We start from the raw sequence: 138,488 nt of genomic DNA, 5'->3' as shown, positions 1-138,488 counted from the left end.
AAACTTAATGTTTTAACCCCATCAAGAGAGTTACCCATTTCTTCATCATAGCTAAACATGTGTGATGTGTGTGCATAGTGTACATTATGATGCATGATATGAGAATGAGTTAAAAAGGGCTTCAACCTTCATCCTTTCCACCAAACCGCCTCAAGCATTCCATGCCCAAGGTTGAGGTTCAATCTACTTGGAATGAAGGAGGGTTTTCCATCACATCCTAAATGTTTCTAAAAAGAAAAAAAGAGGGATAGAAGAAGAAGATGCAAGTTAAAACATAAATAACAACTAATATACCCACCTTGTCCCCTTGGAGGTCTTGAATGAACTTGAGCTTGAAAAATGAACTTAAGAGTTGAAGGATGTAGTTGAAGATTGAGAGGGTTGGAGGTTGAGAAATGAGAGATGAGTAGAAATTTAGGTAGAATTTTTAGGTTGAAAAATGGGGGCTTGAGAGCATGAATTGTTCATAGAAAATGAGGGTATTTATAAAGTTTTTAGAGAACTTTTGGGGATAAGTGGTCCAACCCTAAAAATAATGAAAATTGACATAAGGTTTAGGTTATTTCTTTTTGGATTTTTTATTTGTTTGAGGGCAAAGATGACATTTGTAAAGAAACCCTAAAAGCATTCTTTGATCTTTGATTTTTTGATAAATAAAGGTGAGAGAACAAAAAGTACTTTTGGGAGGATGAATAAGGGAGTGACATGTGTAAAGGTGGAGTAGTAAGTGAAAAATAGACATTGGTTCATTTGTAAATAACTCATAAAGCAAGGGTGAAAGTATAATTTTGAAATAGACCAATTGGAGAACAAAAGTACTTTTGGGAGGGTGAGTAGGAGAATGACATGTGTAAAGGTGAAGTGGTAGGTGAAAAGTAGACCTTGGTTCATTTGTAAATAACTCATAAAGCAAGGGTGGAAGTATAATTTTGAAATGGACTAATGAGAGAATTCCATGTATGTACTTGAAGATTCTCACATTTTGAGGGTATGATTGGAAATTCTCTCAAAAAGTATCTTTTTGATTTGACTAACCTTTTTGGAAAGGGCATTCTTAAATTTTCACAAGGAAGAGTTGACACTCCAATTAGATAATGCATTGAGTATTGAGGGCTTATGAGAGATCAACATGTGTCATCTTTTGGGAGGTGTGAGAGAATGGACTTAGAAATAGCATGGTGTTGGGTTTAGAATGGACTTGCTTTTGGGTTTAGGATATGGACTTGGGTTTGGGCTTAGAATATGGACTTGAATTTTGGACTTGGGTTAGGTTGGAGAATGGATAAAGGTTGGATCGGATCATAGAAGTAAGTAGAATTGGCTTGGATTAGGGACAAGGTATGGGTATGCAAAAATAATATGAGATGATGCATGTATGCATGACTAATGTTACCAAGTGGCAATGCGGTCCCGTTGAGAGGTTCGAATTCTAAATTGAAATCCATTCGAGGAAATTCGAATTTTTCTAACGGGTTCGTGCAAATTGGGGTGTCTACATCACCTTTTTTTCATTTTTTTTGTGTCACTTTTCACTTTTCTTTTAGGTTGCCAATTCACATGATCATCATTTTTCATTCTTTTCTTTTAAAGACGAGTCGTGATTTTCTAACTACCCCCTCTACTCACCTGACATGGCATGTGACTGAACCGTGTATTTTCCTTTTCTAGGGATGCACAACTGCACACATCCCCATAACACATGTGCATCCCAGTGAAAGAAAATCTACAGTTCTATTACATGCCACGTTAGGAGAGTAGAGGGCGAAGTATGTCAGAGTGGAGTCAGAAAATCATTATTCTTTAAAGATACCAGCATACCACTGTGGTTGGGTGGATTAGATTTGAGCTAGGTATTCATGTGGAAGGATAACATCTTTGTAAATCTTTCTTGATGGGTTGGAAATTTCAGATTGTGCTGATTTTTTGTAAATCATAGATATCGTCCTCACAAAAAATCAGCCTAATATGAAACTTTTAAGTCATATAGGACAAATTTTGTCAAGCAACGTTGTTGTTCCTAAGATTATCAGCCGCTACCCATGGAGACCATTGTATCAGTCGTATGGGAGAAGATAAATGCAATGAATAGAGAACAAATGGGGATGGGGAACCTAAGGAAGAAGAGTAAAGTTTTTATTATTATTTGGGGTACTAGAACCTCATTATAGTTTCAATGAGATACAAAAAATTGATAAAATATTCATCTCTTTCGGCCTGGAAAAGATTTTATCTTTTTAGATTGAAGGTGTGGAAAATACTGTTATGTGGGTTCTGATCATTTCTTGGTATTCAATTCTGGCATCTTTTTTAACTTCACGCCTCGTTGTGTTGTGTGTAGATCTTAAGAGAAACTCCAATGCAATAACCATCCGACTCTCCATTCCCCCTCTCAATTACTATTTTGGAGTGTCAAAACCCTTTTATGTGTTTCCAACACAATATCCATCTCTCTCTCTTTCTCTCTAATATAGAGATCCAATAGCCATTTTGGAGAGGGAATTTGGGAATCTCCAAGTTTTGCTCCAAAGAGACCTCGTGATTGTTGAGATAGTTTCTTGGTTGTTGGTGGTAAATTCTTGACCGTTGGAAAAACATATATTAATGGATAGCATGGTAGGATTGCATACACCTTTAAATATCCAAAATGGTTATCCATAACAAATGGAGAGCCATTTTAGATATTCGCATGGAGTTGCTTTAAGAATGATAAATTGTGTTTAATTCTTCAAATGCATCTAGAGTAAGCACTTGTCTAGTAATTAAAAGTCAAGCAGTGTCGAACTAATTAATTAAGCTTATTAAATATCTCAAAATAGTTTCAATATTTTATTATTTAAAAATAAAAGTAGTTAATAAGAACAATATGTGAAAAACAAAGTGTGATACGATGAGATTGAATGCAATGATGGGTATGCGTTATAGGAAAATGTAGGGGACAATTCCACCTTTTAGGACCCGAACCATCAGTAAAATACCACTATAGAAGAGTTAGAATTTCATTATTAAAAGTCAATTAGCATCTTATTTATTTTGTTTGGGTGGGTCGAATTAGAAAATAAACTCATTGAATATCTCAAAATAGTTTCAATATTTTATTATTTCAAGAATGAGCTAAGTAGTTGCACATCAATAGTCATTGGAAAATAATTTATTTTGAGCTTGATCCAAGGGTTTGAAAATGGATGGTTACTGAACTTCCATTTAACTTTCAAACTTAAAATTGAAATTCAACAGTGAAAAATAACATTTTTTGAAAATTATTTCTTTCAAAGTTTCTAGAATTTTATCCTCTACAACCCTAAAGCATCATATCATGGTTTTTGGTGTCAGAAGGTGAGCCCAAGGACTTTTAATAAGGGTGAAATCCCTACTAACTTAGTAAGTTGGACTCTTAATTTTTTTAAGAGCAATCATCAAGAATGTAAAGGAAAGAAAATTAAGTAGTGGAGTGCAATTGGTATTGGATGGTGTGCAACTACTGAGTAGTCGGTCCCTTTCAAAAATGGTTTCATGAGCGAGTCAACTCGAAATACAATCGCTCATCAAGTTTTAAAACGAGATTGAATCAGAAACCATAGTGGGGATTTTTTACTCCTCTTAATAAAGGAATTGAGGGTAGTTTCGCCATTTTAGAATAAAATCCACAAAAGAAGATCTTCGGATCATTATTATGACCTTCATCGGACCGTCTAAAAGAAAATTAAACTAACGGTCACAGATTTCGATCCGCGTCATTACTTCCTATTGGCCAAAATTTCTCCAAAGTCCAAACAACAGCTATAAATATGACACGAGAATTACTACTTTCAGAAGAAACAAACCTTCGCATCTCTCTTTGTCATCTTTCCCAAATCAAGCCCTAATTCGAAATTCTGCAATTTTCCACACAGAGATTCGAAATGGCTGGAAGGGGAAAATCTATTGGATCTGGTGCAGCGAAGAAGGCTACATCGCGTAGCAGCAAAGCTGGTCTGCAATTTCCAGTCGGTAGAATCGCTAGGTTTCTCAAAGCCGGCAAGTACGCAGAGCGAGTCGGTGCTGGTGCTCCTGTTTACCTAGCCGCCGTTCTCGAATATTTGGCTGCAGAGGTAGGGTTTCAAGTTTTTTTCCTTTTTTCCCCAAATTTTGACGATTTTTGTTCTAATTCTTGATTTGGGGGTTTTTAATTACAGGTGTTGGAATTGGCTGGAAATGCAGCGAGAGATAACAAGAAGACGAGAATTGTTCCTAGACACATTCAATTGGCGGTTAGGAACGATGAGGAGTTGAGCAAATTACTTGGTTCAGTTACGATCGCTAATGGAGGAGTGATGCCTAACATTCATAATCTGTTGTTGCCTAAGAAGACCGGTACTGGATCTTCAAAGGCCGTTCCTGCTGATGATGAGAGTTAAATATCTTTCCTAAAAGATAGAAAGTTGTAGTTTTTATTCTTTTTGGTGGTTAGTTTTAGGGTTTCTCTTGTTCCTTTGTTTTTGTATCTTTGTTCGTTGTAGATTGGTGTTAAATTGATGGGAACGAAAATTTCTGTGAATTGGGGAAAATTTGGTATTTCATATTGATTTGGATATCGGGTTTTAATGTTTCTTCATAATTCGAATTTGAAAATATTAGGTTATGGTGCATTCGTTCAACTAATTTAATTCCCATTTTATATTAAACCGTTCATGGAGAGTTGAGGTAAGTTTTTGAAATTCTGTGTGATTTAGGCATGCTAAACAAATTAAATGCAAAATTTTATTGAATGGAGTTTATATTTTACCTATATGGACTTAAATTGGGAAAGATTGGATATGGCCTTCTTTAAGAAAATGTAGTGGGACTTTATTATTAATTATGTTTCGCAACACTTTTAAATTTTGAATGTATGTTGTTTATGTTTAAAGTTCAGATTTTAGAAATTTTATTTTTGTTTGTTTTATTTGAGATTTCAGTTTTTAGAATCAAAATTTAGGAATTTTGAATTAGTGATGAGTAAGTTAGGATGAAAATTTTGAAGTTTGATTATTGATTCCTAATTTCTTTACTTTAGATGATTTTAGACTTTAGAAGTGTTACTAAATAAGACCTAAGTAATATAAGGTAAGGAATAGTTTATTGGAATGATTTGAACAAGTCCAATATAAAGGAAAGTTGATTGGATATGGCTTTGGGTGTAAATTGATGTGAGGAACAAATTTGTTAATCAAAGTACCAAGGCTTTGATTGTTATGATGATGAGGATGATGGTGGTGGTGTATTTGAAATTGGGATTTTTTTTTTTTTTAAATACACCTTTTCCCATATCATAGGTTCAAGTTTAAGATTCTTTATGATGTGAGATGTTTTTATGGGTTGGGGTTTGTGGGTGCCCTCAGAGACATATCATAGGTTCAAGTTTAAGATTCTTTATGATGTGAGATGTTTTTATGGGTTGGGGTTTGTGGGTGCCCTCAGAGATAAAGCTTATGGTCTGTTTGGATTTGAGAGATGTAGAGAGAAGAGAACTGAACTTAATTAAGAGAATAAAACAATTTTCACTCCATCTTGTTTGGTTAGGTAAGAGAGAAAATAATAGAATAGAAAGTAATTTGTTTTATTTTCTTTTACTTTCTCTTCAAATCTTTTTGATTTGGGAGAGTAAAATTGAACAATTTTCTTTAATTTTTTCTCTTCTCTTCTCACTGAACTTCCCAAACAAGAGAAATAGAGAGAATTTGCTTTTTATCAAGCTCTATGTATCTTATGGTCTTTATGATAGGAGCTCTTGATACTTATGCAAAATTAATTGCAACTGTACTTGTTTCTTTCCACGCACCCAAACTTAACAAAGATCGATGACAACTTCTCAAAGATAATTGTTTGCTCGAATTCTCAAGGCAAAACAAGAAAAACAATGATCTAAAATAGTTGAAATTAAATTGATAATAATAAACAATCTTTCAAGAGGTCCTTTACAATGGTTTCAACAGATTTTTAAACTCCTAAGTAGAAGTATACAGGATTTATTTATATTTTAAAAATATTAATCACATGGGTTTTTGAGGATTACATTGTTAAAGAGAGATTTTGTAATTTTAAAAATTAGTAGATGTGATTAGGGTCGTGGGATTGCAATTTTCTTGGTTTTTGACTAAAGTGATGTTTGATTATATTAAATTTAAATGTAAAGGTAGGAGCATCTGTGAGATTGAAATTTTGATGTCGAACCACTTCTATTTTACTTCTCTCGTTATAATAATAAAGATGAGAAAGAAGAGAGTTGAATGGATTCAAGTACGTAGACAAGGAGAGTATCAGGGGGAGTTTTACATGAGAGAACTCATCTGACCTTAGGCTTGTCAATGGGCAGGTTCGGGCCAGGCTTGGTTGAGCCCTAACTCCACCCTAAAGAGGGGGTTCTACTTAGACTAGCCCAATACCATTGCCGGGCCTAATCCGGCCTTAATGGTTTGGATTTTACTAGGCCCGGATTTGATCCGAATAAAATGACTAAGATTAAAAAAATATTGTAAAACATTCGATAATTTTTTGTTGTTGTTGTTGTGTTTTAAAGATTATCAAACGGAATTTGAAATTAATGTCCCATTAACCTATGAAGGTTATAGATGAAAATTATATTGTAATTAAACAACATATTTTACTTTTACTAACAACATATTCATCTGATTAAATGTATAACAAAAAATCGGACACAGTTGGTGTGGCGTTAGTAAAAATTCGTGTGGCAATAGCAACTCTCATAAATATATCATATAAAACCCCATCAATAATCATGAGGGTACTTGTTTATACTCAAATTCATGTTATTGCTAGGACAACCTAAGTTCTCAAGAAATGTCTGCAATGATTTGTGGCATAAAAAAAATACTGCAAATCATTTGCAAAATTATTCAACTCCAACTTATACATCTCAAAATCATAAAAATCCCCCCTAAAAAATAATTAATCAAATTATGGAAATAACCTTAGTACTTGCAACAACATGCATATAAATTTACAAAAATACCCCTCACACATACATCAAATTGCATAGTGAAATTATAAAAAATATCTCTCATAAATTAAAATTTTAAAAGTACTTGCAACAATAATAGGCATGCGAGTTCACAAAAAATAGATCTCATCAAAGATGCATTTCTTGTATATAAAAATTATATAAATATCCATAATCAATTTTATTACTAGTATATCCCTCATCATGAGGGTACTTTTGTAAATTCATATTCATGTTGTTGTAATAAGTTATGAAAATATTTTTATATTTTTTTTTTTTTTTTGATAACGAAGGGTATCCGGGCCAGTTTGCACGCACCAGACTAGTCCCTACGCCCCGCACTCAGGCTATACCCCACTACGTGGAGTGGTGCGTGGCCACCAAGGTTTTTTATGGGTAGTGGGATTTGAACTTGAGACCATAGAAAGAGCAGATTCCTTGGCCCCAAGTTACTACCATTCAGCCACCATGGCTTCTTTGAACGTGACCCATATATATATATATATATGTCCCTTTCAGCAACAAACATTTTGGCAAAACATTTTTCAAAACATGGGTTAGAGGTCTTGGAATGGGCTGATTTTTGGTGAGGATGATCTCTACGGTGAGGAGATCATCCTCACCAAAATCAGCCCATTCCAAAACTTCTAACCCATGTTTACAAGTTAAAAAATCGTGGACCGTCCATTTTTTGTAAACCATTTTTGATGGAGTTAGAAGTTTTGGAATGGGCTGATTTTTGGTGTGATGATCTCCTCGCTGTAGAGATCATCCTCACCAAAAATCAACCCATTTCAAGACCTTTAACCCATGTTTTGAAAAATGTTTTGCCAAAATGTTTGTTGCTGAACATTTCCCTATATATATATATATGGGGATGGTTCAGCAGCCCTAAAGTTCGCCAAGTTTAGTGCCAAACATTTTTCAAAATATGGGTTAGAAGCTTTGGAATGAGCTGTTTTTTTGTAAAGATGATCTCTATGATGAGGAGATCATCCTCACCAAAAATCAACCTATTCTAAAACTTCTAACCCCATCAAAAGTGATTTACAAAAATTGGACGGTCAACGATTTTTCAACTTGTAAACTAGGCTTAGAAGTTTCAAAATGAGCTGATTTTTTGTGAGGATGAGCTCTTCACCGTAGAGATCATCCTCACAAAAAATCAGCCTATTCCAAAACTTCTAATCCCATCAAAAGTGATTTACAAAAAATGTTTGGCACCAAACTTGACAAATTTTAGGGCTGCCGAACTGCTCCTTATATATCCCTATATATAGGGAAATGTTCAGCACCCTAAGTTTTACCACACACTTTAACAAACATTTTTTGTCCTACATGGGTTAGAAGTTTTGGAATGGGCTGATTTTTAGTGAGGATGATCTCTATGATTAGAAGATCATCCTCTCCAAAAATCAGTCCATTCCGAAATGTTTAGCCCCATGTTTACAAGTTGAAAAATTGTGGACCGTCCATTTTTTGTAAATCATTTTTGATGGGGTTAGAAGTTTTGGAATGAGCTGATTTTTGGTGAGGATGATCTCTACACCATAGAGATCATCCTCACCAAAAATCAGCTCATTCCGAAACTTCTAACCCATGTAGGATAAAACGCGTTTGTTAAAGTGTGTGGTAAAACTTAGGGTGCCGAACGGGACCCATATATATATATATATATATATATTTTTGGCATTCTAACATGCAAGGGTGGAGCCAGGATTTTGCCCATGTGGGGGTAATTAAGAGTGAAAAAATATATTTGTGAGGGCAATTAAGAATGGAAAAAAATGTGGGGACAATAACAGTGAATTTTTCTATCCCTCACTAATATTTGTCGCAATGGCTAATTAATCGATAGACTTTTAAAATTCTTGTGGGGGCAAGTGCCTCCAGAGTAAATCCGCCCTGTCAACATGCAAGTATAAGAATATTATATATGGGTCCCATTCGGCACCCAACATTTTGCCCAACTATTTGTCCAACATGTTTTGTCTTACATGAGTTAGAAGTTTTAGAATCGGTTGATTTTTGGTGAGGATGATCTCTATGGTGAGGGGATCATTCTCACCAAAAGCAGCCCATTCTAAAACTTCTAACCCCATCACAAATAGTTTATAAAAAATAGATGGTTCACGATTTTTCAACTTGTAAATATGGGGTTAGAAGTTTCGGAATGAGCTGATTTTTGGTGATGATGATCTCTTCACTATAGAGATCATCCTCACTAAAAATCAGCCCATTGCAAAACTTCTAACCCATGTAGGACAAAACATGTTGGGCAAATTGTTGGGTGCTAACCATTTCCCATTATATATATGGGTCCCGTTCAGCACCAAACATTTTGGCCAACATTTTAGCCAACTATTTTTGTCCTACATGGGTTAGAAGTTTTGGAATGAGCTGATTTTTGGTGAGGATGATCTCTACAGTGAGGAGATCATCCTCACAAAAAATCAGCCCATTCCAAAACTTCTAGCCCCATGTTTACAAGTTGAAAAATCGTGGACCGTCCATTTTTTGTAAATCATTTTTGATGGGGTTAGATGTTTTGGAATGGGCTGATTTTTGGTGATGATGATCTCCTCACCATAGAAATCATCCTCACAAAAAATCAGCCAATTCCAAAACTTCTAACCCATATTTTGAAAAATATTTTTGGTGCTGAACATTTCCATATATATATATAGGGTCCCGTTCGGCACCCTAAGTTTTACCACACATTTTAACAAACGCGTTTTGTCCTACATGGGTTAGAAGTTTCGGAATGGGCTGATTTTTGGTGAGGATGATCTCTATAGTGAGGAGATCATCCTCACCAAAAATCAGCTCATTCCAAAACTTCTAACCCCATTAAAAATGATTTACAAAAAATGGACGGTCCACGATTTTTCAACTTGTAAACATGGGGCTAAACATTTCGGAATGGGCTGATTTTGGGGAGGATGATCTTCTAATCATAGAGATCATCCTCACCAAAAATCAGCCCATTCCAAAACTTCTAACCCATGTAGGACGTTATATATATATATATATGTATATGTTGTGTGTTGTGTGTGTGTGTGTGTGTTAATGTAGCAAGTATTGATAGTATATTTGTAATTTAAATATACATATTTTTTTGATGCAATCATGTAAGTTAAAGTTATTTTCACATTTTTCTAAGAGTAAATCATTACAAAATTTTTGGATTACAAATATCAAATTCTCAACCAAACATAGAAAATGATTTCGTAAGAGATTTCTTGATGAATATCAAGTAATAGTAAATTATTAATCACAAAACATTTGCATTGTAAAACATTGGTAGTGCAAATCATTTGCAAATATAAATGATTTGTAATGCACGAAACAAGGCCTTTATTTTACGTTTTATAACCTAGACTTTCTTTCTTAAATTTTTTATTATTATTTTTTTTAATTTTTAAATGGAACGTCCGAACTTATATTCAACTAGGGGGATCAGAAGAGCCAGAGTCAGAACTAAGGCATATAGGTCTCTTATCAGGACACGTGCAACGCCCACACATCACACGAACCGGGTAAGTGAAAGTGCCAATGACCTGGCTTGTTAAAAAAGTCTCTATTTAACACATTTATATATTATAATCACGACACAATGATCATAACCTTAGTAACTGGAACTGTTTTATAGGTGCAACCATCAAGGTGTGAAACTGCGATTTGGCAGTTTCTGTGTCACAACTTTAAAATTCGATTCAATTGCCTATATGGTCAAGTCAACGATGTGATAGTCAACTTAGATGGGTCAAATAAAAATATTAAATTTGTCAAGATTTAAAAATACATTTTAATACTTTGAATTAAACCTATTACACATTGCACTCCAACCTAACCAAAAAAAAAAAATTCTTATTTAAATTTTTTTATTTTTTATTTGCTAAATACCTATACCTACTTTTTACATGAAAGAATTTTACACCAATACCCAAGATAAATAACTCAACATTAGTCGCTGTTGGTATTGTGATTAATTAATTACTCTTTAATTTTCAAGAAGAAGAAAAGCATCGAAACATTTTGGTTTTGGAGTGCAATCATATTAATAGAGTGCAAGTAATTTTTTTTATATGGAGTGCAACCAGTACTATTATATTAAAATAAATATTAATTTATTTAAAAGATTTTTTTTTTTGAAGGAAACTTTTGTTCAATATATATATATATATATATATATATATATATTTTGAATAAATATTTAATCTCAAAACCTTTTTCATTTATTCTCTCTTCTTTTCTAACGTTTATACAAGAGTGCCTTTGTTTTCTATTCTTTTAGGTTACCCATTAAATTCTGGGAGGAAAATCGATCAATCCTTGAAGTACCTGAGTAGGGTAGAAAACCTCTTTTAGGATAACGTGCATTACACGTGCCTCATATTGCATCAACATTCATCTACAAATTCTTTTTTTTTTTCTTCATGTTCTCTTGCAGAGTTTGAGATTGCTATTGAATCTTTATTTACAAAATGCTACAATCATGGTTTTTAAACTCATCCGAGGCCGAGATGTATCGTCCGAATTAACTCGATATCGAAATTGAACAAGACCAACTCACTAAGTCATTTTTTGACTGAGATTTATGACTTACATTCATTTTTTTATATTTGATTCATGAGGCGTCTCAAACATAATGGAAAACTCGTCCGAGACGACTCGATATCGGGCTTAGACGAGACGAGATGAGACGAAATACCAAATTTAAAACTCATAACTAAAATTGGATCTATATCTTTCGATTGATTATATTATATTTAGTTATCTGGTTGGTTAATTGATGTTGCTAAGTACTATTTAATTCAAATTAATTACTGTCAAAATTTGATTTTTCTTACAATCCAGTCCAAGATCAATGATTGCAATGTGTTGGAGTTTGTACTTTTATATTCTAGTGTCGTTGTAATCATGAGGAAATTGATTTACGTTTAATAAATATGGAAAAGAGTGGACAGCTATTTTTTCTGTACGATCCAAAAAAAAAAAAAAGAAAAAAAGTGGGCATGTTGGGCCATTGGACCGTACAAAGTTTGGCGTAAACCCATCTCTCCACTCCTTTTTGTTTGATTATTGTGACGTGCTGGCAATCTTAACATGACCCACCACCAAAAACATTACAAAATTAGGGGGTTCAGATCAAGCATAATGAGTTTGGTGAGTTTGGATTACAATATTGTTGACCCATCTAATACGATTATTAAATACATCGTATTTATGTTAAAAATATTAATCCATTTAATCCGTTTTGACAGATTTAATTATTATGTCATTAATATATTATTTTAAAATTATTCATTTTTTACTATAATTTATTAGAATTTTTTTTGTACTTACTTTTTTTCTTTGAAAAATACTTGATTTATGTTTTGTGATAACTTAATTTATATTAGTAGATATTGATTTATGGTTGTGTGAATTTATTTTTAGTAATGATATTTTATTTTTGGTAATGGAAAATGAACTTATTTTTTTTCATTTAAGGTTAAATTTTATTGAACAAGTTACATGGGTTGGGTCAGGTTAATTATTTAATAAGTGTGTTAGATTTGAATTGGATAAATTTTCATAATACCTTTGCCTCAATACGACAAGAACACGACACAACTTGACTCAATGCTGTTGAATATTTTTAAAATAAAATAAGGTTTTTATGATTTATTGGTTTGTTTTTTCTTAAGTTAGTTTTTGAGATTTTTGTGTATATAAGGTTTAGTCCCACATCGCTCACAAGTAAGAAAGTGGTGTACCTTATAAGTAATAGTCAACATAGTTAGTTGTATTTGTGTCACACTTTTAGACTTTGATCCAATGCTTCGAGGTGGTGCGAAGCACCACCCGTACATGCGCACGTGCGAAAGGGGGATTGGGCGTTTAGGGCGCATTGGACGCTTTGAGGCGTACTTTGTACTTTATTGTCACGAAGAGCTGGAGAGCCTTAAAGTTTTTGGGATACGAAATCATCCAACGGTTGTGGTTGATCCGTCACATGTGATGGATCGAGTGCGATCAGCACCGCACGATCAAGTTAGTATCTGATCTCGCACCACCCGTGCATGCGCACGTGCGAAAGGGGGATTGGGCGTTTAGGGCGCATTGGACGCTTTGAGGCGTACTTTGTACTTTATTGTTACGAAGAGCTGGAGAGCCTTAAAGTTTTTGGGATACGAAATCATCCAACGGTTGTGGTTGATCCGTCACATGTGATGGATCGAGTGCGATCAGCACCGCACGATCAAGTTAGTATCTGATCTCGCACCACCCGTGCATGCGCACGTGCGAAAGGGGGATTGGGCGTTTAGGGCGCATTGGACGCTTTGAGGCGTACTTTGTACTTTATTGTCACGAAGAGCTGGAGAGCCTTAAAGTTTTTGGGATACGAAATCATCCAACGGTTGTGGTTGATCCGTCACATGTGATGGATCGAGTGCGATCAGCACCGCACGATCAAGTTAGTATCTGATTGGGAACCGATTGGATACGATGGATCGAAATAATACCGGATTGAGAATGATCCGATACGTTGGATCAATGTAGTACATGATCAGAAGGATCAGGTGCGATGGATCGATATAGTACCTGATCAGAAACGATCAGATGCGTTGATTCATGATTGTACCCGATCAGAATCGATCAGGTGTGTTGATTCATGATTGGTATCCGATCAGGAATGATCGGATCACGAAGAGCTGGAGAGCCTTAAAGTTTTTGGGGTACGAAATCATCCAATGGTTGTGGTTGATCCGTCACGTGTGATGGATCGAGTGCGATCAGCACCGCACGATCAAGTTAGTATCTGATTGGGAACCGATTGGATACGATGGATTGAAATAATACCGGATTGAGAATGATCCAATATGTTGGATCAATGTAGTACATGATCAGAACGATCAGGTGCGATGGATCGATATAGTACCTGATCAGAAACGATCAGATACGTTGATTCGTGATTGTACCTGATCAGAAACAATTAGATAAATTGATTCATGATTGTACCCGATCAGAATCGATCAGGTGTGTTGATTCATGATTGGTATCCGATTAGGAACGATCGGATCCATTAGATCAAATGACAATTGATCAGACGCGATCAGAGCCACTAAATTGAACATATTTAACTAAAAGGTGTTAGTTAAAATGCATGAGACACATACCTTCGATATGGTACAATCTGGATCGCTAAATCTCAGGTAAGACACAATCTAACGGCTATTAGACCAAGAGACATTAAATCATGACTCTTGGTCAACAGACACAAAAATGGCTATAAAAAGCCAACCAGAATTCAGATTTCTTCATTAAAAAATTCTGTGTTCTCTTCTCTCTAAGCTTAAGATCTAGGCATCATCAGTTTCTTAATTTTTTGAGTGTTCTAGGTTAAATCAGATCGTACATAATTTGATTTAGTAAATTGAGTGTAAGGCTTCTTTGTATCCTAAAAGCATTTGTTCATCGATCCTTTGTGTACTTTGGTTCAACCAGTAGGAGAGAATATTTGTTTAAAAGAGATCGAATCTTTTCGAGCCTAGAAGTTAATTTTCTTCCTCCATCGTAATTTTTTCCAACAAGTGCCACCCTTTTATCCTATGTTACCTAGTTCAAAATCAGGTTTGTGGTTTGCCACTCTAAATTAATACAGTTCGTAGGGATAGGTAGAGTTCTATGTTACCTAATTTGTAAATTCAGTTTACTTAATTTGAAGGGGTAAAAAAGAAAATGTAATAAATTTAGAGAGGGTATTATTGAAAAAGAAGGTGATGGGGGGAGCAATAGTACTAGACTATAAAATTGAAAGGAGAGGAAGAAAGTAATAAAATGTGAGTCACTATAGTTGAATGAGACGTTTATCCCTCATAAGTAGACCTCACCATAATATTTATGGTGTATAATATAACTATAATATAACATAAGGGTTAGAATATCTTCTTTGGATGATATTGTTGAAAAAAAAAATTATATCTCCATAGTTGGATGGGATGTTTATCTCCGATAAGCAGACCTCACCATAATATTTATGGTATATAATATAATTATACTATAATGTGGGGGTAAGAATATCTTTTTTGGGTGATATTGTCGAAAAAAAAAGATTATGTCTCAAACGAGTTTTAGGCGCAACGGAGATGGGACGATATTCAATAAGATTCATTTTGGACAGGAATCCTTGCAAATTCTACCACGATCCCTAAACAATGAATTTTCCTCCCATTCAAAATTTATATGTATCTCAATAATACATACTCTACACGGAAGGTCAGACCATTGGATTTTGCATTTGGAAAGTGATATTGAAAATTGCATATTCCAAATTTCCATGTCGATGCTTCTAAGATTTTAGTTTTGGGTGTGGGGATGATATAGAAAGAATATCAAGTTGGGACCCCATGGAGTTGGCTTACCAATAATACTAACTAGCGACGATGACTTGCTCCTTTTGTTGTGTGTTCATAACTTGATAACTTCCAACCTTATCTTGATGCACATTGGGTAGGATATCGCAAAAGGATGTTGGGAATACTTTTCTATAAAATAAGAGAGTTGCTATTGGCACTCCAACTTTCATTTATTACACCCCAATTAAAAAAAAAAAAAAAAATTTAAACTTTTCTTTATAGAAGGACCTTAAGGGTTAGGTTGAGGACAAATTGATTTTTTTTTTTTATTTTTATTTTGTGGTGGGGGGGGGGGGGGAAGGTTATTAGATGACTATGAAGGAGGTAAGTGCAATTATAAAAATGGAATTATGCCAAACTTCCGAGGCGTCAAACTATAATTTGCCCTTTGATAATTGGGAGGGGGGGTAAAAAGTAAACATTTGGGGGTGCTCTCTAAAATAATCTAAAATAATAATATACGGTGAAAAATCATTAGAAAATTGAATTCCAGGGAAAATAATTACTCAAATGACTAAAACTCTGATTATTTTAAAGAACTCATTTTCCTGCCCATTTTAAATGTGTTCCAAACGTATCCTAAGATTTATAATAGTGGATTTGGTTGGGTGAACCATGTTTGGCTTCTCTCTCTATCTCCTCTCTCTCTCTCTCTATGTCTATATATATATCTATATATATATATATATATATATATATATATATATATATGGGTAGCGTTCAAGGGCAAACTTTTTAGCAAACTTTTTGGCAAAACATTTTTCAAAACATGGGTTAGAGCTTTTGGAATGGGCTGATTTTTGGTGAGGATGAAAACATTTTTCAAAACATGGGTTAGAGCTTTTGGAATGGGCTGATTTTTGGTGAGGATGATCTCTACAGTGAGGAGATCATCCTCACCAAAAATCAGCGCATTCCAAAACTTCTAACCCCATCAAAAACAGTTTACAAAAAATTGACGGTCCCACGATTTTTCAGCTTGTAAACATGGGTTAGAAGTTTGGAATGGGCTGATTTTTGTGAGGATGATCTCCTCACCGTAGAGATCATCCTCACCAAAAATCAGCTCATTCCAAAACATCTAACTCATGTTTTGAAAAATGTTTTGCCAAAAAGTTTGCCAAAAAGTTGGCCATTGAACGCCCCCCCTATATATAATATATATATATGGGTCACGTTATTACGACTCCCTTTTGGACGACCCCCTTTGCGACACACCTTTTTGTCTTATATGGGCAAAAATGTTTGGAATGGGCTGATTTTTTGTGAGGATGACTCTATTGGTGAGGGTCATCCTGGCAAAAAATCATCCCATTCCAAAACTTCTAACCCCATCAAAATTGATTTCAAAAATTGGACGGTCTATAATTTTTCAAACAAAAATCGGACGGTCTAGAAGTTTTGGAATGGGATGATTTTTGCCAGGATGATCCTCTCACCATAGAGATCATCCTCACAAAAAATCAGCCCATTCCAAACATTTTTTCCCATATAAGACAAAAAGGTGTGTCGCAAAGGGGGCCAAAAGGGGTCGTATAACGTGACCCTATATATAATATATATATATATATATATATATATATATATAATATATATATATATATATATATATATATATATTTTATTTCCTTTTTTTTGTTGTTAATAATTGTGAGTTTTTTTTGTTGTTAATAATTGTGAGTGGTGGGTTGATGCTTTTTTGTTGTCTTTTTCGAATAATATTTGGGGAAAAATGATTATAACTACAAACAAGGCTTTACGCAGAACAACAAACTCACAGCTTAGAAGAAAATATATATAGAAGAATGAGACATTATTGATTCTTATTGATAGCAATTACAACAACCCTAATAGGATTTTATAGAAATCAAATCATCATATCTAGAGATAAATTCTATTCCTAATAAATCTCAATCAAATCAAACTAATCTCATCTACTCAATAGATATGATACGATGTATCGTAGTACATCATATTACAATGCAACATAACTAATTACTTTAATAAGATATTCATGAGAGGATTCTTTTTCGAAGAGAATCACTAGAAATTCTTAATATGAGTTCTTCTCCTATCTAAGCAGTAATTTTGATACCAAACAGTCCTTTTTATAAAAAAAAAAGAAGAGAAGAGTCATGCTGGGGTGATACAAACAAACAAAGAAACACATGACCCCACCACTAAAATGTAAACTACAGTGATAATTTGACGCTCTCATTCATTGAAAAATGCTGGAATGACACAAATGGAAGCACAAAGGTGACAAAAATGATGTGATGGCGTGCACTTGTTAATGGATCTAGTTACTCAAAATAAATAATTTTGTTGGTATGATAGGCTCTACTTTCGCAGAATTAGATAGCATTGAATACAGGGAGAAGATGAATGATTTTATTTCTTACATTAACTTTGAAGTTTTATAAACAACAAATGGCCACTTCAAAACAAATCAAACAGTGAAATATTCCTGCCTTTGAAACAATAAAACAACGATGTATGTAGTTGCTAGTAAACGATGCTTCGGTGGCTCATGATTAAAATGAGATGTTTTATGTGGTTAATTTATTACTTAACATAATGGATTCTACCTGCATTAATTTGTGGTAACCAAAAACATGATTTGATGGCATTAGATTATAAAGGAAATTTTTTAAGAATTTTGAAATAAAATAATTTAAAAAAAAAAAAAATTTAATTTTTACCATTCAAATTTAATTTTAAATTTGAGTGTAAGGTATGCATCAATTTTCAACACCTACATTCAAGTTCAAAAAGATTTTATTTTTTGTTTTTTAATGTTTTCTTTTTTATCTTAGTTTTTTCATGAAATCTAGATGACTGTAGCGTTGGATTTCTAATTTTATATTCAATGTAGGACAAACGAACCATAGTAAGATTTAAAATCTTACTAAGTTAGTCATACTAATCTAATTCATAAAGTAAACGTCGCCTCTCAATGTTCTCTCTCCCTACAAACTTTCAGAAATGAATCTAATTTTCCCTTCTCTACCATCCATTGTAGTCCATCAAACCCCCCGGACCTTAACATTACAACCTAAATGCAAACCAAGACGAGCAAAACTATCCTACTTCTTGGCCCACTCTAAGACCTGTGAATCACGAACAAATGAGCGTCGATCAGCTAACTATCATCCAACCATTTGGGATCATCAGCTCATCGAATCATTAACAACTCCCTATACAGTAAGTATGCCATTAATGATGATGATGATGATATTTGAGACACTTTTTATTTTATTTTAAATGGACTTTTCGAAGCTTCACTCATGGACATGGTTGAAGCTCTCCATCAACATGACTCTTAGGTTTTATTAGAAAAATACAGATATTTTAGAGATAAATTTCGATCTTCTAAGTATTATTACGCCTTTTTTTTCCTAGAAAAAAAAAATCTACTATTTTTTTTTTTTCTCACTTATGTAAAATATTTTAATTCTGAAAATTATAATTTACCATCAGAATTAGAACGAATACAGTACCATTTTGAAAATTCCAACTTTTTTCTCTACTGATTTGGTAATTACTCCCCTTAAATTAAATACATTTAAATCGATATGGAGCATTGGAGACAGAGAAAAAAAAAACCGGGTTTTATAACTCATGTGTGTGAATGAGTTGCAGTATGAAGGGTTGAGCACATGTTTAGAGGAGTTAAAGATAGGAGTTAAATGGACTCTCAAATTGACCAAAGAAGCGTTGGTTCGTTTAGAACTCGTGGATTCGATCCAACGGTTGGGATTGGCATATCACTTTGAGGAGGAGATCAAAGATGTTCTTGATCGAGCTTATTCGGAATCCTGCACCGATTTTTACACCACAGCTTTAAAGTTTCGACTTCTACGGCAAAATGGTTACTCAGTTAGTTCAGGTGATTTAAGTCGATTGATCCCTTTACTAAAATTAGAGGGTTACTATTGCCACACCAACTTTTACTAACGCCACACCAACTGTTTGCAATTCTTTTGGTGATTTACATAGGAATTGGTGTGGCAATAGCAGCTCTCTTATTATAAAAATATTATTTTTCTGAGAGTAAGGAAATAATAAAGTAATATAAGATAAAAGGATTTTTCTTGTCTTCAAAATGTTGGTTTGAGGTTAGTTTTTGATTGATAATATGGTTGTAGGCTTTGAATTTTTTTTTAATTTCTATATCTTTCTCATTCCATGTTTTTTAAAAACCAAATCTACAATTAGATATAGAAATTCACCAAATTGGTCAGATCTTATCATCTTAGTTGGAGTGATCTACAACATCTGGATCATATACACCCAGGGACCACCCGTCTCCCAAACCTCAAATCTTTCCACATAGATATTAAATAATCTTCTTTTTCAGGTGCATTTAATGAGAAATCTATGTGAGAAGATATGTCATTGCCTCGTATTGCCTCGATGAGAGATTTTCATTATCGCCCGTGGACATAGGCAAATTTTCTGAATCACATAAATTATGTGTTGTGTTCTCTTTATTTTGATTGGTATCATTTTGCTAATAATGTTGCTTCGGCGGTACTTATGAAATTAAAACAGACGTTTTTAACAAATTCATGAATAAAGATGGGAGATTCATGGAAAGCTTAAGCAAAGATGCAGAGGGGCTCTTGAGTTTGTATGAAGCTTCACAACTTTTGATACATGGTGAGGATTTATTAGAGGAAGCCATGAATTTTAGTTCTGAGAGTCTCAAGTCCTTCGACATTATTCGAGCAAAGCAAGTACAACACTCCCTTCAACTTCCCTTGAATTGGAGGATGTCAAGGCTAGAAGCAAGGAATTTCATAGATGTTTATGAAAGAGATGATAATAACAATTTGGTTTTGCTTGAGCTAGCTAAGTTGGATTTCAACTTAGTACAATCGATCCATCAACGGGAATTAATTGAGCTATCAAGGTATAATTACTCGATATCACACTCAACGAACTAATTATAAGTAAGATCAGTAGGAGTCTCAAGGTTTTTTTTTTCCCCCATTAATTAGGTGGTGGAGAGCCTTGGGTTTCAAAGAAACACTTAGCTTTTCAAGGGATCGTTTAGTGGAGAATTTCTTTTGGGCAATGGGGATTGCTTTTGAGCCCCAGTTTTCGAAATGCAGGAAAGACCTCACCAAATTCATTTGCATACTAACAGTGATCGATGACATTTACGATGTATATGGATCATTAGATGAACTTGAACTCTTTACTGATGCTGTGGACAGGTAAGATTGAAGAATACGAATAATGTTTAAATTGCTTGATCTAACAAGTTATCTTAGTTCTTTAGTTCGAGAATTTTTTTCAGATGGGATCTTAAGGCCATGGAGAACTTACCAAACTACATGAAGATCTGCTACTTGGCCATGTTCAACTTTGCTAATGAAATTGCAATCAATGTCGAAAAAGATCACGGGTTTAATGCTTTACCTTACTTTAAGAAAGAGGTAGTAATTACTAGAATATTTAATCTTTGGTTCACTTTCGTATTATTCTGTTTTCTTTCTACAATCTGTTCTATTGATTAACGATGACTAAATCATCATTTATTGCAGTGGACGAGCCTTTGTAAATCATACTTGGTGGAAGCAAGGTGGTTTTCCAAAGATTACACACCAACACTAGAGGAGTACTTGGGAAATGCATGGATTTCTGTGGGTGGTCCGGGCGCCATGGTTCATACATTCTTCTTGAGAGGGCAATCCATAACAAATGAGTCACTGAATTCCTTAAAGCATGACTCAGAGCTATTTTATTGGTCATCGGTAATTACCAGACTAAGCGATGACTTGGGAACCTCTGAGGTATGTCGTCTCTCTTAATCTTGAAATAAGGAATAATCTAATACTATCTAGTTTAGGTAGCTGGTTTTAGGTTCACTGATTTTCCTACTTTAAAAAAAAAAAAAAATTCAGTTAGTCTCGTGTCGTTTTTTGAATTTGGAGAAAACCATTTTCAAAGTTTCTCTGATTTTCCTCTGTTATAAAAAATTTCAGTTATTCTCATGTCGTTTGTTGAATTAAGAGAACAATTTTCGAAGACGTGGTCACTGATTTCCTGTGTTTGTTGAAAATTTCTGTAAAACTTGTGTCATTTGTTGAACTAAGAGAAAATCAATTTTGAAGAAAACCTACGTTACCTCGTATAGACATCAACCCATTTTGTAGATGGTGTTGTGGTTACTCAGTTCCTCTGTTGTTTAATGTTGAAGGCTGAGATGGAAAGAGGAGACGTACCAAAATCTATTCAATGTCACATGAAAGAAAAGGGTGTATCCGAGGAACAAGCGCGAGAATTCATTGAGGGATTAATTAGCTGTTCATGGAAGAAACTTAATGAGGAGCGAGTTAAAAGTTCACTCCCTAAATCCATCGTAAACATGGCCTTAAACATGGCACGAACCGGTCAGTGCATCTTTGAACATGGAGATGGTATCGGTACTTCAAATGGAGTGATTAAAGATCGACTGATCTCATTGTTTGTTGAACCCATTTCAACTAAACTTGATCTCACGTTGACAGAACAAGACCCAATAATGTATTCTATTTGAAGAACAGAAAAAATAGAATCATGTAATTAATTGGTTTTCAATCCTACATGCAAATTCTTATAAAAGAGTCTTGCAACTATGCATGAGTTTACATTCAGCATTTTGCTTCAGTTGTTGGGATAAGAACATATCGGACATTGATGCAATATCATTGCCTGCTATTCGATTTTTATCATTCTCCATTGGTAGCATTGGCAGAGACATAGTAAGAGAGGCAAAATAATCCATGAGCGAAACACAGAATTCCTCCGTTAGATAGAAATTGGTGATGTGAGATCCTGCAAGACCCCCTTGATTTTGAATTTGCCAATGTCAATCCCTATGATCAGCATTGAGAAACCAACTGCAACTCCTGTTCAATGGCAGTAGTTCATTAGAGTTTGTAATGGAATTATTAAGGTGATAATGAAAATGTAAGGCATACGTGTTTGATTTTTTCCATCTGAAAATGATTCTATTTGCTATAAAAAATAGATCTAGAAAAGTATCTTCTGATGCAAAAATGGTGATCCATCTTGTTTTATCTCTCATGATTAGACCCACAAATGAACTGAGAGAGTTTCCTTGTAGTTATAGCTAATAAAAATGTCTTCATCTATTACTTCTAGTTGTTCAAATGTGGAAGCTATAAATGTGTTAAGGCCACGATCGCGAATAGACATAGTCCATAGTACCACCTATCCGACCGATATGTGCTGATAATATATCCATTCCTTTGCCAAGCCATCAAGTGGGCAGATATGTGCTGATTTGATTTGTCAAAATTAAGATTAGATAATTACGATTTTTCAATCGAATTTAATCTTTATCTTTAAAATGATTTGATGTATCAAGATACACTTTATTATACAGTTCATTAATCTAACAACTCCAATAATATGTGATGTTGGCTCTGCTACTATATGATATGAACTCAACCATATTACTCAAAAAATACCTAATGCTTCAAAAAGTCAAGTTCATAATTCTTTCTAGTCGTAATATTTAATCTCTTGGGTGCATTTTCTCTCCCTCATATTCAATCTAATGATTTTATTTCTATCCACTCTTTAAGCTTCTAACCTTAAGAGCAATATATGATATTTGGATAAGTAGAAGACACTTAAATTTTAGATAGAAAAATCAAGTGTTTTCTACAAAGGGTCAAGGTGAGATTGGGTATTTAGGTCATTTCCATCAACATCTGGGAGAGGAGTGAAGTCAAGGGACTTGTCAGCAGTTTGAAATAATAGGGACATCTCAAATATTCACCAAGACCTAGAGGGGTATCTCTAAATCACCTTTTAATTGAATAGGGGATGTGGGCATTGCTATTAAATGTGGTTGTGGACTTTGTGGCGTAGGAGTTTGGGTATCGTTGGAGGGTCATTTAATTAAAAGTTAAAGTCTTGGGCCTCTCACCCACATTGTAAGGTCCCATATTAATGATCTCAGCGGTTGACACGTGCTGTGTCACCGACGAATCATGACCCTACAAAATGATTTGTAAATATTGTATTAAATATTGAAAAAGATATATTGAATATTTCAAACACTCCAAACCAAACGTACTTAGTTAAAAAAACTCCGAACCTAAGCTTCTATACCATTTGATGGGAAAAAATTATTTTCAACGAAAGAATCGATAAATCTGAATCTTTTTAATATCGGCCTTTAACATTAATCACCAGTCAATTTAATTCTAAGAAAACGAAAAGATCTTGGAGTATTCGATGATGAAGAAGAATATGATTAAAGTTGAACGATCTCTAGAAGTCAGTGAATCTACTCTTCGTCAAAAATCTACCTTTTCTCAATCGATTTCCTCTAGATTCGAACTCGTACTCCTCAAACTCTCTAGACTGCCCTTTGTGTGTAAAATTCAAAAAATAATTTTCTTTCTTTACTTTATTGTGTGTTTTTGTTGGAGCCGTCCCTTCTATTTAAGGATTAAAAAAAAAAAAAAAAAAGATTTGAAATTTGAAAATCCTACAAACTAGGCACAATTTATGAAGATCTCTTATCTCATAAGATATCTTAAATCCCTTGTGATTTTTTAAAATCAATTTTTGAATTTGAAAAAATCTAAAAAATAGGAGAGGACTATTCTAACTAATCCTATAAAATATGATTCTTTATTTGGTCAAAGAGAATTTATGTTTAAAATTTTCACAATAAGCACTTATTTTAAGGATTTAAATTTATCCAAATAAAATACTTAAAGAAACGTTCAAAAATAAATTAAATAATGGGCTTTTGACCTTTTTAGGAATATAGACACATGGGAAAAAATGAATAAATAATTTGATATGACCAAAGACTCAGATTGGTTTAGGATATTATAATCTAGGCTAAAATTGTACTAACAAATTGACTTTAAATCAAATATGTACAAAAATGGTAAGTGACACGGAATATATATATATATATATATATATCAATCGAACCCTTATAATTTAATATTTAATTGATAGGTCTAATCACATAAACCTTTAAATTAGATAATTTCATCTATAATAAATAATATCTCATCCAGAGGCCTTTGTGAATTTTTTTCTACTATCACTAGGATGATCAATATATATTTATCGATTAAACAATAATTAAAATTTCACCTGATCAGGATTTAATATCCATAATCATCATTTTCTCAATCTTGAATATTCTCCAAATAAATGGATGTAGATTCTTTGTTGAATTCTTGTCCTCATCCAAATAATTTATTGACTACCCAATTAATGTCATTTTTCAATTCATCAATCAGAATTATTATCAACAAAATCAAATTAATTCGATTCTCATTTAATGATAAATAAGGTACTTAAGTCTAAAGAATTTCTAAACTTGATTTATGTTATAAAGTAATTCTATTCTGATAATATATTTCAACAAAGATTAACTTATGCGCAATCAGTCAATCTACTAATAAACACTCATTTGTTGACTGCACGATCAACATCATGATACTTTGAAAATAATAATGCATAAAATGTATAAGATCTAATCATATGACATCCATATAAATGAAGTGCTGTGATAATTTCATATAAAAGGAACTATGTAACTAATTCTCCCATACAATCCTAAGTTGATCACTTAATTATATTACAATTATAATATATATGAGAACTTTATAGTGTATTATAAATCATTTCATGGTTGGTGAAAATTGATCATATATCTTGTGTGATGAAAATAAACTGAATGATAAATAATTGTAGAATTTATTTATCTATTAATAAACTAATAAAAAATGATTTTTCTAGGGCATATTTCCAAAATATCGAAGGAATCCTACACGTGTCTCACATTCTAAACATATCCAATAGATCCTTTGGGATTCTGTTGGTAGGGGTTTCAGAGAAATGAAACTCTATTTAAACAAGAATTGAGAAGGGTTCGGAAAATTATTTGATCAAATAATCTTTTGTTCTTCTTCTCCAACGTCTCCTTTGTTGCTTTAAGTTATTATATTTTTTTATTATTAATTATTAGAGTATCTCTGAGAGTTCTTGAACCTCCATTATTGTGCTTGTGATCTTTATTTACAGTGGCTGCAATTGGATCCATATCTTCTAATATCTGTCTGTGGAATCATTAATTTGAGTCAATTTATATTTAATTTTCTGATTGATTAATCTATATTTTTAGTACTATTTAATTCAAATTAATTACTCCCAATTAGATTCTTTTTAGTAGGTACTAGGTGATGTGCAACTAGTGGGTCCTTTTATAATTGTTCGTTCTCACATTCCAACTCTAACAACCATAATTGCGGATGTTGCGAACGTGGTTGGAGATCAAAATATTATTTTTCTCTAAAACGTTTATAATATTGTTAGTCAAAACTGGACAACTACGTTTTTGAAGATCCAACCAAATATGGTCTCACAATCAATAAACCAACATGTTTCTTATGCTGTTAGCACTATGTGAAAACTGAAAATTTTTATATGAAAATTTGAAGGGCCAAAGTTGGTGAAATTTAAAAATCAAAATTTGATGGCCTAGAACTATTGTAATTTGTGATATTCCCTAGATTTGACGGCCTAGGGTCGTTGAATTTCTCCCATCCTCTGTTAATTAGATGGTTTCAATCCGTCGGAAGAAAAAATTCGACAATGAAAATTTTGACATCATGATCCATTTAATTTTACAAAATTTGACGGTCTTGAACCATCGAATATGAGTTTTTTTTTATATTGAGGTGTATGAGTTTTTTTCATATTGAGGTGCACCGTAACAAGATTGGCCCACCTTCCCTTTATTTCCATTTTTGATTAATAATTGTGAGGTGATGGGTTCATGTCCCTTTGTCTTATCATATATTTCCATTTTTGATTAATAATTGTGAGGTGATGGGTTCATATCCCTTTGTCTTATCATATACTACGCGGTAGCATGTGCAAATACATGTGTCAAAGGGGTTTATTTGTAATTTAAGACATAGATTAAAGGGTTTTTTTATTTTTATTTTTAATTTTAATATTGTATGTATAGTAAAAGAAAAAATATATTTTTATAATTTTAAAAACTGAGCAAGGTGATTTATGTTCATAAGCTGCGATTTTATTGAATTTTTGACAAAATGATCTTTCATTATATTAAATTTAAAAGTAAAAGCGGGGCAGTTTTGGCCTCTCAATTTTGTTCTTGAACCACTTCTATTCGGCCTTCCCTAGTATAATAGTAAAAAAAATTAAAGATATGTTGTTGACATCCGCGTATTTGCATATGGTGTATGATATATGTGAGAGTTAGAATGTTTTTTTTATTTTCTTTTAGTTTTTATATATAGAAAAATGCTTATGGGAAAAAGATTATACTCTCAAACAAGTTTTAGGCACAACATCATGTCGAGTATATATCTTCTTCCACTATCAGGTGTGTTATACCCCAGTTAAGCCCTATTATCCTCTTATATTCATAGTTCTCCCCCTCTTCAATAGATCAATCTTTTGGAGTAATTGGTTTGTTTACACATCAAACATACAGTCGAGATGGGAAGATACTCCTAAACTTATTTTTTGAAAGAATTCCTTAAAAATTCTATTATGTTCCCTAAACAATGGGTTATCATCCTATCTTGGCCATAAAAAATCCTCGGGTGTTTTACCAAAATGATTCTTCCAATTTAGACATGAAATCCAACAGTCATGATTTTTATGTATCTCGACAATATATCCGAATAATTCATACCCTATGTTGGAACTCAACAACCTTATTTTCACATTTTAATGATTGGATCACTTTTTCTTGTTTTTTTCAGTAAGTCAGAAAGACTTACCTAACCAGATGTAGTAAACCAAAATAAAATTTAAGGGAAAATTATTTAGTAGATCCTAATGTAGGGTTTTCTACTCTGTCTCATAATTTTTGGGTGATATTATTTGGGTAGTAATTTTTTTCTCTCATCTAAATGCCCCCATGATTTTAGAAAAAGTGTAAATTACCCAAAATTCCCTTTCAACGAAATGGTCCCTTACATGATCAATTCTCTTACCTTACGTCCTTACATGAGATTTTCAATCGTGAACGATGATTAAAAATATTTCATGATAAAGCACATAACTTATTGAACTAGCTGCGATTTTGTTGCTAGGTAATCATAAGTAGTGAGTTCGTAGTTCATTAGAAAACATTAGGAGGTGAGAAAACCATTTCCCTCATAGTGGCATGGGAATCCCTTTTCTCTCTCAGGTGAAAAATCATTAGTAAATTGAATTTCAGAGAAAACATGCACTCAAATTACTAAAATCTGATTTTTTGAGTGAGTATTGTTTGCCACCCATTTTTCATGTGAACCAAACAGATCCTAGGATTTATGATAGTGGGTTAAAAGCATGGCTTTAAATCTTGTCCGAGACGACTCAAGGTGTCTCAACAATCAATCATCTCACAAGATAAATGAGATGTCTCGGACTATGTTTTGAAAATCTTGGCCGAGTCAACTAGGATTTTATAGATTTTAATTAAAAATAATTAATTATTTTAATTAGATTTTAAAATATAATAATTTTATGACTACACATCTTCTAATCAATCTTATTTTATTAAAAACTATAATTATTTTAATTTAAATATATGCAAATCAATTATTCTAAATTGAGTTAAATGGTTTGTCTCGTCCGATAGTAGTTGACTTGTCCATGGACAATACGAGATGGCAAACCGAGTATTGAAGTCATGGTTAAAAGTGGATGGGTGCACCCAAGGGCAGAGTAATGATTTTCTTGTTGGGGGGTAAACTATGGTTATTTGCATGGTTGAAGAACTTGAAGATGAATGGTTTTAGGAAGAAATCCAAAAGTTTTTGGTTAGAAAAAAAAAAAAAAAAAAGGATATTTAAGTGGTCATTTCCAATTAATATATGGGAAGGCCCAGTCAAGAGGCAATGTCATGAAGGGGGAGGATGGGAAAAAATTGGACGGTGGTGAGGGTGAGGGGGAGGGTGGGGGAGGGGAGGGAGTGGGAACTAATGAGACATGTAATTAATTGAAAATATAAGGGTGTCTCAAAGTTCTGAACCATTTCCGTACTAGCTCCGCCCCTGAGTCCACCAAATTTGACTCCTCGTCTCGTTTCTTCGCACGTGGCGTATATATATATATATATATATAGGGGTTACAACTTACAATGATTTTCAAATACTATTTGGGTGAAAATGACTATGCGGTCAACAAACAAACTGATGGTTGAGAGGGAAAGATATCCAGAGGGTTCTTTTGTATTTCCTTTAGATAAAAACAAAAAGTCCTTAATCTGAGTTCTCCTCTCATCTTAGCTGTAAGTTAGATTCTTTATCCAAACGGTCCTTTCTTGTAAATAAATAAATAATAAAAAATCTTCAATAATACATATCAGACAATACGTACCCCTAGGGTAAAGTCCACGATTGATTTGCATTTTGATGGTGGGATCTTGTGTCTGTGCATGAATCATTTGTCATGAGTTAACTGATCCAGTTAATATATAATTTGGTAGGTTTACTAGGTACTATGTAGGGCTTTCTTGCTAGATGCTCATAATTTTTGGATAGTAATTTTATAATTCAATTACTATTTTTTTTTTCTTTTTAATTTAAATACTCATTGTTTGTAAAAAAGAGTTGTGATAATCTAACTTACCCATGTGGCATACTCAATCGACACTTTTGATGTGACAGGTTCGAGAATCGTAGATCTGCTCTTCTTGGGATACAAAATGACATCTTTTTATGGGAAACCGTAGTTTTGTATCCCGAGGAGAGCAGATCTAAAATTTTGAACTTGTCTTGTCAGGAGTGTCGATTGAGTATGCCACGTGGATAAGTCAGACTATCATGATTGTAAACTACGCAAAACCCACCCTCTCAAGTAAACACCCCCTTGCATGACATGGTCTCTCTTATCTTATTTGAGATTTTCAATGGCTAATGGCAAACAAAAATATTTCATGGTGAAGCACCAAGCTTGGTGAAGCAACATCGATATTGCAGCTTGATAACCACAAATAGTGAACTCGCTTCTCATTTCATTACAAAGCGAAATGGTGCAAATCATTTGCAAATGCAAATAATTTTCTGAAATCAATTTCACTAGTGCTTGATTACACAATGCATATGATTTGCATTGCAAAAAATTGGGATGGATCACCTAAATTCTTTAGAAACTTCATCACATAATTTGTGACACAAAAAAGTATCGTAAATCATTTGAAAATCACAAAGAAATTTTTTTTTTGGCAAAGATCAAGCAATCGCAAACAAGAATCTCAAGAGATTTTCCAATGGTTACCAAACAACAGTAAATCATTCATCGTAAACCATTTGCATTGTAAAACAAATCACTTGCAACTAACAAATGAAATACTTGTTTCTCAATTAATATAAAGCCAGTTATCATGGAAGAGTTCATGAGAACCTTAAGTTACAAAAAGATTTTAAAAAAAAAAAAGCCCTTACAAGTTGTGAAGACAATGGGTTTTGAGAGATAAATAACTTACTTTTCAAAGTCTAGAAATTAATCTTCAAGCTTCATCATTGTTCGTAGTTAAAAATCACCTGGGTGTTATTGTTATTCAATATTGGAAAGAATCGTGATAATCTAACTCACCCACATGGCATATTCAATCGACACCCCTGACATGACATGTTCGAGTATGATTGAGCATGCCATTTGGTAAGTTAGATTATCACGACTCCATTGGAAATGGTCATGTGGAGGGGCATTTAGTTGAATAGGCATTAAATAATGTAGACACGTTATAATTGTGGATTAATAAAGCCAATGTTTTCTGTATAAATAGCAATACATATATGTTGCAATAATGCAATTCGCCTCTCACTTTCTCTTCCAACCTACTTTTGAAATGGATCTAATTTTTCCTTCTCTACCATCCATTGTTGGACTCCATCATCCCTTGGCCTTAAGGTTACAAACCAAATGCAAACCAAGACGAGCAAAACTACCCTACTTCTTGGCCCACTCAAAATCCTGTGAGTTACGAACAAATGAGCGTCGATCAGCTAATTATCACCCAACCATTTGGGATCATCAGCTCATCGAATCATTAAGAAGTCCCTACACGGTAAGTACACCTTTAATGATGGTGATCTTTTCGACTTATTTTAAAAACTCCCATAAGTTTGAGTTGACTCGGAGATCATTAAGTTTGTTTTCTTAGGAATCCCTAACATCCCAAGGGTCCAGAGTTGAGACTAGCATTTTCCCTTTGTATTATTAGGGAAAGAATAATACTGAAGTGACCTCAAGAATGTGTATCTCGAAGAAAATCTATGATTCCTACACATTTTCATGTCAGGATGTGCGATATTAGGTACAATCTTGAGGTCACTCCAGCACGACTCTTAAGAAAATGCTAGCCTCAACCAACATGGCCTAAGGGATGTGAGAGATTCCCAAGACAAATGTTTATCTAAGAAAAAGTGGATCTATCTAATCTCGAACAAACGAGATTGAGATTAAACTAGTCTATTTCAATGATTTGTCTGAAATCCAAGTCATCTCTTCTCATATTTCAAAAATCTCATCTGAATTTTTTGAAACTTGATCGAAATCATTTTCGTATATATTTTCCATACAAATATAATTTATCTTGATCTAATAAAAATTAACTATGATTTATCACCTATTAATCTAATTTATAATAAAAATAATTATTATATAAGTTAGATATAAATTTATATATTTATTAAAGGTTGATTTATCAAAACATGCCCGGTTAGTTTAATTCCTAAAACAGTTAGGTACCATTTTCGAGATTAAAGTATTTAAGTGAGGCAAAAGATTATTGTTTTACAAAAAAGCAATTATTTCTCCGCTTTAATTTTAGTAAATAGTTTTAAAAAATCCACTTTATAAAACAATAAGCTTTTTTTGCCCACTCACACAAAAATATGTTAATTCTGAAAATGATAATTTACTGTTTTTGAAATTGTTTTTGGAATTTCAACTTGTTATCTGACTACCCCATGTGGCACACTTAATCGACTCTCCAGGAGTGACAAGTTTGAGAATTGTAGATATATACATCTCGAGATACAAAATTGCACTTCCCCATAAAAATGTGTATCTCGGAGGAATTGTGTATCCCGATGTGTACAGATCTATGGTTCCCAAACTTATCATATCAAGAGAGTCGATTGAGTGTGCCACATGGGGTTAAGGTTGTCAATGGATGCTTATCAATTCAAATACAACAATATCTAAATTCGAGCCTGAAATTTTTATCTGATATCTGAATTCGAATTTGAATCCTACGTATGTTCTAAAACTCTATCCGAATTCGAATCGGATTCAAATTTTCGACTATCCATTGAAACCCCTACATAGGGTAGTTAGATTATCAGGACTCTACATTTAAATCGATTAGGAAGGGTTTGACACAATCGCATGAAACCATGTGTATTGAAAAAATACTAAAATAAAGCACTTAAATTATTCCAAAATTTTCTCTCTTCTAACCAATCACACTCGCTCATTTAATACACATGGCATCATGCCATTGGTTCATCAGCATAAATTTCTAAACAACAAATCTTTGTTACCCAAAAACTGGGTTTAATAACTCATATCTGTGTATGAACGCTTGCAGTATGAAGGGTTCTCCACATATTTAGAGGAGTTGAAGATAGGAGCTAAATGGACTCTCAAATTGACCAAAGAACCGTTGGTTCAATTAGAACTCGTGGATTCGATCCAACGGATGGGATTGACGTATCACTTTGAGGAGGAGATCAAAGATGCTCTTGATCGAGCTTATTCGGAAGCCTGCAACGATCTTTACATGACTGCTTTAAATTTTCGACTTCTAAGACAAAATGGCTACTCAGTTAGTTCAGGTGAGTTAACTCGGTAACTTACGAATCATAAATAATGACAAAAATATATTTAATGTTTTTTTTTTTTTTTTTTGTATCTTTCCCATTCCATGTTTTTTAAAGGAAAATGCTGAAATGACAAAAAAAATTTTACTGCGATTCTCACAAATCTGACGTAGGATGTGCAAATAATCATAGATGTGTTTCCTTGTGATACGAGTAAAAATCATCTACGGTTATGTATGCATGTCCACATCAGAATTGTTAGAATCGCAGTAAATTCTGTATCACCCCAGCACGACTCTTTTTTAAAAGCCAAATCTACAATTGGATCTAAAAATTAACCAAATTGGCCTCATCCTATAAAACTTAGTTGGAGTAATTTAAATTTTGTGACAATAATTGTAAATGACTCTTTATTGAGAATATGTATCAAATGGTCCCTTAATAAACAATATGAATCATTTATGTCCCAATTAATAAAATATTAACCAATTAAAGATCTTTTGAAGATTCTTTTAAGAAAATACTTGAAATACCCTTTTAACAACTTTACAAAGTGGTTTGATATAAAAATATACCAAGTTAAATTAAAAAATTGACCAATTTATTTGGTTATTAATATTACTTTAAAAAATAAAAAATAAATATTTTTATTTATTAAAAACTATTCATATATTCAATATAATTTCATTTTATTCATTTAAGTCGACTTGTTAATTTTTGAGTTGAATTAATTCGAGAGACATTCAAGTCGAGTTTTGAAAGTATGTTTTAATTATTAAGAATTATTTATATATTTTAATAAATCTAACATACATAGATCAAATCATTTTGATGGTGATGATGACCATAGTCATTTCCGTCATCATATTTGTTATAGTCATCATTGTCATCTATTTGAGTTAAAGATTCACAGTTATGGGAAGAGAGAATAAATTTATTTTTATTTTTTCATTTATATATGTTTTTTTTATTATTCTATTAGAGATGACTATAGTCAAGGGGTTTGTCATTAATTTTAAAACATAGAAGTACTAGGAATATTCTCAAACAAACACATCTCTTTAAATCTCAAAAATCCTTGAAAAGGTTAAAACCCGTCTCCTGCACCTCAAATCTTTCCATGCAAATATCAAATCTCATATTAATTTTAATACGAGTAGAATAGATTGTACACCACAATTTTGTACTTTTCTTTCCCTAGAGCCAATTTGAACTTTGTATAGATTATAACTTAATAATAAAGGGGATTGTGCCAAACATTTTTCCACTATATGGGCTAGAAATTTTGGAATAGGCTGAGTTTTTGTGAGGATTATTACTATGGTGAGGGGATCATCATCATGAAAAATCAGCCCATTTCGAAACTTTTAACCCTATCAAAAGTGGTTTACAAAAATCGGACGGTCTACGATTCTTCAACATGTAATTAAATTGGGGTTAGAAGTTTCGGATTAAGCTGATTTCTGGTAAGGCTGACAAAAAATCAGTCCATTCTAAAACTTCTAACCCGTATATTGTGTTAAGACCCAAACCAATGCTTTAAAAATATTTAAGTGTCAATGGAGCAAAAAGTTTTAGTCTTAATTTAAGGATTGTAACATAACCCCACACTTCAAGGCTGACACCCTCGTTGGCCCACTTTATGGTGAGCCCCTTGGCCTTCTTTCCAGGTACAAGTACCTCTTTCACTTTTTCTTTACGTCACCCCTTCCCAAACTAATCACAATGGCCTACTACGGCGGACCCTTCCCCCCCCCCCCCCACCCCCCCCCCCCCCCTTTTTTTTTTTGAACCCCTTCCATATCCCATACTACAAAGGAGTTTTATTTTTCCCATAATCGCCTCTTCATGACTTGAACCCTGGACGGGGGGTTGGCTCTAATACCAAATGTTAAGATTCAAACAATGCTCAAAAAATACCCAGGTGTCAATGGAGCGGAAAGTTTAAGTCTTAACCTAAGGATCGTCACATATTGAAAAATGTTTGGCTCTTTTTAGGCCTCTGAACCCTTCCGAATAAAATAAACTTGGTTTAAACTTTCAATGAGGGAGATTTTCAATTTTACTAAGAGAATGAGTGATTGAGAGATTATAACTCTGCTTCTATAGTGAAATAGTAAAAGGAACTCATCATTATTCGTGGACGTAGGCAAACTTGTCGAGTCACATAATTCTGTGTTGTTTTCTCTTTATTTTGATTCGCATTTTTTTATTGTTATAGTTGTTTCTCACACCAATTTTCTTTAGATTTTTTGATACCTACATTGCTATTATTGCAGTAAACAATTTCTTTAAACTAAATATATATTCTCCTTTCTAACTAGAAATAATGTATGGGACTTCTGAAATTAAAACAGATGTGTTTAACAAATTCATGAATAAAGATGGGAGATTCATGGAAAGCTTAAGCAAAGATGCAGAGGGGCTCTTGAGTTTGTATGAAGCTTCACACCTTTTGATACATGGTGAGGATGTATTAGAGGAAGCCATGAATTTTAGTTCTGAGAGTCTCAAGTCCTTTGACGTAATTCGAGCAAAGCAAGTGCAACACTCCCTCCAACTTCCCTTGAATTGGAGGATGCCAAGGCTAGAAGCAAGGAATTTCATAGATGTTTATGAAAGAGATGATAATAACAATTTGGTTTTGCTTGAGCTAGCCAAGTTAGATTTCAACTTAGTACAATCGATATATCAACGGGAATTAATTGACCTATCTAGGTATGATTACGTACTTGATATCGCACTCTAATGCACTAATTTTAATTAAGATTACTAGGGAATCTCAAGATTTTTTTATTTTTATTTTTTTTGTTAGGTGGTGGAGAGACTTGGGTTTCAAAGAGACACTCAGCTTTTCGAGGGATCGTTTGGTGGAAAATTTCTTTTGGGCAATGGGGATTGCTTTCGAGCCTCAGTTTTCGAAATGCAGGAAAGACCTCACCAAATTCATTTGCATACTATCAGCTATCGACGACATGTATGATGTATATGGATCATTAGATGAACTTGAACTCTTTACTGATGCTGTGGATAGGTAATTAAGATTGAAGAAATGATTAAATTGCTTGACCTAACAAATGATCTTAGTTTCTAAGAATCTTCACTTCGATTTTAATTTTTTTTTGTTTTCTAGGTGGGATCTTAAGGCCATGGAGAACCTACCAAACTTCATGAAGATCTGCTACTTGGCCATGTTCAACTTTGCTAATGAAATTGCTATCGATGTCGAAAAAGATCACGGGTTTAATGCTTTACCTTACTTTAAGAAAGAGGTATTAATTACAAGAAAAATTAATCTTTGATTCACTTTCATATTACTCTGAATTCTTTCTACGACCCGTTCTAACGATTAACGATGATTGTGTAGTGGGCAAGCCTTTGTAAATCATACTTAGTGGAAGCAAGGTGGTTTTCAAATGGTTACACACCGACACTGGATGAGTACTTGGGAAATGCATGGATTTCTGTGGGTGGTCCGGCCGCCATGGTTCATTCATTCTTTTTGAGAGGGGAAACCATAACAAATGAGTCACTTAACTCCTTAAAGCATCACTCAGACCTATTTTATTGGTCTTCAGTAATTATCAGACTTAGCGATGACTTAGGAACCTCTGAGGTATGTCGCTCTTAATCTTAAGTACATTGTGCTCGCTCTTCAATATATACTGCTTTAATTGCACTTATATCGGTGGTTATGTTGCAATAAGGAATAATCCAATACTATCTAGTTTAGGTAGATGGTTTTCGGTTCACTGATTTTCGTACTGTTTTTGAAATTTTCAATTAGTCTAGAGTCATTTTTAATTAAGAGAAAACCATTTTCGAAGTTAACAAACTTTACATTGTATAGACCTCAACCGATTATGTGGTTTTGGGTTCTCTGATGTTTCCTCTGTTATAAACAATTTCAGTTAGGTTTGTGTCGTATCTTGAAATAAGAGAACCATTTTCGAAGACATAACAGACTTTACGTTGTATGGACCTCAACCCATTAGGTAGAAGTAGATAGTGTTGTGGGCACTAAAATTTCAGTAAAAACTTGTGTCGTTTATTGAACTAAGAGTTTGAAACTGTGGCTTGTAGGATCTACAATGATGGAATCAACGATTGATACATTTAACTAAGTGAACTTACGATAATTAGAATACCCAAGTAGGTGAACTTACAATTGATCTCTTGTTGTTTAATGTTGAAGGCTGAGATGAAGAGAGGAGACGTACCGAAATCTATTCAATGTCACATGAAAGAAAAGGGTGTATCCGAGGAAAAAGCACGAGAATACATTAAGGGATTAATTAGCAGTGCATGGAAGAAACTTAACGAGGAGAGAGTTAAAAGTTCACTCCATAAATCCATCATAAACATGGCCTTAAACATGGCAAGAACAGGTCAGTATATCTTCGAACATGGAGATGGCATTGGTACTTCAGATGGAGTTATTAAAGATCAAGTGATCTCATTGTTCGTTGAACCCATTTCAACTAAACTTGATCTCATGTTGACAGAACAAGACCCAATCATGTATTCTATTTGAACAGAAAAAACAGAATTATGTAATTAATTAGTTTTCAATCCTACATGCAATTCTTATAAAAAAAGTCTTGCAACTATGCATGAGTTTACATTCAGAATTTTGCTTCAGTTGTTGGGATAAGAACATATCAGACATTGATGCAATATCATTGCCCGCTATTCGATTTTTATTGTTCTCCATTGGTAGCATTGGCAGAGACATAGTAAGAGACGCAAAAGAGTCCATGAACGAAACACAGAATTCCTCCGATAGATAGAAATCGGTGGTGTGAGATCCCGCAAGACCCTCTCGATTTTGAATTTGCCAATGTCCCTATGATCAACATTGAGAAACCAACTGCTACTATGATCCTGTTCAATTAATGGAAGTAGTTCTTCAGTGATTGTAATCGAATTATTATGGTGATAAAGAAAATTTAACTGTTTGATTTTTTCCATCTGAAAATTATTCTATTTGCTATAAAAATGATCTAGGAAAGCATCTTCTGGTGCAAAAAATGGTGATCCATCTTGTTTTATCTCTCTCATGATTAGACCCACAAATGAACTAAGAGAGTTTCCTTGAAGTTCTAGCTAGTGGAAGCTATAAATGTGCTAAGGCCACGATCACGAATATATGTACTCCATAATGCCACCTATCCAACCGATGGGATGTTAAGTGATCAAGAGGGCAGATATGTGCTGATTTGGATCCCACCGTCCATTGTGTGATTGGACATGAACAAGTGCTATGGTTTGGTTCAAATGGTGCGTTGCGTGAACCTACATGACCCAACTAAACATTGGGTGTAATAGAGTACATGATGCAATATAATATTATACAGGAGATATACTGAATGATGTTCAGTATATCTCATCACAATGGCAAGTTGTTAGGTATTGAAGGTTGTGTTACACGTTAGGAAAGATATTCAAAAAAAAACCTCGTTAGTTTATAAAGAAATTAAAAAAACAAAAGAAATAAATGAGGAAAATTATACCTAATAGAAATTTTCCTAATTCAAAAAATACTTACTAATGATACAAACATATCAAATATCCTTCTTAATTTGTACCACCACTTTCCATTTGTGAAGAGATACACCAAATATGATTCAGTATATCTAATGTATCATATTATATTGCATCAAATTGATGGGATGTATCAATTTTGATCATCTATCATGTGTGGTTTGTGGGGGTATTCTATGTGCCCTGGGTATTTGAGCAAGATATGGTGCTCTAAGTGGATAGTTGCCTCACCCATTGATTTCCTTGTCAAATTGTGATTATTTTCTACTTCTATATTCTCCCCAACACTAAGCACTTGAAAGGAATGTGAATATAAGTGGGTTTAAAACTTTAAATTATATAATGTCTCGACTCCATATTCAACCGAAGTCGAAGTATCCAAACCGTCCGATCTTTACACCATTTTCATTATCTTTCCATTAATGTGATTGGGATCCTTAAAATTATTAACCCATGAGATGATGTAAAACACATACCATGAGAGAATGAGGCAAGTAGTTGCTAATTGCATATTAGCAGGTGATCTATCAAACTCCTCCTTGGAACAAACACAAGCACACCCACCGAGCACGCTAGCTATAACGTGCGCGAGCCCAAGAAGTGCTACTGCAGCTAGGCCTAGCTTGAAAGCTTCAGGGCTTGGTTCTTTACACTCAAAGATCCAAAGTCTTAGATGTTTCACCTATAAATATAACAATATTCACAAAACATAAATTATAGATTATGTGACTAACATAAACCATAAATTTCTTTTCTCTGTTTCCGTATAAAAACATACCTTGTTCTGAGCCATTTCGGCTTCGATGCCAAGTATCCCAGCTAGTATGTCCATAGTCACGATCACAAAACACACAAACGCACCAAGGGCTTTCGCCATTTAGCTATTGCGAAGCTCTAATGAATTGTGTTAATTTAGAAAGAGAAGAAGAAGAGAAGGGAGGGATCTTTAGCAAGGATTTTCACTCTTAGTGAGCAACTGGTGGGTGGATGGGTGTGTGTGCATATGTGTGTGTGTGTGTGTGGTTTGGGGGGGGGGGTGGGGGGTGTTAAGGGTAAAGTTATGAACAATAAATAAACTAATAATATTTGAAAAGTGATTAGCTGTTATAAAGAAGAAAAAGCATCTTTTGTGTATCCGTTTTCTTCATAACTTTTACTTTTGTTTCTCTTTTTTTCTTTTTTTTTGACACTTAGATTCCTTTCATGAGTGTTGGGTGGGGTACAGAGGGAGGAGGGAATGATCAGACTCCATGTATAAAGGGACCTTTAGATTGTTTAAGCTTAGAAAAATGATCCATCAAACTACCTAATTTAAGGATTTTGATTGTAGTCTGGTCATGATAATGTGTTCTATTTAGATTTGGATCTTTTATTATTCGGGGCTTGAAATGACACGCGAACCTAATACCCAACACTAAAACATAGAGAAATATTCTGAAAGATGACTCTAAATCCCTCAAAGATTTGAGGCCAAAAGCGGTCCATTATGCAACACTTGTCCCTAAATTTAAATTTCTGTTAAATGTTCAACTTATGTGAAGACTCAAAGCAATGCTCCAAAAGTACTTAGGCATTAATGGAATGAAAAGTTTTAAGTCTTAACCTAAGAATCGTAACATACTCCCCACGCTTCAAGCCCTTTCCCTGACTAATCACGGTGGTTTACTATGACGGACCCCTTCCATATCCTATACCATGGCAAGCTCCCCCTTCTATATCCCATACCATATTTTTTTTCCCCATAATCGCCTCCTCATGACTCAAACCCTGAACGTGGAGTTGGCTCTGATAGCAAATCTTAAGACCCAACTAATGCTTCCAAAGTACCTAGGCGTTAATGGAGTGAAAATTTTAAGTCTTAACCTAAGGATCGTAAAAAAACTTATTTCTTAAATGCATTAGTTGATTCTTAGAAAATTCGTGTTTTTTCTCACATCCCAACCGTATATTTGATGGAGAGCTTCAAAGTGTTTTGAGCTTAGAAAAAATCCCAAAAATTAAAATTGCCCTCAAATTCTCTGCCATTCCTACTATTAAGTGGGTGAGATGGCAGTAAACATTATGAGATGCTTAGAATTCCTATGCAAAGGTATCCCTAGAAAATATTTACTAATCCCTAGAAGATAAAAAGTGCTTTCTAGGGAATCCAAGTTTATCCTCTTAGCTGGGTTGAGGAAAAAAAGTCCTCCTGTAATTGCTCTATCAGTACAAAACCATGTTCTACGATTTGAAGTCGTCCTTGTCATTATCACATGTTCCTAGTATAAGTATTGCTCTGTTAGGGTAAAGTTAAAAAAAAAAAAAAAAAAAAAAATCCTAGTGATGTAAGGGTGTGGTTTCATGGATGTCATGTTGGGTTGATGTTGTGTGTATTTCTTGGGTAAAATTACTTGGTACACCTTAATGTAGGATTTTCTTGCTAAATGGCCGCCTAATTTTTGGGCACTAACTTAATTGTCAAATTAAAAAAAATTCTTAATTAAACGTCCCATAAATAAGATTAATTGTGCAAAGCAGCGAAGTCGCCATTTTATTTATTTAAAGTGACAAATTCACTTCTTTGTTATTGAGTGAGTCTTCTTGAGATACCCACAATGCATATGTAATAATAATAACGTTTTAATTTAAATAGGGTTGGATTTCACCGCTTTTAAATAAGAAAAAAGAACGCATACGCCTATTTGTATTGAGAATTATAATTATGTGATGGGAGGAATTAAATCGAGGTGTATGGTATCATCACCCATAGACTTTATCCACTAATTTAGTTGGCAACTTCAATTATTAAATAACTTAGTTAGGTAAGCTAAGACAGAAGGTGATGCTTTCAAATGGCGTAAAAGTAGAATTGGTATGTTGATTTATAGAGGAGCCTATGTTTCCTAAAAGATTTGAATTTAGTGGAAATTCTTAGTATTTTCTTAAAAAGCTTTGGGTGCACAATGTGATAGAAATCGACATGAATCTAATTCTATTTGTTTTGCACATTTGGTTTTGAGTTGTGATATCACCTAATGCCCCCTCTAACATACTCCTTATAATCTTATCACAGAATCATAAATCATTTGCCTTGGGATACACAAGAAAAAGATTTTTGATTTGTCATATCCCAAAGCAAGTGATCTACGGTTCTGTGATGGGGGTGCATGTTACAAGGGGTGGCAGAAAATCACTATTCATTGGATTTTTAATAACATTAATGTTTTCAAAGTGAATCATTAATGCATTGAATTAAGTTGTGATCTTTCATGATTTATTGAAATGCATTGGATCATTTTCAAGATTAGATCAAGTCATTATGATGGTTAGTTTTCTATTTAATATGAATTTAACTTAGATCAATGTATCCACTAATTCTTAATTTCAAATAACATTATTTATCTCTAATATTTCAATTGAGTTAAAAATCTTTCATGGTGTCAGAGACATGGCCGATTTCAATCTGGTTGGCTTGATCTGTACTTAATAAAAGCTCATGACTTCTGAAATTATGTTTCACATACAGAGTCCTCAAAATTATACAACAAATATCTTTTGTGCGGTTCTTTCATGTCTACTATGCCTTCTACTTTACGTCTACATTTGGTAGCATATTAACGGGGCTTGGATCACTATCAAATTTCAATTCGTCCATTCGCTACAAATATCACTAATTTTTAATCATAATTTAATGCATCATGTCTTATAGGTATTTCTTCGAACATATCATGTTCAACCACATAGCCACCAATCTTGTGGTGCAAGGTTCATCGAAATAGACACGTTGCCATCCAACACAAAATATCTCCAAGTTGTTTGTTAGTCACTCTTTCACACTTGTGATTTCCAAATATCAAACTTTTTGTCATTTTCAAGTTGAAGACAGGATCACATATCCATTTCCTTTGTTTGTCTCATATAAACTTTTCAACACATATATTCATGGATCAGGTTCAAACGACAATCATATAGACAACGCGTTTTGTCTTATATGGGCAAAAATGTTTGGAATGGACTGATTTTTTGTGAGGATGATCTCTATGGTGAGGGGATCATCCTGGCAAAAAATCATCCCATTACAAAACTTCTAGACCGTCCGATTTTTGTTGAAAAATTATAGACCGTCCAATTTTTGTAAATCAATTTTGATGGGGTTAGAAGTTTTGGAATTTGATGATTTTTTGCCAGGATGATTCTCTCATCACAAAGATCATCTTCACAAAAAATTAGCCCATTCCAAACATTTTTGCCCATATAAGACAAACACGTTGTCTATATGTGTGTCGCAATGTGTGTTGCTGGAACCCGACCCTATATTCATTCACTTTTATCTATCAAAACCAAAACCCACCGCTTGTTAGAGTTGTCAAATCAAAGCAACTTGAAATTTTTTTATTTAAACGTACCTATTGGACCAAAGAAAAAAAATATTGGGTTTTGGGCCACCTACAAATAACTCCTACCCAACCCTAATTTCACACTCAAATTTTGAGTTATGGATCCATTATAACACATCTACCATCCATTATATGCCCAATCATCTCTCCATTATTGCTTGTAAGTATGACAAGAAAATCCAAATCCTATTCACTCAAAATTAGCCCAATCTTTAGGTTAGGCTCATTCTATTCACTCAAAATTAGTCTAATTGAGGTCATGAAGTAAAAGCCTTGCCATCCACACCAGAAATGTTCTCACTTGTATCTCTAGGAAAAAGCATATATGATTTGAGTCGTGTTGGATTGACACAAAGGGAGACATAAGGGTGATAAAAACTCGTGGTGTCGTGCACATTACCGTATATGCTTTTCTGTGAGATACAAGTAAAAAACATTTACGATTGTGTGTGTTCCACCACATCATTTTTGTCACCTTTGTGTCTCCATTTGTGTCATTCTAGTATTTTCCATGGTTTTAAGCACATATTCTTAGGGAGTCACTTTAACACTTACTAGAGACTTGTTATTAGCACCCAACTTTTACTTATAACACGCCATATTCTTCACTTATTTATCACACCCCAAATAGAAATTAAGATACACTCTTCAATCATTACAAAGGTTTGGTTCAGATTATAATTTTTACCTTACAAAACATTAAAACTCTCCTTCAAACAAAACAAATTCAGTCATTATTTATTTATTGGGTCCCGTTCAGCACCAAACATTTTGGCCAACATTTTAACCAACCATTTTTGTCCTACATGCATAGAGATCATTCTCACCAAAAATCAGCTCATTCTAAAATTTTTAACCCATGTTTTGAAAAATGTTTTGTCAAAATGTTTGGTGCTGAACATTTCATTTATTTATTATGATTAGGTTCGAATAAAATCCTAAACTCAAAAGATAGAAATCTTCCATTATAAAATGAGAGAGTTTCTATTGGCACTCCAACTTTAACTTGTTCTCAACCATTCATTTATTGTCTTAATTTTTATTTGGGATGTAATTAGTAAGAATGAGGTGTCAATAGAAGTTCTTTGATGGACGATTTCTATCTTTGATTATAAACTATGTAGTAGGAACCTTTTTCGGATCAGATTTCGGTTATTTGATCCGTAAGAAAACCAAGTGATGAGTGATAAGTGATGACACGGACAGAAAGAGAACAGAGCTTCCAGAAACAGCTCAAAGTTTCTAGAGAGAGAGAGAAGACTTCAAACAAAAATGTCGAAAATCAGATAAAACTGAAAGAGTTTTTAACGCAAAGAGAGACGCGGAGAATAAGCGATCATCTCTCTCTCTCTCTCGATTTCTCAAAATTTTGTGAAAGAAAATGTCAGCGTATGGATGGAAGAGCTTCTTCGAGAACGAAGATCGACCTGAGAAGCCTCGAAGATACGGAGTCACAGAAATGAGAGGTCCCCATTACACCCTTTTGACCCAAAACGCTCTTCAGGTTCGATTTCATCTATTTCTCTTTGAATTTGGTGCAAATTTTCAGGGATTTTATTTCTTCAGTAATTACATAATAAAAGATTGAAACTTTACTCTCACTTGTTATCAATTAACATTTCTTAGCAATGGGTCTTTGGAGTTTAGCTCAAAATCCCCCTTTTTTTTTCATGATCTCATTGATATTGATCTCTGTCTGTGCTTCTTTGCAGGATATTTTTGAGTCTAAAGGAGAGTTTGTTGATGGGTTGAAGTTCTCTGGTGGATCTCACAGCTTAATGCCAAAAGCTTTTATAAAAGAAGTAACAGACATGGCTCACAAACATGACGTGTATGTGAGTACGGGCGATTGGGCCGAGCATTTGCTTCACCAAGGACCAGCAAACTTCAAACAATATGTAGAGGTCAGGTGCCAAATTAATTTTTTTTGGTTTAAATCCATTCTGGATTTCCTCTCAAACTATAGAATTTTACAGGATTGTAAGCATTTGGGATTCGACACAATCGAGTTAAATGTGGGGTCTCTTAAAATTCCTGAAGAAGCTCTTTTAAGATTTGTTCGTTTGATAAAGAATGGTGGTCTGAAAGCTAAACCTCAGTTTGCAGTGAAGTTTGACAAGTCAGATATGCCAATTGGTGGTGATAGAGCTTTTGGGGCATATATCGCCCCGGTCCCCCCTCAACCATCTGGTATGCAAGTGAATTCGTTTTCAATGATATGTATTCGAATTGCTAGAGGTGCCAAATAGGCAAATTTTAATTAATAATGGGGACATCTATTACTTTATACAAGCATAGGATACATGGATATTTTTGCTAAATTGTAGAAAAGTGTTGATCAAATATAAATGTAGGTGATAAATGTTGAGTGTATTTTCCTCCACTCTCGGGTTTGTCATACCCCAGTTAAGCCCCATGACCCTCTTGTTGAGTTTAGTCCCACATTGGACACACATTGTAGTGTCTCTCTCCTTATAAGTTCTTGGGCCTCTCCACTCATAGCCAATTGGTTTTGAGTTGGACCCCCAAATTTATCATGGTAACAGAATGGGCCTTTCTCTCCTCCATGTCACTCAATTCATGTGTCCACGTGCTTTGGCCCAGCTCAGCCCACACGTGCGAGGGCGTGTTGAGTTTAATCCCACATCAGACACACATTGCTTTGTCTCTCTCCTTATAAGTTCCCGGACCTCTCCACTCATAGCCAATTGGTTTTGAGTTGGACCCCCAAATTTACCACCTCTTATATTCATAGTTCTCCCCTTGTCCAACAGATCGGTCTTTTGGAGTAGTTGGTTGGTTAACATGGTATCAGAGTGCTAGGTTCGTATAGGTATCACGGGTTTGATTCTTTCCACCCATATGGGTGAGGGGAAGTGTTGAGTTTATATTTTCCTCAAGTATCCCCCTCACCCATAAGGGTGGAAAGAATCAAACCCGTGACCTATACGAACCTAGAGAGGGAGTGTTGAGTGTATATTTTCCTCCACTCTCGGGTTAGTCATACTCCAGTTAAGCCCCATGACCCTCTTATATTAGTTCTCCCCCTTTCCAACAGATCGGACTTTTGGAGTAGTTGGTTGGTTAACAATAAATAGCATCGTGTATAGGTAAAAGTACTTTAGTAACGTAACTGGAGGAATTGAGCTTCGAATGATGTGGATGAGGTCTTTTTTTTATAAAAAGTATAATGTATTGAAAAAAAGTATGATGTGGACGAGGTCTTGCTCATGTGTGATGATTCGGAATAGAGTGATTTAGCTTCTCCCTAAACCTAGTTTATGGTCGTTGAGTGGCCGTGGAGTCAATGAGAGGATGCGAGAGAAGTTTTGAGCAAAGGATAAAGAGTGAGAGATGGGGCAATGGCAACTCAAGGAGCCCTTAGTGGAGAAGTTTTCTACTTATGTATGTATAAGCAATAGCAATGGGAAAATGTCGGGAATAGCCATGACTGCCATTGCATTCTCTGCCACAACCATCTTTTACCATGATTTTTTTTCGATAAACCAACGTATCAGACATGTGCTTCAACCTTGCACAACAGAAATATGTCACACCTCTGAGTAATCTAGCAAGGCTTTGTGCCTTGAGATGATCTGACAAAAATCACCACCACAACAAAGTGAGAGATGGGCAATGGCAACTCAAGAAGCCCTTAGTGGAGAAGTTTTCTACTTATGTATGTATAAGCAATAGCGATGGGAAAATGTTGGGAATAGCCGTGACTGCCATTGCATTCTCTACCACAACCATCTTTTACCATGATTTTTTTTTCTTCTATAAACCAACGTATGAGACATGTGCATCGACCTTGCACGACAAAAATACATCACACCTCTGAGTAATCTAGCGAGGCTTTGTGCCTTGAGATGATCTGAAAAAAATCACCACCACAACAAAGAAGCCTTATCCATAGACTTAATACACTATATCTACTAATAGACAACTCACTTGGCTTGACATACTCAATCTATTAATAAATCTGTCTGCATGTTTTAGCTGAATGTAGCTGTGATATTCCATATGGTGTTACTATTCAGGTCATTTAAATGGTGTGCAATGCCAATATGGCTAGAAGTCTCTTTGTCATAAATTTTCTATTACATTCTTGTGCAGTCATGATTGGACCAAGTGTCCACAACCATTGTGCACCAAGGACAGCATCACATCTTTCTAAGGGTAAAAGGTAGAGATCCACAACTATGGGGAAACCTTGGAGTTTCATAGTTACACTTTTGCACTTGCCTGCACTGGTTAACTTTTCACCACTAGCCACGACCACTTCAAATTGTCCTTCACCTATAGGCTGCAGTCCCACTTTTTTAGCTATTTTATCACTTAAGAAATTGTGAGTGCTTCCTGAGTTCGACCAAAACGGTAATTAGTTGACGCCCCATATTGCTCTTCACCCGCATTGTTTGGGGAGCTTAGGCCCTAGGGATGGCATGCAATGAAATTTCAGGGGTTTCTTCACAAGGTTCTCCTTACGTCTCTGCTGCCACGCTACCTATATCATCTTAACCTTCGTCATCATCGGGCCAAGACCCTTCAATAAGGAAGAGTTTCTTGCATCTATGGCCTGGTCCAAATTTCTCATCACAATTAAAGCACAATCCCTTGTCACGTCTGTCTTTTAACTCTGCAGGGGTGAGCCTTTTAATGATAGGTGTATTAGATCGTGGGAGGTTCGAAGATGGAGCTAAAGGTGCCTTTTTTGCCTCCAGATGAACCGTTCAGCGTTGAAATTGATATTTAGCTTCATAAAGACGGGCCAGCCCAACGGCTGCTGAAAGATTAGCGGGCCGAGATGCTTGGACATCCGCCCGAATGCTCTCCTTGAGGCCACTGACAAACCAGCCCACTTGGTGTGAAGGTGACATCTTACCTGATCGTCTTAGCAACCTCTCAAACTGACTTTGATATTCCCGAATCGAACCAGTCTGTTTAAGCTTGGTGAGATCCTCAAAGAAATCTTCATATTGGGTGGGTCCATACCTTGCATGTAGACCCTCCATAAGCACGTCCCAAGCAATAAACCATTCTTCTTCCTTCAGCAATTGGTACCATAGTTGGGCTTCACCTTCCAAGTGGTAAGCAGCCAATGGCACCCATTCCTCCTTAGGTGTTTGTTGGAATTCAAAGAATAGCTCAACCCGACAAATGCAACTCGTTGGGTCTTCATTTCCATTGAAGCGAGGAAAATCTAGTTTAGCAAGTTTAGGTATAGTTGAATTTTTCGATCCAACCCGACCCAACCCCACGTTACCATTGACTTGGGCAGCCTCATTCTTGGTGGTGGAGCTCTCGCCTTGCTCATGGACACGACTCACCATAAGCAGGTCAAAACGAGAGTTCATGGCTAAAAACATCTCATGCATTTCTTTGAACACCCTCTCTTGCGTAGTAGCCAAGGATCCAACTTTGGCTTCAAGCAGACTAATGTGTTGATCCTCCATCAATGGCTCTGATACTAAGCTCTTGTGTGCAACTTGGTCTAATGGTTCACTCGCCCCCTGCCTCTTTCTCTTTTTCCTCGTCGGCCTATCTTGGCCGGGTTGGAAAAAGAAAAAGAAAGAAATTAAGTGATTAAGCCGAGTTAGAGGGAGTAAGGAAATTAGATAGTAAAAATTGGTTTGCTTCGAGGGAAAACAAACTTCTGATTATTTGTTATAATGAGAACAAACTTCTGATTATTTTATTCCATTCTCGACTTACATATATATAGGACTCCTTACAACGTTAAAATCACAAAGAAATAGGAGAGTTTTTAGTAACGTCAAAAAACTACTTCCTACAAAATAGCAACAAATTAGATAACAACTATGCTGACAGATAAAGCTAAAGAACCTACACCCGCATATACCCAGCCACCACCTTAGATTTCTCTAACTCCACCCAACATCTTTATTTGAAGCAATGTGACATGGACACATGGAACACAACAACTTATCCAAAGGCACATAATAGGTCATGTATCGCACACCCACATCATTGTTTAGCTCATTACCTTGTGATAGCAGTGCAAAGTTTCACCCATTCTCGCAATGGTTGTGTATCTCTATTACTTTAAAAAGACAACTTCATTCTTGTAATGGTGAAATCTATGGTGGTCATATTTTACAGAGATGGTTGAGGACGTAGATTTGTTGCTGAGAAGGGCTGAGAGATGCTTGGAAGCGGGAGCGGACATGATCATGATCGATGCTGATGACATATGCAAATACGCTGATTCTCTGCGGATGGATATCGTTGCAAAGATCATAGGTCGGCTTGGTCTTGAGAAAACTATGTTTGAAGCATCAAATCCCAAAATCTCAGAGTGGTTTGTCAAACATTATGGACCCAGGGTAATTTACCATCTTACACAATTTTTATTCTTTTAATTTCCTTTTATCTGGATTCTTTAGATGTTGATTCCTAATTGAATATTCATGAATGGATGATTCCCTTCTTTGTGGTGCATTTCAGGTGAACCTCTTTGTGGATCACTCTCAGGTGATGGATCTTGAATGCCTCCGTGGTCGCAGCTTGGGTAAAAACCACACATCTGTTCTTGGTTCATCATATTTTCTATTCTGAAAGCAGTCACAATGCATGCTTATTACCTGTGGAATTGGTTTGGTTTCACCCGTTGTTTGTTGATGTCATGTATTATGTTTGTTTTATTCTCTAGTGAACAAACCAATTACAAGACGTGATCGGAATCTTCTCTTCCTCGTCCTCTGATCTCTCTTTTCCTCTCTGTCAAGCCCCCTTTACAACCCTATTGATGATGGTGTTATGTTCCCTTTACACCCTTCACATCATTCAGAGAGAGATGATGATGATGGTTGTCGTTGGAAATTTAAATGACCGAACAGATAGGATGTTTAGTAGCAGGGGTGGACCCAGAGAATTTCACTTGCGGGTGCTGAATGGTATGAAGAAGAGATTAGAAAATTATGAGAAATAAGAGAATTTTAGAAAATCAATTTAATATACAAAATAAGAGGATTTAGAAGAAAAATCTTTATAAAAAAAAATAAAAAAAAAAAGGAATAGAAAGAATGGTTTATTAGCTTCTTGAAACTCAATAGCTCATAGTGAACAAGTGGAGAGGACAAATTGAATACAAACCCCATGCCATTTTGACAAAATAACATTTATCGTCTCAATTTGATGAATTTTTAAAATTATGATTCATTGAAGCCTATAATATGTTGGTGAAACTCTGAAAGAGAGTTTTCTTCCCCAAGATTTTATATATAAAATAGTAAGTCTAGTCTTACTAATTTAGTAAGATTTCGTGTCTTACCAAGGATTGTTGAGTTCAACTTCTGACATCCTAAAGTATCACTAGAGCTGATGCTTCAGTGATGTAGTGGACAAAATTCTATGAATTTTAGGGAAATTTTTTTTTTTTTTAAAGATTATTTTTCATCAGTAAATTTTAATTTTAAATTTGGGAGTTCAATGTTCCATTTAGAAAATCTTGGATCAAGTCCCAAAATAAATATATTTTTTTTAATTTTGTTTTCGAACTGACTTTTTTCCATGAAATTTAGAGGATTATGGTGTCAGATTGCCAATTTGGTACTTAACATACTTTGGAGTGGATCTAATCCCATCAATTTATGACATTCAAAAATCTGATTTGATGCCATAGGGTTATTAAGGATAAAATTCTATGAATTTTGAAAAGAAAATAAAGTAAATTTTCATTGTTGAATGTCAGTTTTAAATTTGGGAATTCAGCAATCATCCATTTTAAACACCTTCAATCAAGTTTGACAAGGAAATTTTTTTTTAAATTTGAATCTCAGTTTTTCTATTGGAGTCATGATAATCTGACTACCCCACATGAAAAATTCAATAGATTACTTGACGTGACAAGTTTGAGAATCGTAGATTTGCAATCTTTGGGATACGCAATTTCTTCAAGATACATTTTTTTATGGGGAAGTGCAGTCGTGTATCCTGAGGAGCTTGCATCTATGATTTTCAAACTTGTCATATCAGGGTAGTCGATTGAATTTGCCATATGGGATAATCTTATCATTAGTAAGATTTGAAATCTTACTAATATTAAACAAATTTGTGTTCGACCATGGCCCCTCCCTTTGTCTTCCGCCCCTGTTTTCTCAGAGAAATCTGGGACCCACTAATCACGGGTATTGAATGATATCCTTAATTTACAAAAATACCTATCCTTGTATACTTAGGAGTGGCAAGCATGAGCACTCAAGCTTAGTAGGATACGTTACGACATATTTATGCCGATAGGTCCCACTTTTGTTACCCTTAAAAGCACGCCACACCAAACATCTACCTCTTGTGTCTTCTAGTCGGGAGATTTTATTCAAAAATTGCCTATTAGACCATTTTATTTTATTGGAGGATGGATATTTTTCCGAATTAGCTGAATTGAACCCCACCAAGTAATTTTCAAAGCCAAATTTGGCTACAATGCTTTTTAGATGGGTAGCTAGATTGGAACCATTTGCAATATTTCAATCAGTGAGCCACGTGTTTAGGTCCAATTTTCTTCGAGAAATTAATAGAAAATTACCTAAATTTGCTTACCATCAATCTTTACTCAAAACCCTTAAATTTTTCTCTCAAATATTTATTGTCCTCAAACTCTTGTACCTTTAAAATACATTTTTGTTTAACAGATTAGATCTCTCCTCAAACTTTTTGTCAAAAATCTTAAGTTTTTCTTTTCAAAATTAATTATCTTGAACTTTCCCAAAATCTAATTTTGTTCTTGAGATTTTGTAAAAATTAGTATGGGATTGCAAGGACAATATAAAAACTTAAGGGTTGAGAGAAATATGGGAAGAAATCTTTAACTAGTTTTTTTCGTTGTTAAAATTAGTGACACACTTCTGTCCATCTCTAAACATGGGCAATGTTGAAAATTTAAGATTTTATTATGTAATATCTCTCCCACTCCTATGTTGAGTTTAGTCTCACATTGGACACTTATTGCTTTATCTTTCTTCTTTATAAGTTTTTGGATTTTTCTATTTATTGTCAATTGATTTTGAGTTGAATATTCAAATTTATCATGGTGTCAGAACAAGTTTTTCTCTCCTCCACGTCATCCAATTCATATTTCTACGTGATTTAGCTCAATCCAACTCATACATCCGGGGGCATGTTGAGTTTTATCCCACATCGGACACTCATAACCTTTCTCTCTATATATAAGCTCATGGGCCTCTCCACTCATTGTTAATTGATTTTGAGTTCATGTTGGTTTTGAGTTTGAAGAAGAAAACGTTTGTGTGGCTGTGGCTGATAAGAGAGAAAATAGTTACCACTTGTTTAATTATATAAGATTAGTGTGTGATGATGAAAAAAAAATTAGTGGCAGTAGAAAATATCTTATAATTTCTTAATTTAAATTATTATAATCTTAAGTCTCTTTAAGATTATAATAATGAAGTATCAAAGAAATTAACGCTGTACATCACGAACTCCACTATCGTCGACAGTCCATCGCATTTAATTCCACCACCATCACCTTGCATACGTGTTAGAGATGGAATCTGATCATGTGCCCTCATTTAATGCAACTGATGACCATCAATAAATCATATAAAACAAGTTCAAACATTGCTCCTATATGGATTTTATTATTAATAGTCTCCATCCAAAACAGTGTCTCGTCCCTATAACAATATAACAACATATTGTATCTATGTGGCACGTTTTTATTGAAATTTAATCATATCGGATTGCGCGTTACTTCGAAAATGATTTGGTTAAGAGTCTAAGTGTTTTAAGCTCCAATCAAAACGTGTCATGTAAACACCGTACAAATAATTGTGCAGATCCTTGGAGAAATAAAATAAATGAAGAATAGTGTGAAAATCACTAAGGAGGAACGTCTTTGACCCATAAAACTATCACACGGATAATTTTAGCCCTACGTGTAGGCTGACGTGTAGAAGTATGTCAATAAGTGTGATAAGTGTAAGAGACAACTTAAGAAGTTGATCCGTTTATACGAACAAAAATCTGTTCTGGATCTTGATTCTTTTATAATCGGTCAAGATTGGGTGATTCATGAAAAATGGTGAAGGAAGAACACATGTTTCAACAATTAAAATATGATTATAATCGGTCAGGATTGTGTAGATCATGTTTTTTTCCATGATTCACCTGATCCCGACTGTTGATTAATTTTGTTGGAAATTTCAAATTTTCTAGAAAATGACAACCTCCATTTTGTTTTGGTATTTTACTAAGAAAATGATTTCTTTTACATTAACCTTTTCATTAACTTTTTTTTTTTTTTGGTTGGTTAGAATTCTATTTTCTTTATACAATTAAACACAGACCGTACATTTTTTTTTTCTAGATTATGGACCACAAATTAGCTGTTTTTTTCTCTCTTAATGGTCCCTTGGGCTTTTGGATCTGGTGTTCTGTATCCAAATATTACAAGACCAAAGAAAATCATTTAGGGTTTCTGTGAGGTTGAGAAATAGTCAGATTGAATGCTGCACATGTCAGTCAATTTAGGTTTCAATATAGAGTAATGAGCTGCATTATATGGGTGGAAACACACAAACCAACCCCACAAAACTTTATTGGGAAAGGGGAGGATTGGGGTGAGAGATGGATTCAATGACTCTTTCCTTTGTTCATGGCTTTTGTTTCAAATGTATTTAGAAACTCTAAAATGTAATAATTTCAAATAATCTCAAGGGCCCTTTAAGGCCTCCTTTTCACCCTTTCTTCTTTTATTTTTTCTTGAAATTGAGTTCAAGTGAAACTGTTAATGGAATTGGGTATTCAAAGCTAATTATAAGCTCTTCTTTCTAAATCACCATTTGGCATTGGAGTTCGGATCGAAGATTTCATTATTTCACACAAGTAGATTTATAGTATGACTTCTATACTTCTAGGAGTTATGTATAATAGTAATTTTGTCCACTTTATATGGGAAAAAAAAAAAAAACTTTTGATTGTTATTATTATTTAATCAAGTATTCGGATGAAAAGGGAGAGGTCTTGAATTCAAGTCCCCCTCATCGTCCACTCAGAGAAATTTATCCCAACTTACCTATCATATGCATGTTTTGTGGGGAATTGCATAGACCCAAAGGATTTGGGCGAGATATGGTGTTCTAAGAGGTCAATTGCCTTGACCCTGCTAGTTGAACCTATCGATTATCTTATCATCAGAAATATATATTAATACTTTTTTTTTTTTGGTTGAAACGTGGTATTCTCGTAGGTAACCCATGCTTCCAACCATATCTGACAGGACTATTCCATGGGCCCATGGTAAACCCACAACCCCGTGTCCCAGTTAATCCAAGGGGCATTACCCAGTTTCGAACTCACAACCAAGGGGAGCATACCCTTGTTGCTACGTCTTATCGTTGATCCACCACCCTAATGGGCTAATGAGTAATGATACTTAATATCACAGAAATTGGATGAACTTAATTATATTTTGTATATCAAATCATATTTGACGGATATGAACCAATTACTATCAAAATGGTTTTAGAATTGGATCTTTATATTGAGATCCAATAAAAACTAAATTTGACACGATCGATTCATATCCTTATCAAATTGGCCTGAGACCAACTCAATCCGGTTCGGACCCATCCATTGAAAGCCTTATATTTGTCAACCAGAATATTTTCTCAATTGTGGATTATAGAGCCTGATAGTACTGGTCAATAAAAAGATATTATCAATCAAACCAGGTGACCCCCTTCAATCTTGAGGGAACTATGTAAATATCTGTCTTTTATATGTGGTGCATCTTAATTTACTTTTTCTTTGTGTATTGTTCTTGCATCGATTCCACTCCAACAAAAGCCAAAAAAAAAAATAAAAAAATTAGACCCTTCTTTGTAGACCTAAAAGAGACTCCAAAAGCAAAATTTTGGAAGACATATTTGGAGGTAGTTGTAATTTTCTCTGTATTTTACTGAAAGACAAACTGACAAGGAGGGGACCACCACATTCTTCCAACTTTTGGATTCATGGTCCCACCAATGTCCATGTGTGGGTCAGAACCAACATTTTGTAGAACCCACGTAAGTTACATATAATGATATCAAACCTATAATCGAGGGCAAACTGCAAAGTACAAAATGATGATGTAAGTCAAATCATCATTTTAGATTAATTACTCAAGGAGTTATATCCATTTCAGTATTTATTTGTTTTTACCAAAATGGGTACCACATTTGCTATTAACTATTGTAACTTTTTTTTTTTTTTGAATATCAAATAAAAAGCTATGGTTTTTTTATTTATTGCTATATAACACCTTAGAATCTAGGGTTCTCAATGTTTTTGTTCAAGGACTAATCCCGGGACAAGAGCAACACCTGCACATCACACATCAAGTGAGTGAGTGTACACCCTCACAAGTGGTCCCTCAGGAAATAATGCTCATACTAGGTGTCGAACTCACGACCTACGGGCATCTACAGCTTATCGGTCCAAAATTGTCATTAAGCCAACCTCTCGGGATTTACACAAATAAATATATATACTATTTATATATTTCAAACAAATTATCGGATCGGATGATGATTGATCCAAAACTAATCTGATATGTTATAGGATCGAGTCCTTATCAAAATTAAAAGCATTGATCAGGACCAATAGTTATCAGAATAAATTGGATTTTGGGTCTAATTTGATAGATCGACAGCCTAATTTTATAGTCAACTAAAATGATCAGATCATCACATGGAACACATCCTCTAAAAGTACGATCAATCGAGCGATTAAGACCATTAAATGGTTGGCATCAAATAATGAACCTGATCAACCTATAGGTGGGACAACACTGGAACAATCTTTGGTGTAATTTACAGTGCGTCCTTCTTGACTCTTAATTGTTCCTGTTGTTCTTACTGGTACATATCCATCGGTTCATTTGCTGTACCATTTAATGCCATTCTGTGAGAAAAGGGTAATTTATGCATACCCCCTTTAAGTTATTGTGAATATTTAAGATGTCCTCCTGCATTTCCAAACAGATGAAGTACACCCTTGTCGTGGTCATTTGTTGAAGACTTAACATAAAATGATCAAAATAATCTTCTTCAAGCTCTCTTGAGACTTGAGAAAACTATAACTTTTTCCAAAAGTTCATTGTCTTCAACCCCTTAAGATATTTTAAAACTAAAAAAAAATTATCTATTTTGTAATTTTTTCCCCTAAAATTCATTGACAAAATCATATAAGATGAAGATTTTACTATTTAAAAGATGGAATAGTTAGTTTATCATGAAAATGAGAGGTAATTTGTCGCCAAAACCTCAAAATACAAAAATTAAGCATCTACGGTTCCTATACACTTTCATGTCAAATGTGCAATATGAGGTAAAAGCTTGAGGTCACTCCAGCAGACTCTTTCTTTTTTCGTTTTTGGCAAGAAATTGAGAATATGGGTATTTTGGTCTATTCATATAAATCATCCCATGAAAGACTATAATCAATGGTAAAAATACATTCTTTCCATTTGCATCCCCCAGCTAATAAACCAGGTAGTTAAATGGACGAAGTTACCTATTAGAAATTGTTTCAATCAGAGTTTTAAAACTCAACTTGATTCGACTCGAATGCCCATTGAATCATTAACTCAACCCAAGCAGTTTAAATAAAAGTATATATTAAATTAGAGTCCTAATAATCTCACGCTCCTATTTTGTATGCTCCCTTCATAGAACCGTACAATTTTTTTTTCATTCAAAAGAGAATCGCAGATTATTCTTGTTCCTATATAATGCTCATGTATATAAATGTGAATCCATATTCATATATATTTGTCATTGTGTATCCCGAAACAATTGATTTACGATTCTGTGAAGGGAGCATACAAAAAAGATTGTCAAATTATCACGATTCATTAAATTATTTTATATATATAAAGTGTTTCTTGTTTACTAATAGAAATAGACTGGTGTGAATAAAAAATGAAAAATATGAATTATGTGCTAGAGGTTGAAGAGGTTAAATTTAATTTACTCTTACTCTAGAGGTTGAAAATGACTATTTTTTGTGTTAAAAAATTAATAATTTTTAACTAACAATTGAAGTTGAGGGTATTTATGCTACTTTTATTAGTATTTTAGAATAGACTGAAGCCAAGGGATATGCCATTAATTTAAATTACCATTTTAAAATTAGTAGTATAAAGTATAAACATACTAAAACTCATTTTATTTTATTTTGAAGCATATTAAATTTAAATGAAATATGGGGTAATTTGGAGATTTTACTCCCCTACAATCTCTCTCATCTTTATCGAAGTAATTTTTTGTTATGTTTTTTGGGTTAATGGGGATCCGAACTTACATCCGACTAGTGGGATTGGGTGAATACCAAGGTGTATGGGTCCCTCCCCCAGGCCCGTGCAATGCCTGCACATCACACACACTAAATAAGTGAGGGTATGCCCTCGTAGGTGACCTTGAGGAGCCGTTAATGCTTTAAATCACAAAAGGCTATAACTCCTGAACCTCACAATTATATTAGTTAATTTTTTAAAATTATAAAAATATGCTTATGTTGTCTTGAAAGTCACCCTACTTAAGATTTAAAAGGGTCTTGTTAGGGTACAAGTTAAAATGCATTAAATACACTTTGGGAGCATAAAAAAAAATTGAAAGCAGTTTCGAATATAAATCAGATCCCAAGGTGTATTTAATGCATTTTAGCGTGTGCCACTCTTTGGGCACACGTTATCCTATTTTAAATTACAAAAGGCCTTAAATATATTAAATGATTAAAATATAAAATAAAACTATTTATTTCACATTTTTGAAGTAATTAGAAAAAATTATAATCACACATAAATAGTGATTTTTGTAATATAGATGTGCATTTGCACATCCCACAGTTATAATAGGAAAGAATATATTAACTGCTTAATATGGGTAACAAATATTACAAAACCAATCTGTTAATTTTCAGAACTAAAATATTAAGCTATTCTGGGAAGATTACAATAATTCTAGATTTTTTTATTTTTTTTGGTGAAACTTAATTCTAGCTAGTTAAGTTCTTATTTACTTATTTAAATCCATCCTTCAAAACCAATAAGTCCATTAATGATTAGAACTCTACCTTGAATCTTGACTCTTGAGTTCTCCACATTTATGAGGAAGAGAAGACTGGGGCATCTCCAATGTTTACTCAGTTAGTTTTCATGTCCCCAAGAACCAAAGATTCTCTTGTTCTTGAAATTCTAATTTTCTGTGTCTTTATCTTTAATGTGGGTTCTCCTTGTTTTTTGGTTTTTCTCTCTGAAATTAGTCTGTAAAATGTCTCCTTTGTGGTTTTCTTTGTTCTACTGAAAAAAATAGTTGGATTGATTTCTATAGAGATTGTACCCATTAATTATTGTACTTTGATGCTTGAAATAATAATTCTTTATTTGGTTATTTTTCAATTTCCAAGGATTTTTTTTTTTTGGGGTTGGTTTCTTCTTAGATATGAGTTTTCTTAGATTCTACTTTTCAACTCCAGTGATGGAATATTTGCTCAAAAGGAATTATTGCAATGGAGAGTGATGTGCTCTTGAGGGAAGTTGTATGTAAGAAAGTTGGAGAGAATTTTTTGAAGATTTTAAGTACAAGTGAAGGAGGAGGAGGAGGAGGAGAAGAAGAAGAGATGCCAACAGTTTGGTTATCTTTAAAGAGATCTTTGCATTGTAGATCAGAGCCATCAGATGTTCATGATCCAACGGCCAGAAATCATTTGAGCACAATCTTGACAAAAAGAACAGGTAGGTCTGGTTGTTCAAGGTCTATATCAAATCTCAAAGATGTGATTCATGGAAGTAAGAGACACTCAGATAAGCCTCCAATTTGTAGTCCAAGATCTATTGGGAGTAGTGAATTAATCAACCCAATAGCCCATGAAGTAATTCTTAGTAATTCCAAGTGTGAGCTTAGCATAACTGGCTATGGTGGTAGCCATGAAGGTGGTAGTGGTGGTGGTGGTGGTGGTGGTAGTGGTGGTTCAACATTTGTGGGTACACTTAGACCAGGGACACCTGGCCCAAGTGGGCAACAAAACATGAACTATTGCAACCCTTCATTTAGAAGCTCAGCTACTCCTCCAAGAAAGTCTCCTAGTTTCTCTGATAGAGAAGGCTCTGGTGGTGGTATTATAAATTCAAACAATAAGGGCTCTCATGGAGTTGATTCAAATGGCTCTTCTTCTGTAATTTGTCATAAATGTGGAGAACAGTTTGGGAAATGGGAAGCTGTTGAAGCTCATCATCTTTCCAAGCATGCAGGTATGAAACCTTGGTTTCATATTTTAATTTTTATCTGAATGTATATGGGTCATCATCTTTATTCTTGATTTTGCTGTTGGGTTTGTTTATTTTTTATTTTAGGCTCATTCCTTCTAAGTTAAATCAACTTCCCCTCTTTTTTTAATTTCTGATTGATGTAGAATTTGAGAGTATTTCCCCTTGATTTGTTTGCATGGTATGTACTTCCTAGGGTCCTCTAATTTCACAGACTCCTCTACATGCATATGGAAATAACATGGATTCCATGTTGTTGTTCTGTCATGTTTACTTGTTAGATTACTGGTTTCAAATATCAATTATATGTATTTGGGACCTGATTCGACTCTAAGTTTGTTCATCTCATACGAACGTCTTCTTGATTTAACTTGTCATATTTGAACCATCATAAAAAAAAAAGGTCATATTTTAGTTATTCTAGATCAGACTCTTGGTTTCCGATGTTGTAAGATGCCCATATGAACCTTCAAAGTTGACATCATTCCTGCAAAACTGGTCTTGTTAATCATTCAAGGTATGTGTCTATGGAAATTCATTATTTTCCTTTGTATTTCTATCTGGATTAATTTAATTGAAATCTAAATAACTATGATTCATCCCTCATCATCATCAAAGTCTTATCCAAAAGATTGATTTGGGATCAGCGAAATGAATCTTGCTCCTCCATTCGTGTCTAGAGCCACATTTTTTTGTTCTATAAAGTGTGTTCATGTATGCTTTCACTGTCTTAATCCACGTTGTTTTGGTTTTCCTCTTGTTCTGTTAGAACCTTCAACTTAAATGGCTATATGATTCATCCAAATTGTCAAATTTAATTCCTGTTGTGTCTCCTATGTTACATTTTGGATTAGATTTTTCAATTAAAAGACTCACTTTGTAGTCTCTTCGACTAGTGCAGTTACTGAACTTGTTGAAGGGGACTCGTCACGCAAAATTGTAGAGATAATTTGCCGAACAAGCTGGTTGAAGACCGAGAACAATTGTGGTCGGATTGAGAGGGTTTTGAAGGTCCATAATATGCAAAAGACCCTCAATCGGTTCGAGGAATATAGAGAGATGGTGAAGATCAAAGCCAGTAAACTTCCCAAGAAACACCCACGTTGCCTAGCCGACGGGAATGAACTTTTGAGGTTCTGTGGCACAACTATGGCATGCTCACTTGGCATGAATGGCTCCTCCAACCTTTGTGTATCGGAAAAATGCAGCGTATGTCGAATTATAAGAAATGGGTTCTCCACTAATCAGGAACTCAAGGATGGTATCGGTGTTTTCACAACTTCGACAAGCGGAAGAGCCTTCGAATCTATTGAACTCTATGAAGAAGACCCATCAATAAGGAAGGCTTTGATAGTATGTCGAGTGATCGCAGGGAGGGTTCATAGGCCATTGGAGAATTTACAAGAACTTGCTGGTCAATCTGGGTTTGACTCATTAGCAGGGAAAGTAGGTCTATATTCAAATATTGAAGAGCTCTATTTACTCAATCCTATAGCTCTCCTTCCATGCTTTGTGGTAATCTGTAAACCCTGAGAGAAAAAATGAGTAAATTCTTTCGAAGGTCTTGCAATTTATTCTCTTTCTTTATTTCTCCCTCATATGGTTTGATGAATGTGTTCAAGTTGTAATCTATCGAACTTTTTTTTATAGGAATATGATTTTGATTCTTCTCAACCATACCTACTCACATGTTCATAGATCTAGCCTTGTGCTTCTCTTATATTTTATGTTGTGGTTTTGGATGGTGGGTCAAGTCTTCTTGCCCTCTTAATCGAAGTAGGACGAATTAAACCAAAAAATAATAATAATAATAATAATTTAAAAAATTGAGGGTTGGGTTATTTTGATTTATAAAAATGTTGATCACGAAGCACCCGTAATTAAAGGAGCGTGGATGAATTAAGATAATAAAACCTTAGATCCCTACCTTGAGAAAGAATAATTTAACACCAACTTGCATTTTTAAGTATTAAAGGCATGTGGTCCTTATTATGTGTTTGAGACAAAGGTTAGTCCAAAAATGAAGGAAAAAAAAAACAGGGAGAATTGAATGCCATATACCCTTCTGGGTAGGCAGATTGTTGTCTTTTCTATCCTTATCAGGCATTTACTGTTTTATTTGAAAATCATACTCTTGGTGTAGGAGCAAAACAAACATTAAAGATAAGGTTCAGGGCCTCTCTCTCTGGTTTCATTATGTGTCTCATGTGTCTTCTTTCTGCAGTTTTGAAGAGGTTATAAAGGCATTCATGTGATTTTGATAGAAATCAAGAGCTTTTACCAAATAATAATCCAAGCTTCTGCACATAGAGCGCGACTTCTCTAGCAAGGTTAACGAACATCAAACTAGCCCAAATGTACTTCTCAGTTTTTTTTGTTTCTAGGATTTCTGCTGCTCAATTTTTCGACCGCAGAAGTTCGGAGCATTCTCAAACAAGGCTTAGTCACTCATTTACTTTTTTCAAGACTTTGGAAGGGCGAGAAGCCAAGAGCATTCACATGGTTTACTTGGGTGTGAATTGAATTTGCCCATTCTGCAGTTATTCAAAGGTCCCTAGTACATGAACCTCATAAATATATCTAATCTTCCCAAGTCATATATGTTGTTTTGAATCCAAATGTGGAATTGTGACCTTGATTCGATATAACAACGCTATTAACAGTCAGAATGGTCGTTGCTCTTACTATCAGCACTGCAAGCAGTGTCTAAAATCAGAACTAGTCAGTATTTTTTTATTTTTATAAGCGGATTAGTTGTTAGTAATTAGTAGGTGATCATTGGTTTTGAACCTATGTCCTTACCATGACTACCTGCATACTAGCACCAGAGTACTACTCATAGTTACATATCCTTGGAATTCAATTTCCAACCCAAAGCAATTTTCCACATTGTGAGGAAAAATGTTTTCCCATCCACCCCGTGGAAAAACGATTTTACCACTCCTAATGTAATTCTCTCATGATTACCCCAAAACTAAAAATCATAATTCTGAAACTCAAAAATCGGTCCAACTTGAATGTCCATTGATGTTAGTTCACCAACTTGCAAGTTGCTTACAAGTTGACAAGTTGTTTTCATCAATTTTTGGGGCTAAGATACCTCAAAATACAATCAAGTCAGTTAAAGTCAACATGGCCCAGTTTGGAGTAGTCTCAACATGTTTTGAAATTAAGCTAAAAAACAATTCTTGTTTTGATATTTTCTTAGTTTTAAAATTATGCTAAAAACCAAATCTTGTTTTGATATTTTCCTAGTTTTAAAATTATGCTAAAAAACAATTCTTGTTTTCATCTTCCCATGTGACCATTTTGCCAAGAAATTCATATCATGTTTTTAAAACTCGTTTTGACGTCTTGTCTTGTCCGTGAACGAGACTGAGTCATCTCGAACGAGTTTTCCGATACATTTGAGACGTCTCGTTCAACAATGAGAAAAATGAACGTGGGTTTTAAATCTCATCCGATGCATTGACTTGTCCGTCTATCTCATCCATGCCTAATACCGAGACAACTCGAGCAATACATCTCGGTCTCTGATGAGTTTTGAAACCATGATTCATATTCCTTCACACTGTTACATAATAAAAGTTACAATAGAGGGAGGTGTTATCATTATAAAAGCGTTAAGACGATCATTATGATATTTGTGGATCAAATATACGAATTTATAAAACACACATACACACAAAGCAATTTCTTTTTTCTTTGTTTCCCTTATAAAGTAAATAAATATACCAGAAAAATGGGATTGCTTTACAAACAGAGTAATATAGAACCTTGAATTGAAACCCAAATCACTCTATGCTATAGTAAATGATATTCACCATTAAAATGAAAATATATCTGACGTAGTGGAAGCTTATGAAGAAGTAGGCACTGCCTGCTTCTTGGAAAATCGTTCGAATCCACGAACCAAAAGAGTAACACACTCGAATCCACGAGCTTAGAGAATAAGATCTCAGAAAAGAAAAAGATTCTTTATTGAATGAAAAGTTCACCTTACAATGAAAAGAAACACCCTTTATATAGGCTGCAAAATCTACTTCTGCTGGAATTATAACTTTAGGAAAGAAATAACTAAAATAATGAAAAATACTAACAATTCAAAAAATATGAAAGATCTAATTAGAAGCATAAATCAAAAGTCCTAAACTTAAGCAGCAATCTAGTGAAAAGGACAACTCCAAATGGCAACTTCTGAAATTAAGCAGCACATTATTGCCAAAAATAGCAAAATGAAGGAGCTTGCTCGAAAAGCATCATAGATCCTGGCTAACAGCAAGAGTATTGGACAGCACATTGAGTCCAAATCACCCACCGAATTTCATGCAATATGTTTTACATCAGTCTCCCCGACTTGAAAAGAACTCGACCTCGAGTTAATTGATTGAGAAGACGACACATCAGGAAGATGATATTCAAACAAATCAACAACATTGAAAGTAGGAGAGATGGCCATATCTGTAGGAAGGTCCACGACATAGGCATTATCATTAATTTTCTGTAGAATCTGGAAAGGACCATATTTCTTGTCTCGCAGCTTGTTGTATGTGCCCGTTGGCCGCCGCCCTTTGCGTAAATAAACCATCACTAGATCCCCCTCTTGAAATACTTGAGCCCTTCTCTTTTTATCAGCAGCAGTCTTGTATTTGGCATTAGATTCCTCCAAAAAAAATTTCACCTCTTCTTGAATAGCCTTGATACGATCTGCCATATTTTCTGCTGCAATACTCAAACCAGGAAGTTTTGGCAGAGGAACCAAGTCTAAAGCATGGCGTAGAGGACATCAATACACAATTTGGAATGGGGTCCTCCCAGTAGACCGATTTAGCATACTGTTACAAGCAAATTTAGCCTATGCAAGAGCAAGATCCCACTGTTTTGGCTTCTCTCCAAAAATACAACAAATTAAATTCCCAAGAGTGCGGTTCACCACTTCCGTTTGACCATCAGACTGAGGATGACTTGTACTACTGAAATTTAGGGATGTGTCAAACCGTCTCCATAAAGTCTGCCAAAAATGACTCAAGAATTTGGTGTCCCTATCTGAAGTGATGGATTTGGGAACCCCATGCAAACAAACAACCTCTTTGAAAAACAAATTTGCCACGTGTACTGCATCTGAGGTCTTTTTGCAAGCAATAAAGTGAGCCATTTTGGAATACCTATCAACCACCACAAATACAGAATCAAATCCGCGTTGGTTTCGTGGAAGGCCCAAGACAAAGTCCATGGAAAGATCCTCCCAAGGTGCTGCTGGAATGGGCAAAGGCATGTACAGACCCGTATTTTGAGATTGGCCTTTGGCAGCCTGACAAATGAGGCATCTTTTAACATGACTGCCAATGTCTCATTTCAGTTGGGGCCAATAATACCTCTCCTCAGCAAGAGCTACTGTTTTGTCACGACCCAAGTGTCCGCCCAAGCCCCCACCATGTAATTCATAAATTATCTGATCTCGTAGTGAACTCCTTGGGATGCATAATTGGTTACCTCGAAATAGATAACCCTCTTGAATATGCATTCCGTCAACGGAAGGTCCCGATTGACATTTTGCCCAAATATCCTGAAAATCTTCATCGTTTGCATACAGCTCCTTGAGACAATCAAACCCAATCACTTCAGTCCGCATTGTGACCAGTAACAATGCCCTCCTGGTTAAAGCATCAGCTACTCGGTTTAATTGACCCGCCTTATGCTTCAAAATGAAAGTGAAGCGTTGTATAAAAGAAATCCAGCGGGCATGCATCTGGTTGATGCTATTCTAGCTATTGATAAATTTCAGCGCTTGGTGGTCGCTAAATAAGACAAACTCCCTCTGCACCAGATAGTGTTCCCAAACCTTCAAGGCGCGAAAAACAGCATACAATTCCAGCTCATAAGTGGACCACTTTTGGCGAGCTTCACTGAGCTTTTCGCTGTAGAACGCAACCGGTCTGCCTTCTTGAGAAAGTACAACACCAATGCCAACAATAGAAGCATCACACTCTACTTGAAACAACTTGTCAAAATCTGGCAGTGCTAAAACTGGGGCAGATGATAATTTCTCCTTGATCAGCGTGAAGCTCTGTTTTGCTTCCTCTCCCCAATGGAATTTCCCCTTCTTCATGCATTCAGTAATTGGCGCAACTATCCGACTAAAATCTCTGATAAACCGCCTGTAAAATGTGGCCAAATCATGAAAACTACGAACCTCACCCACTGTTTGTGGAGTTGGCTACTCCCGAATGGCTCGAATCTTTTCTTCATCAACTTTAATCCCTTCAGCACTTACCACAAATCCCAAAAACAACAAACTGCTGGTCATAAAACTATACTTCTTTAAATTGACATACAATTTATTTTGCTGCAAAGCTGTAAGTACTTCCCTCAAATGCGCAAAATGGTCAGATTTGTTTTGGCTAAATATTAATATATCATCAAAGTACACCACCACAAATTTTCTAGTGAATGGTTTTAATACCTGGTTCATGAGCCGCATGAAAGTACTAGGCGCATTGGTGAGTCCAAACGGCATCACTAACCATTCGTACAACCCCTCCTTGGTCTTAAAAGCAGTCTTCCATTCGTCTCCAGGCCTAATCCGAATCTGATGGTACCCACTTCGCAAGTCAATTTTCGAAAAGACTTTGGCTCCGACCAGCATGTCTAGCATATCTTCCAATCGAGGAATAGGGAACCTATATTTAATAGTGATCTTGTTGATTGCCCGGCTGTCGATGCACATGCGCCAAGTGCCATCTTTCTTTGGAACTAACAAGGCTGGTACAACACTAGGACTCATGCTCTCTTGCACCAATCCCTTCTTAATCAACTCTTCTACTTGCTCTTGTAGAATCTGACTTTCTTTGGGACTCATCCGGTAATGTGGACGATTAGGTAAACTGGCTCCCGGCGTGAGATCAATTTGATGTTGTATGTCCCGCATAGGAGGTAACCCATCTGGTAGTTCTGGCGGTATAATTTCTTGAAATTCCTTTAGCAAATGTTTAAGCACAGGGTGAATTTCCATAGATTCTCCGCCAAATTCTTCCCCAACTACCACAGCAAAAATCTCTCCGGATTCCTTAGTTTCCTTTATGAATTCGCTCCCATCCACTAGAAATACTGACTTGCCCTTTGACTTCGGTTCAACAATTGAAAATTCCTCTTTTATGGGCCCCAAAACGATCTTCAAGCCTCTCTTCATGAAAACATATTCATTAGCACGGCCCCTGTATGTAGCATCCACATCGAACTGCCATGGTCGTCCCAAAATCATATGGCAGGCATCCATTTCCACCACATCACACACAACTTCATCTGCATAATTCTTTCCAATTGAAAAATTAATGCGGCAGATTTCAGTTACCTTCACTTCAGCTCCCCGTTTAATCCAACCAATCTTATACGGTGAAGAGTGTTTCTCAGTTTGCAAGCCCAACTTGGTAACCATTGCTTTCGATACTATGTTTTCACTGCTGCCACTATCAATAATGACATCACAAACCCTTTTGTTCACAGTACATCTGGTTCGGAATATGTTATGTCGTTGAGATGGTTCTTCCCGTTTTGGTGCTAACAAAAGTCGTTGAACCACCAAAGAGCGTGACAGCAGCTCCCCTTCATCACCACCCGTTACCTCTTCCTCTTCATAATTATAAGCCGCTTCATTCTCGTCCTCCTCTGTCTCAAATCTGCCATCTACTTCTAGCTCCACTAGGTTAACGACACCTCTTTTAGGACATTGGTTGGAACGGTGTCCTGGTTGTCCACATCTATAGCACTTGTCAGACCTCGAATGAGCATAAGGGTTACGAGGTGCCACTTCTGGTGGAACAGTGTTTATTGGCCTTGTTGGACCTCCATTGTTACCTGTCCCGCGAGTGGTGTTAGACAAAGGTGGCTGAGTCATTGGGGCTTTACCTTTATTTACTACAGCACGATAAGAATCAAAGGAATTTCTTGCTACGACTGTCGCCTTCGATTTGTCCAATTGAGTTTCTGCCTTAATAGCCAACGCAACGGCTTCGGTTAAGGTGTAGGCTGTTTGCATCGCAACTCAATCCTGTATAGCCCAACGTAGCCCCCCAACAAACCTAGCAACTTGTTGCGCATCTGTTTCAAGCAGGTTATTACGCGATGATAGCCTGTGAAATTCCTCTAGGTAAGCCTCAACTGTTCTACTTCCCTGCTTACAATCTTGATATTGTTGAAACAGAATCTGCACATAATCTGGAGGTAGATACCTAGATCGTAACAATCGTCTCATCTTAGCCTATGTCCGAACCATCCCCTTTCCTTGTCGCATCCATGTAATTTGCAACTGCTCCCACCAAGCAGATGCTCCCCCCAATAGTCTGTACGCGACTAATTTCACTTTTTTATCTTTAGGAATATCCATATAATCGAAAAACCTCTCTACTAATACCAACCAATCAAGAAACCCCTCGATCCGAAGTTGACCATTAAAATTGGGCAAGTCCATCTTCATACGAAAGGTTTGTCGGTCATGTTCCCCTTGGTAACCCCTCCGATTATTCCGAAGTATGGCTTCAGCATCTTCCTCATCATCACTCAAGTTATCCTCATAGGCTAGCTGCCTACGTGGAATCTCTGGATGGCGTTCACGAACATCTTCAGCCCTTTCTCGGTAAGGTTGACGACCCGTAGGACCGTCGCCCCGCTGATTAGTCCTTGCCGTAAGCCTCGCAAGAGTCGCTTGGACCTCTTGCAATGCTTGTTGGGTCTCACGTTGTGCCTGTTGGGTCTCACGCTGGAAAATTCTGAATTCAGCCCCTGTAACCATATTGTTTTCACGGTTACCGCCATTAAGAATTTCGCTATCGTTTCGTGCATTTGTCATCTGAACAGGATTTTTGCTCTGATACCAACTGACGTAGTGGAAGCTTATGAAGAAGTAGGCACTGCCTGCTTCTTGGAAAATCGTTCGAATCCACGAACCAAAAGAATAACACACTCGAATCCACGAGCTTAGAGAATAAGATCTCAGAAAAGAAAAAGATTCTTTATTGAATGAAAAGTTCACCTTACAATGAAAAGAAACACCCTTTATATAGGCTGCAAAATCTACTTCTGCTGGAATTATAACTTTATGAAAAAAAGGACAACTCCAAATGGCAACTTCCGAAATTAAGCAGCACATTATTGCCAAAAATAGCAAAATGAAGGAGCTTGCTCGAAAAGCATCATAGATCCTGGCTAACAGCAAGTGTATTGGACAACACATTGAGTCCAAATCACCCACCGAATTTCATGCAATATGTTCTACATCAATATCACAACCCAAAATCCTGAACAAGGAATAAACAAAGGACATGTGAAAGAACCATCAAACTTCAGGTACTTGTCCTTTGATGTCTATATGTTCCTCTCTCTCAAGTTCAGGAATTGGAATCTGAATTTCTGATTGGTCTTCCTCGACAGTAGCTTCCTTCTCTGTAAAGGACAATCTGTGATGCTTTTTAGTGTTCGTCAATTTGATAATCAAACAGAGTGCCTGCACAATGTCCCTCATAGAAGGTCGTTTTCTTGAGATACGGTTGATGCATTTGTATGCAAGGGCTGCCATATCATTGAGTTGTTGCACATCAAATTTCCCGTGGAGATGGGAATCCACAATCTCCTCCCACCCAACTTTCCCTTCTGTGTTCATTGCTGCCTGTTTAGTGTAGAGAAGTTCAATATATCAACATAACAGTATTGCACATTGAATGAAGTAAGGAGGGATGAATAACTTTCAAGAACTACAACACATTAGAACTGCAGTGCAGCTTGAGGCCTCAAGATGGACAAATATAAAACTATATGCATAATGACATAAATTACATATATGATTGACTATCCACCATGGAACCTCATCAAAGAAGGTCGTGTGTGTGTGTGTGTGTGTGTGTGTGTGAGAGAGAGAGAGAGAGAGAGCATACAAGCTCAACATATTCCATGAGACCCTGTTGAGGATTCCTGCCTGCAATAAGTTCAAAGAGTAGCACTCCGAAGCTGTATACATCACTTTTCTTAGTGAAAGACCCTGTTGACATATACTCAGGATCAAGATAACCGAAAGTTCCCCTAACATTAGACGCATGTGGGTTAACCATCTCTTCCCTTGAAAGCCCAAAATCAGTGACCTGTTCAACCCAGTATACTTGATAAGATATCCTGATTCATCAAGTATAAAGCCCTTGGAAAAAATAACCCCAAATTCAATGTAAATTTTGATCAGAAAATCCCAAAATCCCAGAACAGAACCAGACGTTGAGAGACAAATCTCAAGTCCTACTAATTTGGATATAAGATTTGTACTTACCCTGGCTCTCATCGACTGATCCAACAATATGTTGGACGACTTGATGTCCCGGTGTACAACAGGTGGAACAGCCTGTAGTAAGAAAAAGGAAGATGTACAATAAGTGTACAGTTGCAAATTTGTACAAATACTTGTAGTTAGCCCTACATGTTCCTGCAATGCAGATGGAACCTTACACCATCATGAAGATATTCCAAACCCCTTGCCACATCTAGAGCTATATAAATTCTCAAATCCCAGACTAAGAGCTTGTTTTTTTCACCTGCACATCCAAACATTTAAGAACAAAGCATGTCAGTAGAAGCTATCAAACTAATTGAATATCAATCCACAGCATTTGTGTTTTTGCTGACAAGTCCATGGGTCTTTGTATTACAGGTGAAAAGTTCAATGACTTGACCATAAATGGATAATTGTTCCTACATAACTTTCATGGACTGTTCTTTGGATTTCTCCAACAATCAAAACAGATGTTAAAGACAAGGCGTTTAGGACTTAGGCCATCCTATTAGCAATGACTTTGGCTTAGGAAATATCAAGGAGGAGTTCAAGTAATGGTAGTTTCCCATTCCACATGGGTTACATGCATCAGTAGCCATACTTCAAGACTCCAAATCAAAGAACAAGAAAAGGAAGAAATTTGCAAGTAATATTGCAGATGAAAGATAGTTAATCCTGCAAGGATGAATAAGATTTCCAGTAGGAAATTATTAGCCAAGAAAAAACTTCTATTGAGCCCAATAGAAACTTTCATATATCAAATACCACTCCGTGCCTACTAATGGAAGTAGCCTAATTTTTACCCCAGCAAATACTGCACACTCAAATGATAGGCACTCCATGACATCTTCCACAAGTATTTACCAACAAAAAAATGACTGATGGAAAAAGTGGAAACAATATTGAACCAAGCTGCAATGATATATTTTAAAATTGTCACTACCCCGGTGAAGCCCTGCTCCCCAAAGACGTGAGATCAAGTCGTCCCCCACCCCATACCATTATACCAAATATGCCAATTTGTGGTGGCTGGGCATATCCAGAGGGGCAAATCCTACTTCCAAAGGGAGTGGGGAAACCCTTCATCCTCAAAAATATTTTTTAAAATTTTTTCACTAGAGTCATTCAAGCAATGGATTAATAAATAGGATCACTAAAACATCTAGTGTTAGCTCTTATAGTCTGATAAGAACTTTGAACCATAGCCAATTTTGCCATTCCATATTGAAGATTACATAAAATGCATTTACAAAGACAAATATTCTGCAACAATGATCATAAACAACTCAATACTTGTGAAATGGAGTGAAAAATGAGAAAGAGATGCATATGGCACCCAGATACTTCAAATGGGGGTTCCCCAGAGCCTTTCCAGCACGGTAAGTGCACGAGGGGGTGCACATCACAATTCGTTCTCTGAATCTTAATCACAATTGTATCTCTATGTTTCCCAGATATGTAAGGGATACTGCATTTACACTTAAAAATATCCAGCAAGGATGTGACTATGGGTATTGCTAATTTGTAGTCATTTTAGGCTTCTATGGGAAGTCTTTCTTTTTTCCTCTAATAATTCTTCCATAAAAAGGAAATCAGTAATTTACCATATAAATGAGAAGAAAGACTGCCTTTACTCATATAAACATATAAAAGAATATGCTGGCCTTTTTCTGCACAATATCCCACCAAATTCACAAGGTTTCTGTGATGTAATCTCCCAAGTAATAGAACCTGAGAATAAAAAAAGAAAGTCAACTGATGAAGATTTTTGTCGAAGGATAAAATGATTTGACAGATTTGAAACTGAGAAATGGACACTGCAACATAAGATATGTGCTCAAAGAGTCAAAAGAGCTAACAAGCATACAAAATGGAATAGTTAACTACCTATCAACAATATAAGGTAAAGATGTAAATTTCTAAAAGAAACTCAGCTTTAACCCCAAGGGTTTGGCCTGGTGGCAAGCCAAGACTTGATATGCTCCTCAGGAAGGGTAGGTCAAGTGCTCGAAACCCCATCAAGCAATAAATTCCTTGGGGCCACCCTCCAGGGTCCAGTTGACCCTCAACTCAACCGGTTGCATGTAGGACTTTCCAAGGGGGCTGTGTGTGGGACCATGGGATTAGTCTCACCCGAAGGGTGGGGATGATAAGGAAAAAAACGGGTATGATCTTGTATACCACAGGAGACTAGTAGCATTTCAGAAACTAAGAGTATATGGCAAAGAGTGAAGGTGGAACTCAACATTGTTGAGCACTATAATATGCACATAAAGATGAATACAAACTCAGGTTGTGACTTTCTGATAAAGCTGAAGCAAGACAAATGCAAGATGAAAGAAGACTTCTCAAAAATGATTGGCAAAACATCAAAACATCAAGGAAGGGTCCTAGTGATTTTTGTGTTTTTAATTGATAAGAATCTGCAAAAAAGTTAGCTTTTAACCAGAAAATAAAGCAGGAGTTGAAGGAACTTAGAGGAACATTTGGTAGTATCATAGTACTAATACTAGCAGTGATTTGCAAGTAAGCACTTGAGGTTCCTCAGTTTAGTATATTTAAGAACTTTGCAGTGTATTGAGAGTCTGGAAAGAGTACCAGTTTTATGCAGTAAGGAAAAAAACAGGCCACCCAAGATAGAAACCAATATAATCCACAAATACCTCTGTTTGGAATTCCCTTTCCCCTTGCTTAGAGTCAGTAGCAAGCACTTTAACTGCAACAGTCTCTCCCGTTGACAATTTAGCTTTATAAACAGATCCAAATGCCCCTTGACCTATCATTGTTGTAAAATTATGAGTTGCTTTCTGTAGATCCCTGCGTACCCATCACCAGAAATGGGAATTATAAAAATAAAAATAAAAAAGGAAAAGAACCTAGATAGTTGTGCTGCATTTTCTTCTATGACTCATAAGAAATAATTATGAATCACTTTGTGGACACGTTAAGCAACAAAAAATTTAGATTATAAAGAAGTAAGAGACCGAGAAATGGACACTCTCGAAAATTAGAATGACATGTATATTGCATCCTACTGAAATTTCAAGACCCTGGTCATTTTGAATCCATCAATATGAGAAGTACTATATTTGGACTGTGGTCCTCCTCCAAATGTCCCACAGGGACATACCCAGCAGAAAAGGTTGAAATCAAACCAAGTCAATGAAGTCATCACTATGATGCAAAAGAAGGAATTACCTTAATCAAGAATGAAAAAAGCCTCCTGTAAGTTGAGTTTAACTAGTGAGAATAGGAGTCAATTTTTTGCCATGGGTTTGTGAATCCAATCCAAAAAAGTCTAGCATACATACTACTGTCTGGTCATCTACACGTAATGCGTCCAAATTATATAATTTAATTGGAGAAGTTACAGAAACCAATAGTCAGTATTAACGACTAAAAGATTTAATGTTTCTATTTTTATTTTTATTTTTATTTTGAGTAAGCTGGACTTGAACCCATGACCTCAAAGTTGCATTGCAATGTGTCAAACCAATTGAGCTATGGGTCTAAGCCCATTTCTAATTATTACTTAACAATCTTTGCAGGGTCTGAACAAATAAACACTTCCTTTCTCAAAAGGAAGAAAAAAAAAATCATAAAATGGCTAATTATTATGATGTTAAACATAATTTAAGAAGATTGGGTGAATACATCAATCCCACAAGGTTTTGTTTTAACACAAAGATATTAACGACATACTTGTAAGAATATTTGAGAATTCCAGACACAGAGACTACGTTCTTCTTCCTGGATCCTTCAAGCCACAAGGACATGTCATTTGCTTCAGATGATCTTGGTGATTCCTGACCAATGGTTGAGTTCGACATGATCGTACAAGAATCAACACCATTAGCACGGATTGGAGTGGCTGCCGCTCTCCGAGAACTACTATTACCTATCTGCGAACTCCTCCTACGCAACTTAATGCAGAATAGAGTAGAAATAGCCAGAAGTACTCCAATTACCACACCCACTGAGATCCCAACTATTATCCCCCATGACTCGCCTTTCATCTCTTCAATTCTGTTACCGCACTTTCTCTATTCAAGGCCCCAACCCATTGACATAACTGCAAAACTGAAGAATCAGTCCCTAGGAAAATCTTCATTAAAAACTTTACAAAAATTGAAAAAAAGAAACATACAGTTAAATTCTAAACTCTATTTGTAAGCTTCAATTCATTTCATCTACAGTGATTTAAAACTAATGGAAACCAAGATATATGGTTAAATTCTCTTCAGCTATAAATCAAACTCTATTTATAAGCTTCAATTCCTTCATTCTACAGTGATTCAAAACTAACCAAAACTACAAACCATCAGAGAGTTCTAACTATAATCCTGCTCGAATAATCTTTTTTTGCAGAAAAATATATTTTTTATTCAGCAAAAAATTCAATCCAAACAGAATTTATATCTTTGAACAGATTTTGGCAGAAGAAAACACACAGTAACAAAATTCGGACTGATGTCAAGCAAAAAATTAATAAAAAATCTACCCTTCTTTCCTAGAAAAGAGTGACAGAAAGAAAGTGTGAGATCAAGCTCAACTACACAAGCATATGTAAATCATGATCAAAAGAAAATTAAGATCATAATAAGCAACAAAAAGAAACCCTAAATCAGTTATTAAAAAAAAAAAGCAAATAAGGAGTGATTGTAATTGAAACTTAGCGAAGAAGATCAATTGGAGGTCTAGTTTCTACCTGTTTAAGCGATCATTGATGACTGAACAAATGGATTTGTGAGTTGCAGAGAAAATCAAAAAAATGGAAATCGGACTAATGAGGTTAGAGATTCGAAGGGAGAGATGAAGAGAAAAGTATCTTTGATAAGAAACAGAGGCATTTAAGTTAGAGAATAGAGACAAAGAGAAACAGCTTCGGCCAACACTTTCAGGTCCAGGATGAAATAAACGACGCATTATTATTCAAAAATTCAATGAAGTTTTAATAAGGGAGTTGCTATTGCCACACCAATTTCTACTAACGCCACACCATTGGTTTTACAATTTTAGGTGTTATATATAGCAATTGGTGTGGCAATAGTATCTCCCTTTAATAAAACTTTTCAGTCTTGACCTTTTTACTTTGTTTGTCTTATATTTATATTTCTCAAATAAAGCATCTCCAACCCAAGTCTTCAAAAAAAATTCTTTCAATTGACGTCTTCATCAAATTTCACGACTCGAAGTCCAAGCCACTTTGAACTCCAACCAACCCCATTTTTAAATCACTAATCATTCTCTAACACTCACTTGAAAAAGGTATAATAAGTATTTTTAAAAAATGGACAATGATAAAGAAAAGCCTTCAAATATTCTCTCTCTCTTATATATTTTATGACATGAATAATAAGTATTTTTATTTTAAAGATTGATTGAAATTTGACATAGAAACCTCTATCTATATATTTAGAGATTTAAAAACTGATTGAAATTGCTCTTTGTCTCTTAGAGCATCTTCCTATTTGTATACCCGAAAGACCTTTAGTATTGTCTTAGTATCTTAGAGCATTTTGTATGTCATTCTGTTTGAGGGTAGCAATGCCAAATTTAGCATAACCAACGCAAAACCATGTTTCAATGCATGTGTTAAAGTTGTCTCAAAGAAGAAATAGAGCCGTTCTACACTGGCTTCCTACAATCCTATGTTTAACACTGTGCTAACGTGACAATGCGCACAAAACCATAAATGCTTGTCACTTGTGTCTTGAGGAAAATCATCTATGATTTGCACATGTTGCCACACTAGCATAGTGTTGAATGCAATGTTAGGAAGTTCAGTTTAGCATATTTTTTTAAGAAATATGTTATATTCTATGTCAAATTTGGTATTAGATTTAGTATATCCCAAAATATAACAAATAATCTTCTGAGTTAGAAAAATATTATTTATACTATTCGAACAAAGATCAAACCGTATAATCCTTATCTTATTAGATTTTTCAATCTTGTTCATTTTCTTTAAGAATCAACTCATGCCATGGTAAAACCCCCAACCCCCACCCCCACTTCCTTCATTCTACATCTACTTTCTCTTCTTTTCAATAACGACCTCCATCCCTATTTTTAAGGAGTCCCTTTGAAAAAAAAAAAAAAAATACTTTGGCATGGGTTCATATTATATTTTTTTTTCCAATTTCAGTCCTACATTAATTGAACTAGAGAATGCCCTTGGATTGATTTACCTTACAGGAATCTTCTTGTCTGATAATGTTATTAAGCAAAATTTCAAATAATATTATTTAGTAATGAATCATATAGCTGCTTCAGTTATTTTAAATGACAATAATAGAACAATATTACCAAAACGGGCCCCAATATATATAATGATGGGATAATGGATTTGCTTGACCCAGCCCATATGTATCCTGTGATGTAGTATACTTCTTTGTTTTTTTTACTTTTCTAAGAAATTTTGCCCTTTGTGTCACGTGGGACATCCACGTAACATGGCTTATAAGCCAAGTTGCTCAGATATTAAGGAAGGTTGTCCCCTTAGACGTGGGCCACTAATTATCTGTGTCTTTTATATGAGCAGTAGCTTCCAAGAACACATGGACATGTGAGAACATCCATGTGCAATTGTTCTCTCTTTAATTTGTTCCATTGTTTGTTTGAATGCTATTTTTCTTGGGATCTCATTTGATTGCATTATGTCTTTCCATATTAACTGTTGTGTGATTTTCACACACCCCTCTATGTTTTGACGAATTTTTGAGAAACCCATGCTAGCATACCCCTAGACCCGAAAGATATCAAAATGCTCTCATCTTCAACCACTAGCAAAACCTATTGAGATATCTCTATATCACATTTTAATGTTCCACTTATTCTAAGTTCCTCTTATTCCAAAGGAAAGACACCGCAATAACTTATTACTCATGCCTAATAAGGGAAAGGGTTGTCAATCAAGGCAAGTGGCTTAGCCTGTCAAGTTGGACCACCAAACCCTAATGATTATGGGCTAAGCCCATGATCATGGGCTTGTAAAGTAAGGTCAATTTTATAATTCTTGGACCCATAAGATATAGTTCAAGTTAACGCTGACTAATAGTATTTTTCTTTTCTTTTTGCTTATCGTAGGTAAGGAGGGTAAAATGGGTATTGGACGCGTAGCGTAAATAAGACGAATATCGATAATCGATCACATGATAATTAATGCATATCTCAAGGCATTGATTGATATATCCTTAATTATATTTTTTTTAGTACGATTGTAATCTTATCCACAAATAGAAATCTCATAATTGACTAAAGAATATATATTTTTAGATAATAATAGATTTTGTAGAAAATCCTGATTTGTTTGACTTTTCTTTTAGGTTTGTCTTTTTATCTATATAAGGAAAACGATTAGGTGAAAGGGGGAGAGGTTCAGGAGAAAAAAATAAGAGGGGGGGGCTACAGTTTGAAATCTTGTAATGACTTAAAGAATAGTGAAATGGTTCTTCGGAACCCGGGGACGTAGTTCGATTTTAGGATGAACCTCGTAAATAAATCTTGTTTCTTGTCTTCTTGTCTTTTCTCTTTCCCTCCTCTTTGATTATTTTTTTGTGTGATTTTTGATTATTTTTTTGTGTGCATCAAGAATAATTAAGATCGATTGTTAGGGTATATCTCGAAGAATTGACGGCATTCGAGATTTTACCTCTGCAAATTGATGCCATTTGTGGGAACGAATGAAAGCAACACGATTAACCACGATTAATGATGGGTTGGGAGCTGTGTCAAGATGGATTATAATTTTTTTATCGAATTATTGTGTGTATTGTGCAAATCTATATTTTGCACATTTATATTGGTGGCATTAGTTAGGGATCTTTGCATGGTAGAGCCATCCATCGGGGTGTTTCATGTTGATTTGTTATCTTTCGTCTCAAAGATCTTGTTGAAAGTAAGTCTATAAGGATGAAGAGGAAGGACAGAACAATATGATCACGATTTATCCACCTATGAGTAGAGAGGGATTTGTGATTTATATGTTGGTGTGTAGGTACGGATGGGCAATGCTTAGAACTGGGCAAATGCATCTAATGTGCGATTTCCAATCGCTCAATTGGGATTAGATTGATGGGTTACCTTTGATGGCTAAATCTTTGGTCCAAATTCACGGTAAATGTGCAAGTCATAGCTCCTTTGCTTGGATGGGATTACATCCATGTGTTCTTCCCCAAAGTCTCTGGTAAAAAAGGTAAGGATAAAAAAAGGTGATTTGATTGGGTACTAGACATGTACATCATGCTTGATAAAGGAACCCCTTTATTTCCATTTGAAAGTGATTAGAAACTTGAGTAGGTCAGATGGTAATTAAATATTAGGCGTACACATCAATTCCTTGACGTGAATTGTAATCTTATAGTGGAGATGGTTTGTAAGGGAAAAGGTGTAAATGTAGGGAGTAAGTCTACTCCACATTAAAGGGTAGAGGGTACACTAAGGTCAAGTGTACATAAGTGTACATCATAGTAAGGATTTCACAGAGAAGGTCCACTACAAGAGTACTGATGTTCCCAAAGTATCTTTAGCTTTAAAAGATTTAATTTGGTGATTTGTCCATACATCATTCTTGATGTATAAGGCACCTTATTTAATTTGAAAAGTTATAAAGGTAAAAAGGACATTGGTCCAATTCAATTTCTGGGGGAACCCCCAATTCCCACCAAAGTATAGCAGGATATCTAATTGTCAACTCAACCGAGTCAACCAATAAATTGTGCCGAGTAATTGTATTGCTTGGGGGCTTAATTATGCTGAATCAAATTTTTATTAGTAAAGTTGGATTGATAAATAAGATTGGGGGCTAATTTTATGCCCAACTCAGTAGACTTTAAAGGGTCCATTGAGTTAAATAGTTTGGTTTATTTTTTGATTTCTAATCCATCAAGTCACGATACACGTGGGGACTTGGTTTAAGATCAATCTGAAAGGGAAGAGGTTAAATAAGGTATATTTTTATTTTATTTAGGAACTTGACTGAGTCACAAGATTCTGCAAAGTCGAACTTATAATTTAAGAATTTGATCAAGTCAGGAGACTACGTCAAATCACGTGATTAGATTGGGGGATAATAATCACGTTATATTTCGTACACGTGTTATTGGTTTTTGGTGTTGCTTAAAAGCTGCACATTATAGGAAAAGCACTTGGTAAACCAGACTCATTGAGGAAGTCTGATCCAGATTCTAAGAGACTTGAAAAAAATTCTGCCCTGTGTGGCTTAGGGTCCTGAGTGACCTATGATGTATGGAGTGGTAGTGTGGTTTAATTGCCTAGCAAAAAAAAGTCCAGCCATGTGTGGCTCAGGGACTTAAGTGACCTATGTTGTCCGAAGTAGCAGTGTGACTTAATTACCTAGCAAAGAAAAGTTTAGCCCTGTGTGGCTCAAGGTCCTAAGTGACCTATGTTGTCCAAAGTAGCAGTGCGGCTTAATTGCCGAATAGAGAAAAGTTTAACCCTGTGTGGCTTAAGGCCTTGAGTGACATATGTTGTCCGGAGTAGCAATGTGGCTTAATTGCCTAGTAGGAAAAATGTCAATCCTGTGTGGCTCAAGGTCCTGAGTGACCTATGTTGTCTGGAATGGTAGTGTGCCTTAATTGTCTAGTAGAAAAAAGTTCAGTCCTGTGTGGCTTATGGTCCTGAGTAACCTACATTGTTCGAAATGGTAGTGTGGCTTAATTGTCTAACATAGAAAAGTTCAATCCTGTGTGGCTCAAGGTCCCTAGTATAAGCTGAGTTAACTGAGTAGGATTGTGCATGCAAAACAGAGTTGGGTAAACATATCAGAGTTGAGTAGACAAAGTAGAATTGGGTTGATTGAGCAGGACTGTGCAGACATAGTAAAGCTAGATAAACATAACAGAGTTGGGTTCCCAATATAGTTGGGTTGACTGAGTAGGACTATATAGACAGAACAAAGTTGGGTAAATAGAGCAGAGTTGGGTCCTAGTATAGTTGGGTTGACTAAACATGATTGTGTAAACATAGCAGAGTTGGGTAGATAGAGCAAAGTTGGGTTTCGAGTATAGCTTGAATGAACAGGACTATATAGAAAGAATAAAACTGAGTAAACCGAACAGGACTAGGTAGACAGAGTAGAGCTGGGTTATGAGTAGGTAAGATATCTTGTGTGAAAAAATAGCTCTGAGTGGCTTAAGGATCTTGAATGACTAATGTCTAGAGTGACATCTTTGTAATGAGAGGATAAAAGTCAAATAACCAAGATATCTTGAGTGACTACTCTGTCCTGAGTGACCACAAAATTCCAAGGGACCATCGTTTTCTCAAAGGAAGATGAAAGAGTAATATTTTCATAAAGTAAGTGAAGACACGAAAGTAGTATAATATTCTCGTAATTGGATCATGGCCTCACCAATCTCTACCAACAAGAAAGGGGCTAATTGTAGAAGGTAAAATCAGTATTAGACTCGTGGTGTAAATAAGACAAATATCGATGATCAATCACATGATTATTAATGCATATCTTGAGGCATTGATTGATATATCAGTTATTAGATTTTTTGTTAAAATTGTAATCTTATCTAGAAATAGAAAGTTTCCTAATTGACTAGAGAATATATATTTCTAGATAATGATAGATTTTGTAGAGAATCCTGATTTGTTTGACTTTTTATTTAGGATTTGTCTTTCTATTTATATAAGGAGAATGATTAGGTGGAAGGGAGAGATGATCTTAAGAGAAAAAAATATAATAAGAGACTAGTGTTTGTAAATCTTATAATATTTTGAAGAATAATGGAATGACTCTTCAGAACCCGAAGACGTAGTCCAATTTTGGGACGAATCCCGTAAACAAATCTTGCTTCTTGTCTTTCCTCTTTTTAATTATTATTATTATTATTATTATTATTATTATTATTATTATTATTGTATGATTTGTGATCATTTGAGTGCATAAAGAACAATGAAGATCAATTGTTAGGAGTAAATCTCGAGGAATGGATGGCATCCGAGATTTTACCTCTACAGTGGGTATCCCCACCCTTCGAGTACGACTAATCCCATGGTCACACGCACTGCCCCCTCAAAAAGTCCTACATGCAAATGGTTGACTCGAGGGTCAATCAAATCCTGGAGAGTGGTCTTAAGGAATTCATTGCTTTATCGTGGGTATCCCCACCCTTCGGGTGAAACTAATCCCACAGTCACACACATCGACCACTAGAAAAGTCTTACGTGCAACTTTGAGTCAAGGGTCAACTAGGAATTCATTGCTTTATGGGGTTTTGAACACTTGACCTACTCTTCCTAAAGAGCTTATCAAGGCTCTGCTTGCCTCTAAGCCAGCTCCTTGAGGTTAGGCCGGCTGATAGCATAATGGCCATATCCAACACAATATATATGTCAATTTAGATATCACATTAGATAATTCAATCATCAATGAGTTGTCCATACTCCATGCTTTTAGGGATCATCTTCACGAAAATTTAATGTATTCTAACGTTCAAAACCACCTGAAAAACTAATTTAAAGCTGAGAATTTTGGATTGTTTCATTTGATTATTATTTTAGAATAATTTCTTTATTCAAAAGATACTATTAGAATATAATGAATTTTCTAACAATGATCATCATTATAAGAAGATATATGGTTGGATCTTCTAAAAATTGTTCATATAACCCCACAAGTAGGACTAAATTATCTTTTTTATACAGTTCCGAACACGTCATGAACCCGATTCATCCAAGATCGGGCTAAGGACTTCACCATTTATTTGATCATTATTCAAAATATATATACATAAGTAGGTATAGTGGACCGGATTAATTTTGCAATAAGTTGGTTTGCGCCATAAAGGTCCAAGTGCTAATCAAGCCTAAAATTCTAGTCCAAGCCCAATTGAAAGTATTTTAGCTAACTTATGGGTCGGCCTGACTCATAAATTTTCTTGTATACTAGACATACATAAAATTATAAAATAAATTTTCAGACTAGATCAGTGCTTCTCATTGGCGCACCTTGGAAGACTAAGCCCATTCTTAAACATGATTCAAGCGTAGCTAGCCGAGCCCAATTGCTAAACAGGCTAGTAAAATTACACAAACCCGGTAACAACAAGCCGGACCAGGAACCTCGAGGGGTTGGCTGAATGGCAATTTTGGACCGATAAGCAGTTAATGCCCATAGATAGTGAGTTTGATAACTAGAATGAGTATTAATTCCCCATGGGCCACTCACGAGGGTGCACCTTCACTTGGTGTGTGTGATGTGCGAGCATTGTGCGCGCACACACACTCCATCCCTCCCAACAAGGCAATTTTAGAAGAACATGTTAACAAAATCCAATAATAAATAATGGAGCCCCGGGTCAACTTCTGCTCTTCGCGTTGATTTTCGTATGTTCGCATTGATTTTCTTTGCACGAGAGGCTCCCAGCAAACTTATTTTTCTTCCTTTTCACACTATCTGTTTAGGATTAGATTATTTGTATATTTAGTCTAGGATCTAACCAATCAAAGTACATTGGACTTAGAGCTGACTCTGATTCTTGATGACGACCCTTCTTTATTACATCTCCACCATCAGGACTTCAAAGTCAAAGAAAAATGAGCTAAAACGCTTACTTCATTTTGGAAATGTTTGTAGTCAATTCTAAACTTCATTTTCACTCTTCTTTTTACAGTTGTTTGTGCCTTGTTTACAGTTGTCAATGAAGCCAATGTGAATGGAAGCAAGAATTCCATATTCCATCATTTGGGTAGGGATTTCAATGGATCGGGCACACCCAAAAATCCAATCCAAAGTGATGGAGGATTTGGGTTTTGATAAGATCCAATGATTATTGCATCGGTTTTGGATCTCAATATTTAGATCCAATAAAAAAAAAATGGAATCAATAAGGGTCTAATCATATTCCTATCAAATCAGTAATGGAATATATTCCTTTTAGAATATCAGGGAGAATGCATATGCAATGCTCATGGTATTTAAGTGATGGTGCCGATTTTCCTAAAACCCCGAGGGGTTGGCTCAATAGCAACTTTGGACTGATAAATGATTAATGCCCATAGGTCATGAATTTGATATTCAATATGAGCATTATTAATTCTTACGTACACCCTCACGTACCTGGTGTATGTGATGTGTGGGTGTTATACGTGCCCCGAGACTAGTCCTTGGACAAGACCATGATCTATAGAATGGGCAAAGTCCAAATACAAATCCAATCCGCTATCTAGAGAGATATCCAACTACCCAAATAACCATATTCCTTAATTTTGAAAAAAAAAAAAACTTTGAAACAAATATATTTTAAAGGAAAAGGAACCTTCTGCATTAGATTACACGAGGCATTTTCATGGAGGTATTCTAAATTTTCACAGAAATATAAGGGGCATGAAATAAATTCAAAACACAACACGTCCGGTAAAGACCAGGTCAAAATTTTGAAAAGGCATTTAGTATGGAAAAATCTTCGAAGCGATCTTCCCACTCCAAAATTTTGAAACACTTGGCATTTCTAAGGGGTCATTCTAAATATTATTAAAATGTAGGGTGTAAAATAAATACAAAATACCACATGTCTCGTATCGAGAAGGGTTCCTTTAAAATTTGAAGGGGGCTGGCAGCTTCAAAGTCGAATATTCTTAAATATCATACACAATATTCTCCCACGAGGAAATGTTTTTCGGTTTGGAGTTAGCATATCAAAGGACTATTCTGTCACATTACATTGGTCCCCCCATTTAAGGGTTTTGATGTCTAGACACGTGCGCACACGTGAGGAAATGAAACTGAAATATATTCATATGTGACTGCTATGTTGTGATCGTAGATGGTTCCTCGTGATTTAGTAAGGAGGTTTGTCGGTAGGAAGTGTATGGACCCTGTACTCCAAGAGTTGTGTAGTTATCATACTCCATGTGTATTCTCTATACTTATTTGTATGAATGTTTGATCCACTCTTTAGTCATCCTAGACATCAAAATCAGCCTTATTGTTAGAAATTGTTTGTTAGGTATTTTTTTTTCTTCGATAGAATGATCGAGAACTTGTGTGGATGTGGTGAGAACAGATCATATAAGGCATAATTTGATTTAGATTGATTTAAATGAAAGAAGAAGATACATTCAGTCAATCCTAATTTTAAGAATGAAGTTCATTGAATGAAGGTGTGATTCACATTTGTTTCGTTTGAAAAAATATATCTAAATTTATATTTGATTGGTAATTAATTATCAAAAGAACAATAATTGAATGATATTAGTGCTTTAGTTGATGTTGATGTTGATTCTTTTATAAGTCAATATGTATTATTATTATTATTATTAGAATGACCTATTGAATAGAGAAATATAATTCGTCATGTCACGACAAACATGAAATATTACAAGAATATTTTGACTCTCTAATAAGCGATTAACTAAGAATCAATTGAAATAATTTAAACATGTTTGACAAAGTCCAATAACTATTTTTATTAAAATAAAAGGCCAAATTCAATGTTTTAAAATAGGGAGAGGAAGATCTAATAAGAATTTGGATGGAGATAGCGAATGTAGACATGAAATCTAATAATATAAGCCTTGACTTTAGACAGAGTGGATGGAAAGAATTAGCTGATCCCATATCATTAGAATAAGGCTTTCTTGTTGTTATTGCCGATGTTGTTGGATTTGAGCAATTTTTAATTAAAAAACTTTAGTCAAATCAACAAGAAATTGACTCAAAATATATTCCAATCGAATGGTTAAGAATGGCCCTTGAACTAAAATTTTGAGGTCTACAAATCCACCTATAGGTGGGCAAGTATTAGGGGGTTTCAATTGGGCCTATTGGCCTGATAACCCGACCCAGCCTACCAGAAAAACCAACAATTACGACTTTGATCTTGAGCTCGTAAAGGTAGGGTTGATTCCAACCTCATAAAGGTAAAGTGGAGCTCAAAAAATTTCAACATACATTAAATGAAATCCATTGACATATTTTATATCTATATTAGAGTTAGGTAGGGGTATCCTATTTAGGACTTAGGGGAGTAAAAGAGTAAAATAATATATTTTTGGAAGAATATTATTGAAAAAGAGGAAAGTAATATAAGAAATTGTACTGAGTGATTTTTTAAAAAAGAGTATGAGAGAACAATAAAATTAGGAATATTCTTAGAAAGGGTAAGAAGAGAGAAGACACATAAAGAGAGACAATCATCCTTGAAATATGTTATTTACGAGGTATAGATCTTAAAACAAAGAAATGGGATCCACCTTTGTAATTTATTATATAAATTAGGTAAAGTTTGACAAATAATTTTACAATAAAAGAAATAATAATTAAAATATATTAATGTTTAGAGTGTTATAATTTGACGAACTTTTGGTGGACAAACTTGACGCACATTGATGTGGAACTATATGACTTATTAAAAAAATAAAAAAGAGGAAAAGAGAGTTTCTCTCTCCTGGCCATAATGTGAAAAATAGAAACTTCTAGATCTGATCACCTTATAACATTCAAAATCATGATCCGATGAAATGGGATTGTAGAGGATAAAATTATATGAACCTTAAAAAAAAAAAAAAACAATTATTTTTGCATCGTTGAATTTTATTTTTAAATGTGGGTGTTCGGTAGTCGTCCATTTTAAATACCATGGATCAAACTTGAAAAATAATTATTTTTAATATTACTTTTTTTTAATATGAATATTTTCATGAAATCTAGGTGTTTTTGTTGTTGGATTGTCAATCAATGTGGGCTCAACGACCCTTTTTAAGATTTGAAATTCTAAAAAAATAAATATGTGGATAGAGAACGATAAAAGAGACAAACTTTCTCTTTCTTTGTTTAATAAGTTATGTGATTCAACGTCAGCATGCGTCATGCTCATCCACCAAAAGTCTTCACTAAGGTTAATACTTGGTTGACGTAGCATTCACATAGAACCATAGATATTTTTTCTTGAGACACACAACTGCACATATTTTAGACGTTGTGTATTCCGAAGAAAAAGATCTATGGTTCCATATCCATCCATGAATTTTATTTATTTTTAATCAGAAAATCAAACTGAACTTTATCTGGATCCATAAGGATCGGGTCTGGGCTTAGCCATCTAAGGCTCTATTTGAACCCACCCATTGACGACAGATTTGCTGTTAAAAAATAGTGATGCGAAGCTAATGAACCAATGATATAGCACCACGTATAAAAATTAGAGAGAAATTTTCTCAGCAAAATACGCAATAAACAATTACTTTGTCTTTTTTCAGTACACGTGGCGTTTTACTATTTGTTCTTCAGCATAGCATCCACTTCTCTTCATAGTAAATCTCTATTCTAGCAAGTACTACTTAGTCGCCCACAGAAAAAACGGCGTTTACCAAAGTTTTCATCGTTACTTGTACGTCTTATCCGAGTTCCACGTGTAACACAATTCCTTACTACTTTCCAGACACACATGCTGAGCTGGCGTCAAAATTTGCTTCTTTACCTTTTTAATTCCCTGACAACCACCACGTTTACGTCACGTGATTGTCACACACTGCGCACCGTGTGCACGTTAGAAGCAAGAGCAGGTACATGCGCCACCATCGTTTTAAAAATCGAACTCGCTCTTTTTGGCCAACGAGTCGAATCAAGAATACAGACTTTTCAATAGAGTAATTTGACTCAATGATTTTCCGAGTTGCGAGTTTCGAATCGACTCAACGAGTTTTGAAAACTGTGTGCGCTTGAACACGCTCGTGAGCGTACTGTTACATAAGAAAGGATGGATATCTTCTTCGCCAAGCGTTCGCTGTATCGAGCCAAACGTGTGGTCGGCTGAGCGTCGTAATTCTCCCACGTATAATAGTCAAAGATTCAGAAGACCGTCAGTTGACCCTTACTTTCGTTAATTCCGTACAAATCTTCCGTTAACTATTTCTCTATAAAAGCGAAGCTTCTTTACATTTTTTATTTCTTCTTCTGGGCGTCAGCGTTGAATAGATGAATGAAAAAGACGATTGAAATCGTCGTAGAAGAACAGCAAGAGGGACAGAGAAGAGATTTTGATTTCTTGAGTTTGAAGTAATTTAGGTAATTTTTCAGAAAAACATTCTGTTTTGTTTGATAATTTATCTCTGAATTTCTTTGATTGCAGGATTAATCTATGGAATTGGGATTTTTTTTTTTTTTTTTTGGGGTAAAAAATCAAATTTTCTTTGACCCATCTCAGGATTTTGTGTTTTTAAAAGTCTATAATTCATATTGGGTATGTGTTCTTGTGAGATAGGCCTATTATACTGGGGAGTTTCAGGGTTTTAGAGATTAGTAGGTCTGAAAATTATAGTAAAAAAGTTTTTCATTGATTTCAGGATTAATCTTTTCTATTGGAATTGGGAAACATCTTTTTTTTTTGTTTTTTTTTTTTTGTTTTTTTTTTGTGAGATGGGTCTGTTATATAGGTGAGTTTCAGGGTTTCTTTTCAGTGATTTTCATTCAAGATCATATTTTTAAGGGGTTTTAGAGATTAGAAGGTCAGAAACTTATGGTTAAAAAAGTTTTTAAGGGATCTGAAGATTCCATTGGTAAAGTTTATCAATAATTATACAACACTACCACAGACATGGATTCAAAACCAGCCTTCACCTACCTGTCTACCAAAAGAGGTTGAGCCCATCGCTTAATCGATTTGTTCTTCATCGAAACCATGAGGTCGCGGGACCAATCCCAGCTAACCTAAAAATATATATAGTGTTGATATTTGATAGAGAAGAAGAATCTCTGAGATAGATTTTTTTAGGTGATTTTAATTGAAAGAGACCCCTTGTTTGGAATTAATTTAGAATTTATGGATTTTTTTTAGGAGAGTATTGTAGCTATGATGAGTGCTAGTGGGACGGCTAACATATCAGAAGCGCACACACAGTGTTTTCTACATAGGTTCCTCTTTTGGGTAATTTGGTATCGGTACTAAAACAGAATCCAATTGGTAGTATGGAAGCTGACATATATATTGCGCTAAATTTTTCTAGGAGAGAGAACTATTTCGCTTCTATTATTATTTGTTTTTCAATACAAACTGTGGGTAACCAAGACCAGATCAGGACTAGAACCGTACCGATGGGAACATGGATCATTGTTTGTGATAGGTTCCTGTTTTGGTTTCATCAATGGCCATACCTGTATTGATCTATCGACACCCTTGTTTCTATTGCCTAAAACCTTCAAAATTTGCATTTTGGGGGGGCTTTTGTTTTAGCTCAAGTATTTTCTCTGTTGAATTGTGAAATAAAGTGAGACGTGGAAGTTATGTTAATCATCTTCAGAGCCTTATCCCAAAGATTTGTGGTCAGCTAAATGAAGCTAGTTCCTTCAATGGAAATTCCATTAATAGTAAACAAAAAAAAAAGAAAGATAAAATGGACTAGCTACGTGGAAGTTATAGTTTATTTTTGTGGATTTACTTTTCTCGTTAAAGGATTTGTGTGATTTTAGTATTGTTTCTGTTTGTGTTGTTCTCTACTCTTATTGTTTTGCTGCTAGATGAGATTTATGTTGCTTCTATCTTAAGTTAATCTTGATTTCTAGTACCCCTGAACTTACACTTGGTAATTTTAAAACAATATTCTATGTTTTTGGTAGGAAAAAACATGGATCTCAAGAGTTGACTTATTATAGTTGAAGTCTTAGTGCTTGTGGGATTGCAATTTTTGCACCAGAAAATTATCTGTTTGCATGAAGAAGCTTTGAAAATATTATATATATATATATATTGTTGCCAAAATGGATCCAAATGATAACTCTAATCTGGGCTCATAAAGGAAAATGCAATCTGAGTTCCATGGTGAACCTTTGGATCACACTGTCGGATCCTAACTCATCAAGATACGTGGCATTTAAATTTGAAATTGAAATAATAGTAAACTTTGATTTAAGATTCACTGATTTGAATCTATGGAGCACAATCCATCTTATGGGCCTCAGGCCTATTTGAGTGCAGCTCTATCAGAAATTGATAGTGGTAAGTATTCAATTTAAAAGGTCCAAGCTTCCATTCAATGCATGTCTGTCTACCATTCTCCATTTTCAAAGTTAGATTTGTAAAACATTAACAAACTTAAAATGTTGGGATTCAGGTTGCCAACCCAAAACAATTGGGTTAAGGCTTAGTTGACGATGATCGATATGGGTTGTTTAAAACTACTTTGATATTCACGTATTTGCTTGCTTTTTTATGTTTTCCTTGTTGCTTTTCTTTCTTGTTGTTAGGGGGCTACCTCAGCCTCCCATTCTTCTTTTCTTCATTAATATAATTTATATTTATCAAAAAAAAAAAAAACTACTTTGATATTCTATCAAAAATGTTTTCATCAGAGAAACATTTACCGGCTTCAGGAAATATGTAACCCGAAGATAGGAACATGTTTCCAATGCAAAACATGTTCTAGTATGCTCTGCTTACGAGTTCCATATTCACGTTGTAACGATACATCCTCTCAACTCTTTTCAATCATTTTTTGCAGTTCACACTTCTTGGTTTAGAGGAAGGAGTTTCAAATTCCACTCAGCATAGATGGTAAAGTTGGACATAGGTTTTCACCAGCAAAGGGAGGAGAAGGGTCCTTTTCAAACCATCAATACCAAGAACGACAACAAACAGTCAACTGATTCATTTACCTTCATGGATTTGCACCATATCTTCGGGTACAGTGACAATGGTGCAAACTTACCGTACAGATATTCTCACAACAATACCCCGGCGATCTCTCGGCGAACATTTGGGCCCATGAAATTTGACCTTGGGAGCTCTCCTAATTCTCCCCTTTATACTCACTTCAGCTCTGGCACCTTTTCCACATTGAGCAATAGCCAGGAGCAGTACAGCTCCACCGAGAATCACTCGGGAATTAGCCCTTCCCCTAACTCTTTGTTAGAGATCGACAGTTCTTTCAATTGTATCAACGACTCAATCCAGATTCAAGATTCTCCACAGATCCATAACGATGCAAATTGTGATCAGGCTCTACAAGAAATAGAATCTGCTCTAATGAACTCCGACACCGATATGGATGAAACAATCAATGCCTCTGCTACTTTGGATGGGACTGAATTATCAGAAACTTTGAGTTGGAAATCACATGTGATCCAACCACACCCATTTGGAGCTGACAAGTATAGGAAGTTAAACCGTGGAATTCACACCGAGAAACATAATCAAATGAGAGAGACACCTTTGCCGGAAATTACAAGTTATGGTCTGAAACAGCTGCTAATTGATTGTGCAAGGGCTTTATCAGAAAACAGAACGGATGATTTCCAGAATTTAATTCAAAAGACCAGGAGTGCTGTATCCATAACTGGAGAACCAATCCAACGGCTTGGTGCTTACGTGGTAGAAGGGTTGGTTGCAAGGAAGGAGGCCTCTGGTACCAACATCTACCACTCACTGAGGTTTAGGGAGCCAGAAAGCAAAGATTTGCTCTCTTACACGCAAACTATGTATGATATCTGCCCATACTTCAAGTTCGGTTACATGGCAGCCAATGGAGCTATTGCGGAAGCATTCAGAAACGAGGATCGTGTCCATATCATAGACTTCCAGATTTCTCAGGGGACTCAATGGGTGACTCTCATACAAGCATTGGCAGCGAGGTCGAGTGGGCCCCCTCATGTGCGAGTCACTGGGGTCGTTGACGTGGTCTCTGAGTATGCCCATGGTGATGGTTTTGAGGTGGTGAGGAAGAAGTTTGTTGCAATGTCCGAGAAATTCAACATCCCGGTTGAATTCTACGTGGTACCCGTTGTTGCATCGGAGGTCACACGGGAGATGCTTGACGTGAGACCTGAGGAGGCTTTGGCGGTGAACTTCTCGCTTCATCTCCACCACACTCCAGACGAGAGTGTTTGCTTGAACAACCCAAGGGATGGGTTGCTAAGAATGGTGAGGTCACTTTCGCCCAAGGTGACAACCTTAGTTGAGCAGGAGTCGAACACAAACACAACCCCATTCTTGAAAAGGTTCATAGAGACTCTGAACTTCTACTCGGCTATGTTTGAGTCGATTGATGTGACCTTACCAAGGGATAGCAAGGAGCGGATCAATGTGGAGCAGCAATGCCTGGCGAGAGACATTGTAAACATTATAGCTTGTGAGAAGGAGGAGAGAGTGGAACGACATGAGTTGCTTGGAAAGTGGAAGGCTAGAATGACAATGGCTGGGTTTCGACCTTACCCTCTCAGTTCCTATGTCAACCATGTGATAAGGAAGATTCTAATGAGGTATTACTCTGAACATTATACACTGGTGGAGAAAGATGGGGCTATGTTGTTGGGCTGGAAGGATAGGGAGTTGATCTCAGTTTCTGCCTGGCATTGAGAGGAATAATTAGATAAAAGTACAGAGTTATGATACATCAGTCATATCTTCTTAATTATGTTCTTTCCCTTTTTTTTACATATATATGTGAGATATCAGAGTTTTCTTCCATCTTTGCATGAGTTTTGGGTCATAGAATCCTCTCATAAGCATGAATAGACTTAAAATCATCTACTCAGTTTAGGTAGAGAGCCAAATTCATCTCACTACTATCACATTTCAATTATCTAGGCAATCTCTATTGTGCACATGTCAACAAATGAGTTGTGGAAGTGTTTGAATGATGGTTCATTTGTTCGAACACCTTCGGGATTCATATTCCCACATTTTGATGGTTGATATACAGTCACATAAGTTGGTTCATGGCACTTTATTCATGGAAGAAAGGTTAATAAATAGAAGTACAAGGATGCGTGGAAATCCATTTTTTGACCAATAGAAATTTGGATCATCTTGATCTTCTGAATCTATAACTTCACAAGATCTCCTCTATAACTTAATATGTGGTCTACTTTCCTTGGGTTGTTTTGCATCAATTGGGTCTTTCCTCGCAAGTTTTCATCGTTATTAGAAGGGTGGACCAGTAATGTCTTCCACACCAGAAAACGGATACTGTGGACTATGCTTCCTTCAACTATTGCGTGGGGGATATGGAACGAGAGAAATAACAGGGTGTTCAATAGCAAGATTAGTAGTTTTCATGCTTGTTTCTTGGAGATCTTGGGCCTTCTATACCTTTGGTCAAAGCAGCACACTGAGTTCGTTGGGACTACCTTTGATGACTTTGTTTTTCGATGGAACTCGTTATGTAATCATTAATGCTGTTATTTTGCTTTTTTATTTTCTTCTCGTTATTCTTTGTGAGGCCTTCTCGGCCTCCTTGTACTTTTACTCTCTTCAATATATTATACTTTTCAAAAAAAAAAAAAAAAAGATCTCCTTTATCACTTCTATGTAGTGTCTTCTTTACAATATTGCTGGTCCCAAACCCAAATAAAAGAGAAGGGTTGCGGCAAGATGATGGCAACAGATGTAAAAAAAAAAAATTAATAAAAAAAAAAAAAATCCCTTCACTCCTTACATGAATCATGATCAATTACTTGTTTCCATTCATGTTAGGATGAACAAAATACTTCACCTTGGACAAAGGGAGTAGTGAGTCCAACTTTGAAGGAACCCTCTCCACACACGTTTCTTTTGTATTTAACACACATCCTTACTTTTCCTCAATATTTGGGATAATTCCCTAATACGCCACCCACATGTACTCCAAGGAAGACAGTGGAGCGGATCCTTTCTTATAGCTATTTAACGATTTGAAAAGTGTCATGTCAACAAGTTAGTAAAAACAAGATAACAACCATCATTTAAAATCGGAGGTTTTGTGACCATCCATTTTTGAAACAATGGATCATGTAGAAAAAATATTTTTGTTTTTTTAAAGTTAAATCCAATCTAACCCATTAGCACAAGAGGGCTCTGGTGTTATTTTTTGTAAATGTGACTTTTTCTGGTTTGTAGAAAAGTGGTACAAAGAGTTAGGGGTGCACATTGGATTGGGTAAATCCGAGAATCAAACCAATCCGAAGTCTTTTGGATTTGATTGAGCATGATTTGGTTTGGGTGCGGATTGTATATAAAATAATCTAATTGATTTTGTTCGGTTCGGGATTAGGGGTATAATAGAACCGAACCAATCTGAAAACCGAACTAATCCGAAGTATCTATATATATATGGGAAATGTTCAGCACCCTAAGTTTTACCACACACTTTAACAAACGTTTTTTGTCCTACATGGGTTAGAAGTTTTGGAATGAGCTGATTTTTGGTGAGGATGATCTCTATGATTAGAAGATCATCCTCCCCAAAAATCAGCCCATTCCGAAATGTTTAGCCCCATGTTTACACGTTGAAAAATCGTGGACCGTCCATTTTTTGTAAATCAATTTTGATGGGGTTATAAGTTTTGGAATGAGCTGATTTTTGGTGAGGATGATCTCCTCACCATAGAGATCATCCTCACCAAAAATCAGCTCATTCCGAAACTTCTAACCCATGTAAGACAAAACGCGTTTGTTAAAGTGTGTGGTAAAACTAAGGGTGGCGAACGGGACCCATATATATATATGTGTGTGTGTGTGTGTGTGTGTTTATTTATTCAAAAATAAAACTCTTTCTTAGTTTCATTCTTCTATTATCTATTTCTCTCTTCTTCAACTTCATTTCCTTTATTTTTTTTTCTAACAAAAACTCATAAAAAAATGTACACAAATCTCTCTCTCAACTCTCAAATGACTCAACCCATTTATAGAAAAAAAATTTCAAAAAGTTTGATTCATTGATTTTTTTACAAGAACCTTTATGGTGTGTTTGTTAGATGAAATATCTTAGACGAATCTAAACTTGGATTCGTTAATCTACCATTTATGGATTAGTTTCCTCACTAATCCATCCAAAATACAAATTTTAAATTTGTAATTTTTTTTAGTCTCATTAAGCTTCCTCTAATTTTTAATTTATATAGATTTTAGTTAAAATTTAATCATAAAATCATTTTCATTTTAAAAATAGGCATTATTTATGATATGATCCAAAAGGTTCCTCTTTTGAAAGAAAAAATACTAATTTTTCTATTTTGAAAGTATGAGAATCGAGAACCGATCCGAACCAAGGTTGGTTTGGATTGGTTCAATTCTATAGGATAATTGGATTAGTTTGGTTCCAAATTTGTAAAACTGATCATGTTTGGTTCGATTCCAATTTTGCAAAAATTCGAACCATGTACACTCCTACAAAGAGCTACATGAATACGGCATTACAGAGAATCTTCTCATTTTATGTTGGATTTGGTTAAAAGTTCATTAACTACACCTTGAAAATTGATTTTTTTTTATCAAGGATAATGTTGAAATTACATTAAAATGTACATCATGGGGGGACATTTCTAGCATGGATGTCATGTGCACCCCTACAAAGAGCTACATGAATATGGCATTACAGAGGATCTTCTCCTTTTATGTTGGATTTGGTTAAAAGTTCATTAACTACACCTTGAAAATTGATTTTTTTATCAAGGATAATGTTGAAATAACATTAAAATGTACATTGTGGGGGGACATTTCTATCATGGATGTCCCCTCCCCTCCCTATACATTTCAATGTTACTCCAGCACAAATCTTAGATCAAAACTACCCTAAAAAAATATTTTCTTAACTAAAATACTCCCAAATGCTTATTTTCAAAATTTATTTAATGAACTTTCATGTGCCCTTAGGTACTTGCGTACACATTAACGAAGTCCTATATTAGATTCAGGATCCAAGACGATGTTTTGTTCTTATAAAACAGGAACGATGTCCATATGACACGCTTAACTTGGAGTTATAACACCACGGAGGCACAGACTCCTAACCAAGCCGCATATGCAGCCAACGTGTTTATCGTCCAATCAAAATTGCTATGTAGACACCATTCTTAATGATAAGATGGGCACACCGTTCTAGATACCGCCTCTTTATATTATTGGTTGAGAATACTTCACATCAAATTAGAACCTTTGTTCATTCACGTTTAACCCTTAGATGCAATAAATGATTATAAGATGTTACTTTGGATAAATATGTGAATGAGTAAGATATAATTTTAAAAAATAATGATTGAGTTTACAAGGAAGATTTGGACTGGGAACCCACCATTCTCAAGAATCCCCAGAAAAGATCACAACCATCAAATCAACTGTAAAGAATGAAATGTAGACAAATCCACCTCAATCATCCTCTGTTTTTTTTTTTTTTTTCCCTGATGACCACCAAAGTGAGTACGTCCCCCCCTCTAATTCAATTCCACACCTTACACTGTGAGGCAGTTTAATTTCTTTTTCAGACTTCAAAAAGCAAAAAGTAACCTTTCTAGAAGTATCCTCTCATCTTAACCGTTAATTACTTGGAAAGACTGTAATAAGTTTCAGATTAGTATTTTTTGCGCCAAAAGTAATTTGAATTTATAATTCTCAATAATCATCCAATCGCACCCGTTCGTTGGGAACACAGGAGAGCCTAAAAATTTCTAAACCTAACAACATTAATAATAATTGAAAACTGGAGAAGATGAAGTCTAACAAAAATCTCTTAAAAACTGTTGTTTACATCGATCCATTATGGACTCTAAGAAAACCCTATTACCCTATACATTCTATTACTACGCCGATATTTAGCTCTACCTCAAAGAAACCAGGCCTTGTAATCCAACAAAGGAAGAAAACGATTCAAGACCTAATTCCAGAGCTTTAAAATTTATCAAAAACAAAACATTACTAAAAAAAGAAAAAAAAAAAACCTAGAAAAAAAGGGGAAATATTACGTAAAAGAAATATTAATATCCATGAAAGTACCGTGATGAGAGCTTCAAACACCTCTGGAAGAACCCGACAATATCTGTTGCAGAAGAAGATTCTTTTTCAGCGAAATCACCTGCTCCAACGAGTACACACAACATTCGCTAGAGTACAAAATCGTCTGCGCTATAGGAGAGTTCACCAACACCTCAAGCATCTGTTGTCGATTCAGCTTCTCCAATCCTCCAAATGCACCGCAAACATTACTAATTGGTTCCAGATCACGAGCTGTGGTGATGAAGCTTGACTGACAAGGCATGGACTGAAGAACGCTAACCTGCGACTGTAAGAACTTGGTGTATTTGTACGCCTCTTCCAGCATTGTCGCCATGTCCATCTTCTTGTCCCATGGCATCAGCTTTTGGAGAGAACGAATTCGGTCGCTTATCGTTTTGCGTCTTTGGCGAGCTATCTGGCTTTGAGAGATTACAGATGGAGGTTCAGGATTTAATGGTTTAAATGAAGGTAAGTAGCGAGGATTATATTGTGGGACATTTCTTACAATCGCATCAAGCGTGTAAGAATCGGTCGAAGAGGATGATCTAAGACGCTTGAGAGTTTGTTCTTCGTGGTGAGAGTTCTGCTCGAGAGAATGAAGATCTGGTAATTGGTGAAAAGTTGAGTTGCAGTGATTCATCAAATATTGAGAAGAGGTGATGAACTGTTGATTTGAAGTACCAGATCCCCATTCATCATCGATTGGTTCGATTTTGGGGAGTTTGCTCTTCTCCATATCAATGCTGCTCGATTTCAAATACTGATCTCCTCCTATTGAGCATCCGAACGTCTGTTTTTGTTGAAAATCCATTAAGTCTCTATTAAAGTAGCTCAAAGCTACTGGATCAGCCATGGAAATTGAAGGAAATTCAAGCAGATAAGTTCCATTAGAGAATTCTTCACTTTGAACTGCAGTTTTCTCCAGATTCACACTCGAAAATGCGGGAAAACCTGAGTTGATGAATCGCGGCTCCGCACTATGATCCATTATGGATGGAAAATCATGAAAAACAGATGGAAAATCTCCCTCCATTTGAAGTTCTCTCAAAGAAATCAATCCAAATGAAACTGTATTGGTAGAGATTTGAAAGAAGAAAAAAAAAAAAAACCGAAGCCCTTCTTTGATCGAAACCCTAGCTTGCTCACTCAAAGCTCGAAAGCAACACAGAAGAAGATCTCAAAAGGCGGCGAGCTTTATAGGCAGTTTCAGGGATTGTTTGGACACGTGTCAGCATTTTTCGGTTTCAAGCGTGAATCATTATGGCGGTTCGAATTCGAAAACGCTTGGCTTTAATGTCTAAAGCGGCTGCACGATCGATGATGGTTTAGGTTCGTACGTTTCAACTGACAGCTGGCGGTCTGTTCTCCCACATCTTGTCGACTCTCTGTTTTGCGTCCATGAAAATTGCTAAAATGCGCCTAAGAGATCCACAATGTGTGCCGTTCGATGAATCATTGATTATATTTTCATGATTTGGTAATCTTGATCTACGGTAGAGGTGGTTTATTAGCATGGTGCTATCGTGAGCCAATTCGTTTTTTTTTTTTTAATTTTTTACAATACGCTTATGTAAAAATTCTACTGAAAAAGTAATATTGTCTCGCGTGATTTTATACTGTACTGTAGCTTTAGCTGCGATTATAAACGAATGAGGAGCCGTCGTTTCTTTGAAAATGGGAGAAATTATGCTGTAAATAACGAAAATGCCACTCTCAAGTTTACTTTTTGAATTTTGCCCATGAATCGTGATAACCGATTAGCCTCATGGCATATTCAATCGACTCTCCTAACCTGATAAGTTTAGAAATAGTAGATTTGTGTGTCTCGAATTACAAAATTGCATTTTTCCATTTAAAAAAATATATCTCAAGGGAATCATGTATTTCAAGACGTACTGATCTATGATTCTCAAACTTATCACGACGGGAGAATCGATTGATTTTCCCATTGCGAACTGTTCTAACATGAGTCCTAATAATATGACTCGCCAAGTGGCATACTCAATTGACTCCCTGGCGTAAACAAATTTGGAAATCGTAGAATTTAGTTTTTGTACGTTTTGAGATACACTTTTTTATGAGAAAATGCAATCGTGTATCTCGAAATGTACAAATCTATAGTTTTCAAACTTATCACGTCAGGTAGTCGGTTGAGTATGCCACATTGCGAGTCATATTATCATGACTCTTCTAACATATATATTTAAAAAAGAATAAGAGCCATGCTCGCATGACCTCAAGATTGTACCTCATATTGCACATCCCAACGTGAAATTGTATAGGAACTATAGATGCCAAAATCTTGAGGTTACTTCAACATTATTTTTTATCGAGATACAAGTGAAATAACATTTATAATTCCTATACGCTTTCACGTTAGGATGTGCGATGTCAAGTACAATCTTGATTCGTATAAAAAGAAAAGTTAGATAAAGAATCATAAAAGAATAAGTTGGATACGATTTGAGTTCAGATTTCAAAACTACTTTCAAAAGGCCATGATGATTATCATCAACATATTAAAATAGAAAAAAAAAAAAAATTCTCAAATTAACTTTAGATTTATTATTTTTATCTCATTCTTAAAAATCATCATATTTACCATTCCTTTTTTTAATTTTATTTAGATCAATTCTTATCAGTCTATCTATCAATTTTTCTTGTGCAATTTCGAATGTTGTCTAATTTCTCAAAAATGCAAATTGATTGATTAATCCAAAAAATTGCATTCTCTTTGAAATCTAATTTTAGTTGAAAGACCGACAAATTAAATATATATAGAAGATATTTGGTTGTACAATGCTATAAAATTGATAGATAGATAGATATGTCAATAACATAACAGTAATCACAAGCGTGAGAACCTAATTTACATCTTTGCTAAAGTAAATTTCATTTTTTATTTGTGATGCTTTTTCTAATTTGAAAACTAATCGATTGATAAGTCATCCTGATAAGAAATTTTCTCGATGCTCATTTGCCAATTTATTTTGAGAGACTGGATGTATTGAAAGGCTGCGAGTTTTCTATTGTACGAAGTTCATCTTATCGATTCATTAAACAAGCAAGTCAATTTGGCCCATTTTTGTGTTTTTTTCTTCCTTTTTTTAATGTTTTTTCACACACATATAAATGATTTTTAAATATTTAGGTATACAATATAAAATGAGATTTTGTGATTATAACAAAAAATATCATTAAAAGAGTCCTGATAATATGACTTGCCAAGTGGCAAACTCAATCGACTCCCTGACGTGGACAAGTTTGGGAACCATATATTTGTATGCCGTGGGATACACGACTCCCTCGGGACACACTTTTTTTATGGGGAAGTGCAATTGTGTATCTCAAGACGTACATATTTACGATTCCCAAACTTGTCCACGTTAGGGAGTCGATTGAGTTTGCCACCTCTAGTCATATTAGCACGACTCTTATTAAAACCATGTTTTTGGCTATTCATACAAATTTATTCTCCCAAATTTCAGTCCACAGCATTTCCAACCTTCATGTGTTGTACCCATATGTTGAAGGATTACTAATATAGTAAATTTTCGGAACTTATGAAATCTAATAAATTTGATTAGTAGTTTTTATTTTAATCACGTTATATAAAAACATTGATGTCTACAAGCCCAGTTCATGTAGACCCTCACAAATAGCTTAGCCGACTAAAGACTGTTGGAATAATAAAAAATTAAAAAATTAAAAAATTAAAAAAATTGAGAATAAAGGAATCAACCTTTTAGGCAAAAAAATTGCCCTCACTCAAATGATATTCAATTGGTTCATGATAGAACTTCGATTTAAGTTGTCAACTTTATCAACTTTACACCATTAAGAGTGGATGGATCATTCGATGTATGTAAAATATTGGGAAGTGGATCCTCTGTAGCGAATGATTCTTGTAGCACCCTTTAACACGGTTTAGGCAATTGAAAAAAGTGTCACACCAACGATACAATAAAATGTCGCCCGTAAAAAATTAGGAGTTCAGTAGTTGTTCATTTTTAAAGACGTGGATTTGATGAAAAAAAACTTCTTTATTTATTTATTTATTTTTATTTTAAAAAAAATCAGATATAATCCATGATCACGATAGGGCTATACTATGGGTCTCTCTCATCTGTGGAGATGGTGTGCTACAGGAACCTTCCGATACAAAGGATCTGCTATTGAAATATTGTGGGAGAAAATAAAATATTTTTGAAATAAAGTAATTAATGATAATTATTTGGGCAAGCATAGGCAGAAGTATAAACCATTTGAGGTAGCAATGTTATCTAATAGAAAAGGCCCAAATTGTTGGATCCATTTAAAAGTTTTTATTTATTTATTTTTTTTTTATTTTAACAAAATCCATCCCAAGCACAAGGGCAAAAGTCTAGAAGAAAGACCATCACCATATGGTTAAAAGCTTTTCTTCAAGATGATCTTTTGTCAAATAAATCTATCAGAAGGGACTTATTGATTAAACAATCCATGTTTGCAAGACAATGGTCATCTAGCCAATATTTTTTGTTGTATAATTCTTGAATGAAATTTTGATGATTATTATTATTATTATTTTAGTTGGTAATTCAAACTTTATTCTGATTAGTAATTCGGTATGATATATCATCACGCATTGACTTTACCAATTAAACTAGTTAGGATCTTCAATGGTAACAAATATTAAATATGTATAACTAAATAGAAAAAGAAAAAGAAAAAAAAAAAGAAATATACTCCTTAACTTTGATCTCCTTGAAAGACTAACAAAAAGTAACTTTAACGCCCTCATCTTCAACCTCTAGCAAGTCCTTGATTTTTTTTTTAATACCAAATTTGTCATCTTTAAGCTTATGAATGTGAGTTAAATCAATTTTAACTTGTTCAAGTTCAACATCGTGTTTTACTTGTCATTTTCATACTCGTATTAATTTCTCATAAGAAATCTTTGATATTTCTATCTGAAATTCTATTCTCTTATGCATTAAGAGTATTAAAAGCTAAAGTTGATGGAAGAAATTTTTTCCTCATAGACTAAAGATGACTGATTTTGAAAAGAAAATCAAGAGCATTGACTTAGGTTGGAATAAGGGCATTTACATAAGTTTGAAAGAACGGTTCTTGCGTCAACTGAATCAATGGTCCACCTTGTTAATGCACTGTATTTGGTAGTGATTCCAAACTTGTCGTGAGAGTTATTATTGGCATCCCAACTTTTACTTATTTCATCTTAATTAAAATAATAAAAAGAGTGAATCTCCAATTCGTGTGTTGCATATGACGAAATTCCAAATTCGACACATTATTCATTTTAATTCCGAAAATATGCATTTGTCATTTTTATGACCCATGAACTTGTGAGTTCGTCACTTTTAATATCTATTAATTCGTAGATATATTAGTGAATTCATTGATTATAAAAGTGACAAATTCACTTGAAATAAATGTTTTGAGAATTAAAATGAATAATGTACTGAAACCAAGATTTGGACGTAAGTTGTGCACGTTTTGGAAAAACCCCAATAAAAAAAAGTCAATAGTTAGGAATAAGTACAAGTTGAGGTGCCAATACAAACTCTCTCTACTTTTTTTTTATTTTTAAAAGGTATTTTTATTTGTTAGATTTAGGATTTCCATAGGCCTAATCCTAATTGTAAACAACTGTTGAAGTTATTTCAATGTGTTATTACTCTTTGTAATCAAACTTTTACAATGTTTGAATGATGTATTTTAATATTTAATTGGAGTATAAAAATAATTTAAGAAATTGGAATGTAATAAGTAAAAGTTGGAGTGCCAATGATAACTCTCAAGGTGTAATTGGGCGACCATGGGCACCTTGTTAACCCACCGTGCTAGGAGTGATCTCAAGTCTGCACTAAAAAAGAGATTTAGACATACCCCTTTTGTTTTGTGAATATTTGAGACATCCTGTATTTTCAAGTTGATTGATAACATGCACCCCTTTATCTTTATCTTTATCTTGGTCTTTTTTTTTTTTTTTATTTTATAAAATGACGTAAATACCCTCATTTTTAACCTCCATCTTTTATCCCAAAACCCATTTTCAATTTCTTTGATAAAATCTTTTATCTTCATCTTCATCATTTAAATTCTATTTACTTCAACCTATAAACCCCAAGAATAAGATATGATTTTTGTAAACGAAAAAAATTTATATTTATTTTAAGTAAAAAAATCAAAAATATTTTACCAGAGAGGAAGTTGAATAAATTTTCAATCAATGTTCAAGAGCTTAAAGGTATTAGACTTCGAAAAAAAAAAAATCCATCATTTTTTCATTGAAGAATAAAGATAAAGGTCTTTTAAGTCATTTTTATATTAATCCATAAAGAAGACTAAGGTCAAGGTGCATAGGGGGCATTTCAAATATACATCAAAAGTTAGAGGGGAATTTCTAAATCATCACTCTTACGAGTCCTGAAAAAGTTAAAAACTATAGACTTTTATTTGTCCCCCACTCCCCCCCTCTATTCCGTCTTTCTGAAGTTTGGGTTTCTCTCTCTCCTTCTATCTCGCTTGATGCGAGTGATCTCCATCTGCAACAAAAGATAAAAAGAGAGAGAGAGAAGAAGAAGAAAGCGAAACACACAAACTAAAGTTGCAGAGAGAGAGAGAGAATGTCGAAGAAGAAAGCTTTCAGCGGCTCCACTATGACTCTGAAAGACTTTCATGGCGGTTCCATCCCTTCTGATCTCCCTCTACCTTCTGCTCCTGGAGTGTAAGATTATTTATCAATTTCTTTCTTTCTTTCTTATAAATTTGTTTTTTATATTTTTGTTGATGGATTTGGTTTCGAGATGTTTAAATCTTTAGATTGGAAGAAACCCTAGTTTATTTCGATCTCAATTTGTGTTCTCTTTTCAGCATCGTAAGACCTTCAGATCGCCCTGGTTTTGATCGTCAGATCCAATCTGCTTGGGGAAACCCTATGAACAGATCTGATCATCGTTCGCGCCCTGGATCTTCGGGGGCCAATCGTAATTTCGACGAAAAAGCTTCATTTCTTTCGCACCCTGCACACATCGGTAGGAACTTCGATGAGGATGAACGTAAGCCATTAGATGGCGTATCCATTCCGAGACGAACTGTTAGCGATGAATCCAGCATTCAAATCCCTCCAGTTCGTCCAGAATTGAAGGCGGCGGATACTCCTTCCACAGGGAAGTTCGGTGGGCGGCAGATTGTGAGCCCAATTTCTCATTCTGTGAGTGCTCAACCAGCGAGAATATCTGTATCGGCTCCTGCGGGGGTAATTCCGCAGAACTCTGGTGTTAATAGCGGGCAAGCTGTTTCGGTGCCAAACGTTTGGGGAGCGAGGAAGGAAGCGGTGGGCGTTAGTGAGCCGGTGCCACACTCTTCTGCTTGGTCTGGGCCGAATGCGATCTCCAGATTTGCCCAAGCGAGTGCGCTCGAGAAAGTATCTTCGGGTAGATGGCAATCTAAGCAGACAATGCATCATCAAATTGATACTGAAGTTATGAGATTCATGGAGACAGACGGTGATTTCCGCTCCTCTAAGAATAATGTTGATTCATTCGGTGGTATGGATTTAAGAAATGAGATGGGTGATTCGGATACGATGAGGGGAAGGTACCGTGAAACGGGTCGGATAGTTGAAGATGTGTCTGGGTTTGGTGGGAAGGAGTCGCTGAATTACGAGAGAGCGAGGTCTCCAATGTACCAGGATGGAATTCGGCCAGCTTCGACTGAAGGTAAATTTGGTGGTTCCGAAGTGCCAGAGCGACCAAAGCTGAAGCTACTTCCAAGATCAAAGCCATTGGAGACTTCTGAATCACTTATTGTAGATTATAAGCAGGTAAATTCTGTTGTACTGTCGATCACTCTATGATGCTTTTGTTGGTTGATTGTAACTAATACTTATTATGTGGTTGGAATTAGGATTACGAACAACATGTGGAATCTGGTCATTTAGGTCCTGTCAGTGAGTACTATGGGAAGGAAAATCCTCCAAAACCTGGGTCAGCTGGTTCTGAAAGGGAGAATGTGACTGTGGAGCGGCCCAAATTGAATTTAAAGCCCCGTTCCCAGCCTGTTGAACAATCTGAAGGGCGTGTTGAAAAAGAAAGGTTGGTAGATATTTGTGGGATCTTTCTTGCCAAATCTACTTTTTGAAGAGAATTTCAATTTTTTTATGTATGCTATTAGTTTCTTGATACCCAATAGTTTATTAACTGAGAGCCACAACAGAGCAGTAATGGGATACATAAAATAAATATATTCAAACAACATAATAAGTCAAAATTTAAATCTATTATTTGTTCGTCATTTTGTTGATCTTCTTGAATATCTTTGTTGATTTGTTTTATTGGCTAAGAAATAGTCTACCATTGGTATTTAGGCTTGAGTTTGTTTTTTTGCAGATCATGTAATATTAGTTGATGAGACTGAGAGGGGGTCAAACACGAAACTAGAATTATGGAGAGAGGTATTGGATTCCAAGGGCTTTAGAATAAGTAAGACCAAGACCAAGTATGTGTAAATTTAATACTAACCACTGAGAAGAAGAATGTCTAGTAAAAACTGATGGGCTTAGAAATACCCCCAAGAAGCTACTTTCATCATCTTTGATCTATTGAATACGAAGATGGAGACATTGAGGAAGATGTTACCCATCGGGTTATAGCTAGATGGTTAAAATGGAGTGCTATGTAATTGACACATACCAATCAAATTAAAAGGAAATTTTTTACAAGAAGACAGTAAAATTGACTATGATTTTTTTGGGGATTAGTTATCGTGGGATTTGAGTTATAGAATAACCCTTAATAACTTGGAAATACCATTAGTTACTGAATTTTGGATCAGTTGTCCAATGTATCCCTATCCCTTGGGGAGGAGGATCATTCAGTTTGGGACAAGATTTTATCGGTCAAGTCATTTTATAAAATCCCCAGTGCAGATCCCAAGTCACCAAAATTTTCCTGTAGGAGCCATCTGGAGTAAGAAAATTCCTTCAAAAGTTTCATTTTTCATTTGGTCTACAATTGCAAATAAAATTCTAACAATCGATAATCTCACTAGTCGTGGTGGACATCAGTAAATTTCGATTATTTGTGCAAATCATCTTAGGAGTTAGTAAATCACATTCTAAGCCATTGTAGGATTGCATAAATCGTATAGTTGCACTTCATCCATATTTCACAGTTGTAGTTGCTATCCTTGTTCAGTTTGATTGTTGTTTGAGAGTTGGCAAGGTCGTGCCTTTTCAAGGAGAATATTCTGGCATTTTCTTCCATTTGCGATCAGTGAAAAGGAGGGGAACGATTGACTTTTCTAAGGGAAAGGAGTATCGACTGTGGACTTGATCGTATTTGGCTATTGTATTTTTTTGGTGCAAGTTGTTTGTGGATTTCAAGGGTGTATTCTTTGAAGACTTAATATTTTGATGGGATTCAATCTGTAAGCCAGATGGCCAATTAAGAATTTGTATGGCACTAGATGCATTGTGATGGTCACCTTGATCATTGAACTTATTAGGTTCATTAATAAAGTTTATACTTCTCAAAAAAAGTCCAGCTATGCTTTGTGTAGCTGAATGTTGGGGGGTCAGGAAGCATCATGTTAATAAGTTGAATGTAGCCATGATGAGGATGTTGACATGAATAAATGGAAAGACTATGAAACATAAAATTAGAGATAAATGCTTTCAAGAAAATGTCAGAGTTGCTCCAATAGGCGATAATAAACTAAGGGAAAGTTGACTGATCTGGTTAGGGCATGTTCAATGAATTAGAAGAAATATTCAAATTGAATGTTCTATAATAGCGAGAGGAAGACCCAAAAGAAATGTGGATTGAGACAGTGGAATCAGATATGAACACACTTTCAATAACAAAAGAAGTGGCTCTCGGTAAAGTGGAATGAAAGAACAAGATTTGTTTAGCCAAACCTAGATCCTTGGGATAAAGCTTTGATGATGATGATGAAGATGAATTAGTTTGGTCAGCCAAATCGTATATGAGATGTGTTAATCCCCTTGCCATTTGTTTTCTTTGTTTTGGTTTTGGAGTGAGGCTTTTCTTCTTTGTATTATCTATAATTTAGAGTTTAGGGCCTTTCTTTTAATATACAAAACTTCAACCTTATCCAGAAAAAAAAAGGAAAGGAAGAGGAATAGCCACACTGGATCTGGTTAACTATGTTCTTGTTGCATGTCAGTTCAGTTATCCTATGCTCCCTTCTTGATTCAATACATAAAGGTCCTTTGGTGAAACTCATTAAAGGGTTTGATGCAACTCCATGCTGTTTTATATTAATGGATTCTTGATGCAAGATTATGATAGTGGGCAATGCTTCTTTCATTCAATCTAAGTGGTTGTGGATTAGAGATGTATGGTTAAGGTTTTTCTTAGACTGCCTGTAAAGGTCTTTCTGGTTATTGCTGTAGTTCTCCGTAGAGCGAGCCTTTAATCCTTTGTGTATGCCTTGAAAATTCATGTTGTGGTTGTACTGTATGACCAATTGTTACTGCATTACACTTCAGGCTTCACTTTGAAATAGCATCATATTTATTCTGTATGCTTACATTTTACTGAGGAATGTGCCCTTTTTCTCGCTAGCCATGGATTAATAGTTTATGCTATTTGTCTGCTGATGCAGGAAAAGTTTGTTTGGCGGGGCTCGTCCACGAGAACTAGTAAGCATTGCTCCTCTGTTGCCTCATGGAGAAATTACAATAAACTTTAATACATGCTCCAAGCGCAAGCTTTTGAAAAAATTGATAAACTAATTACACCATTTCGTTTGACATCTTTGTCTTACAGAAAATAATGCCAATTGTTCTCCAGCTCCTTTGGAGGGGAGTTTTGGTTATCCGTTCATGAATAGTCTTCCCTGCAAACAAAATAATCCAACTTTATATGGTCTTCTTTTTGTCTGAAGTGCCATTTTACCCTTCTTTAAGTGTCAAATAAGTTTCTTCTCATTTAAAGTGGAGATGAATCAACCAGCTTTATTTGCTAGAAATTTAATTCGTTTGTAAAATCATAGCAGTACCTACAAGGGGTTGTATCACACATTTATTTGGTGTTTTGCTTATATTTAAGGTAAACATTGCTGTTTACCGTACCCTCTTTGTTTGGCCTAGATATAGTCTGTTTTTATTTTTGATAGTTTTAAGCGTGAACACGGGGTTCTGGTCCCAGGTCTGTTGTTTAATGCTACTTTCTTCTCAGGTTCTCAAGGAGCGTGGGATTGATGAGTCTGCTATCAACAACCTGGATCCAATTCACCCACCCAACAGGTAATGAATCCCCTTCAACAACTGTTGATTTCCTCTTTTAGAAAATGAAAAGTGAAATGAATTTAGAAAACATAAGCAAATTAATGGGCCCTTGGAGGGGAAGATAACAAGAGGATGTGATCCCTGATAATCATGACGTTCCCGGAAATGCCTTTGCAAGCTTATCATCCATAAAGCATCCTATGAACTATGTGTTTAAAATGCACATTGTCTCTCTAGCAAATAAAATGAGTACAAAATATGTTTTAAAGTATGGTGAGGTCTTTTTTTTGAAGTATCATAGCATCTAATTATGTGGGAAAACATATTATGTATAAATATTTAATGGTTTTGTTTTTCTTTTTGTGCTTCAAAATATGTTGAAAAGTTAAATGTATGGTGTATTTTATATAATACTAGAGCTTGCCTATGCCTATGGCATGGGCATCCTCTTTCAAGTTAAGGAGGTAAAAATGAAAAAATAATAAAGTTGGAGGGGTAATATTAAATTTTTTTAAGGTTAAGGGAGTAAAAGAGGAAATTTTGGGCTATTCTTCCCTCGGCTATTGCTTGGGGGGTGTGGAATGAGAGAAATAACAGGGTGTTTAACAATAAGATAAGAAGCTCTCACGGCATATTCTTGGAGATTTTGAGCTTGTTATACCTTTGGGCAAAGCAGAACATTGAGTTCAAGGGGATTACTTTTGATGACTTCGTTTTTAGATGGAACTCTTTATGTAGTCTTTGATGCTTTAATTTCTTTTTGATTTGTAGCTTGTTTAGAGGCTTCCTCGGCCTCTTTGTACTTTGTTTTCTTTCATTCAATATATTACACTTATGAAAAAAAAAAAGAGGAAAAATAATAAAGTTGGAGAGGTATTATTAAGAAAGGGGAGATGAGGAAAGACAATAATGTGGGTTAAAGGGGGTAAAAGAGGAAAGTTAGAGGGATATTATTGAAAAGAGGAAATGTAGTAAATTTGAGGGGAGGAGAGGAAAGATAATAAGTTGAGGGGGGGTGAAGAGGAAAGGAAAAAAGTGGTTAATGTGGACCCCACAAAGATTGAATCGGATGGGACAATTATCCCACATAATTGTAGAAAAGGTGGGCCCTACAGTTGTATTTTATTATATAGATATAATGAGGGGCCTGGGAGAGGGGGGCAGGAATTTCTTTTCTTCTTCTCATTTTCCTCTTTTCTTTCCGAAGTTTTCCCTTGCATTTTTAAACCATATTCTGACTTAGTGATTATGCCTATTATGTACAACTAGTCCACATAATTAAAAATAAAATTACATCTTTTAAGACTAGAAGGATGAATGTCCAGGAGATACCCCGTTTCATTTTTAGCCATTAGATTACTTGTTGAGAATCCTCGATTGAATCCTGCATTGGCATTGGAAAGTCCTTTTCTGAAACTTCTTTTATTAAAAAAAAATTTACTTTGTTGTCCAATGAACAATTGTCTTCAAATCCTTTTGGAACCTTGTACAGACCCTGTAGATCATGCCTGGGTATTAGCCGAACAATTTGTTCTTCTGTTTCCAAGAAGACCTGTATTGGCATTGGAAAGTCCTTTATGATACTTTCTTTGTTATCCAATAAATATTTGTCTTCAAGTCATTTTGGAACCCTGTAGAAACCCTGCAGAGCTCTCTTGCCTTGTGACCAGTCACCCAAATAATTTGTACTGTTGCCATGGAAATTATTCCATGAAGTCCCCAAGGCAAGAGAAGGTTGTTTCTAAAGTTAATGAATTTAGCTTTATCTGTTACTGTTTGGGATAATCAACCCTTCCAAGGTGGACCTATGGGTGGTGAGATCCAGGATGAATCTTCCTCTGGTGCCTTAAAAAGGATTGGTTGCGCTTCCTCTCAACTTATCCTTGTTACAACGCGGCACTAAAGTTGTCTTCCTCGTTAGTGGTTCTTTAGGAAAGCAAGGGAAATAGGACAGCAAGGGTAATGCTACCAAGCCATAAATCCTGCCAAAAGAATGGTTTTGTCCATACCCTCACAAGAATCTGTACCCCCTTAGAGAATTCCAATTTCCAACCTTCCAGATGGATGGTGATTTCTGTTTCGTGTTTACTTATAAACCTCAAACAAGAGTACATTATAAGCATTTGAGATCATCCACCATTATCTATCAAGTGAGCTGACTTAAGCAATCTTACTTCCCTGATTCCTAATCTGCAAAGTGTGTTGGGAGTTGGGACTACAAACTGTTTTCCAATAAACTGGATGGATTTTTTTCCCTCTTGGTGCAACCGTTCCAACCATTCCATAGGAAATCCTATTGGATTCTCTAAATTTCCTCTCCAAACACGATTTCAACTCAACTTGGGATCACGATCGGTGAGTTTATACAAGGATACCCCGGATCGTCATTAACTTGGTTTAGATCAGCTGATCCAATACCTATGTTCATAAGATGTATTGTTATGCTTGGTGATAATTACAGGGAACATGGTCGGCAGGGGAGTTTAACCGTGTGTGTCAAACTGCTCTATACACCGTGATTTCACAAACCTTTTTTCTCTCAATGCTCTGCCACTTCAAGTAGAGGGTCATCTTTCCATTCTTCCGTGTGGGTTCTCATCATGTCGTGGTTCATGCTCAGGTGGTTATGTAGTGAGATATTAATGGTGTTGCAACTAGGAAAGATGGAAAAAGCAATGGCTTTGATCCTTCTTCACAGTTTATCCTTAAAGAAACTGTTGCTTATACTAAAAGAGATGGAATTACAGAGTTGGACATTGACAACACCTCTAGGAGTCTTGTGACTACCACCTGCTCTTCTCCTGCATACGTACTTATCAACTGAACTAACCTAATAACCTATATAACAAACCAGAAAGTTAAAAAAGGGACCATCTACCCACCTGAAGGGCATGGTTGTGTTTCTTACAATGATAAGCTTTCTTCCTGTTTTGTCTACTTGTGCTCCACTGTGCAGCAAATCTGAAGAATCATTCTTCCTGATATGTGGAATCTGCCTATAGCATTCTGTTGGTAGCACTCATTTTGTGTGACTTATAATTTTTTATAAAAAAAACTGGTATTTGGATTGGGGTATAATTAAGAGCTCATAAATGTGGCAAAACTATGTTTTTCTTTTATTGGCCAAAAACTTAATGTCATTCTTTGGCATGTGAAGGATAAAGCATGAACTTCCAAAGACCGAAACAAAACCAGACCCTGCAGTACCAAGTCCTCGATATGGTGATAGGGTTGAGAATTTTCAACTTGACCAGAGGACTGGAAGAGATGTTGAGAGGAAAGATCATCGGACAGACACCGAGAAAACTGATCTGCAGAGAAGTTCCTCCTGGCGGAATGAGAAGAGGAGGAACAATAGGGAGCAGCCTGAGAAGCAGCACCAACAAGCAATTCAGCGGCCTGAGCCTGAGACTTGGCGCAAGCCTATGGAACAGCCAAGATCAGGCCCAACTGATGCTTCAGGTCTGCGTTATGGGAAAGCAGCTTCTGCCCTAGAACTTGCCCAAGCATTCTCAAAGTCAGTCTCTGATCCAAAGACGGTTGATCGCTTGCCAAGCCAGAGGGGCTTGCCTGGCATGAAGCCGATACCCTTTTCTCGTTTGACAGAAAAACGAGAATTTTATTCAGGTCCAACCCCAAGGCATCAGATCAATGGTTACTGAGTATTAGATCTGTGGTTTGATTGTTCTCATTCTGCGCTGATCTGAAAATGTTACACAAGTGCTTCTTCTGTCACTATCATTAGTTTAGAAGTTTCAAGCACACTGGGCATTTGGAATTCTGAATGGATTTGGAAGATTGTGGTTTTCTTTATTTTTTATTTTTAAATACCTCTCAAGTGCGGACTGAATCTTAATTTCCAGGTTTTTTTTTTCTTCTAACATATGATTACAGAAATTTGATCCTACTATGGTTGAAGACCTCAGGATCTCTCTATCATTGCCTAGGAAAATTTGTTTCCCAAGAAAATGTGATTTGTGCTGTATGTTGGAAAACCTTTTCTCTTTTAAAATGGTTTTGTTTTCCTCAATGGAAAAGTATTCTCATACTGAATCTCCAGAAAATGATAAAATTTAAAAGGTATGATAAAACAGCTGCAAGTGTAAATAGGATTATTTTAGAAAATTTCTATTAAAACACCAATTTTTAATTAGGAAAACATCAAAATTTCAGATTGAGTGATCTATGGGAGTTCATTCAATCCGTTTTTATTTTTGACTAGCTCAATATTTCTTCTCCAAAATGCATTCTTCTCTTATTCTTTCATGAGAATAGAAGTCACTCACTCGAATGCCCATTGTTATCGCTTGGACCAATCTTGTCATTCTTTTCTAATCACCAACAAAATCCTTACAGGCCTGCTTGGTATGAATCAAATAGTTTTCTGAAATCCAAATTTTAATGGTGCTTGGTTACACAATACAAATGATTTGCATGGATCGCCTAGATTATTAAGAAATTTCAGCAAATGATTTGTAGCGCAAATCATTTGCAAAATCACAATGAAATATTTTAAAAGATTCACAAGAAAATTCCCAATGGTTACCAAGCAATAATAAATCGTTCATTGCAAACCATAGCTAAATATGAACCGATTATACTGGATTTACCTTGATTTACTGTGGATCTATATATGAACGAGATAAGAGTATTGTTTCTTAATCTATTAAAGACAAATTCTAAATCTTTGATGATGATTCCCTTTTTAGAAATTTTATATTCACTCATAGAGAAAATTACTTAAAAGACCTTTACAGAGGAATTTATTTTTAATTAGTTCTTAAATTTTGCATGGTAGTTTGATAGGACATTTAGTAAAGTTTTTATTTCTTGATGGTCCCTCATTATTGGTGAACTCACCACTTTTTTATTTAGTGTCGAGTTCACCTCTTTTTATTTAGAATAATGATTTTCCAACACTCCTCTTTGACTTACACTATGTCCCCATTTATAAAATCTTAGATCATTTGCCTCGAATTACGTAGAATCATAAATCTTTTTCTTATGTATCCCGAGGTAAATGATCTACAGTTCTGTGATGGGGGAGGGCAGGGGAGGGGAGGAGATGATCACGACTCTTTTATTTATTATCGAACTCGACACTTTTTTTATTTAGTGTCAAGTTCATAGTTTTTACTGTCGAATTGACCACTAGTTAATGTCGAGTTCACCCCTTTTTTATTTATTGTTGAACTTGACACTAGTAAAATTCACCCATTTTCAATTTTCAAGTTTTTTTCGACTAAAATACATAAAAAGATTGACTAAAAACTTGAGATAACATTTTGTTTAGATGATTTTTACCCAAAAGAACCATTCTTGATTGTTTTTCATAAAAAAAACTAAGGAAAAAAGTGAAAAAGTCCTGATTTTTACATATATCCTCAAAATATTTGAAAAAACCTTGAAAATGACTTTTTCTTCTTTCTTAAATGTTTTCCGATGGAATGGAGAGTCTCTGAAACTCGATTGAGATGTCAAATATATATATGGGGGGCGTTCAAGGGCCAACTTTTTGGCAAAACATTTTTCAAAACATGAGTTAGAGGTTTTGGAATGGGCTGATTTTTGGTGAGGATGATCTCTACGGTGAGGAGATCATCATCACCAAAAATCAGCTCATTCCAAAACTTCTAACCCCATCAAAAACAGTTTACAAAAAATGGACGGTCCACGATTTTTCAGCTTGTAAACATGGGTTAGAAGTTTTGGAATGGTCTGATTTTTTGTGAGGATGATCTACTCACTGTAGAGATCATCCTCACCAAAAATCAGCCCATTCCAAAACCTCTAACTCATGTTTTGAAAAATGTTTTGCCAAAAAGTTTGCCAAAAAGTTGGCCCTTGATCGCTACCCTATATATATATATATATTGGAATGAAAATGATGAATTTGAATGATTAGGACATTCAAATGTGAAAAGTGTGGGAGATGAAATCTAAAGACTGTTAAAAAAAGAAAAATTTACCAAATACACTATTAAGAGACCGCTCAAAACTTGGGAACCATTTAAAAAGGAAAATGTTGAAGTAACATTGAAATTGACATCTTTTACATTGTTACCGTGGACGTATCTATAGAACCATATATGTTTTCCAACGAGATACAAGTAAGAAACATCCATGGCTCTATGTACACCAATGTCCCAAACGATGTCAATTTCAATGTTACTCTAGCTCGACTTTAAAAAAAGTCCCTCTGCCATGGACTTAGAAATAATTTTTCTATTACAATGAGAAAAGGCACTACAAAGTGGTTTGACAACAAAATTTGGGTGGTCATAAATGTACTTATTTTTGTATTTAAATTTAATAATATAATCAAATTCATTTTATTAATTAAAAGTCAAGAAAATTTCAATTTGTTATTTAATTTTTAATTACCAAGAGTAATATGGGGCGGGGGGGACATTGCTGACGTGGATGTGTATCAGAATCATAGATGCTTGTCATTGAAATACGAGTGAGAAGGATCTCGATACAAGTGAGAAGCATTTAGGATTTTGTACAGACGATGCTTTTCCCTTGTATCTCGATGAAAAACATCTATGGTCTCATACACTTTAATGTCAAGAAGTGCAATATGAGGTTCAAGTCTGAAGTCACTTCAGCATTTTCCTTACCCAATTACCAAAATAATAAAAGTGTTATTGAGAGTTAATGAATTAACCTAATGGCAATTTCGTAATTAGATCAAACCATTAAGTCCCTCACAATTCTAGGGTAACACTATAACAGTTCTCTCGTTCAACATTTCTTCTTCTTCATTACCTCCACCCTTCTTCCTCCTCCTCTGTCGTCCCTTGTTCTTCCCTAAAACCCTAAAAATCCTAATTCGGAAAAAATGGGTCGCGTGATTCGAGCGCAACGTAAGGGTGCTGGATCGGTGTTCAAATCTCACACCCACCACCGAAAGGGTCCAGCGAGATTCAGGAGTCTCGACTTTGGAGAACGAAATGGCTACATTAAAGGAGTCATCACTGAGATCATTCACGACCCGGGACGAGGTGCCCCACTCGTCCGAGTCACCTTCCGTCACCCGTTCCGATACAAGCACCAGAAGGAGCTCTTCGTTGCCGCTGAAGGTATGTACACGGGGCAGTTCGTGTATTGTGGGAAGAAGGCTAATCTCATGGTGGGTAATGTTCTTCCGCTTAGATCGATTCCTGAGGGTGCGGTTGTGTGTAATGTTGAACATCATGTTGGTGATCGTGGTGTCTTGGCTAGGGCTTCTGGAGATTACGCTATTGTAATCAGCCATAATCCTGATAATGGGACTAGCAGGTACATTGATTTATGTGTTTTGGTTTGTTTCTGTTAATTTTATAAATGGGTCTTTTAGATTTTCTTATTTATGTAAAAAAAAAAAAATATTCATTTTGTGTGTTTTGTTAATTTTACAAATGGGTTTTTTATTTTTTGTTATTTTTACTGTTACTTATGTAAAAAAAAAAAAAAAAAAAAATTATTCAGTTTTGATGGGTATTGTTCATTTGTGTGTTTTGGTTTGTTTCTGTTAATTTTTACTACTGGGTTTTAGATTTTTTATTTTTAGTTTTATTTATGTGTTCTTTTTTAATTTTTCCAATGTTGTTGGGTTTATTTTCTTTTTTTTTTTATATACTTTTTGTGGCTTATGTTATGATTTGCGGTGATAGATCTAATCAGTAGTGTTTCTGTTTGATGGATTTGTTAGTGTGCTTCTCAATTTATGGTTTGATTAATATTGATTGATTTATTTAAATTTTTTTGGTTTGGTTGATCTCATTAATATGGATTGATGGAATTGCTTTGTTATAAATTTTACGTAAGAATGCTCAACTGTCTAGGGTTGATCTCATTAGTAAGGGTTGATTGAATTGCTTTATTATAAACTTATAAGTAAGATTGCTCGACCGTCATCAGTTGGTCTCATTAGTAAGGGTTGATGGGATCTAAGATGAAATTGGTTGATAACGGGGGTTTTGAGTACATGACGGATATAACTCAGCTCTACCTGTACATTAAATATAGATAGAATTAGCACAAACTTTTATAAGATTTGATAATGAACAATTCAAGGTTTTTCTTTAGGGTTTTTTGGTGGGGGATCTTGATTTACCCATGAGCATGAATCCAACAATTAAATTCTCAAAGGGCAACATGGATTGACCTAATTTAGAAGAACAAGTTTCAATCTCCTATTTACAGTGAAATAAAAGACCCTAATAGAACAAAAAACGTTTAAAATGATGAGAAAAATGTGTATTGGAGACATAATTCATGAATTTTACTTTTAGGTCTTGATTGGGTTGCTTGATCCCAACCATTTGGGATTGGTAACATAAATTTGATGCCCATATCTTTTGTCAAATCATGTGGATTCTTATCATATTTTACTATCTCCATCCGTTTCATTTTTATTTATTTTTCATTCATTTCATCCTTTTAGTATCTTGAACTTGCACAAAAGTAGTCTTCAATGCTTTTGTTCTTCTTTGTTGTACATTCCTAAACCATCTCAAATGAATTTAGTTTATTTAATTTTCTATTGGATATCTCGACCAACTCCCTTCTTTTCTTATTAATAAAGAATTTTACTTACTAATTTTTTTCCTAGTGGATCAAGTCCTGCATACTACACTTGCTTTAATTTGTGATTTTTTTCTTAGTCTATACCCACATTCATATAAACATTATCAAGCAATAGACATTACATATCTGAATTCTTCTTTGATAATTTATTTTTGAGACTAGTTTTTTCAATGCTAGCTAGGAACTATGCTGATTTGGGTCTATTTCAACTATATATATATATATATATATATATAGAGTAGCGTTCAATGGCCCATTCCAAAACTTCTAACCTCATCAAAAATGGTTTACAAAAAATGGACGGTTCACGATTTTTCAACTTGTAAAATGGGGCTAGAAGTTTTGGAATGAGCTGATTTTTGGTGAGGATGATCTCCTCACCGTAGAGATCATCCTCACCAAAAATCAGCCCATTCCAAGACCTCTAACCCATGTTTTGAAAAAGTGTTTGCCAAAATGTTTGCCAAACTGTTGGCCACGGATAGGGACCCATATAGAGTAGCGTTCAATGGCCAACAGTTTGGCAAACATTTTGGCAAACACATTTTTCAAAACATGGGTTAGAGGTCTTGGAATGGGCTGATTTTTGGTGAGGATGATCTCTATGGTGAGGAGATCATCATCACCAAAAATCAGCCCATTCCAAAACTTCTAACCTCATCAAAAATGGTTTACAAAAAATGGACGGTTCACGATTTTTCAACTTGTAAAATGGGGCTAGAAGTTTTGGAATGAGCTGATTTTTGGTGAGGATGATCTCCTCACCGTAGAGATCATCCTCACCAAAAATCAGCCCATTCCAAGACCTCTAACCCATGTTTTGAAAAAGTGTTTGCCAAAATGTTTGCCAAACTGTTGGCCACGGATAGGGACCCATATATATATATCAACTACTTAGAGTTTTTCTTGAAATAGTCTTTTTTCTCCCTTTTTTTTTTGTTTGAATTTCAGATGGCCTATATTAAGATTAAACATAGTCCAGGTGCAACAAAATGCTCATCTATTTGATGAACTTTATTCAAAACAACTTTCTCTTGGTTTGATTCAACAGTAACAATGACAACAGTGAATGTGCTAGCTATGATTTTTTTTGTATTTTATAATATCAGTCCTAGTTGCTTGACTGTTTTTTTACTATGAACAGAGTTTATGGATTTTGATCTCTCAAGAAAATACAATTCTAAGTGGCCGTGAGCATGGATTATGCTTAGCTTGCATTCGTGGATTTCATTCTGCAAATTAACGAGCGTTCCAAATAACTCAAAACAATTTGCTTAGATTTTTGAGCATTTGATGTTAGCATTTGAGGTTTCAGGATTGAAGAACTTGGTTGATATTGTTATTCAATCTGATAACGTGGTGGTATTGTCAGGATCAAACTCCCTTCTGGAGCCAAGAAGATCGTACCAAGTGGTTGCCGTGCCATGGTTGGTCAGGTTGCTGGTGGAGGTAGAACTGAGAAGCCTATGCTCAAGGCTGGCAATGCTTATCATAAATTCAGGGTCAAGAGAAACTGCTGGCCCAAGGTTCGTGGTGTTGCTATGAATCCTGTGGAGCATCCCCATGGTGGTGGTAACCACCAGCACATTGGGCATGCCAGTACTGTTCGACGTGATGCCCCACCTGGACAAAAGGTTGGTCTCATTGCCGCCAGGAGGACTGGTCGTCTCCGAGGTCAAGCTGCTGCTACAGCTGCAAAATCCGATAAGGGTTCTTAGGGTGGTGGTGATATATCTGTTGGGTTTCTTCCAAATTTTTTAGTTGTTTCAGACATCTTTTCTCATTTGTTTCTATTGGGATTAGGCTTAAAATGCACTGTTTTGTTTCAAAATTAGGTTTAAGGTTTGTCATTTGTTTATGAACCTCGAGTTTGATACAACCTTTTTTTGACGGTAAATATCTTGTGTGTGGTTGTGATGGGATCCTAATAGATTACAGCACTCGCAGGTCGGTCTGATGGTTTTTTATGGACCATTTACTATTGTTGAGTGTTCATACAGGGAGAAGTGTGGTTTAATTGGTGGTTATGCAAAATATTGAACAACGTAACAAGTCTAGGTCATATTAACCAAATACTCCAACTTATTGAAAAAATCAAGATTAAGCTGTGATTTTTTCCTTCATCGAATTAATCCCGATTTAATTGTGGCTTTTTCCAAAAGATTACTTTTACGAATTTTGTGATTAAATCATGATCTTTCCTTGATGAAGATGATCATTTTACCGATAAAGCACTAACATTGATTTTGACTTGAACAATATGTAAACTTATATCTTAGGTTCATTTATGGTTTAAACTTTTTAAGTATTTTGACTAGTATAAAATAAACTTTTTTAAGTTGAGAAGTTAAAAAATTTGTTTAAATTAATTTTTTTTTAAAAAAGTAATTTTTTTTATTACTTTCTAAAATGTACTTTTTCCACAATTATCTTTTACATTCTTTTCTCCCACAATTATTTATCTATTTTCTACTTGGTATGCAAACGGTAACTTAAGACGTAAGTTTAGGTTGTCATCTGGCTTGAAAAAGTAGAGCTTCATGTTTCCTATGCAAACCAAAATAATAGAAGATTAGAGTCTTTAAATATCTTGAGGTAATTGGTTTTTTAAAGATGAGGGTACTATTTACATCATTTTATTTTAGTTTTGTAAAGAAGATTCTAGTCCAAGGTCTTCTCAATCAAATATTTTGAGAATTACCATTGGCACTCCAACTTTTACTAATCAAATGTATTACTTTAGGTTCATCCCTTGTAGTCAGTGCATACTGACAGAAAATTTCGTCACTTGTAGTGATCCTCTTCTAGATCCTCTCTATTTCTCCTTTCTTTCGTGTCTTTAGTCAGAATTATTTTATGAGTTCTATTGGCACCCCAATTTTTTTTTAATACATGATTATACAGACTTAATCTGATTAATCAAATAGAGACACCTATCTCCACTACCAACACATGTTTTGTGTACCTAACCTTTTAAAGCACCGAGGTAATGGCTAATAAGGGGCGAAGTGATTCGAACTCAGGACTTTTGCTTCTTGAGATATGGTTCTGACCAACTTTTATTTATGCTAAACCATTTACTTATTTCCTTGGGTTAATCTCTATTTTGTGATTTGAATATGATGAAATTCGAAGTTCGTGATACATTGTTCATTTTAATTTTTAAAACATGTATTTCTCATTTTTATAACCTATGAATTCGTAAATTCGTTATTTATAATATCAACGAATTTGTAAATATACCAATGGATTTGTAGATTATAAAAGTGATAAATTCACTAGAAATGCATGCTTTGGAAATTAAAATGAACAGTGCACCAAAGTAGAATTTAGATATAAGTTGCGCACGTTTAAGAAAAAATTCTTAATTCCTTAATTTTTAGTTGGAGTGTAATAAGTAAAAGTTGGAGTGTTAATAGAAGCTCTTAATATATTCACCAAAATGGCTGTTATCAAATTTCACAAACCATGGCGACGAGAGCAATGGCGTTTGCGGCGCCGCGCGGGCTTAGCAAGAGGCTATTTTCGAACTTCTCCTTTGCTCCTCCGCCTACAGCTGCAGCTACGGCTCCTCCCCAAGCTGAGCCTTCTACCAACCTTTTTGTCTCAGGTGTTCGTCTCGTTCTTATCTAAAACCCTTCTTTCTTCTATTAATAAATCTCGTATTAGGGTTTATCTCTGCTGCTCCTTTTTTTTTTTTTTTTTAAATCTATAACTATTTCGGTTTAGATCTTTTTGCCTCTCTGGGGATTTGTGACCATGTTGTTCCGAATTAATATGCTAGGTTAAGTTCATTGCTTGATTGATTTGTTGTGTTATTTTGTTTTGGGTCGGCTCTAAGAAATCACAAAGTAGGGTTTTGATCATTAAACTTGTCTCTCGTCTTGAACCAATAATCTCATATGTATTTTTTTTTCCTGTTATAATCTGGTTTAGTAGATATTCAATCATTAAATTTTATTTTATATAGATCATAAATATTTAATGATAAAATTTATTATTTTAAATGGGAAAAAAAAAAAAAAAATCAAAACTACACCGAGATTTTGCAAAAAATCTGGTGACGGGTCAATGTGATGGTCAATTAACATTGACTCTCTTGCTTGGTAACATCCGAGATTGATATGGGGCATCTTGGTCTTGGATGGCTTTTAAAATCGTGGTTTTGGTGCTTCAAGTATTTTTGACACTTTTAAAACCATATTGATACCATATGTCATGTCACACTTTTTTTTTTTTTTAATAAATATTAGTTAGACATGATATGAAACCTTCGTCGTAGGTAGTTTGCCTGTTTTTCCTTCAGTGGGACATATTTTCTTTGGTTACACTTGTTAACCAGCCAACTACTCCAAAAGACTGATCTATTGGAGAAGGGGAGAACTATGAATATAAGAGGTTCATGGGACGTAATGTGGGTATGACACCTGAGAGTGTGGAGGAAGACATACACTCAACAGTCCCCCTCACTCATAAGGGTTGAAAGATTTAAACCCGCGACCTATACGAACCTACAACTCTGATACCATGTTAACCAACCACCTACTCCAAAAGACTGATCTGTTGGAGAAGGGGGGGACTATGAATATAAGAGGGTCACGAGGCTTAATTGGGGTATGACACACCCTGAGAGTGGAGGAAAATATACACTTAACAGCCCTTACCTTATGAACATATGGGTAAGTTATGGTTTGTGGAAGTTCATTCTTGATATTCAATAAATAAACATGTTTTTGTAGCATATAATTATTTTTATTATTAGTAGATCAATTTTATTAAAATAAATAGATTGGTTGAGGTAACCAATCACAATACAAGAAATAAATTACATAGTGCCATAAGCAAAACTACAATGCTACTTTGAGCATAAAGAATCTCATCTAAACACAAATTCACCAGAGAACACCCCTTTGCAATCCGCATCCAGTTTGCTATTAAAATAAAAAAAAATAAAAAAAAAAACCATGAAACCTACTACCTCCAAAATAAGATCTTGAATTTCCAACTCATGCCCATTGAATACTCTTCGATTTCTTTCTCGCCGCTTTACCCAACAGACGACAAAAGGGACAATGGACCATAGGTACCTTTTCATACCAGGGAAAACTTTTTGGCTCCAGTCTTGACAGAGTGACAAGACCGGATTTGGAAACACCCACGAGCAGTTAAATAGACCCAAGAAATGAATCCAAGCACATAATTTGGAAACATCCACGAGACAATGGACCATATCATATAATTCTTGTAAGATACAATGGTTATAGAGAACATGAATTTGCTACTTAGGTTAAGAGTTTAGGATTTATCTTTTTGATCAGAGTAACTTATTGGAATGAACATGTCATTCAACTGGATAAGTAATGTGAGATGAGGCTTCTTTTTTTTCAAATTATATTAAAACTGATACTTGGTGGGCATCTAGTTACTTTTCTAGTTTTTTGTGTAAGAAAATATACTTAAAAAATTTCGTGTGATGATATGGCTTTACATGTTGCTATGATATTTGGCTTCAATGACTCAAATCTGAATTGGAATTGGTACAAGGCAACCATTTATTCAACATGTTACCCGAACTTCTAAATGCAAGACAATGTCCTTGTCTGACACTTCATATTCCAACACGTGTGTTATTCTAACAATCAGTGTTCCTAATGGCAAGATTTTTTTTGGTTCGATGAGACTGATTCACTGAAATGGGACATACTCTTATGTTTCGCTTCCTGGATTCTGCAATACTGGTTAGTGGCTCATTCTTTAACATTATTCATCAACAGGTCTTAGCAAACGTACTACGTCAGAGGGACTTAGAGAAGCCTTCGAAAAATTTGGGCAAGTCCTTCATGGTACGTGCTTCTTATGAAATCTTGAGAATTTGTTTCCGTAATATAGGTGTCATCTACCATATCTGTGATTTGCAGCAAGAGTTGTGACAGACCGTGTTTCGGGCTATTCCAAGGGTTTTGGTTTTGTAAGATACGCCACTCTTGAAGAAGCTGCAGAAGGTATAAAGGGTATGGACGGCAAGGTGAGCTAACTTGTTACCTTAGAAATTTTCCATTTCAGTTATCGTCCTTAGAAATGATGACAGCTTATTGTTGTCAGAAGATGACTTGACCTAATTGGGACAAGTCTTCTTTGGTATTTCGAATCAATTTAGTTAATCAAATCCAGACCAAATTGGGTCTTGGGATTCATTTTCAACAGGACCATACTCGCTCACAGATCTTGATTTGAAAGATTGTTAACTGCAAAGGAACTTGCAGTAATTTGAGCTATGTGCCATAGTGTCATGTAATATTGGTGGGAAAGTAGATACAATTTTTCTCTCTCTTGGTTTCCTAACAATACCTCTCTTGTCCAATTGTGTCATCTAGTTTCTCGACGGTTGGGTTATTTTCGCGGAGTATGCAAGACCCAGACCACAACAGCCACCGCCTGAAAATTATGGGGCTCCCCCGTCATCACCAAGATATTGAATTGTATTGTTCGGGTAGTAGTATTTTTAAATCCTGGTTCTTTATTATACTTCAAGTGAGATCTAATGAAACAGGATGGTTATCAAATTGATAGATGTTGAGACAGTTATAAACATTATTATTGTACTTCTGTGAAACAAGATTCTCTCTATTTATTCATGTTTGGAGGGAAGCCACTATTTTTGCTATAAGCTTTTAAGAAAACATTATTGAAGTTATTATTTATGAGCTTGTTTGTTTAAATGGTTCTATTGTTTTGGCATTTGCTCCCTCATCTTGTTTTAGCTGCATTTGTTCCATGTGTTTAGTTGAATGAAGATTTAAGGAAACTTATGCTAAGCTGATGAACCAATGGCATGATGCTTCATGTGTTGAAAAAACTAAAATTGACTGGTCAAGCAATAAAGCTCAAGCCAAGAGAAAATCGTGGAGAAACGAGTTTTAAGCATTGAGAGTTTGGTTTTGCTCATCACTCAATACATGTCACATTCTTATTGATTCATCAGTTTAGCGCAGTTTCTTGTTAAAACTAAATTCGTACTCAAGTTAGTTGGTTATGAGCTTGAATTTGTGTTCAATTTGAAATCACCAATGAAAATCAAATATATATCCTTAAATCATGTGTATCAAACACATGATGGTTAACTAGAACTAGTGCAGGGCAATCACACAAATATGAAGAAATAGATTTCGACGACAGATGTTTTCATAATTACTGCAAATTTGGTGGCTAGTTTCATGAAAATTCACATAATCTAACTCTTTGGAGTGCTCGAAGATAACGACACGAATCTTGTGAAGGTCTCCCATCACTAGTAACTTGGGTTTTGCTTTTGCCAACCCAAATCAACCATGAAGGGGGGGGATATTGAATATTAAAACATCAAGAAGACCCGGGTCAAGGTGCATGTCGTCAATTTAAAAATATAGAGGGGGCATTTCAAATGTACATCACTTTAGAAAGAAAATTTTCTTTCAATCAAATCTGTTCCTCATAATTTAGCGATAGATCACTTTTTCCAGTATCACTAGGTCTAGCCCATTCATTATGCGGCCCATATTTTAACTGCCCACGCCCAGCCCATTAATAGCCCTTCTTATTTTTTAAAGGACTTTTATTGCCAGACCGACCTTTTCTTACGACACACCATAGTTTCCCGCACTTGAACCTTGAAGTTTTAGAACTCAACTCAAATCTCCTTCTCGCAGTCTCTCACTCTGTCTAAAACCAGAAGCTTTACACAGTACAAGAATGGCGACTAATTGCTCCCATTGGTGGCACGCCCCAATCTACCTAGCAGTCTCTGTATCTCTCGCCATTGTAGCAATCACAACATCATCATCTCACTCAAATCCCAAATCCGAAAGCCCACTCTCTCCAATGCCAGACCCACCAATCTCACACGACTTCTCTTTTAACGCCTCTGTTGCTCTCAGAAAATCTGGATTCAATTTCATGGCTACCCTTCTTCAAATCTCTCCAGAATTCTTCCTTCCACCTTCTCAATCAACCATCTTCGCCATCAAAGACCCATTAATCTCCAACATTTCTCTCCCTCCATGGATCATTAAACATCTCCTCCATTATCACACCTCTCCTTCCAAGCTTTTAATGGATGATCTCTTAAACAAACGCCAAGGTAGCTGTGTTTCAACCCTTCTTCATGGAAAGAATCTCGCAATCACAAAGATTAATATCCAAGAAAGATTAGTGGAAATCAATGGGGTTTCGATTTCTCACCCTGATATCTTCACCCAAGGTCCTTACTCAATCCATGGAGTAGTTAGACCTTTTTCTTCCATCGACCCATTGGAGCTTCAATCACACTGGGATTTTATTCGATCACCAATTTGTGATCCCAATTTGGGTCTAATTCGGAATATAACTGAATCAAGAAACATGATCCCATGGACCAGAATTCTCAGATTGTTGAGTTCGAGCGGGTTCATTTCGTTTGCGACCGGATTGCATTCGGTTCTTGACAGAATTCTTCAAGATTCTATCGATTTAAGTTCTGTAACTATCTTTGCTCCTCTGGAATTTGCTTACGTATCTTCGCCCTCGCCATTGTTAGAAAAGATCGTAAGGTTTCATATTTTGCCTGGGAGATATACTTATATGGATCTTGCTTCACTTCCATCGAAAGCATCTCTTAGGACATTAGCTGCAGATAGAGATCTTGATATAACAATGGGAATTAATGTGGGGGAGATTCTTAGCATTAATGGAGTGGAGATAACTGCTCAGAATGTTTTGTCGTCGAAGGACTTCATTATTCATGGGATTTCTCGACCCTTTGAAATTGTGAAGTTTTCAAGGACGTTAAGTTAAATTGATTTCAGGTTAATGGGTTCTGTAAATGCTTCTCTTGTGAGTTCTGTTATTTTGTGATTTTTTTTTACGTTGTTGTTTGTCAATTAGAAGAAGTTTTTCTTGAGCTTTTCAAGGATTTTAAATCACTTTTGTCTTTGATGATGTTCTTAAGAGCTCATGGCACCTTTGTTTCTCCTTGAATTCTTTGTGTACTTAGAAGAAAAAATAGATTTTTTTAAATGAAATTTCATGAATTCATCAAGGTTTTCTATATTCTGATTTTCCTAATTGTTCTGTTAGTGATTAAAAGTTTCAAGTTTTTAAGAGCCCAACAGACAAACACCATGGATATCCTAGACAATTATTAATTAGAACTTAGAACAGATGGCAATTTGGGTTGGATGATTCAATGGGCTTGTAAAGGAGAAATTTATTGCCCATTGCGCCGGAAGTCCAAGCTGTTAACAATCAAAATTAACACATAGCAATTTCTTGCGCCATTAAAGCGAAATTCCTCACTTAATGATGTCAGAAGGCACTCTTTCCGGCCCATTAACCCCATGAATTTGTTTCGATTTTCTCTTTATGTAATTTGTTCTAAAGGAACCAAATAGAGGTCCGTCTATCAGCTAGCTTCATAACATGAAATCAGTGAGGGTTTACTTGAGAGCTAAAAATACCTCAGATATCGAGTTTAGGGAAACTATGCATAAGTCATCCAAGGATATTGAAGAATGTATCTTATCTTGATCAACTCTATCTAAATACATTTACCATTAATGGAGATTTTGTACAGAAAATTCTTTGTGAACTCGTCTAACAAATGGTTCTAAACAAATGTAAGAATTACAAGAAGAAAAACTATAGTTATGACATTGTTGTGTTAGTCACTCCAAGTACGGTAACCTTTGCTTTGACAATGCAAGTATCTTCCACCAAGAAACCCTTTTTGTGGTCATTGAATTTACTTAGTGACATGAACTTCCGACAACCCCAGCTCTTGCTTGAGGCACTGAACCAATTTTGACCTGCAATAGCAAATCCAAACCAAGTGAGAAGGAAGGAATGTGAAGGTTCTAAAAGAACAAGAAGACTTAAATAGTTGTGGATTGAGATAGTAAGAGCAGATATGAAAACGCTTGAATGACAGATAGAATACAGGGCCTTGTTTTAATCCTTTATCTACTAGGCTCATTGAATTATGTCAAATTTATTATATTCTCGATAGCTGTTTGGGTCTGCACATTTTGTCTTTGCTTTAATTTGTGTCGTCCAAATGTTTCATAATTGTAGATGTATCACTCCTTGAAGTTGCAAGCTCGACACCAACATAGAACCCACCCCCCCCTGAAAAAATATATACAAGTAAAAAAGAAAAAAAAAAGGAAATAGAATTCTTTACCTCTACAATGTTTGCTTGTATTATGATGTATTTGATCCATTATGCTCAAACTGTAATCTATGAAAATTTGTTGACCCAGTGAAAGGGTTGTTGAGTCAGCCAAATTTAAAAACAAGGCAACATTATTCCCTTTGCCATTGCCCTCGGCCATCCCCTTCGGGAAGAGCTTGATTTTCCTGCAACAAATATTTGCATTTTGATCTTCAGTATGAGAGAAGTAAAGATACAAATATATTGAAGGAAGGAATGAGTAGTTGGATACCATTTGTAATTTCCAGCAGTGAATACTTGGGAGTAGTAAACTTTGTTTTCTAATTCAGAAAACTTCTCAATCTTCCATGTATGTTTACAAGGTTTGGCTCCGGGTATTGTTGAGAGACAATCACCTCTACCTGTATTTTTGATAATGAAAACCTCTGCTCCAATCACACAAGCATCATCAACAAGGTACCCATTAGAAGGTTTCTTGAAAGTTTTGAGAGGGATAAATTGGGGGAAGCCCCATTCCTTCTTCATTGCATGAAAACATCTTTCATGGGCATCTGCATGGAATGTAATGCAAAGCGTTTAGAAATCGGACGACAATACAAATTATATATACCTTGCACGTGACCCACTGATATATCTTGATTGATCTGGACCGTTCACTCAGTGGGCCACTTTCATAGGTTGTCTATAGTTGAAGAAAACCCATCAAAGATTTAATTACCTCCAAGCATCAAGTACTTTCCGTGGATATGGTTGAACAAGAACAACCTGAAGAGTACTTTAACCTCCCAGCCAGGAGTTAGAGAATTGGTATCGGCAATTACCAAATAGAGAGAAAGATGACCTTCGCTGCTTTCGTTCTTGTTTCCATCAGGGTAGAGAGACAGGTTCCTACACACAAAGCCAAAATAGTAAGAGATTAGTCTCCAAGTCACCGCATTATGAAGCTTGGACAATATTATAACAATAAGAAGTGTTCCAAAGGTACAATAAAAAAACAACATAGCCTTGTTTCCAAAGATATGAGGTCATTAAATGTTCTCTAATTCGATTTTGTCTTAGAGTGAACTCTTTTATTATTGGAAGTTAAAAAGTTAAAAAACTCGTTAGGATTCATTTAAGAAATAAAGTGATTCCTAATCATTTTTATTACCAACTTATGTATAATTAGAACCTACTATATTTATATGGTGAGTTAAGTCTAAATACGAACAAACATACCATTTGTAGCCTCCTTCTTCAAAAGCAGGTGAGTTTAGTCTCTCAAGCTTTGAATATGATGAAAATGGCCGAATCTTGCAGGTATAGTGGGCGGGTGGTGAATCTCTAGTTGATCTTAAAAGCCCTGCATATATAAACCAAAACGTAAGAAAAACTAAATTTATTTTAAAGAAAAAAAACTTTCAACAAAATCAATCCCTACATCTACTATTACGTGGGATTATGCAACAAAATCAAAATCTACCCTGATTGATTGGTGATATCTACCAATTTTTTTTTTTCAAATCACGGCCATCACGCTAAGGAGCTCCTACATCATGCTAAGGAGGCTGTAACCTATGGATCTTACAGGCCATTTATTTACAAAAAAAAAAAAAAAAAAACTTATTATTGGAGGAAGAATGAAGAAGAAGAGAAGATGAACCTGTGCTCGGTAACACCACATTATTGTACTTATTGTGACATAAAAACATTTCACTCATATTCAACTTTGTAAAAGCGAAAAACTGTCCGAGTTTTTCCATATGTGAGACAGACGAATGAACGATGGAGAGTGGGAAAGAGACCTATGTGCTCGTCAAGCCACCAATAGAAAGGACGACAAGAAAACAGAGAATAGAACAAGTGAAATTGCAGTGAAAGTTTCTTTAATTGACATTGAGATTGAGAAGGACTTCTCTCTCTTTAATATATTAGCAAATAAACGGTTCGTTTAAAAATTAGAAAGCTTACTAAAACTATTCCTTCTTACTAAATGAATGAGTCCTGATTTTCTAATTAATTGTTAAAACACACCATTTCAACATTCCCAAAAGTTTGATTCAAGTTATTACCTAAACATCACAAAGCATTTTAACATTCAAACAACTTCAACAGTTGTTTACCATTATGATTAGGCTCACATAAAATCCTAAATCTAACAAATAAATATCTAAACAAAAAATTAAAGAGAGATTCTGTTGGCACCTCAACTTATACTTATTCTCAATATTAATTTACTGTTTTTTCAATTTTAATTGGGGTGTAACAAATAAAAGTTGGGGAGCCAATATCAGCTCTAAAAATAAAAAAAACTATGTACCCTGTTCAATTGATGATGAAGTTGACCTGTTTTTGAAGGAACTGATCTTAGTTTTGGGTATTTTAAACGTAGCTATCCATGCTTTAGTGTATATTTGAGATACTCCTGTGTTTTGAAATTGATGTAATGTCTGTATAAAATTATTTCTTTAAAGAATTGTGCTACAGTGACCCCATTTCACACTTTCTTGATGTGGAAGTGTGCATGGACCTATGTATGCCTTTCATTTGTATCTAGTTGAAAAAAAATGTAGGATTCCTATACACTTCCATGTTAGAAAAGTGTCAAATGAGGTCATTTCAGCATTATTCTTCTTAAAAATATGAAAAATATCTTAAATATCCTCATTTTCAAACATGTTAAAAAATGAATTAGACTTGCACAACTAACTTAGTAAGATTTGAGTTATTGGTCCTACATGAATTGCGAAATGGACAAAATCTATATTACCTGATATGTGGGTTTGATTAGTTTGAATTCGAGTTTGTTATTCATGGTTCGCCACTTGAGAATGAACCTGGTTCGTAGGGGTAGATAGAGATGAGGGAAGATGACATATTTTGGGAAGAACAAGTCGAGATTTTCTGTTTATAATTTGAAGATGAAGGTATTTGGCCATTTTTGATCAGTCTGTTAAAAAAGACCTACGGTCAAGGGGGTATGTTACAGGTTGGAAATTTTAGGGGATATCTTAAATATTATCAAATATGTGGAGTGGTGTAAAAAAATAAGGTATGATGAGTTGCTTTTTTGGTTCGCTATATTTTACAAACCAAGCTCTCAATTTTCAACAGTGAAAAATTATCCTTTAAATTTTTGGGTCTTTTTTAGTCAAAGTACAATAAATACAGTTTGAAAATTGGATTTAGTACTAAAAAATGACCTTGAATTTTTTATTTTTGTTTTACAAAAATACCTTCAAATTCCAATTTCCAAAGTGTATTTATCGCACTTTAACATATACGCTTAGGGCACATGTTAACAAAATCCTTAATTGAATAAACTAAAAATACTTAATATTTCACTGTAGGTTAGAACAATTTGACCCATCGATTGAATCGATTAGGACTGTCACAATCAATCGTTCCGGCCAACAAACTGTGCTGTTTTTAAAAAGCATTTAGTTTATTTTCTTGAAAAATTCACATGTATTTCATTTCTGGCACATTTTTGATGATAAACACATTAGGCTTCATTTTCATCTAATTTTTGCGGTAGTTTCATTTATATCATTTTTCTTATAAACATTATATAGTTTAATTTTCAATGAAATTTCATGAGAAGAAAAAAGGTTTAAGTAAATAATGAGATGTTGGAGGAAACTGAAATACTTCTTCTGCAGATGGATTGAGAGTAAGAAACAGATTTGCATGAGAAAGAAAAAGATTTGCATATGGGGAATTTAAATTTGGAAATATTTTTTAGAAGTTATAGAACTTATCAAATTGGTAACGAAAAAAAATTTTCAATTTTTGATGGAAGAAGAATACAAAGAATATGGAACAAGCTGTGGAGCGCTACATTATCATATTTATTGCGACAAAAATCTTATTACCCATATTCTACTTTTTAAAAGAAAAGATTTGTCCAAGTTTTTTCCATCCCTGATCATCTTCTACTTTTCTTTATAACTATTCATTGCAGCTTCAATTGTGCATTATTTTTTAATTGAAGAAATTATTTTATTTTAAAGAAGAAAAGGTTTAGAATTAGAAGAAATAAAGATTACTAGAGTTACGATGCTTTTTTATTAAAAAGCTATGATAAGTAATTTCTACTTTCTAATTATTTATCTTGACAAATTTTTTGATATAAAACTTTGGGAGAATAATCACAAATACCTATTTATTGAAAATATGTATCAAAAAATCATTTCTAAAAAAAATATGGACTCTTAATACCCAAATTTGCCAATATTAGTCTAAAAAGGATTTTTGAAATAAAAATACCATAATTATCTTTTCAATGATTATTTGAGAATGTTTGAGCTATTCTTATGTTTTATAATTATAATGACATGTCCCTGAACTATGATCATCTCTTATACATCAATCAAGAAAAAAAAAACGTATTTCTCTTATCAAAACTAGTAATCTTTAAATCATGATGATGACTACACCAATGATAATGATGGAGATGAGTTTGATCACATTAAACTGATTTGGTCCATGTATATTAGACTTATTAAAATATATAAATAATTTTAAATGATTAAAATATAATTTTAAAACTCGATTTGAATGTTTATCAAATTGATTCAACTAAAAAATTAGCAAGCGGAAACAAATGAGTCAAATAAAATTATATTGAATTTAATTTTAAAAAATAAAATATTATTTTTTATTTTTCACATAAATATTAATAACTAAATAAATTGGTGAAGTTTTTTATTTGACTCTCTATATTTTTAGATCCCACGTATTTTTGTTGAAATAATCTTCAAAAGATCTTTAATATATTTATATTTTATTAAGTGGGACATATTTGGTACATATTCTCAATAAAGAGTCTTTTAGAGTCATTCTCAGTAGAACTTCTGTGGTGAATATACCTTTTATGCTTATTTTAAAATATGGGTTGTTAAATTTTTAAGAAATAAATAAATGTAAGTCAATTCAATACAAAAGTAATTTTTTAGGTAAATAAATATTTAAAATCGTATTGGGTTACATAATTTAACCAAAATTTTATTGGATTTTGTTAAATATCATTTTTTTTTCTAAATATTCCACAACTTAACAACAAAATCTTTCTTTCTAAGTCACTTTCACCTTAACACGATTTCTCACAATTTCCAAACTAAACTATCTTCGATGTTTAGAATAAAATCTGTGATTTTTTAATTTACCTTTTACCTATTCTATCAATTGTCTTCAACTCTGAAATTTTCAATGATTTTGGCTTTTTCACTGTGACAATCTATTCTAAAGGGCAATAGGCAATTCTAAATTAATCAGAGATTAATTGAAAAAAAATCATTCGTTGGTACAAAAAAATTGTTTTCATTCGATATTTTATTCTCATTCTGGAACTATTCTTGACCTGAAATTTTCTCTATTTTGTTTGATTTATTGACTTGAGGACCTACTAAAGAATTTTTGAATCCGTAATTGCTTACTATGGTTGTAGAAGACTGATTTTGGAAAGAAAAAAATAAAGGTTTTTAGGTCAATTTTTATTAATCTCTAAGAGAAGACCAAATTCAAGTGAAGGAGGTATCTCAAATATTACCAAAAGTGAAGGTGTGTTGCCCCAAATGGGGAGAGTTAAAATAATGAGGATGTGGCATTAAAAGTAATTTCTTTATAAATTCTTTTAAATGAATATGATTTAAGAGACCCACACATTTTTCATTGATCCCCATGTGTTGAAAAAACACCCCCTAAATGATGCACAATTTTGAGTTTACTGGACCAATATTATTTAGCCCACTCTTTAATACAGCCAATGGTCATTAAAATAAGCCAATCATGAAGATAGGCTTGAAATCAGTGGTTAGAAGTCATCTATCATGACAGGTCAAGTTAACCCTTGTTTTAAAGCTTATTCATAAGAGTAAATCTTTTTTGGTAAAAATAAATAAATGTCAAAATTGATAGATGACTTTTAATAAATATTTTAAAATCATGGCCGGGTCTGTAATTTCCACAAAATACATAATCAATTTTCTACTTTTTTTTTGAAGGATTATCCTTTATATTCAAATTCTTTTATGAAATTAGCTAAACCAAATGTATTTTTTCATGGTTGTATTCTAACACTAGTACCTCAACAAGACCAAACAATCAACCTAAATGATTTTGCCCAAAAAAGAAAAAGAAAAATCAGGTTAAACATTTCAAATGGCAGGAAAAGTAGGAAACATAAATAACAGAACTATTGTTACCTAATGGCTTAATACATTCAAGCAATAACAAAATCAACTCAACCATCTAAGGATTGGGAACTGGAGATGTTGAGTTCGAATCCCCACTTAGGGGCTCACTCTCAGGGATTTATCTCAGAAATTACTTGGTAATCCTCGGAGCTCTAAGAGGCCCGGATACATCGGTTGCCAAATAATGCCTGTTAAGGTGCTAACTTAGCTAAGTTGGTAAGGCGTGTGGAGTGTAGATCCCAAGATCTAGGTTTAAATCTCGTTGAATCATCCTTCACATTGATTACTAACCACCTATTTTTGCCTAGTACAAAAAAAAGAAAAAGAAAAAAAACCCCCTGCTTTCAGCCTTTCTCCTCTGAGTTTATATCCTGAAATAGCAGAAAATGATACTTTCCTAACAAGATCATTAATGGGATATGAAGATGGTTCAATCATTTACTCCACATTTCAGAATAAGTCATACAAAACAGACTCCCACATTAAGTTTACTTTTTTCCTTCCCCTCCAGATGGAACTACTCAGCAAGCCTTGCAAAAGATACATGAACAAGCACTTGAACACAAACCACCAACCATACCAGTCTCTAACTACATTAATTGTAATACAAAGGCATGTAAAATCCAACTCTGATTACCTCACCCTGATGTTGAATCTGCCTGAGTTGCCTCTTGCTTGGGTCGTCTTCTTTCAGGAGGAGGACCACTTTTTCGTCTTTCATATCTTCTGCTCTCGTATTTTGATCCACTACGTTGCTTTGGTTGATAAGTGGGATACGTGCATGGTATTATCTCCCCATTAATATATTTATCTCCTGAAGAAATAAAGAAAAGAAAGCTCAAAATAGAAGAATGAGTTCACCAACATAAACAAATTTGTTTCTTTAAATACAAACAGTTAAAAAAACCAACCTCCATAATCCTTGTTTTTCACATCTATGTATGAATCAGGCAATACCCAAAGAACTCCAGGCAATCCTACATAATAAGAGAATGGAAATATATTCTAAGAAACCAACAAAAAGATGTAAGCTAAGTTATTTTAGAATGAAAGAAGCGCCAAAAATATTTACTTACCCTTGAATTTCTCAGATGTTTCTTCAGAAACAGTGCATTGGAATCCAGTGTATGTGGTAGTACTAAAGGCATACATGTTCTTCTTTGCTTCTTCCATGCTACAAGACAAACAATTCCAAGAGAGATCCAGAACAATAACTCAAATAACTAAAACTCCCACTAAATTCAAAAAATTGATCAAAATTCCCCATCCATCATCCGCCACAAGCCACAACCACAAGTGTTGAACAATACAAAATTAGCCTCCTTTTCCAAATTCATAACAATGCTATATTCCAGATGAAATTAGAAAGTAAAGATATTCAAGATTAAACCACAAGGGCCTGCTTGGATTGCCATTTTGTCCCAAAGAGACACAATTTTTATTTTATTTTTTTGCTCTAAAATGCTCGTATGGATGTTGGGGTCGGAAATTCGAACACTATTTCTGCAATCAACTCTACTTTAGTGAAATGTTTCTGATGAAAATATGACATTGAAAACAGACCCTAATCTCCGATTTTTCGGTTTCCTGTGACCAGCTCTGTTTGATTGAATCCACAATGGGACTATTAAGAACAAAACAGATTCAAAATTTTGAACTTTTGCACTTCAGAATTGAAGTCCCTAGCTATTAATCAATAGAATGTGTAACAATTCAACCCAAATTTGAATGAAAAATAAATCAGACCCTAATTTCTGATTTTTCGGTTTTGGATGACCAGCTCTGTTTGATTAAATTCACAATGGGACTGTTAAGAACTAAAAAGGATTCAAAATTTCTAACTTCTCCACTATCTATTTATCAATAAAATGTGTAACAATTTTAATCCAAATTTGAATGAAAAGTAAATCAGACCCTAATTTCTGATTTTTCGATTTTGGGTGACCAGCTCTGTTTGATTAAATTCACAATGGGACTGTTAGGGAAAAAGTAAGATTCAAAATTTCTAACTCTTGCACATAGTAATTGAAAACCCATAGCTATAAATCAATAAATTTACCTCACATTTGAATAACAAATAAATTAGACTTTTAGCAATTAATAAAATACTAAAAGAGCTAAACCAAACTGAAAGGCCAAGAACAAAGACGCACCTTCCCAATACGGTAGCGAGGGTATTGAGATAGGTGTCGATCATCTGCTCTCTTGTCGGCGCTGGATCTTTGGGAAACTCCATCACTATGAGCCAATGATTGTAATCGCAGCCAGGAAGCAATATAGTCTCTCTAGGTTCGTTGCTACTGCTTCTCTTTGAAGAGTATTCTCCATCAACTGCTGCTCGAATCGAAGAGCGAGATTTAGAAGAAATCGATGAAAAACGAGAAGAGAAGTAAGAAATAGAGTTGAATCCAAAGTGAGAAGAAACGAGAGGAACCCTAGAAATCGAAGCGGTAGATGGAAGAGAAGACAACCTAGGTTTCGATTGTAAAAATGTTGAAGGTGGTGAGATTAGGGTTTTAGAGAGGAGAGATGTGTTGAGTGTCGCCATTACAGAATAGAGAGGAGATAAGGTGGGAGGGAAGGATATTTTGGTGTTCAGGGTTTGTTCATCAACCAGTAGGTAAATAGAAGGGTGATTTAAACAATACCCCTCAACTCTGTCGGAATATTTGAGATACCCCTGTGTTTTCGAACTAATGACATGCTCCTTGAGGTCAGTCTATTCAAGAAGACTAACTTTAAATGACCGAAATGCCCACATTTTCAAACCCTACCAAAAAAAAAGCGATCTCTCTCCTCAAGATCTAAGGTAAATAAAATCTTCAACTTCTTGTGAAAAATACTTTTTTTTTTTCTTACTTGAAAAAATCCATCATCGTCTACTTCTTGTGGTTGAAGGAGTTGCGGAATCTTAAGATAGAACCTTAGTAATTAAAGACCATGGGTTTTGACGATGAAAATTATGACTTTTGACTAGAGGTTGAAAATGAAGGAATTTAGGTCATTTTTATTAGTCTCTCAGAGAAGATCAAGGTCAAGGGTTATATCACTAATTTGAAAATAAATGCGCTACATAAAATGTTAAACCATTGAATCCAATGAGTTGTTCATAGACAATCATCCTTCTATATGATCATGCAATAAACCTTGACACAATAATTATTTTTTAGTGACTTAAATATTTATTATTTAAATAGAAATATGATCTTGTAATTGAGCATCTTTTGATTAACCTTATATTTTATAATTAATTTTAAAATGAGTTTAATAGTTTTTCTCATATTGGTTGAGATGACTCAGGTATAGATGGGGAAGAAATGGGTTGGAATATCGATTTAATGGCGAGGCCGTCAATCCTATCTATATCATGATAGGAAAACCATGCACCAAAAAGGCCTAAAGAAGAAATGAATCCAACAATCAACATTCTTCATTTGTTGATTGAGTTATGTTATAGAATGCACCATAAGAAGTCACTAAAGTTCTGCAACCATTTTGTAAGACTCATAATTTCCTATATATAGTCTAGGGATTTGAAGGAGCCACTGCGGCAAGATGGTTAAGTCTACCCAAACAGTATGCATGAATAGCAACAATGGGAATCTGCTACAATTTTGAAACCTTGACGATGCAAGGCAGTTGATTTCAAATCCATCTTTAGATAAGTATATTTTAGTCTAGTCCAGATGAATGAGTGATAAACATTAATATTAATGATGGGTACCTCCAAATGCAGTTGGGGGCGATTTCAACTTTGCTGGGAAGAGGCCATCTGTTTATAATGGATTTTGGCAAAATATTGAGTGCTGTCACGCCCCGAAATCCCAACACGAATCCCTATGATTCATCAGTTAGAATCTCGAGGTGTGAGGTAATTAATCACACAATCTGACAGAACATTCATAAATAATAATACTTATGAAAAGAAAATATACGCAGCGGAATAAACATTTAACTAACATCTATACGAGAGTCTAGAGTAAGCAGAAGAAATCGACAAACACTGATATAAGTCAAGATCTTTAATCTCATAATTCATCAGGTTACAAAAATTTCTAAACTAACATGTTTCTTATCTACAACCAAAAACCGCTAGGATCCTCTACTAGTCCTCAAAGACATGGCGGCGGCAAGACATCAATCTGATCCTCCTCAAGGACCTCCTCAAAAGACTCCTCAAGAACGGTTCTTCAAAAGTTAATAATCTGAAAGGGGAAGGATAGGGTGAGTAACAGGGGAATGTTACTCAGCAGGATGAACGCCGTTCTAACAACAGTCATACATCTCTATCATTTCTATCATTTAAAGTAACCTATGCATCTTTCAATAAAAAACATCTACCAAACATCACAAAATAAGAAAGATACATAATAAGAAAACGGCGGTGTAATCGATAAGAGAGAGAGGAACACGCCGATATAACGCCTCGGCTATGGCAATACGATATTCCAAACTTAACCTCCGATGTGGAATCCCATCATTATAATCTAATTTTGTGGTCGGTCTAGCATACCACGGTTGGATGACCATTTATTCGGCTCAGACTGGCCGTTGACCAAGAACCCAATACTGAATTCAACTAACGGTGAGGTCGACCGTTTGACGACTACAGACTAATAGTAATCACTAATTAGCCTAGGAGACCCCTCGCGTCGAAGCCTATTAAGAGGCAATGCATGTGAACCCCGCTTAGCTCTACACTATACAGAGACCGCCTTTACACACAACGTTCCCCAGGAAATAAATAGGAGAAATTCTCGGATTTCATAAGCTGTAATATGCTCTAAGGTATCCCATACTACCGAAGAGCATATGACATCTAGTGTTATCTTAGATGACTCGCCGCTTCCGGATACACAGCAAGCATCACTCTTTATGGGTTTTCTACAAACCTTTACTGGTAAACAAAATAATTTATTTTTATATAATATATCATTTCTTTTTAATCGAAAATACAAACAAAGTCTGGTAGTACCCTCCAGTGACAGTATCTGTCTCCATCCATCAACCATCTCATCCCTCTATCTATCTATCACGTTTTACGTGGCATGGCCACTACGTAGAACTGGAGGCACTGTCCCATCAATCAGTCGAGAACATACGTTCTCTCTATCCATCCATCAATTAAATCGATCAATCTATCATCTAATTTCCTACATATCTATTAAAGTAATTCGAAATCCATAAAGCATCAACCAATCCATTCGATGGTTTTGGTTGAGTCGAGAGACTCGAAAACAAAGATAAAACCATAAACTGAAAATCTATGAAAATTTAACTAAGTGTTGAAAAATAATTTTTTTCAAAGTCGAAATGAAAACGAACTATTTATTTATTTATTAAAGAACTTAAAGTAATACTTAATTAGTTTTAATGAAATAAATGTAGGAAATGGGTATACATACTAGATGGAAGCAACACAAAACAAATTAGAACCAAACTCAACATTCGGATACTTTTCCGAATTGCTGATTTTTCGTCGAAACTCGACCCAAAACTCGATCCAAATATCATATTAACTATATGTATAAACTTAATGAAATAATCGATTTATCAACCATCATATGGATTTTCTATGAAATTATCGCATAACTAGAAGGTAGAAGGGAAGGCAACCTACTTCAAGCTATTTTCAACGGTTTGAACGAACTTTAAAATCGCCTCCGGCCAATCTCCAAAATTTTCTTCCGGCGAAAATCGGATTTCTTTGCGTCCACGCGTAACCCTCGGCGAGAGGGAGAGGAACAACTTTCCTTCTTGCGCTAAGCTCGGATCGTTCTCGTTTGGCGTAGATCTGAGTTTTAAATATTGAAGGAAAAGGGTTGAGATTTGTTTGGAGAGGAGAATAAGAAAAATCTGATTTTTCTAATAGAATTTAGATATTTATATCACTTAAGTTGGGACATACTTGTCATTTTAGAAATATTTTTCCCAAATGCCGAATTGGACAAATTATACTCTATTTCGGGTGATTTTTCGACACGAATCTAATGATATGATCGGTTTTCCTCAAATTACGTCTCTAAGGTGTCATTTACCTATTGTAAAATATCTAACGCGAAACTCGAGGATTTGATAACTTTTAAATCAATGCACGGATCTAAAATTTTTTCCTCGAGATACATTTTAGGTTTTTCAGGTCATTACAGAGTGCCAACCGATTATTGAATCTCTCATCAATGCTTGAGGGGTTGTAATTAGTCATCTTGTTATTAGTGTGGATTCGAAACTTATAAATCATTTTATTGACAAGGAGATTAAACATAAATTGAAGGTCCTTCAGTTTGTGTTCGTTTGAATTTTTCATTGGATTATCACGAACTCTGAGCTTGTTAAATGAATTAAGACAAAAATCATAGAAAATTTATTCAAGGAAAGTAGCATGTCCTACAAGTTTAGTTCCATTTGAATGCTATATGAGTGAAGTCTTGACAAGTTAAAGTCTGTGAGTGTTGATACAATGACCTGGTTTCCAAAAAACCCACCTTCACCTAATAATTACTAACCACTAACTCACCTTCTTATCTGAAAAAAAGAAAAGAAAAAGAGAAGATCTGTAAGGGAAAATTGAAAAGGACTCCAAATCTGCTGGTCGCTGCCGGCCCAACTCAATTTCGCTTTGGTTGAACTCGGTTATATAACTTAAACTCGCATTCTTTTTCTTTGACTTCCCTTACCAATCTCTTCCTGCAGATAACAAAAAAGGAAAATGATTACTTCACTAGCACTTCTACTTCACATGTGAAGAAATCAAAATTCCCAATGACTAAAACATAAGTACACATAACACCAAATGCTGGGCTAGATGACAGCATGGAAAATTTTTCAATGGATTATTAGACAGTGTAGCAAGTTCAATACGAAAATGAAAAAAAACTATCTCACACACCAAACCCACACGCATGTGCACGCACACACACAAACAAAGACAAATTAAAAAAAAAAAAAATCCATCCTGACTTCCAACTTACACTTGTCAGTCCTCATCAACAAAGACAAATTAAAAAAAAAAAAAATCCATCCTGACTTCCAACTTACACTTGTCAGTCCTCATCTGTAGGATATGGAAACGGAGATAAATTATACTAACAAGGCCAGTTATGGATGATTTTGAAATTGCTACATGGGAGACAAAGTATCGCACCCACAATCCACCAACTCTCTTTATGAACTCGGAATGCAGTCCAATTACAAAACCCCAAGAAAATTGTGGATAAAACTTTACACACTCCACACCTAGCAGAAGATTTCACTTTTCCACTTTCCCACCTATGACTTCTCTCCTAGTTTTAAAACATTCGACTTCTACATTTAAAAAAAAGAGTACATAGTGTACAGCATGGAACACACTCCACACCTAGCAGAAGATTTCACTTTTCCACTTTCCCACCTATGACTTCTCTCCTAGTTTTAAAACATTCGACTTCTACATTTAAAAAAAAAGAGTACATAGTGTAATTCTTTGATATGATAGGTATATAATCTTGTTCTTTAGAACTAAGGATGATTGCGTTTTTAAACAGCAACTGATGCCTACAAATTAAAATAATAATCAATTTTGTTGCTAAAATTACAGAATCATAAAAAACTAGTAGATTTCCATAATTGTGATGATTCTAATAATAGAAGTAGCAATTTCATGAAACAAAAAAGACTTATAAAAAAAGATGAAGAGTAAGATTCACATACCTCTTCATCGAGACCAAAATCTTCAGGAGAAATTAGTGTAGGCTCGGACCTCCATTTAACATGCACTATGACAGTGACCTATCCATATTTTTATTAATCCATTAGGTGCATTCAAAGACAACCATAGATCTATAATA

At 35.0% G+C, this 138,488-nt stretch overlaps 16 protein-coding genes across 19 annotated transcripts; 10 read left to right on the top strand and 6 right to left on the bottom strand.

The window, feature by feature from the left end:
• The first annotated feature begins 3,803 nt into the window (after positions 1-3,803).
• LOC147390246 (putative histone H2A.3) lies at positions 3,804-4,568 on the top strand. The gene is made up of 2 exons (XM_086460062.1): positions 3,804-4,088; positions 4,173-4,568. Exons 1-2 carry the CDS (start codon positions 3,900-3,902, stop codon positions 4,392-4,394), a joined length of 411 nt encoding a protein of 136 aa, XP_086316188.1. The 5' UTR covers positions 3,804-3,899; the 3' UTR covers positions 4,395-4,568.
• Positions 4,569-18,330: 13,762 nt separating this feature from the next.
• LOC147390245 (putative terpene synthase 9) lies at positions 18,331-22,101 on the top strand. Of its 2 annotated transcripts, XM_086458637.1 has the most exons (7): positions 18,331-18,585; positions 19,024-19,270; positions 19,936-20,296; positions 20,385-20,603; positions 20,687-20,825; positions 20,934-21,182; positions 21,590-22,101. In XM_086458637.1, exons 1-7 carry the CDS (start codon positions 18,367-18,369, stop codon positions 21,926-21,928), a joined length of 1,773 nt encoding a protein of 590 aa, XP_086314763.1. In that variant the 5' UTR covers positions 18,331-18,366; the 3' UTR covers positions 21,929-22,101. The 2 variants fall into 2 exon arrangements, with proteins under 2 accessions (XP_086314763.1, XP_086314764.1); XM_086458638.1 differs by lacking the exon at positions 19,024-19,270 and having other exon boundaries at positions 18,483-18,585.
• Positions 22,102-30,220: 8,119 nt separating this feature from the next.
• On the top strand, positions 30,221-37,204 carry LOC147390244 (trans-ocimene synthase, chloroplastic-like). Its single transcript, XM_086458639.1, has 7 exons — positions 30,221-30,475; positions 32,003-32,249; positions 34,592-34,952; positions 35,050-35,268; positions 35,368-35,506; positions 35,602-35,850; positions 36,430-37,204. Exons 1-7 carry the CDS (start codon positions 30,257-30,259, stop codon positions 36,766-36,768), a joined length of 1,773 nt encoding a protein of 590 aa, XP_086314765.1. The 5' UTR covers positions 30,221-30,256; the 3' UTR covers positions 36,769-37,204.
• Positions 36,935-38,812, bottom strand: LOC147390243 (transmembrane protein, putative (DUF1218)). The gene is made up of 3 exons (XM_086458640.1): positions 38,557-38,812; positions 38,255-38,460; positions 36,935-37,118 (listed from the first exon to the last, which is right to left on the bottom strand). Exons 1-3 carry the CDS (start codon positions 38,653-38,655, stop codon positions 36,935-36,937), a joined length of 489 nt encoding a protein of 162 aa, XP_086314766.1. The 5' UTR covers positions 38,656-38,812.
• Positions 38,813-43,367: 4,555 nt separating this feature from the next.
• Positions 43,368-48,867, top strand: HSA32 (Aldolase-type TIM barrel family protein). Its single transcript, XM_086459382.1, has 5 exons — positions 43,368-43,658; positions 43,867-44,058; positions 44,131-44,344; positions 48,278-48,501; positions 48,623-48,867. Exons 1-5 carry the CDS (start codon positions 43,536-43,538, stop codon positions 48,731-48,733), a joined length of 864 nt encoding a protein of 287 aa, XP_086315508.1. The 5' UTR covers positions 43,368-43,535; the 3' UTR covers positions 48,734-48,867.
• Positions 48,868-57,132: 8,265 nt separating this feature from the next.
• On the top strand, positions 57,133-60,119 carry LOC147390241 (uncharacterized). The gene is made up of 2 exons (XM_086417174.1): positions 57,133-58,430; positions 59,347-60,119. Exons 1-2 carry the CDS (start codon positions 57,689-57,691, stop codon positions 59,976-59,978), a joined length of 1,374 nt encoding a protein of 457 aa, XP_086273300.1. The 5' UTR covers positions 57,133-57,688; the 3' UTR covers positions 59,979-60,119.
• A 2,284-nt stretch (positions 60,120-62,403) lies between these two features.
• LOC147390240 (uncharacterized) lies at positions 62,404-66,483 on the bottom strand. 2 transcript variants are annotated; one of them, XM_086458198.1, is made up of 2 exons: positions 64,909-66,483; positions 62,404-64,706 (listed from the first exon to the last, which is right to left on the bottom strand). In XM_086458198.1, exons 1-2 carry the CDS (start codon positions 66,478-66,480, stop codon positions 64,575-64,577), a joined length of 1,704 nt encoding a protein of 567 aa, XP_086314324.1. In that variant the 5' UTR covers positions 66,481-66,483; the 3' UTR covers positions 62,404-64,574. The 2 variants fall into 2 exon arrangements, with proteins under 2 accessions (XP_086314324.1, XP_086314325.1); XM_086458199.1 differs by having other exon boundaries at positions 64,579-64,714.
• A 950-nt stretch (positions 66,484-67,433) lies between these two features.
• Positions 67,434-73,688, bottom strand: LOC147390239 (calcium/calmodulin-regulated receptor-like kinase 1). 2 transcript variants are annotated; one of them, XM_086458200.1, is made up of 8 exons: positions 73,463-73,688; positions 72,457-72,826; positions 71,418-71,571; positions 70,359-70,485; positions 68,931-69,016; positions 68,755-68,826; positions 68,372-68,575; positions 67,434-68,106 (listed from the first exon to the last, which is right to left on the bottom strand). In XM_086458200.1, exons 2-8 carry the CDS (start codon positions 72,768-72,770, stop codon positions 67,777-67,779), a joined length of 1,287 nt encoding a protein of 428 aa, XP_086314326.1. In that variant the 5' UTR covers positions 72,771-72,826; positions 73,463-73,688; the 3' UTR covers positions 67,434-67,776. The 2 variants fall into 2 exon arrangements, with proteins under 2 accessions (XP_086314326.1, XP_086314327.1); XM_086458201.1 differs by having other exon boundaries at positions 72,457-72,797.
• An 11,836-nt stretch (positions 73,689-85,524) lies between these two features.
• Positions 85,525-90,188, top strand: LOC147390238 (chitin-inducible gibberellin-responsive protein 1-like). The gene is made up of 2 exons (XM_086458337.1): positions 85,525-85,795; positions 88,225-90,188. The coding sequence occupies exon 2, from the start codon at positions 88,275-88,277 to the stop codon at positions 90,075-90,077; it is 1,803 nt and encodes a 600-aa protein (XP_086314463.1). The 5' UTR covers positions 85,525-85,795; positions 88,225-88,274; the 3' UTR covers positions 90,078-90,188.
• A 4,070-nt stretch (positions 90,189-94,258) lies between these two features.
• LOC147390237 (basic helix-loop-helix (bHLH) DNA-binding superfamily protein) lies at positions 94,259-95,598 on the bottom strand. The gene has a single exon (XM_086460110.1). The coding sequence runs from the start codon at positions 95,500-95,502 to the stop codon at positions 94,483-94,485; it is 1,020 nt and encodes a 339-aa protein (XP_086316236.1). The 5' UTR covers positions 95,503-95,598; the 3' UTR covers positions 94,259-94,482.
• Positions 95,599-100,947: 5,349 nt separating this feature from the next.
• Positions 100,948-109,612, top strand: LOC147390236 (eukaryotic translation initiation factor-like protein). The gene is made up of 6 exons (XM_086457880.1): positions 100,948-101,202; positions 101,349-102,300; positions 102,384-102,571; positions 105,105-105,141; positions 105,680-105,747; positions 108,887-109,612. The coding sequence occupies exons 1-6, from the start codon at positions 101,102-101,104 to the stop codon at positions 109,389-109,391; spliced, it is 1,851 nt and encodes a 616-aa protein (XP_086314006.1). The 5' UTR covers positions 100,948-101,101; the 3' UTR covers positions 109,392-109,612.
• Positions 109,613-112,476: 2,864 nt separating this feature from the next.
• LOC147390235 (large ribosomal subunit protein uL2-like) lies at positions 112,477-116,200 on the top strand. Its single transcript, XM_086459975.1, has 2 exons — positions 112,477-113,013; positions 115,676-116,200. Exons 1-2 carry the CDS (start codon positions 112,574-112,576, stop codon positions 116,019-116,021), a joined length of 786 nt encoding a protein of 261 aa, XP_086316101.1. The 5' UTR covers positions 112,477-112,573; the 3' UTR covers positions 116,022-116,200.
• A 1,554-nt stretch (positions 116,201-117,754) lies between these two features.
• LOC147390234 (organelle RRM domain-containing protein 2, mitochondrial-like) lies at positions 117,755-121,022 on the top strand. Its single transcript, XM_086459972.1, has 4 exons — positions 117,755-117,913; positions 120,078-120,146; positions 120,222-120,328; positions 120,678-121,022. Exons 1-4 carry the CDS (start codon positions 117,772-117,774, stop codon positions 120,777-120,779), a joined length of 420 nt encoding a protein of 139 aa, XP_086316098.1. The 5' UTR covers positions 117,755-117,771; the 3' UTR covers positions 120,780-121,022.
• A 103-nt stretch (positions 121,023-121,125) lies between these two features.
• LOC147390233 (fasciclin-like arabinogalactan protein 21) lies at positions 121,126-123,359 on the top strand. The gene has a single exon (XM_086459971.1). It carries the CDS (start codon positions 122,032-122,034, stop codon positions 123,109-123,111), a length of 1,080 nt encoding a protein of 359 aa, XP_086316097.1. The 5' UTR covers positions 121,126-122,031; the 3' UTR covers positions 123,112-123,359.
• A 601-nt stretch (positions 123,360-123,960) lies between these two features.
• Positions 123,961-126,149, bottom strand: LOC147390232 (uncharacterized). Its single transcript, XM_086457738.1, has 6 exons — positions 126,129-126,149; positions 125,705-125,883; positions 125,205-125,374; positions 124,888-125,037; positions 124,496-124,801; positions 123,961-124,121 (listed from the first exon to the last, which is right to left on the bottom strand). The coding sequence occupies exons 1-6, from the start codon at positions 126,147-126,149 to the stop codon at positions 123,961-123,963; spliced, it is 987 nt and encodes a 328-aa protein (XP_086313864.1).
• Positions 126,150-131,075: 4,926 nt separating this feature from the next.
• Positions 131,076-133,272, bottom strand: MORF9 (plastid developmental protein DAG). Its single transcript, XM_086459976.1, has 4 exons — positions 132,816-133,272; positions 131,739-131,836; positions 131,574-131,639; positions 131,076-131,476 (listed from the first exon to the last, which is right to left on the bottom strand). Exons 1-4 carry the CDS (start codon positions 133,208-133,210, stop codon positions 131,301-131,303), a joined length of 735 nt encoding a protein of 244 aa, XP_086316102.1. The 5' UTR covers positions 133,211-133,272; the 3' UTR covers positions 131,076-131,300.
• Positions 133,273-138,488: the final 5,216 nt, after the last annotated feature.

This window comes from Akebia trifoliata, chromosome 11, assembly GCF_017979445.1.
Source record: "Akebia trifoliata isolate Shusen 1 chromosome 11, ASM1797944v1, whole genome shotgun sequence".
Lineage (NCBI taxonomy): Eukaryota > Viridiplantae > Streptophyta > Magnoliopsida > Ranunculales > Lardizabalaceae > Akebia > Akebia trifoliata.
The sequence above is the reverse complement of the archived record's forward strand: the minus strand, read 5'-3'. Positions and strand labels throughout refer to the sequence as shown.

Coding starts and splice junctions, on each gene's coding strand:
- LOC147390245 (XM_086458637.1), top strand. CDS start 18,367: ATGAATCTAATTTTCCCTTCTCTACCATCCATTGTAGTCCATCAAACC. Junction 18,586..19,023: donor CATTAACAACTCCCTATACA/GTAAGTATGCCA, acceptor AATGAGTTGCAG/TATGAAGGGTTGAGCACATG. Junction 21,183..21,589: donor ATGACTTGGGAACCTCTGAG/GTATGTCGTCTC, acceptor TTAATGTTGAAG/GCTGAGATGGAAAGAGGAGA.
- LOC147390246 (XM_086460062.1), top strand. CDS start 3,900: ATGGCTGGAAGGGGAAAATCTATTGGATCTGGTGCAGCGAAGAAGGCT. Junction 4,089..4,172: donor TCGAATATTTGGCTGCAGAG/GTAGGGTTTCAA, acceptor TTTTAATTACAG/GTGTTGGAATTGGCTGGAAA.
- LOC147390232 (XM_086457738.1), bottom strand. CDS start 126,149: ATGTGGTGTTACCGAGCACAG. Junction 125,884..126,128: donor TGTGGTGTTACCGAGCACAG/GTTCATCTTCTC, acceptor TTTTGTTGAAAG/TTTTTTTTCTTTAAAATAAA. Junction 124,122..124,495: donor TACAAGCAAACATTGTAGAG/GTAAAGAATTCT, acceptor TTGCTATTGCAG/GTCAAAATTGGTTCAGTGCC.
- LOC147390234 (XM_086459972.1), top strand. CDS start 117,772: ATGGCGACGAGAGCAATGGCGTTTGCGGCGCCGCGCGGGCTTAGCAAG. Junction 120,147..120,221: donor ATTTGGGCAAGTCCTTCATG/GTACGTGCTTCT, acceptor TGTGATTTGCAG/CAAGAGTTGTGACAGACCGT. Junction 120,329..120,677: donor TAAAGGGTATGGACGGCAAG/GTGAGCTAACTT, acceptor TGTGTCATCTAG/TTTCTCGACGGTTGGGTTAT.
- LOC147390238 (XM_086458337.1), top strand. CDS start 88,275: ATGGTAAAGTTGGACATAGGTTTTCACCAGCAAAGGGAGGAGAAGGGT.
- LOC147390243 (XM_086458640.1), bottom strand. CDS start 38,655: ATGGCGAAAGCCCTTGGTGCGTTTGTGTGTTTTGTGATCGTGACTATG. Junction 38,461..38,556: donor CCGAAATGGCTCAGAACAAG/GTATGTTTTTAT, acceptor TTATATTTATAG/GTGAAACATCTAAGACTTTG. Junction 37,119..38,254: donor ACTTGCCTCATTCTCTCATG/GTATGTGTTTTA, acceptor TTAATTGAACAG/GATCATAGTAGCAGTTGGTT.
- LOC147390236 (XM_086457880.1), top strand. CDS start 101,102: ATGTCGAAGAAGAAAGCTTTCAGCGGCTCCACTATGACTCTGAAAGAC. Junction 101,203..101,348: donor CTACCTTCTGCTCCTGGAGT/GTAAGATTATTT, acceptor TTCTCTTTTCAG/CATCGTAAGACCTTCAGATC. Junction 102,301..102,383: donor TTATTGTAGATTATAAGCAG/GTAAATTCTGTT, acceptor GGTTGGAATTAG/GATTACGAACAACATGTGGA.
- HSA32 (XM_086459382.1), top strand. CDS start 43,536: ATGTCAGCGTATGGATGGAAGAGCTTCTTCGAGAACGAAGATCGACCT. Junction 43,659..43,866: donor TGACCCAAAACGCTCTTCAG/GTTCGATTTCAT, acceptor GCTTCTTTGCAG/GATATTTTTGAGTCTAAAGG. Junction 44,345..48,277: donor GGTCCCCCCTCAACCATCTG/GTATGCAAGTGA, acceptor CATATTTTACAG/AGATGGTTGAGGACGTAGAT.
- LOC147390239 (XM_086458200.1), bottom strand. CDS start 72,770: ATGAAAGGCGAGTCATGGGGGATAATAGTTGGGATCTCAGTGGGTGTG. Junction 70,486..71,417: donor AAAGGGAATTCCAAACAGAG/GTATTTGTGGAT, acceptor TTTTATTCTCAG/GTTCTATTACTTGGGAGATT. Junction 69,017..70,358: donor TCTTTCTTCTCATTTATATG/GTAAATTACTGA, acceptor TTGGATGTGCAG/GTGAAAAAAACAAGCTCTTA.
- LOC147390237 (XM_086460110.1), bottom strand. CDS start 95,502: ATGGAGGGAGATTTTCCATCTGTTTTTCATGATTTTCCATCCATAATG.
- LOC147390233 (XM_086459971.1), top strand. CDS start 122,032: ATGGCGACTAATTGCTCCCATTGGTGGCACGCCCCAATCTACCTAGCA.
- LOC147390240 (XM_086458198.1), bottom strand. CDS start 66,480: ATGCAAACAGCCTACACCTTAACCGAAGCCGTTGCGTTGGCTATTAAG. Junction 64,707..64,908: donor TCATGCGGCTCATGAACCAG/GTATTAAAACCA, acceptor TAAGTGCTGAAG/GGATTAAAGTTGATGAAGAA.
- LOC147390235 (XM_086459975.1), top strand. CDS start 112,574: ATGGGTCGCGTGATTCGAGCGCAACGTAAGGGTGCTGGATCGGTGTTC. Junction 113,014..115,675: donor CCTGATAATGGGACTAGCAG/GTACATTGATTT, acceptor TGGTATTGTCAG/GATCAAACTCCCTTCTGGAG.
- LOC147390241 (XM_086417174.1), top strand. CDS start 57,689: ATGGAGAGTGATGTGCTCTTGAGGGAAGTTGTATGTAAGAAAGTTGGA. Junction 58,431..59,346: donor TCATCTTTCCAAGCATGCAG/GTATGAAACCTT, acceptor CGACTAGTGCAG/TTACTGAACTTGTTGAAGGG.
- LOC147390244 (XM_086458639.1), top strand. CDS start 30,257: ATGGATCTAATTTTTCCTTCTCTACCATCCATTGTTGGACTCCATCAT. Junction 30,476..32,002: donor CATTAAGAAGTCCCTACACG/GTAAGTACACCT, acceptor GAACGCTTGCAG/TATGAAGGGTTCTCCACATA. Junction 35,269..35,367: donor TTTACTGATGCTGTGGATAG/GTAATTAAGATT, acceptor TTTGTTTTCTAG/GTGGGATCTTAAGGCCATGG.
- MORF9 (XM_086459976.1), bottom strand. CDS start 133,210: ATGGCGACACTCAACACATCTCTCCTCTCTAAAACCCTAATCTCACCA. Junction 131,640..131,738: donor AACATCTGAGAAATTCAAGG/GTAAGTAAATAT, acceptor CTTATTATGTAG/GATTGCCTGGAGTTCTTTGG. Junction 131,477..131,573: donor GAAAAACAAGGATTATGGAG/GTTGGTTTTTTT, acceptor TTATTTCTTCAG/GAGATAAATATATTAATGGG.